The sequence below is a fragment of the Euprymna scolopes genome, chromosome 19, assembly GCF_053919585.1.
Source record: "Euprymna scolopes isolate OS-2025 chromosome 19, ASM5391958v1, whole genome shotgun sequence".
Lineage (NCBI taxonomy): Eukaryota > Metazoa > Mollusca > Cephalopoda > Sepiida > Sepiolidae > Euprymna > Euprymna scolopes.
In genome coordinates, this window is record NC_136500.1 from 119,538,202 (window position 1) to 119,670,701 (window position 132,500).

The window sequence follows — 132,500 nt, forward strand, 5'->3', positions numbered from 1 at the left end:
CAATCTCTTTCCTCACATCTCTTCCACAGGACATCCTGATCTCTACTTACTCATAATGATATTAAACAAGTATCTGCACGGTAAGGAAAATTTATTTTATTGCCACACTCACAAATAGATAAACTTTGCTTATATAAATAACATACATAATGATGTATACAACACATACTAGTTTTATTTAGTAAATAATTATTAATCGATGTTGTATTTTTTAGTAAATAATTGTTGTACGAAATCAGTTGAGTCAAGAACTTTAATATTCCAATGTATTTGTTACGTGCAATGCTTGCCTGTTATGGGGATATCATAATTGTGTCACCCTTTTATTACTCATGCTTCTGATGGCTCCTTATCAATCAACAGCTTTATTAAACAACATCTATAGTGGCTATGGAGTTGTAATGCCAGCGTCTTTAATAAAAAAGTAGGCTGTCTATGTAGGTATTTTGTCATAATAAATATCAATACAATGTTAAGAACCGTTATTCCTGGCTCTGGCATTTCAAACTTGTTTTATTACAAAATATATTAAATATCTACATGGTTTTTTTTTTCTTTTATATTTTCTCATCATTTTAGTCTAGTTGGGATGGAAAATCCTAGCAGATGCTAAGCATTCACTTGGTATACATTTGAGACTGGAGCCATTTTTAAGATTCTAATGATCCCTTTAGACGCAATTGTTCGAATATATCTGTAACTTAGTTTACTAAGTATATTTTTATGTAGTTTAAAAAAATTTTCCTCAATGTGAATTCTCATACATAAACTTGAATTCTTAAAACAAAAGTCTCATGTTTCTCAACAGTTCATTAACGAGAACAGAAATATTGAGTGGGAGAATATAGATTTTCCTCTTTATTGTATATCAGTTACAAGAAATCAAGTGGTTCCCTCTTGCAGCATATATCAAGTATATACAATAGATAGAGCTTTTATAAAGTAAAGATGTCGCTTTTATAACTTCATTTGCTTTGGTCTTAACATTTTTCTTTGTCTACTTGCACTTACAACAATCTTCTTATATTCTCAAATTTAGTTCTTTTATAAAAAATATTTATTCAGCATAATCAATCATGAGTCGTTTAAAGTTTAAGTAATACTGTTTTACTTGAACTTCTCAGATGAATAAATGCGAATTCTTAGAATAAGACCTGCACATATCTGGAAAGATTATGGCATTTTCTAATTGTGTGTCTTTTTCATATGTATCTCTAAACTTATTTTATGAGAATACGCATATTCACATATTTTGCAAGAATATGACTTTTTCCCCGAAGTAATTTCTCATTTAAGTCAGTAAATTTGCTTTTACATAACAAGAATATCCACAAACTTCACATGAATGTGGCTTTTCTCTTTTTGTTTTATTTTACTTCAGTCGAAATCATCATAAGTCAATGGACCCACAACATGGGCTAACACTTGAACTCTATATGAGATACATAGTTATTCGAATGTTCCAGTAAACTTCCTTATCTCTTAAACACTGAGTTAGTAAAGAAATTGGGAACATAATTTTCCTCTACCCAATTTACCATTTTCATACGTTATAGTATATCTTTCATTTTAGTCTCTTTGTCTTACTGGATTCCAGGACAAGAATTTATCTAGTCTGGTGGAGTATCCAGCTTCGTGCTATTACTTGAGGTAACATCACTTGGAGAAGGTGCACCATTCCTCGTAAAAGCTAATTTGCGTTAGCCATAGCGAGGAGATCTTATTTGGGCAGCGAATACTATGTGATTTTAGTAAAGAACTCAATGTGTTGATTCAACTTATGGAAATGCATAACTGCTCTGACGCTCCTTGTTGTTGGTTGCAGAACAGTCATCAATGACAAGATGACCAATTCGACGTCATCCGTCCACGGCAACAATATACCTTCCTCGATGTATCTGTCGAGTTAACATTCAAAATCCTTTCTTGCACCTATTTTGAGCAAATTATCATAGCATGTAACCCTGTTTATTAGCATCGGTGGTTTATTCTTACACGCTCACGTTACCATCAACCGATTCCCATCACATTCCGCTTGAAAATCCAGATCACTGATCGATATCCATCTTTTGTCTCCAGCCTTTTTGACCCGCTCTGTCACTGCGCACTATATCGTCCAAACCTTATGTCATTGCTGCTGACGTCGGCATATTACGTCCATTCTGACAATCGCTTCGACACCAGGCACCAGTTGGTGGGCGACAACCACATGAACCCTAATCCTAAATTGATCCTAAGAAGATCTTATTTGGGCAAGGAGTACTATGTGATTTTGAATATTTGGTCAGGGTTTACTTCTATGGAAAAAATATCCTCATGCCAGATTGTTCTGACGAACCCCTGTACTGAGAGACCTTAGATACTCGAGGACAGTGTCTAGTAGACATTCACGTTCTCTTTTTTGTTTTATGTTACTTCAGTCGAAGTTCTCAGAAATCAAGGGGCCCACAACCTGGAGCTAACACTTGAAGTCTATATGAGATACATAGATATTCGAATGTTCCATTAAAGTTCTTTGTCTCTCAAGCACTGAGTTAACAAAGAAGTTGAGAACATAATTTTCGTCTACCCAATTAACCATTTTCATATATTGTATTATATCTTTTATTTTGGTCTCTTATTCTTACTGAATTCCAAGACAGGAATTTATCTAGTCTGGTGGAGTATCCAGTTTCGTGCTGTGACTTGAAGTAACATCACTTGGAGAAGGTGCACCATTCCTCGTAAAAACTTATGAGGGTTAGCCATAGCGAAGAGATATTATTTGGGCAGCGAATACGATGTGATTTTTAATATTTGGTCAGGGTTTACTTCTATGGAAAAAGTATCCTCATGCCAGATTGTTCTGACAAACCCCTGTACAGAGAGACCTTAGACACTCGAGGACAGTGTCTAGTAGGCATTCAAGTTCTCCCCTCAGTGTAGGTTCTCGTATGTCTTACTAAATCTGATTTTAGATAACTAGAATATACACAAAGTTTACAAGAATGTGGCTTTTTTCCAGTGTGAATTCTCATATGTTTCACTAAGTTTGATTTTTCATAACAAGAATATCCACATACTTTACATGAATGTGATTTTTCTCTTTTTTTATTTATTTTACTTTTGTTAGTTTGGAGAGATCAAGGGGCTCCTTCCTGGGGCTAAAACTTTACTCTATTACCGTTTAAATTTATATCCGTGGGCTCTTTTAAGAATAGACACTGTTCCCTTTATGGCTGCTATCAGTATTTCCTTACAGCTTAGTTTTCCAGGGATTGTTTCTAAGTATTTCTGGAGGCTCTTTTTCATTAGGCCAGTTGCTCCTGTCACAACTGGTATAATGTTTATTTCTTTCAGAGACCATGTTATGTTTAGATCATTTTTTAGGTCCTGATATTTTGTTATCTTTTCCCGTTCTGCTCTATTAAGACCAAAGTCGTTTGGAACTGTGACGTCGATAATGAGTGCCGTCCTTTCGGGCTTGTTCATTATTACTATATATGGCTTGATGGCCTTGTCTTTTATGTATCTGCCTGCCTGTATGTCTTTGTTGTATAACACTGTCACTTTTCCATTTGATGTTATCGGTGGTGGTTCATGTTCCCAGATGTTCAACGACCTATCTAGTTGCATTTCTCCACAGATCTTCCAATGTAAGTATCTACATACTTTGTTGTGGCGAGCAGTGTAATGACCATCGGCTAGAAGGATCTTGCATCCAGACATTAGGTGGCTTTAGCTTTCAACAGCTGAGTGACAGAATCTGCATTTGTCGGTTTTTTGTAGACCAGCCATTTTTTAAATCCATTTGTGAGTAAGCCTTGGTCTTGTGCAGCTATAATTAATCGTTCTTCATCAAATGAAAATTTGCCACTTTTAAGCCATTGTAGTGAAGCCTCCTTGTCAATGTAGTTCTGGTTCAGTTCTTCCATGAACCTGCCTGCTCTCTTATGTTGTTGCCATCCTTCTAGTCTCGTCTTCAGTTCCCTTTTTTGTATACTTTTTTGTGTGTGGATATTCTCCAGTGTGAATTACCATATGTTGCACAAACAATGATTTTTCAGGAAAAGAATATCAACACACTTGACAAGAATGTGGCTTTTCCTCTGTGTGAGTTCTCCTATGGTTCACTAACGAAGTTTTATCAGAACAAAATTATTCACACACCTCACATGAATGTGGCTTTTCCCCAGTGTTGGTTCTTCTATGTTTCATTAACGATGGTTTTACAGAACAAGAATACACACACACTTCACAAGAATATGATTTTTCCCTTTTGTTTTATTTTACTTCAGTTGAATTTCTCAGAAATCAAGGGGCCCACGACATGGGGCTAACACTATATGAGTCTATATGAGATACATAGATATTCGAATGTTCCATTAAAGTTCTTTATCTCTCAAGCACTGAGTTAGTAAAGAAATTGACAACATAATTTTCCTCTCCCCAATTAACCATTTTTATACGTTGTAGTATATCTTTCATTTTAGTCTCTTTGTCTTACTGGATTCCAGGACAAGAATTTATCTAGTCTGGTGGAGTATCCTGCTTCGTGCTATTACTTGAGGTAATATCACTTGAAAAAGGTGCACCTTCCTCGGAAAAGCTGTGGAGTAGCCGTAGTGAGATCTTATTTGGGCTGCGAATACTATTTTGAATATTTGGACAGGGTTTACTTCTATGGAAAAGTATCCTCATGCCAGATTGTTCTGACAAACCCCTGTACAGAGGGACCTTAGACACTCGAGGACAGTGTCTAGTAGGCATTCAAGTTCTCTCCCGAAGGCATTCAAGTTCTCTCATGTGTATCACTAACGATGATTTTTAGAACAGAATTATCCACACACTTCAGAAGAATGGTTTTTCACTTCAGTGTTAGTGCTCATATGTTTTACTAACGATGATTTTCCAGAACAAGAATGTTTATTAGACCTTTGCCTTTCTATTTCTGTTCCAATCAATTTTTTTGTTTTAGCTGAAGATGCCAAAATTTACTTCCAATATAATATATTCCAAATATTTTTTTAAATGCTGGATTCTCAATCCATGCAATTGTTTTCCTCTAATGTGCATTAGTTTCCCAATGTGTGTTCACATATTTCTCAGTAAACTGTATTTTACACAAAATGTGTTTTTCCCAGGGTGAGTTCTCATATATGTCACTAAATGTGATACTTTATAATAAAATCACACAGTTAATAAAAATGTAGTTCTCATATGTGTCACTAAATTTTATACTTTATAATAAAATCACACTTAATAAAAATGTAGTTCTTATATGTGTCATTAAATGTGATACTTTATAATAAAATCACACAGTTAATAAAATGTAGTTCTCATATATGTCACTAAATTTGATACTTTATAATAAAATCACACACTTAATAAAAATGTACTTCTCATATGTGTCACTAAATGTTATACTTTATAATAAAATCACACCTAATAAAAATGTAGTTCTCATATATGTCACTAAATGTGATACTTTATAATAAAATTACACTTAATAAAAATGTAGTTCTCATGTGTCATTAAATATGATATTTTATAATATATCACACACTTAATAAAAATGTACTTCTCGTATGTGTCACTAAATGTTATACTTTATAATAAAATCACACTTAATAAAAATGTAGGTCTCATATATGTCACTAAATTTGATACTTTATAATAAAATCACACACTTCATAAAAATATAGTTCTCATATGTGTCACTAAATGTGATACTTCATAATAAAATCACACACTTCATAAAAATTAGTTCTCATATGTGTCACTACGTTTTTCCCCCAGTTTGATTTCTCATCTTAATTTGTGATTCGATCTCTTATTGTTTTGATTTATTTGAAAATTAAACAAAAAATTTCACACAAAAAAATATTACCTTAAAGATGTATGTTGTCACACAGATGTCACTCAAAGAAAGTAATAATTGTTTATATCATCATGTTTAAAGAAAATCATATTCCATTAAAATTCAATAATCACGAACATCTGGAAAAAATAAAATTCAATGTTTAGTATTTGCATTTACGCATTAGTATTCTGTTTATTTTTGTCAATGATGAAATTAATTTGTGTTCAAAGATGAAATTAATTTGTGTTCAAAGATGAAATTAATTTGTGTTCAAATATGAAATTAATTTGTGTTCAAAGATGAAATTAATTTGTGTTCAATGCATTGAACACAAATTACTTTCATCTAAAACATCATAAGTGTCACATAAAATATATCCATTTTCTAACTTTACACAGAACCAGTCGATACAGATATTGTGTAATTCTATACATTATGTTTTATTTATCAATACTTTTTTGTTATTTCTTATATATTTCTCAAACATATTATTACATCTATGATAAGGATGTAAATGTTTCATCTATCTTTAAATATTGGTACGAACAATTTTTTTTTATTTTACTAAGCATCATATACATTTGTTAATAATTTAAGAACATTGCAAAAAAAAGTGGAATTTCCTCAACCCTGCTAGAAAATTTATTTAAACTGAGATAATCTTAGATGTTTTTAAAGCTCATATTTGAATATGCATTGAGTGTTATTGTCAGATATAAGCTAGTGCAACTACCATGACGATATTCGTTTTAGACAAAGTTAAAAACGTCTCAAATCTAATAGGCCACTCTTCATAATTTTGAATCCCTATACACGTTTTCAAGTAATTTAATGGAATATATGAATATATAGCAATTGCACCCCATCGACGGACAATGTTCAAAGTCTAAAATCTAATAGATCCCTCCCATAGATCCAACCTGAACTCTGCGTTTCTTCATAATTTTGAATCCGTATATATGTTTTCAAGTAATTTAATAGAATATGCTCTGATGAATATATAGCCATTGCACCCCATCGACGTACATACTTCTCCTTAATCTGACAAGCAGCAACATCCCGTATCTTTCCAGTTGATATCTCTATATGCCAGAAAGCTTTTTATTCTTATAGTTGTCTCCTTCGGTCTACTAAACTATAGAATTCCTTTCCTGTTTTCTGCTTCCATTACTGTACATAAGTGCAGTAGTTTGCAAATAATTTGACAATATTACGAGAAACTTCTTCAAAAAGTGGAATTTTCTTAACCCTACTATAAAATTAATTTAAACTGAGATAATCTTAGATGTTTTTAAAGCTCATATAAGAATATGTATTGGGTGTTATTGTCAGATATAAGCTAGTGCAACTTCCATAACGATATTCGTTTTAGACAAAGTTAAAAACGTCTCAAATCTAATAGGTCACTCTTCATAATTTTGAATCCCTATACACGTTTTCAAGTAATTTAATGGAATATATGAATATATAGCAATTGTACCTCATCGACGGACATACTTCTCTTTAATCTGACAAGCAGCAAAATCCCGTATCTTCCCTGTTCATATCTCTATATGCCAGAAAGCTTTTTATTCTTATAGTTGCAACCTTTGGTTTGCTAAACTTAAGAATTCCCTCCCTGTTTTCTGTTTCCCCTACTGTACAGAAATGCAATAGTTTCAATGTAATGTGCACAAACATCTAGCTATTCGTTACTTAGTTATAATCCATAATAGTAGTCGCATACATCTATATGGTAATATGCTTTGTTTGTCATAAAAAGTGTAAAAAAAATGTATTGAATGTTATACCTTCAATTATCTGTTCATCTCTAATTCATATGGACATAAAAAATATTTTTATCACAAGCGTTGAACTTATCAGCATGTTTGATCGTTAAATATTATTAAACATAAATATTCTCATTGCTATAAAACGATAAAACATATTTAATCTAACTGTATTATTTTATAATAGCCATAAACAGTTAGTCTCGCCCTCTTTCCCATAAAACTAGCCACGCCTACCACTTCTTTTTCTTCTTCTCCCAGCCGCTGCGTATTGACAGCAAACAGAACAGACTTTCTGTCGTATGACGGAGTAATTATAATTTCGTTGCCTTTCTGGAAAAATGTCCGGTAAATAAATATGCCGAATTGTTTTCCTCTCAGGCTTAGATTATATATGGCAACGCTTCAGGCTTGTGGTATGATTAAGACTGAACAATTTCATTATTTATTTGGACTAGTCGGACTACTTTTAACGTCCAATGTGAAAACATTAGTCGGAATAATCCAAATAATCCTCATATAAAAATATTTCACATAAACAACTCAAATAAGAGTTTTATAAACGATGTACATTGATTGAATTGTATAAAGTTAAGAGGGAAGGCCCTTCTCACTCATAAGGGAAAGACAACAAGACACGGTAGTTAATCTCGATAAGCGACGTACGTGTGTACCTTTATTATGTCCGTCATGACAGTCTTTTTCTCTCTCCTTCCTGGAGAGCTCGGATCAAGGGTACATAACTCGGTATTATGTTTACATGTTATTTATTTATTTTTAATTTATTTATTCATTATTTATAGGTCTAGACATAGTTTAGATCTTTCGTGCTGTATTATATCTGTAGTGAAGCCAAGACTACTATTTCTCCATTACATGTCTCTTTCTCTCTACTCTTTCCTTTCCCCCTTCCTTCCTTCCTTCCTTCCTTCCTCAAAAATGTGACCAGAGGTTGTAACCAATCAGGACGGAGAACAGTTCTGGTGGTAAAGACAAACAGAGAGATACTAAAAGTGTTGGAAGCAAAAAGACGGAGACGCGAGTGGGTCCAGAGGTAGGGGGCATAAATGAAAATCACGAACTTTCTATAACCCGATACCACTTGTTTGTACGCTGAAATGAATATAAAACCGTTTCGTTTGGAAGTTCCTTTGTTTCTTTATTATTATTTCCAGGTCGGTTTCTACTCCCGTCTTCTTAATTTCGATGACTCCCCAAAAGGGGGTCCCGCCGAAATGGTGACCTACCCAACAAGAATTACATTATGGTAACCGCCATAATTTGGTGAACGCCCGACGTCCATATGAACACGGACAAACGATGACGACGTAACAGCAAAGTCCGAGGACAAACACAAAAAAATAAATAAAAAATAAATATATATATAAATCTGCCTATTGAAGTGCCGATAAAATATATTTGTACTGTTTTATGACATGACTTACCCTATCAAGTGGTCGACTAGGTGTATCAGAATTTTAGGCGGAATTTTTGACACCCCCAACAAAAAACTGCGAATAAAATATATAAAACTCGTAATTTCTGTTTTTAAAGTGGGTTGTCAATTATCTTTATGAAATATACTTCCAAAATAAACTATTACAGTCGTTTAAAACATAATAGTTTATTTTGGACCACTTGTTTGTTCTGAATAAAATACTTTTTATAAACACTGTTTTAACTAAAAACAACCTAAGATTGTTTCTCAAAGTTTGCCTATTTTTATAACAACATTATATCAACAAAAAATTAAATAGAAACAAATTGTGATTGTTTGACAAAGTTTGCCTTCAAGGCTGCGTTTTCCATTTGCACGATTCATGTTTTGGATCAACCGGATCACGTGACTCTTCTGGCGGCCATGTTGTAAGCCCTAACGGTATTTTTTGGAGATTACCGGCTGGTTGTGGATAATGAATGGTAAAAGCTGAGAGCTAATTAATCAGACGTTTATTAAAAATCAGTAAAAGCTAAGGGCAATAACTCTTCTAAACTGTCAAGTTATACAATGGCGTATGTAATCAGGAAACAATGTAATTTTTTTATGGTTTGTTTACGACTTGTGGCTTCTTGTTATCAAAACAAATTATAAACTTACGATTAACTTTTCGGTGAAGCAAAGATAAGTAGGTCCAGCAGACGAGTCTCGTTCTGACATTCGAAAAATTTAGGTTAACAACCGGTGAAAGCTACCGAAAAGTAACCCTTTTGAATGAAGATTGATATAAACAATTAATTTCTTAATTTTACATAGTAACAAAATATAAACATATATAAACAAAATATTTTAGAAAATAACTTCTTAATTTTAAATAAACATTGATTGTAAAGAATTTTTAAAAAAATGATTATTGAAAAATATTGCAAAGTGTTTAGGCAGCTGTTCTTTGGGATAATAGGGGCGCCTGAAACCTCCCTTTCAAAACGAAAAAAGCTTGAGTGTTTTTACTATTTTAAAGCGTTTTTTTTTTCTTTTTTTTTTTTTTTTAAAGTTTGAACCACAAGTAGTGTCTAGTTAACTTCTGGCGCATGGCGGAAATTCTGCAGGGTTTAAATTAGGCACCGCCAAAAATGGCCGAAAAATCAAGTTGTTGTTGTTTTTTAAAACGAAATTCCATTTATTAAAATCCATTATTTCTGAGTAACTTTTTTTTTCCAGAAAGATAGAACCCTGAATTTTATCATATAGGAAACAGAATAATGTAAAACTTTTTCTACTATTTTTAATTAAATTTTAAATGTTAAATTTTCCCAAAAAGTTAACAATTGACATTTTTTGTCTTGCACAAAAAACGTACATAAATATTTAAAAATAAAAGGTTTTTGAAATAATTTATTTATTCATTTGTTGTTTAACTAAGATTTAGAATGATTTTCTATGAGAATATGCAAAAATATTATAATATAAGTACCTGGATTTCAAATAATTCCACTTATTCATATAGGCAACCAGTTACTTCGCGTCGATCTAGAGTCTAGATCGACACTATTTACGTTTGAATTCGATAAAAAGCAAACTATGGAAGACCAAACAGGCCAAAAAAACTTATTTTTCAGTAACGAAAAATTCAATGCATTATTAACGCTGAGGCTGGCCAGTACCAGATGGGTGACCATCTGTATGAGTTTGGTTTTTAATGTGTATGTGTGTGGGGGCCAGGCTCCCCAAAATGGGGGAGGGGCAATTTAAAGCAGAATAAAAAAAAAACATTTCAGCGCGTTTGGTCCACTGTAGTCGAAAGGCGGCAAACGTTTTCAAACGGGATCGAAAAAATGATGCTATTTTTAACACAAAGGGCACAATATTTATCGAATGTTTTTTTGTATCGATTCTTCAAAGCATGCCCTGTTTAATAATGGTCATGCATTATTCGGCTCGCTAAAAAAAAATTGTTAATTTATTTATCAAAGATTTTAAAATGTCTTTTTTCGTATGAATATTAAAAAAAAAATTTTGTTTGTTTTGCTTAACTTAAATTAATTATTTTACTTAACATATTCACTGAATTTCACACTTCAAAACTCAAAAGCGGGATAATTAAACACAATCGAAGTTCTGATATTCAGACGTCAAAATAAGGTATGCAAACAATTTTTTTTAATCTATATTTCTGTCCCTTACAACAACACAATATGTTGTGTTCAGTTTCAGATGATTATTTTAAGCATATTTGTACCACCTCAAAACAAGGGGGGTTGTAAGTAAATATATATATATATATATATATAAATATCGTTTATGAAAAATAAGTACACTGTTATAAAGTTCATTCTTCTCTTAATAATCGCTGAAAATTTCGTATTGATCGGATAATTACCTGATTTTTGGTAGATTTTTAAAAAGACGGTCCGTCAAAAAGTACTTACCATGTATTGTAATGCTTTTATCGTGGTTGAAAAATTCTTCAGTCGATATTACTTCCTATTTACTTGCCTCTTCACGTGGGCAGAGTTAAACACAAGGTCGGGTTTTAATGTAGAGAGAAGCATTTATTACTAAAAAAACGAAATGGTGAAATATAAAGTAAAGCTAAAAGTATTTATTTTTAATTCAAAGAATTAAAGAAAAAAATTCAAAGAAATTTCGAACATTTATTACTATAAACATAACGAACAAGTGAAAATAAAAAATTGCAACCAAAGGCAAGTCAACGTAAAAAGGAAAACAGATTTTTTTAGCGGCAAAGTTCAAATGTTTGTTTGCATAAAAAGCAGTTCAACGATTTTTTTTTTTTATATATAGAAATATTTTTGCCAATAAACAATTCGGAGAGGTTAATTTGCTTTATCTATCATTCAAAGGGTCAATAATGGTAGAAGCACCGGTGTCACATTTAACGTGACCTAACTATTCAGATTTTTCAGAAGGAGGCTCGTCGGCTGGGCTTACTTATCTTTGCTCCGCCAACTTTTCTTTTAATTTAAGACTTGTAATTTTTATTTTTATTTTTTGTAATTTTTTAATTCTTAATTTTTTAGACATATATCACACCGATCAGCGATCAAAGTGTAGAATCTGTTCGTAGTTTGTGTTGTTTCGCTTTTTCATTATTTTGGCAAGTTAGAGGAATGCCAGCCTTTTCGTAATACAATATAGGTCAGCACTGCTATGAGACGCATCCTGCCAGGTATTACCTCCTCCTATATGAAAATAAAGGAGGTGGTTAATTGCCAATTGCAGTGACGCCGCTATTTTCTATTATAACATGAGCTTCTGTTATTTTCCTTCCTCTCAAGCTACTTTTTTCAAGTTAAACAATCTTGTGTCACATCTTGCTTTAGTGATTTCATAAAATTATTTTGCATATTTTATTGTGTGGGACATAACATGTATTATAATATTATATATAATATAGTATTATAACATGTATTACAATATTATATATTCATAAAAGGAAAATCAGTAAAACCTAAGGACAATAACTCTTCTAAACTTTCAAATGTCTTAATCATATTTTATTGTGAGTCAAGTAACATGTATTATAATATTATATATTCATAAAAGTAACATAAAACTACAGCAGTATCTTGGAACCTCAATCACTTTTGTTTTAGAGTGAATCTCATGAAATCACGTCGTAGCCACTTATTTTCTTGCCTGCCACATAAGGTTCACCTACGGTAGAGAGCCAACTTGTTTTTATCACTATCAGACCTCTATTAAAGTTTATTGGATTATCCATGCTAAGTTTTAATGACAAATTGTACTGGCTGCTTTGAACTAAAGCGTAGGATCAAAGTGTTCTGTCAACAACACCATCTACTGCACCACTGAAAGCAAGCTCCGTCAAAACCACTTTCATATATAACCGAATCCAACCAAAATGTTCCATCGACACTACCATAAGACTCCACTGCCACAGTGCGACATACCCTTCCACATAAAACGGGATCCCTCAACTCACCAGAAACATCCTACATTAAAGTTGTAGGGGACTAGGATATATAAATACCCCAATCCGTTACAAAAGAATAATGAAACGAATGGAAATTGAAGGAAACAAAGACTCAAGTAATGGATAAGATAAACGTCGTTTATTTGCTGTTGAAAGAAATGAACATTTTAGTTATAACATGTCTGCGCGTATGTAACCAATGTCCGTTGCAGGACTGGTGTTGTAGCAAGAATAGGAAATGTTTTCATCTCAAGTTTGGGTCATTATTGTTTGTTCGCGCGTGGGAATTGAAGTGAGTGTTGTAGTGGAAATGAGAATCCAGCGTGTAGGCAAGGAAGACGATATTAGAGTTGTCATCAGTTAGTAGTCAGCTACGCGAAGGTGTTCTTAGTGGCCAGTAGTAGATGGAGAGAGAAAGAGGGAGAATGTATACATACAGTCATTAGCTCGTGCCCCATACATAGTAGGAAGTGGGCGTGAGGTGCGCGTGCACACGCCGAAACGGCGGCGGCTTGTTCGCCCAACCTCTCTAGTTGAGAGTTGGTCCTAAAAAGAGGATTAGAAACAACTTGTCTCCATGTTTTATACTCGCTTCTGGAGTGTCTTTTGCGCATGTGTATTTCCTTAGAAAGCGGAAGTGACGTCGTCCATGTGTGTGTTCGTGTTCGCGTGTGTGAGTCATGTGTATACGTAAGCGTGTGTGTATATATACGTGAATGTGAGTGTATGTACGCGAACGTGAATATGTGTACATGTGTGGACGTGGGCGCGTATGTTTGTGTGCGCGTATGTATATGACAGCTTGAAATATGAATGTGTGTTTTGTGTGAGACTTGAAAAAGGCTCGTACAAAGTTATCATATAATTAAAATTACATCGTGTTACATATAATATAATGAATTTAAATCTATAGCGCACGTTGAGGTCCATAATTATTCATATGCAATAAAAAACATCACACGAAATCGATAAAACAAAAGCATTTTTATAACAAAAAGTATTGTAAATTTCTTCTAACGTTCGATATAAGCAGACGAAAATGTCAATCCGAAGAAAACAAAAACAATAGAAAGTTCTTGTTGCCCTAGCAAGTATGTCAGCAGATATATTTAGGCAAAACTGTTCGATACTTGAGTCTCCAACAGATAGGAAAGAGAAAATGAAAATGTTTTCTTCGTTGCTTTAGGGGTTGTTCTGCTGATTTACAAATTAGGCAGAAGTAGTTTTAAACGATTTAGATGCAATTTTGTTGGGAAGAATTCCTAATTAATATGCAGGGCATGCTGGCTAATTAATCAACTAGAGAGGAGCCCGTATAAGGATGAAGTGAGATGATTGACCAAAGGGGGGATTCGACAACCCTCAACCCCATGCTACTTCCAACTATTATAGCCGTTACGCGGGCAAGTTTTTGAGTCAGAAAGAAGTTTTTCTGGGAATCAGTCGAGAATAAAATCGCCATAATTTCCCACTGCCTACTGCCCATCGTCAGCCGTCAACTGAGGAGAAATTAGAACTTTGTAAAAGGATGAAAAGAATTAGAAAACCTTGTAACAAGAAATTGTAAATAGTTTTTTTTTTTGACTGAATAATTATAGAAAAAACGATGTTTTCTTTTTTTTCTGTGAAAAGTGGCGACCTGTTGAGTTGTTAAATATTCAGTGGACGACCGACCTACAGATTGAACGGCATATCAACCCTTGATTCAAGAAGGAATGAGAGAACACCCGACCTCTATTAAAGACTGATTCTGGGGTTCTGTTGCATGAGACGATCACCTTTAGTTCTGTGGCCAAGATTGACTCTTACGTGACAAAGGGGTGTCTTGTGAAAGGATCCTCTCACACAATCATAGAAAACTGATGAGCTGTTTTACATTTTCGGAAGGGGGTTGCATTTGTATAATCGTCTCTCTTTTCTTAGGTTCATGATAGATACCATGTTTCTAGATGGTATGACGGATTAGGGGCCCTCAGACGTCTTTACCACACATTTCTCTGAGTTGAATCTGCAGTTTTTTGTTGCTTTAAGCATTAGTATTTTCACTGCTTGTTTCACGATCACAACCATCTTCTTTGAATTATGTCATACCTAAGGCTATAACAAGAGAATATTCTTTTTATGATTTTGACTATCGAATATATATCAGTTAATATCTTATATGTATTCATATACAGTGATATGGTTCTGGGTTAATTAACTGTATCTGTGTCGGATATATACTCGAGAGTCAAATCAATGATATGAATATTCTCTTGTCATAGCCCTAGTCATCACATATAGAAAGGACAGATTTAACTCCTATGTGAAACCTGTTGAATATGTATCTACCACATGGTGTTATAAATGTATCTACAATATGGTGTTACAAATGTATGTCATATGCTTTATAAATGTTTCTACCATATCGTCTAATAAATGTATCTACCATATTGTGTTACAAATGTATCTGTCATATGCTTATAAATGTTTCTATCATATCGTCTAATAAATGTATCTACCATATTGTGTTACAAATGTATCTGCCATATGCTTTATAAATGTTTCTACCATATCGTCTAATAAATGTATCTGCCATATTGTGTTACAAATGTATCTGCCATATGCTTTATAAATGTTTCTACCATATCGTCTAATAAATGTATCTACCATATTGTTACAAATGTATCTGCCATATGCCTTATAAATGTTTCTACCATATCGTCTAATAAATGTATCTACCATATTGTGTTACAAATGTATCTGCCATATGCTTTATAAATGTTTCTACCATATCGTCTAATAAATGTATCTACCATATTGTGTTACAAATGTATCTGCCATATGCTTTATAAATGTTTCTACCATATCGTCTAATAAATGTATCTACCATATGGTGTTTCAAATGTATCTGTCATATGGTGTTATAAATGTATCAACCATATGCTATTATAAATGTATCAACCATATGGTGTTATAAATGTATATACGATATGATTTTATATAGGTATCAACCATATGGTGTTATAAAAGGATCAACCATATTCTGTTATAAATGTATCTACCATAGGGTGTTTTAAATCTATTTAGCGTATTGTGCTATAAATGTATCCAATCATATGGTGGTTTATATGTATCTACGATACGTGTTATAAATGTATCTACAATATGGTGTTATAAACGTATCAATCATATTGTGTTAAAAAAGGTAAATAAATGAACAGCATTTATTTTTTAAACAACAATGAGGTAATTACACAAAGGCAAATAAATGAACAGAAAAGGTTGTTTTCTTTGTGAACGGTGACTGAGGTGATGTTTTTTTATGTAAAGAAGAACACAGTTCTTTTTCTCGCTTACTTAGCAGAGAGATATACAAGGGTAAAAAGAGTCCATCAGTGTAACAAGTCCATCTCCATGTGGAGGAATTAATCTTTGGGCGTACGCATGTTTAATGCCCAAATGCGGACGGGTCGATGTTGATGTTTACGCCATGCCCAAAAGGTCGACTGACTCGTTTGGGTGCAAAAATGCTATTTTTATAGATCCAGACAGCATTAACTTCTGATGTTTTTGCTTTTCGAAATTCGTAAAAAAGATTATATTCTTAAATTTTCATTGGCTGGTTGTGTCACGTGACCTGCTTTCAACTACGTACACCAAAAATGTTATTTTTACTTTTGTTATTTTGAAAAAAAGTGTGTGGGCGTATTTGAATTTGTGCCATTGCTGAGAGATTATGTTTCTTTCAAAAATGTGCGGGGAAAAATTGCAATGAATTATTTGTTCATTATTTGTGCGCGAGTGTGTGTGACTACAAATTTTATATCTTCTGGAAGACAATGGGATGAGTATATTAGCAAAGTTAATTTATTCAAAATACATGAACATTATTCAAATCATGTAAAGACATGCACATTTCACAAATCACTTTTTAATGGTGTTTCAGAAGCGCAATTGCATAACTAAGGGCAAGATTTATAACAAGGAGACACAATTATCACAAGATCCAGCAATCACTTTTTCAAAGTGCTTCCCTAGTCTTTAGCTTGTTTCCAATAAAATGGGGTTTAATTAGACTAAAATATGTAATGGAATTTTAACAATAACTAAAAATATAAACAAGACCACAGATTTCATGATAGAATTTCTATCCAATGTGTTTATAAGCTGAAAAGGCAAACACACATTACATTTATGAGCAAAACATGGGACAAGAATGAAAGAAGGAAGAAATCGATTTTTCAATATTTTACCATTAATTTTTGTTAATTTTAACTGAAAATTTCTATTTTGCAGATCATTATTATTATAGTATAGAATAATAAGTGAAAAAAATAATCCTAGAAATAGTAGACAAGATTATAAAAAAAAACGAATTGCAGGATTAAGGCAGTCATAAATTACTTACAAGCAGATTTTTTATATTTTAAGAAAAGAAAGTGTGAAAACATCTCTTTCTACAGTAAAGTAAATTGGTCAAAGTTTCGAAGTCGAATGTTCAGTAAAAATGAAATCGGGATCTGGTCGCTCTAGACCATCAACTTTAATTTAACTGTTTTGAAGGATTGAAAGGAAAATTATGTTAACCATAGCAATAAATTCAAAACGGGCTGGAAATTCTCTTTCTAGATATCCAATAACTAGAGGAATTAAACAAATGGGATTTTCTTCTAAAAGGTGTGCAAGAAGCCATTTTTATTAAAAAAGAACATCAATAATAGAAAGAGACTTTTCTCGCGTTATGGCAAGAAAGATACAGCCTGGTTCAGGAATGTTTTTGGTCAGATGAATCAAGATTTTGTCTTCTTAGTGATGCTCCTGAATGATGCATTCAAAGAACTAGAGAAAAATTTACACGTTGCATAAAAACGACAGTTTTAAACACGGAAATGGAGGGATAATGGTATGGGGAACTTTTACTACAGCAGGAGTTGGGGGACTTATTAAATGTGAGAAGTAAATCAATGCAAAGGAATACATTCGAATATTAGAAACAGGACTGTTACCAAGTATCCAGAAGCTGGAAATAGCCCAGAACATTATTTTTCAACATGATAATGTCCCTGAAGACACTGCTAAAGTCACAAAAAATGGTTTTCTGGTAATTCAATTGATGTGATATTTTGGTAAGATCAAAGCTCCGATTTAAACTCAATCAAGAATATTTGGTTCATAATTTCTTGTGCATTGACTGGAAGAACTTTTTCGAACAATGAAAAACTGTGGGAATCTGTGCAAAGCTAATGGAATAGCATCTCCTCTTCACAGTATACCATTCTGGTTGAGCATGTCTAAAAGGATTGATCTTTTAAAGAAATAAAAACGGAATGCAATTCCATTCTAAGCATTTATTAAAGTAAATGTCATGTTCTGTGTTATTAGTCTCGTTAAGTTTCCTTGTTCTATTGTCCTTTGTTCAATATAGCTTTTAGTGCAATAAAATCTATAAAATTTGTTTGCCCCATTTTTTTTTCTTTCTGCTCACGACTGTATATATAATATAGGTTATCTACAATAGTTTTATATAATATAATAGTACATTTTATATTTATAATAGTACAATATAGGTTATCTACAATAGTTTTATATAATATAATAGTACAATTTATATTTATAATAGTACAATATAGGTTATCTACAATAGTTTTGCTACAGCTTTCTTGCAATTTCAAATCATTTTCATTAGGACGATTGCCTTTATCACAAGTGTGTTTCTTTCCTGATAGTTTACTTTGTTTTTTAAGTAATTCCAACATATTGAGAGTCCCTTCGCACCACTAGATTGGCCAGAATAAATTTATATCAAGGGCTCTTTTAGGCACAACTTCACTTAATGTTTATTACAGATTGGTATTACATTGTTGTTGTGATTCTGTTCAGGGGTCATAATAATAAGGTGAAATTGTCCTGGTGCTCACCATGAGCGATTAAACTGTGTGTGTGCTCTTTGCTCAACAGCAGAAATGTCTGGCTTACATAGGGCCAGCCGAATCCATACTATCATAGATATAGTGGTCTTAACTACCTCAGAACTATTGCATATCAGTAAATGCTATTATGTACGGACAACAGTTTTCAGGTATTCATGTCGCAGCAATTTATGTAATCTGGTGGTCAGTCAATCATGAAAAATCCATAAAAAATGGCGAATTTTGTCAGTTGATCGATGGCATTTATATTAAGCAATATTTCCAATGTACAAATTTTATTACAGCGGTTGGTATATTTTCCTTGAAACTTATCTCTCAGCATCCGAGGCTGATATACTTTTTGACCAGTATGTTCCAACATTCAACATTCAACCATTTTATACCAAATAATTTACAGATGGCATCCTCTCGTAAGTGTTCATGGTCATTAGGAACTGTGACATCAATGATTTTTGCTATAAATTTTTATTCCATATAACAATATCCGGTTTTATGGCATTATTTCAATGTATCCTCCTACTGATATTATCGTGTCATAAGAGATGTTAATATTCCCATTGGTGGTGATGGGTTTTGGTTCATATTCCCCGACATTTTCAGTTACAGCAAGTCCTAACTCTTTGCATGCTTTCCAGTGTAGGTATTTGCAAATCTTATTGTGGCGCTTGGTGTAATGGCTATCTGCGAGTAGAATTTTGCAACCTATTATCAGGTGGCTTATGCTTTCAACAGTCAGGACAGAACCTGCATTTGTCATTCTGGGAAATTCCAGCCATTTTTTAAAGACGTTTATACTGAGGCCTTGGTTTTGAGCATTCATTAGCAGTCTTTCTCTATGAAATCCTAGACCCCCATTTCTTAGCTATTATAATGCTCTTTCTTTGTCAATATATGGCTGTTCAAGTTCTTTTATGATCTTGCTATCTTTTTTTTTCTGACATTTACCTCTTTCTTACAATATTTTTCTCTTACTTTTCTTGCTTTATTGATATCTGGGATTATTGCGGCCTGCTTCAAGATGGTCTTCTCCAAAGGTTTCAGTTAGTTTAATGATAGAGGTTTGCTTGGACATGACTTCTCGGTGGTGTTGAATCACATATCTCATGTTTACACCTTTTGGGTTGTTTATTTATTGTCTCAGACTGAGGATAGTCGCTCTAAAGGCTTGGTTGGTCTTTGTTAGGTCCAAGCCACCTTCTCCTCTTGGTATATACATCCTGTTCATGCATCAGTTTCGGTATACAACTTTATGTAGGGTGAATATCTTTCTGGTCTTTATGTCAAGCTTGTAGACCTCTTGTTGGGGCCAGTCAATCTGCAGTGTTAAATCGTATGTCTAACTTTGATTCATGAGAAATAGAATGCCCACGCATTTCACAAGAATGTGACTGTTCCGTGGTGTGAATTGTCATATGTTTCACTAAATTTTATTTATCAGAACATGAATATCAATGTACTTCACAAGAACGGGACTTTTTTGTTTCATATTACTTCAGTCGAAATTCTCAGAAATCAAGGGGCCCACAACCTGAGGCTAACACTTGACTCTATATGAGATTCATAGATATTCGAATGTTCCATTTAAGTTCTTTATCTCTCAAACACTGAGTTAGTAAAGAAATTGAGAACATAATTTTCCTCTCCCCAATTAACCATTTTTATACGTTGCAGTATATCTTTTTTTTTTGGTCTTATTGGATTCCAGGACAAGAATTTATCTAGTCTGGTGGAGTATCTAGCTTCGTGCTATTACTTGAGGTAACACCACTTGGAGAAGGTGCACCATTTCTCGTAAAAGCGACTGGGGGTTAGCTATAGTGAGGAGATCTTATTTGGGCAGCGAATATTATGTGATTTTGAATATTTGGTCAGGGTTTAGTTTTATGGAAAAGGTATCCTCATGCCAGGTTGTTCTGACAAATCCCTGTACAGAGACACCTTAGACACTCGAGGAAAGTGTCTAGTAGAAATTAGTGTGCGTTCTCATATGTCTCACTAGGTCTGATTGTGTAGAACAAGAATATACACAAACTTCACAAGAATGTGGCTTTTCCCCAGTATGAGTTTTTATATGTCTTACTAGCGATGATTTTCTAGAAAAAAAATATCCACACTCTTTGCAAGAATAGGGCTTTTCCCCAGTGTGAATTCTTATATGTTTCAGTAACGCTGATTTGTTAGAACACGAATATCCACATTCTTTACACAAATATGGGTTTTCCCCTGTGTGAGTTCTCATATGTACAACTAATGTGGAATTTTGAGAACATGTATATCCACACACTTCACATGAATGTGGCTTTTCACCAGTGTGAGTTTTCATATGCACTTTTAACGATGAATTTTGAGAACAACAATATCCACACTCTTCACAAAAATATGGCTTTTCCCCAGTGTGAGTTCTCATATGTATAACTAAATTTGATTTTCTAGAACAAGAATGTCCACACACTTCACAAGAGTGTGGCTTTTCCCCAGTGTGAGTTCTCATATGATTGGTTAGGCATGATTTTGTAGAACAAGCATATCTACAAACATCACAAGAATATGGTTTTTCCCCAGTGTGAGTTCTCATATGTATAACTAACGTAGATTTTTGAGAACAAGAAAATCCACAGACCTCACAGGAATGTGTCTTTTCTCTTTTATCTCCAGTGTGAGTTCTCATATGTATAACTAACCCATGTTTTTCAGAACAAGAATATCCACACACCTCACAAGAATATGGCTTTTCCCCAGTGTGAGATCTTAAATGCCTGACTAATTTTGATTTATCTACGAAGGCATTTCCACACACTTCACAAGAATGTGGCTTTTCCCCAGTGTGAGTTCTCATATGTTTGTTTAGGTCTGATTTTTCAGAACAAGAATAGCTACAAACGCCACAAGAATACGGCTTTTCCCCAGTGTGAGTTCTCATATGTATAACTAACCTACGTTTTTCAGAACAAGAAAATCCACACACCTCACAAGAATGTGGCTTTTCCCCAGTGTGAGTTCTCATATGTATAACTAATTTGGATTTATATAAAAAGGAATGTCCACACACTTTACAAGCATGTGGCTTTTCCCCAGTGTGAGTTCTCATATGTTTGTTTAGGTCTGATTTTTTAGAACAAGAATAGCTACAAACGTCACAAGAATACGGCGTTTCCCCAGTGTGAGTTCTCATATGTATAACTAATTTTGATTTATATAAAAAGGAATGTCCACACACTTTACAAGCATGTGGCTTTATCACTGTGTGAGTTTTTATATGTCTTACTAACTTTGATTTTTTAGAAAAAGAATATCCACACACTTCACAAGAACATTGCTTTTCAGAACTATGGACCTGCATGTTTTACTAAAATTGATCCTGGAATAAGATTATCAACTGAGTTCTAAATAATATAACTTTATCCTCGTATTGTTTTCTAAATTCACTGATGTTTAAGCAAATTCAAGAACAGACATATAACATTCAAAGAATATATCATTTACTTTGTTTTACGTCTCTAAGATATATTTGTTTTTGCTATGTTTTCTAATCTATATATATATATATAAAAGCAAAAATGTGTGTATGTATATTTGTTTTTGTGTATATCCAAGAAAGGCTTTTTTCAGAGAAGCGCTCGGTCGGCTCACTTCTTAAAACTTTTTATATCACATATAAATCATAATATTTCCGAGTTAATAACGGATCTCGCCTGTCTATTTAATTTGGTTGACTTCGGGAAGATAAATATTCAACAGTTTTGGCTCGCCGCATGTGGATTAGGCTTTTTCCTATAATAAAAGCAACACTAATTCAGGCGATATTTTTCCAGTCGCCATCGCCAGAAATGTCCGAAAGCAATCAGATTTGATCAATGAAAAAATATTTTCCTTATCTCAGACAATTGCTATTCAAATTGGACAAGGGGAGCTGGTCCCCTCCAGTATCTTGGGTAAATAAAATCATAAAACCCTGCAGGTAAAGTTGACCCCATTAAAAATTAAAACGTGCACCTGCAAATTCTAAGTAATTAAATTCGAACGTGTTTCTGTTAGTATGCCACGGTGGCTCAATGGTTAACGTCACATTTTTTTTTTCACACTTTAATTTCCAATTTTGCCTCAAGGGTTCGGGTTCGATCCTCATACTCACCTACCGATTTTTTTTTTTTCCCTACCCGGAGTTTTGATTTACCTCCAAACACCCGGGCAATGCCGGGTAACCCCTGCTATACAATCTAGTTTTTTTTTCCAAAGACATATTTTCTGCAATTTGTGATTCGATCTGTTCATATGCTTTGATTTTTCGAACATTAAACACATATTTCACAAAGCAAATCTTCTAGAATTTGTTAAATAGTAGAATCCTGAGAAACACATTTCCGAACAATAACTTTGTTTCTTCACGTATAAGTCAATAACTTTTTTAAGAATATTGTATAAAGATGATGATGATCTATTTACATTCACTATAGGTGTTAAGGCAGGAACATCTGTAAATAAAAAGATATGAAATTCAGTATTTTTAGTATCATCAAATATTAGTGTTCTGTTTTTGTCATTGTCCATATTGGATTGACCTCATAAAAGCAAGATTCATTTGATCGAAATATAAGAGACATATGGAGAAAAACACTTGAAGAACGAGTCGATATAGGCGTGTATAACGATAAAGTGCAGAGAAAATTATACCTGAATTACATATAATTATCAAGAAACGTTTTTCTTTTGGGCATATTTTATTGAATAGATATTTCCTGTCTGCTCCTAGTTCAGATCATTATCATCTTCCAACTAATTTTCTTCACTACCAGTAAAAATTGGCTGATGTAGTTACCATATTTATTTTATGCCTATGAACTTTCGTATCCATCTTGATTAATTTTCATTATGGTTAGAGTTATAAGTTTGTTTGCTTATGTATTTGTTGTCTAATATTTTTTTAACTTGGAATCTAGAACAAAAATGTTGATTTATCAGGTGTTTGGCGATATTGCTGTTTTCCGAACCATGCATAGTAAATATCCTCGACAATAGCGTGGTAGTGAAATCTATGTATAAGCTTTGTTGATATTTCGATAGGTATTTTAATTAATATACTAGGTTATTTCTATCTAGCAATTAAATCGAGGAAGAGGATTTATTAATTTTAATGCAGTTTGATGTTTATAATTTATTATAGTGATTAATTTTATTTTCTTATTAGAATCAATATGTTGTACTCTTTTATATTTTTAATACGTAATTTTATTTTCTTATTAGAATCAATATGTTGTAATTTTTTTATATTTTTAACACTTAATTTTATACATTTTGCTTCTAGAAGATGTTACACTTTAAAAAAAGTTTTTTAAAGTTTTTATATTAATCCCAATAAAATGTTATTTGTATCTAATGAAATACTAGATGTTACACTTAAAGCAACGGTTATTTTTATCTCAACAAAATGTCTATTTTATCTAGTGAAATACTACATATATATATATATATATATATATATATATATATATATATATATATATGTAGTATTTCACTAGATAAAATAGACATATATATATATATATATTTAAGGTTCTGATAATAAAATACTTCACAGTTTCTATTTTATAAAATGAAATACTAGTTGGTACACTTAAAGAAAAGATTTTTAATTTTTATTTTTATCTCAACAAAATGTATATTTTATCTAAATAATAAAATACTAGATGTATATATATGAAGTTTTGATAATAAAATTCTAGACTGTTTCTAAGGTGATTGAAACGTTTATTTGCATTGTAATTAACGGCAAGTGCCGTCAAAGGTACTGGAAACGTTTGATGAGTTGTTGTCAAGTTTTTATTATCTCTTACAGTGCTGCAAGTAATTTTTATGAGGTGATGTGTAGCTACAGTTTTACAATTGTTGCATAGCCAGCTAAAAATTTCATGTTTTTTTTATTTAAAAAAAACTACTTGTATCACAACAAAGACTCATATACTCCTTACTTCACCATCATCTCAGTAGACATGAGCATGTAAGGGAATTGTATCATCATTCCCTATCAATACAATTACTTCCACATGAGCTATGACTGCATGATAAATCTTTCAATTCCTGTAATGTTACATTTGGAAAATTTACTGATGTTTGCAAGTGTTTCACTGGAGGAAACACCATATATTGTTCACAGACAATTCATATGAAAGATATTCAGTAATCGGTATGAATCGCATGTTTCTAACGTTGTTAACACACCAGATTTGTATACATTGGTTTTAATGCCAAGTCTTGAGTAACAGTCTAAACTAATTCAAACCTTCCAATCAGAAAGACAAAGAAGGTCAATGGAAACTTCGTGCACAATTTCATTGCTCTCAAAGTTACTAATGATTTCAACAGTAGTGATTGCATTATCCATGGAGACAATTCAGATGATTTTGGCGCTAATGATTTCAACAGTAGTGATTGTATTATCCATGGAGACAATTTAGATAATTTTGACGCTAATGATTTCAACAGTAGTGATTGTATTATCAATGGAGACAATTCAGATGATTTTGACGCTAATAATTTCAACAGTAGTGATTGTATTACCATGGAGACAATTCAGATGATTTTGACGCTAATGATTTCAACAGTAGTGATTGTATTATCCATGGAGACAATTCAGATGATTTTGACGCTTATGATTTCAACAGTAGTGATTGTATTATCCATGGAGACAATTCAGATGATTTTGACGCTAATGATTTCAACAGTAGTGATTGTATTATCCAGGGAGACAATTCAGATGATTTTGACGCTAATGATTTCAACAGTAGTGATTGTATTATCAATTGGGGACAATTCAGATGATTTTTACGCTAATGATTTCAACAGTAGTGATTGTATTATCCATGGAGACAATTCAGATAATTTTGACGCTAATGATTTCAACAGTAGTGATTGTATTATCCATGGAGACAATTCAGTTGGTTTTGACGCTAATGATTTCAACAGTAGTGATTGCATTATCCATGGAGACAATTCAGATGATTTTGACGCTAACGATTTCAACAGTAGTGATTGTATTATCCATGGAGACAATTCAGATGATTTTGACGCTAATGATTTCAACAGTAGTGATTGTATTATCCATGGAGACAATTCAAATGATTTTGACGCTAATGATTTCAACAGTAGTGATTGTATTATCCATGGAGACAATTCAGATGATTTTGACGTTAATGATTTCAACAGTAGTGATTGTATTATCCATGGAGACAATTCAGATTATTTTGACGCTAATGATTTCAACAGTAGTGATTGCATTATCCATAGAGAGAATTCAGATGATTTTGACGCTAATGATTTCAACAGTAGTGATTGCATTATCCATTGAGACAATTCAGATGGTTTTGACGCTAATGATTTCAACAGTAGTGATTGTATTATCCATGGAGACAATTCAGATGATTTTGGCGTTATGATTTCAACAGTAGTGATTGTATTATCAATGGAGACAATTCAGATGATTTTGACGCTAATGATTTCAACAGTAGTGATTGCATTTTCCATGGAGACAATTCAGATGATTTTGACGCTAATGATTTCAACAGTAGTGATTGTATTATCCATGGAGACAATTCAGATGATTTTGACGCTAATGATTTCAACAGTAGTGATTGTATTATCCATGGAGACAATTCAGATGATTTTGACGCTAATGATTTAAACAATAGTGATTGTATTATCCATGGAGACAATTCAGATGATTTTGACGCTAATGATTTCAACAGTAGTGATTGTATTATCCATGGACACAAATCAGATGATTTTGACGCTAATGATTTCAACAGTAGTGATTGTATTATCCATGGAGACAATTCAGACGATTTTGACGCTAATGATTTCAACAGTAGTGATTGTATTATCAATGGAGAAAATTCAGATGATTTTGACGCTAATGATTTCAACAGTAGTGATTGTATTATCCATGGAGACAATTCAGATTATTTTGACGCTAATGATTTCAACAGAAGTGATTGCATTATCCATGGAGACAATTCAGATGATTTTGACGCTAATGATTTCAACAGTAGTGATTGCATTATCCATGGAGACAATTCAGATGATTTTGACGCTAATGATTTCAACAGTAGTGATTGTATTATCCATGCAGAAAATTCAGATGATTTTGATGCTAATGATTTCAACAGTAGTGATTGTATTATCCATGGAGACAATTCAGATGATTTTGACGCACATGATTTAAACAGTAGTGATTGTATTATCCATGGAGACAATTCAGATGGTTTTGACGCTAATGATTTCAACAGTAGTGATTGCATTATCCATGGAGACAATTCAGATGATTTTGACGCTAACGATTTCAACAGTAGTGATTGTATTATCCATGGAGACAATTCAGATGATTTTGGCGTTATGATTTCAACAGTAGTGATTGCATTATCCATGTAGACAATTCAGTTGATTTTGACGCTAACGATTTCAACAGTTGTGATTGCATTATCCATGGAGACAATTCAGATGATTTTGACGCAAATGATTTCAACAGTAGTGATTGTATTATCCATGGAGACAATTCAAATGATTTTGACGCTAATGATTTCAACAGTAGTGATTGTATTATCCATGGAGACAATTCAGATGATTTTTACGCTAATGATTTCAACAGTAGTGATTGTATTATCCATGGAGACAATTCAGATGATTTTGACGCTAATGATTTCAACAGTAGTGATTGTATTATCCAAGGAGACAATTCAGATGATTGTGACGCTAATGATTTAAACAGTAGTGATTGTATTATCCATGGAGACAATTCAGATGATTTTGACGCTAATGATTTCAACAGTAGTGATTGTATTATCCATGGAGACAATTCAAATGATTTTGACGCTTATGATTTCAACAGTAGTGATTGTATTATCCATGGAGACAATTCAGATGATTTTGACGCTACTGATTTCAACAGTAGTGATTGTATTATCCATGGACACAAATCAGATGATTTTGATGCTAATGATTTCAACAGTAGTGATTGTATTATCCATGGAGACAATTCAGACGATTTTGACGCTAATGATTTCAACAGTAGTGATTGTATTATCCATGGAGACAATTCAGATGATTTTGACGCTAATGATTTCAACAGTAGTGATTGTATTATCCATGGAGACAATTCAGATGATTTTTACGCTAATGATTTCAACAGAAGTGATTGCATTATCCATGGAGACAATTCAGATGATTTTGACGCTAATGATTTCAACAGTAGTGATTGCATTATCCATGGAGACAATTCAGATGATTTTGACGCTAATGATTTCAACAGTAGTGATTGTACTATCCATGCAGAAAATTCAGATGATTTTGATGCTAATGATTTAAACAGTAGTGATTGTATTATCCATGGAGACAATTCAGATGATTTTGACGCTAATGATTTCAACAGTAGTGATTGTATTATCCATGGAGACAATTCAGTTGGTTTTGACGCTAATGATTTCAACAGTAGTGATTGCATTATCCATGGAGACAATTCAGATGATTTTGACGCTAACGATTTCAACAGTAGTGATTGTATTATCCATGGAGACAATTCAGATGATTTTGACGCTAATGATTTCAACAGTAGTGATTGTATTATCCATGGAGACAATTCAAATGATTTTGACGCTAATGATTTCAACAGTAGTGATTGTATTATCCATGGAGACAATTCAGATGATTTTGACGTTAATGATTTCAACAGTAGTGATTGTATTATCCATGGAGACAATTCAGATTATTTTGACGCTAATGATTTCAACAGTAGTGATTGCATTATCCATAGAGAGAATTCAGATGATTTTGACGCTAATGATTTCAACAGTAGTGATTGCATTATCCATTGAGACAATTCAGATGGTTTTGACGCTAATGATTTCAACAGTAGTGATTGTATTATCCATGGAGACAATTCAGATGATTTTGGCGTTATGATTTCAACAGTAGTGATTGTATTATCAATGGAGACAATTCAGATGATTTTGACGCTAATGATTTCAACAGTAGTGATTGCATTTTCCATGGAGACAATTCAGATGATTTTGACGCTAATGATTTCAACAGTAGTGATTGTATTATCCATGGAGACAATTCAGATGATTTTGACGCTAATGATTTCAACAGTAGTGATTGTATTATCCATGGAGACAATTCAGATGATTTTGACGCTAATGATTTAAACAATAGTGATTGTATTATCCATGGAGACAATTCAGATGATTTTGACGCTAATGATTTCAACAGTAGTGATTGTATTATCCATGGACACAAATCAGATGATTTTGACGCTAATGATTTCAACAGTAGTGATTGTATTATCCATGGAGACAATTCAGACGATTTTGACGCTAATGATTTCAACAGTAGTGATTGTATTATCAATGGAGAAAATTCAGATGATTTTGACGCTAATGATTTCAACAGTAGTGATTGTATTATCCATGGAGACAATTCAGATTATTTTGACGCTAATGATTTCAACAGAAGTGATTGCATTATCCATGGAGACAATTCAGATGATTTTGACGCTAATGATTTCAACAGTAGTGATTGCATTATCCATGGAGACAATTCAGATGATTTTGACGCTAATGATTTCAACAGTAGTGATTGTATTATCCATGCAGAAAATTCAGATGATTTTGATGCTAATGATTTCAACAGTAGTGATTGTATTATCCATGGAGACAATTCAGATGATTTTGACGCACATGATTTAAACAGTAGTGATTGTATTATCCATGGAGACAATTCAGATGGTTTTGACGCTAATGATTTCAACAGTAGTGATTGCATTATCCATGGAGACAATTCAGATGATTTTGACGCAAACGATTTCAACAGTAGTGATTGTATTATCCATGGAGACAATTCAGATGATTTTGGCGTTATGATTTCAACAGTAGTGATTGCATTATCCATGTAGACAATTCAGTTGATTTTGACGCTAACGATTTCAACAGTTGTGATTGCATTATCCATGGAGACAATTCAGATGATTTTGACGCAAATGATTTCAACAGTAGTGATTGTATTATCCATGGAGACAATTCAAATGATTTTGACGCTAATGATTTCAACAGTAGTGATTGTATTATCCATGGAGACAATTCAGATGATTTTTACGCTAATGATTTCAACAGTAGTGATTGTATTATCCATGGAGACAATTCAGATGATTTTGACGCTAATGATTTCAACAGTAGTGATTGTATTATCCAAGGAGACAATTCAGATGATTGTGACGCTAATGATTTAAACAGTAGTGATTGTATTATCCATGGAGACAATTCAGATGATTTTGACGCTAATGATTTCAACAGTAGTGATTGTATTATCCATGGAGACAATTCAAATGATTTTGACGCTTATGATTTCAACAGTAGTGATTGTATTATCCATGGAGACAATTCAGATGATTTTGACGCTACTGATTTCAACAGTAGTGATTGTATTATCCATGGACACAAATCAGATGATTTTGATGCTAATGATTTCAACAGTAGTGATTGTATTATCCATGGAGACAATTCAGACGATTTTGACGCTAATGATTTCAACAGTAGTGATTGTATTATCCATGGAGACAATTCAGATGATTTTGACGCTAATGATTTCAACAGTAGTGATTGTATTATCCATGGAGACAATTCAGATTATTTTGACGCTAATGATTTCAACAGAAGTGATTGCATTATCCATGGAGACAATTCAGATGATTTTGACGCTAATGATTTCAACAGTAGTGATTGCATTATCCATGGAGACAATTCAGATGATTTTGACGCTAATGATTTCAACAGTAGTGATTGTACTATCCATGCAGAAAATTCAGATGATTTTGATGCTAATGATTTAAACAGTAGTGATTGTATTATCCATGGAGACAATTCAGATGATTTTGACGCTAATGATTTCAACAGTAGTGATTGTATTATCCATGGAGACAATTCAGATGATTTTGACGCTAATGATTTCAACAGTAGTGATTGTATTATCCATGGAGACAATTCAGATGATTTTGACGCTAATGATTTCAACAGTAGTGATTGTATTATCCATGGAGACAATTCAGATGATTTTGGCGCTAATGATTTCAACAGTAGTGATTGTATTATCCATGGAGACAATTCAGATGATTTTGGCGCTAATGATTTAAACAGTAGTGATTGTATTATCCATGGAGACAATTCAGATGATTTTGACGCTACTGATTTCAACAGTAGTGATTGTATTATCCATGGAGACAATTCAGATGGTTTTGACGCTAATGATTTAAACAGTAGTGATTGTATTATCCAGGGAGACAATTCAGATGATTTTGACGCTAATGATTTCAACAGTAGTGATTGTATTATCCATGGAGACAATTCAGATGATTTTGACGCTAATGATTTCAACAGTAGTTATTGTATTATCAATGGAGACAATTCAGATCATTTTGGCGCTAATGATTTCAACAGTAGTGATTGTATTATCCATGGAGGCAACTCAGATGATTTTGACGCTAATGATTTCAACAGTAGTGATTGTATTATCCATGGAGACAATTCAGATGATTTTGACGCTAATGATTTCAACAGTAGTGATTGTATTACCATGGAGACAATTCAGATGATTTTGACGCTAATGATTTCAACAGTAGTGATTATATTATCCATGGAGACAATTCAGATGGTTTTGACGCTAATGATTTCAACAGTAGTGATTGTATTATCCAGGGAGACAATTCAGATGATTTTGACGCTAATGATTTCAACAGTATTGATTGTATTATCCATGGAGACAATTCAGATGATTTTGACGCTAATGATTTCAACAGTAGTAATTGTATTATCCATGGAGACAATTCAGATGATTTTGACGCTAATGATTTCAACAGTAGTGATTGTATTATCCATGGAGACAATTCAGATGATTTTGACGCTAATGATTTCAACAGTAGTGATTGTATTATCCATGGAGACAATTCAGATGATTTTGACGCAAATGATTTCAACAGTAGTGATTGTATTATCCATGGAGACAATTCAGATGATTTTGACGCTAATGATTTCAACAGTAGTGATTGTATTATCCATGGAGACAATTCAGATGATTTTGACGCTAATGATTTAAACAGTAGTGATTGTATTATCCATGGAGAGAATTCAGATGATTTTGACGCTAATGATTTCAACAGTAGTGATTGTATTATCCATGGAGACAATTCAGATGATTTTGTACGCTAATGATTTCAACAGTAGTGATTGTATTATCCATGGAGACGATTCAGATGATTTTGACGCTAATGATTTCAACAGTAGTTATTGTATTATCCATGGAGACAATTCAGATGATTTTGACGCTAATGATTTCAACAGTAGTTATTGTATTATCAATGGAGACAATTCAGATCATTTTGGCGCTAATGATTTCAACAGTAGTGATTGTATTATCCATGGAGGCAACTCAGATGATTTTGACGCTAATGATTTCAACAGTAGTGATTGTATTATCCATGGAGACAATTCAGATGATTTTGAGGCTAATGATTTCAACAGTAGTGATTGTATTACCATGGAGACAATTCAGATGATTTTGACGCTAATGATTTCAACAGTAGTGATTATATTATCCATGGAGACAATTCAGATGGTTTTGACGCTAATGATTTCAACAGTAGTGATTGTATTATCCAGGGAGACAATTCAGATGATTTTGACGCTAATGATTTCAACAGTAGTGATTGTATTATCCATGGAGACAATTCAGATGATTTTGACGCTAATGATTTCAACAGTAGTAATTGTATTATCCATGGAGATAATTCAGATGATTTTGACGCTAATGATTTCAACAGTAGTGATTGTATTATCCATGGAGACAATTCAGATGATTTTGACGCTAATGATTTCAACAGTAGTGATTGTATTATCCATGGAGACAATTCAGATGATTTTGACGCAAATGATTTCAACAGTAGTGATTGTATTATCCATGGAGACAATTCAGATGATTTTGACGCTAATGATTTCAACAGTAGTGATTGTATTATCCATGGAGACAATTCAGATGATTTTGACGCTAATGATTTAAACAGTAGTGATTGTATTATCCATGGAGAGAATTCAGATGATTTTGACGCTAATGATTTCAACAGTAGTGATTGTATTATCCATGGAGACAATTCAGATGGTTTTGTACGCTAATGATTTCAACAGTAGTGATTGTATTATCCATGGAGACGATTCAGATGATTTTGACGCTAATGATTTCAACAGTAGTTATTGTATTATCCATGGAGACAATTCAGATGATTTTTACGCTAAAGATTTCAACAGTAGTGATTGTATTATCCATGGAGACAATTCAGATTATTTTGACGCTTATGATTTCAACAGTAGTGATTGTATTATCCATGGAGACAATTCAGATGATTTTGACGCTAATGATTTCAACAGTAGTGATTGTATTATCCAAGGAGACAATTCAGATGGTTTTGACGCTAATGATTTCAACAGTAGTGATTGTATTATCCATGGAGACAATTCAGATGATTTTGACGCTAATGATTTCAACAGTAGTGATTGTATTACCATGGAGACAATTCAGATGATTTTGACGCTAATGATTTCAACAGTAGTGATTATATTATCCATGGAGACAATTCAGATGGTTTTGACGCTAATGATTTCAACAGTAGTGATTGTATTATCCAGGGAGACAATTCAGATGATTTTGACGCTAATGATTTCAACAGTAGTGATTGTATTATCCATGGAGACAATTCAGACGATTTTGACGCTAATGATTTGTCAGTAGTCATTGTATTATCCATGGAGACAATTCAGATGATTTTGACGCTAATGATTTCAACAGTAGTGATTGTATTATCCATGGAGACAATTCAGATGATTTTGAAGCTAATGATTTCAACAGTAGTGATTGTATTATCCATGGAGACAATTCAGATGATTTTGACGCTTATGATTTCAACAGTAGTGATTGTATTATCCATGGAGACAATTCAGATGATTTTGACGCAAATGATTTCAACAGTAGTGATTGTATTATCCATGGAGACAATTCAGATGATTTTGACGCTAATTATTTCAACAGTAGGTATTGTATTATCGATGGAGAGAATTCAGATGATTTTGACGCTAATGATTTCAACAGTAGTGATTGTATTATCCATGGAGACAATTCAGATGATTTTGACGCTAATGATTTCAACAGTAGTGATTGTATTATCCATGGAGACAATTCAGATGATTTTGACGCTAATGATTTCAACAGTAGTGATTGTATTATCCATGGAGACAATTCAGATGATTTTGACGCTAATGATTTCAACAGTAGTGATTGTATTATCCATGGAGACAATTCAGATGATTTTGACGCTTATGATTTCAACAGTAGTGATTGTATTATCCATGGAGACAATTCAGATGATTTTGACGCTAATGATTTCAACAGTAGTGATTGTATTATCCATGGAGACAATTCAGATGATTTTGACGCTAATGATTTCAACAGTAGTGATTGTATTATCCATGGAGACAATTCAGATGATTTTGACGCTAATGATTTCAACAGTAGTGATTGTATTATCCATGGAGACAATTCAGATGATTTTGACGCTAATGATTTCAACAGTAGTGATTGTATTATCCATGGAGACAATTCAGATGATTTTTACGCTAATGATTTCAACAGTAGTGATTGTATTATCCATGGAGACAATTCAGATGGTTTTGTACGCTAATGATTTCAACAGTAGTGATTGTATTATCCATGGAGACAATTCAGATGATTTTGACGCGAATGATTTCAACAGTAGTGATTGTATTATCCATGGAGACAATTCAGATGATTTTTACGCTAAAGATTTCAACAGTAGTGATTGTATTATCCATGGAGACAATTCAGATGATTTTGACGCTTATGATTTCAACAGTAGTGATTGTATTATCCATGGAGACAATTCAGATGATTTTGACGCTAATGATTTCAACAGTAGTGATTGTATTATCCATGGAGACAATTCAGATGATTTTGACGCTAATGATTTCAACAGTAGTGATTGTATTATCCATGAAGACAATTCAGATGATTTTGACGCTAATGATGTCAACAGTATTGATTGTATTATCAATGGAGACAATTCAGATTACTTTGACGCTAATGATTTCAACAGTATTATTGTATTATCCATGGAGACAATTCAGATGATTTTGGCGCTAATGATTTCAACAGTAGTGATTGTATTATCCATGGAGACAATTCAGATGATTTTGACGCTAATGATTTCAACAGTAGTGATTGTATTATCCATGGAGACAATTCAGATGATTTTGGCGCTAATGATTTCAACAGTAGTGATTGTATTATCCATGGAGACAATTCAGATGATTTTGACGCTAATGATTTCAACAGTAGTGATTGTATTATCCATGGAGACAATTCAGATGATTTTGACGCAAATGATTTCAACAGTAGTGATTGTATTATCCATGGAGACAATTCAGATGATTTTGGCGCTAATGATTTCAACAGTAGTGATTGTATTATCCATGGAGACAATTCAGATGATTTTGGCGCTAATGATTTAAACAGTAGTGATTGTATTATCCATGGAGACAATTCAGATGATTTTGACGCTAATGATTTCAACAGTAGTGATTGTATTATCCATGGAGACAATTCAGATGGTTTTGACGCTAATGATTTAAACAGTAGTGATTGTATTATCCAGGGAGACAATTCAGATGATTTTGACGCTAATGATTTCAACAGTAGTGATTGTATTATCCATGGAGACAATTCAGATGATTTTGACGCTAATGATTTCAACAGTAGTGATTGTATTATCAATGGAGACAATTCAGATGATTTTGGCGCTAATGATTTCAACAGTAGTGATTGTATTATCCATGGAGGCAACTCAGATGATTTTGACGCTAATGATTTCAACAGTAGTGATTGTATTATCCATGGAGACAATTCAGATGATTTTGACGCTAATGATTTACACAGTAGTGATTGTATTACCATGGAGACAATTCAGATGATTTTGACGCTAATGATTTCAACAGTAGTGATTATATTATCCATGGAGACAATTCAGATGGTTTTGACGCTAATGATTTCAACAGTAGTGATTGTATTATCCAGGGAGACAATTCAGATGATTTTGACGCTAATGATTTCAACAGTAGTGATTGTATTATCCATGGAGACAATTCAGATGATTTTGACGCTAATGACTTCAACAGTAGTGATTGTATTATCCATGGAGACAATTCAGATGATTTTGACGCTAATGATTTCAACAGTAGTGATTGTATTATCCATGGAGACAATTCAGATGATTTTGACGCAAATGATTTCAACAGTAGTGATTGTATTATCTATGGAGACAATTCAGATGATTTTGACGCTAATGATTTCAACAGTAGTTATTGTATTATCCATGGAGACAATTCAGATGATTTTGACGCTAATGATTTCAACAGTAGTGATTGTATTATCCATGGAGAGAATTCAGATGATTTTGACGCTAATGATTTCAACAGTAGTGATTGTATTATCCATGGAGACAATTCAGATGGTTTTGTACGCTAATGATTTCAACAGTAGTGATTGTATTATCCATGGAGACAATTCAGATGATTTTGACGCTAATGATTTCAACAGTAGTGATTGTATTATCCATGGAGACAATTCAGATGATTTTTACGCTAAAGATTTTAACAGTAGTGATTGTATTATCCATAGAGACAATTCAGATGATTTTGACGCTAATGATTTCAACAGTATTGATTGTATTATCCATGGAGACAATTCAAATAATTTTGACGCTAATGATTTCAACAGCAGTGATTGTATTATCCATGGAGACAATTCAGATGATTTTGACGCTAATGATTTCAACAGTAGTGATTGTATTATCCATGGAGACAATTCAGATGATTTTGACGCTAATGATGTCAACAGTATTGATTGTATTATCAATGGAGACAATTCAGATGATTTTGACGCTAATGATTTCAACAGTAGTGATTGTATTATCCATGGGGACAAATCAGAATTTTGACGCTCGTGATTTAAACAGTAGTGATTGTATTATCCATGGAGACAATTCAGATGATTTTGACGCTAATGATTTAAACAGTAGTGATTGTATTATCCATGGAGACAATTCAGATGATTTTGACGCTAATGAGTTCAACAGTAGTGATTGTATTATCCATGGAGACAATTCAGATGATTTTGGCGCTAATGATTTCAACAGTAGTGATTGTATTATCCATGGAGACAATTCAGATGATTTTGGCGCTAATGATTTCAACAGTAGTGATTGTATTATCCATGGAGAAAATTCAGATGATTTTGGCGCTAATGATTTAAACAGTAGTGATTGTATTATCCATGGAGACAATTCAGAGGATTTTGACGCTAAGGATTTCAACAGTAGTGATTGTATTATCCATGGAGACAATTCAGATGATTTTGACGCTAATGATTTCAACAGTTGTGATTGCATTATCCATGGAGACAATTCAGATGATTTTGACGCTAATGATTTCAACAGTAGTGATTGTATTATCCATGGAGACAATTCAAATGATTTTGACGCTAATGATTTCAAAAGTAGTGATTGTATTATCCATGGAGACAATTCAGATGATTTTTACGCTAATGATTTCAACAGTAGTGATTGTATTATCCATGGAGACAATTCGGATGATTTTGACGCTAATGATTTAAACAGTAGTGATTGTATTATCCAAGGAGACAATTCAGATGATTGTGACGCTAATGATTTAAACAGTAGTGATTGTATTATCCATGGAGACAATTCAGATGATTTTGACGCTAATGATTTCAACAGTAGTGATTGTATTATCCATGGAGACAATTCAAATGATTTTGACGCTAATGATTTCAACAGTAGTGATTGTATTATCCATGGAGACAATTCAGATGATTTTGACGCTACTGATTTCAACAGTAGTTATTGTATTATCCATGGACACAAATCAGATGATTTTGATGCTAATGATTTCAACAGTAGTGATTGTATTATCCATGGAGACAATTCAGACGATTTTGACGCTAATGATTTCAACAGTAGTGATTGTATTATCCATGGAGACAATTCAGATGATTTTGACGCTAACGATTTCAACAGTAGTGATTGTATTATCCATGGAGACAATTCAGATTATTTTGACGCTAATGATTTCAACAGAAGTGATTGCATTATCCATGGAGACAATTCAGATGATTTTGACGCTAATGATTTCAACAGTAGTGATTGCATTATCCATGGAGACAATTCAGATGATTTTGACGCTAATGATTTCAACAGTAGTGATTGCATTATCCATGGAGACAATTCAGATGATTTTGACGCTAATGATTTCAACAGTAGTGATTGTACTATCCATGCAGAAAATTCAGATGATTTTGATGCTAATGATTTAAACAGTAGTGATTGTATTATCCATGGAGACAATTCAGATGATTTTGACGCTAATGATTTCAACAGTAGTGATTGTATTATCCATGGAGACAATTCAGATGATTTTGACGCTAATGATTTCAACAGTAGTGATTGTATTATCCATGGAGACAATTCAGATGATTTTGACGCTAATGATTTCAACAGTAGTGATTGTATTATCCATGGAGACAATTCAGATGATTTTGGCGCTAATGATTTCAACAGTAGTGATTGTATTATCCATGGAGACAATTCAGATGATTTTGGCGCTAATGATTTAAACAGTAGTGATTGTATTATCCAGGGAGACAATTCAGATGATTTTGACGCTAATGATTTCAACAGTAGTGATTGTATTATCCATGGAGACAATTCAGATGGTTTTGACGCTAATGATTTAAACAGTAGTGATTGTATTATCCAGGGAGACAATTCAGATGATTTTGACGCTAATGATTTCAACAGTAGTGATTGTATTATCCATGGAGACAATTCAGATGATTTTGACGCTAATGATTTCAACAGTAGTTATTGTATTATCAATGGAGACAATTCAGATGATTTTGGCGCTAATGATTTCAACAGTAGTGATTGTATTATCCATGGAGGCAACTCAGATGATTTTGACGCTAATGATTTCAACAGTAGTGATTGTATTATCCATGGAGACAATTCAGATTATTTTGACGCTAATGATTTCAACAGTAGTGATTGTATTACCATGGAGACAATTCAGATGATTTTGACGCTAATGATTTCAACAGTAGTGATTGTATTATCTATGGAGACAATTCAGATTATTTTGACGCTAATGATTTCAACAGAAGTGATTGCATTATCCATGGAGACAATTCAGATGATTTTGACGCTAATGATTTCAACAGTAGTGATTGCATTATCCATGGAGACAATTCAGATGATTTTGACGCTAATGATTTAAACAGTAGTGATTGTACTATCCATGCAGAAAATTCAGATGATTTTGATGCTAATGATTTAAACAGTAGTGATTGTATTATCCATGGAGACAATTCAGATGATTTTGACGCTAATGATTTCAACAGTAGTGATTGTATTATCCATGGAGACAATTCAGATGATTTTGACGCGAATGATTTCAACAGTAGTGATTGTATTATCCATGGAGACAATTCAGATGATTTTGACGCTAATGATTTCAACAGTAGTGATTGTATTATCCATGGAGACAATTCAGATGATTTTGGCGCTAATGATTTCAACAGTAGTGATTGTATTATCCATGGAGACAATTCAGATGATTTTGGCGCTAATTATTTAAACAGTAGTGATTGTATTATCCATGGAGACAATTCAGATGATTTTGACGCTAATGATTTAAACAGTAGTGATTGTATTATCCAGGGAGACAATTCAGATGATTTTGACGCTAATGATTTAAACAGTAGTGATTGTATTATCCATGGAGACAATTCAGATGATTTTGACGCTAATGATTTCAACAGTAGTCATTGTATTATCCATGGAGACAATTCAGATGATTTTGACGCTAATGATTTCAACAGTAGTGATTGTATTATCCATGGAGACAATTCAGATGATTTTGACGCTAATGATTTCAACAGTAGTGATTGTATTATCCATGGAGACAATTCAGATGATTTTGACGCAAATGATTTCAACAGTAGTGATTGTATTATCCATGGAGACAATTCAGACGATTTTGACGCTAATGATTTCAACAGTAGTGATTGTATTATCCATGGAGACAATTCGGATGATTTTGACGCTAATGATTTAAACAGTAGTGATTGTATTATCCATGGAGAGAATTCAGATGATTTTGACGCTAATGATTTCAACAGTAGTGATTGTATTATCCATGGAGACAATTCAGATGGTTTTTTACGCTAATGATTTCAACAGTAGTGATTGTATTATCCATGGAGACAATTCAGATGGTTTTGTACGCTAATGATTTCAACAGTAGTGATTGTATTATCCATGGAGACAATTCAGATGATTTTGACGCTAATGATTTCAACAGTAGTGATTGTATTATCCATGGAGACAATTCAGATGATTTTTACGCTAAAGATTTCAACAGTAGTGATTGTATTATCCATGGAGACAATTCAGATGATTTTGACGCTTATGATTTCAACAGTAGTGATTATATTATCCATGGAGACAATTCAGATGATTTTGACGCTAATGATTTCAACAGTAGTGATTATATTATCCATGGAGACAATTCAGATGGTTTTGTACGCTAATGATTTAAACAGTAGTGATTGTATTATCCATGGAGACAATTCGGATGATTTTGACGCTAATGATTTAAACAGTAGTGATTGTATTATCCATGGAGAGAATTCAGATGATTTTGACGCTAATGATTTCAACAGTAGTGATTGTATTATCCATGGAGACAATTCAGATGGTTTTGTACGCTAATGATTTCAAAAGTAGTGATTGTATTATCCATGGAGACAATTCAGATGGTTTTGTACGCTAATTATTTCAACAGTAGTGATTGTATTATCCATGGAGACAATTCAGATGGTTTTGTACGCTAATTATTTCAACAGTAGTGATTGTATTATCCATGGAGACAATTCAGATGATTTTGACGCTAATGATTTCAAAAGTAGTGATTGTATTATCCATGGAGACAATTCAGATGGTTTTGTACGCTAATGATTTCAACAGTAGTGATTGTATTATCCATGGAGACAATTCAGATGGTTTTGTACGCTAATTATTTCAACAGTAGTGATTGTATTATCCATGGAGACAATTCAGATGATTTTGACGCTAATGATTTCAACAGTAGTGATTGTATTATCCATGGAGACAATTCAGATGATTTTTACGCTAAAGATTTCAACAGTAGTGATTGTATTATCCATGGAGACAATTCAGATGATTTTGACGCTTATGATTTCAACAGTAGGGATTATATTATCCATGGAGACAATTCAGATGATTTTGACGCTAATGATTTCAACAGTAGTGATTATATTATCCATGGAGACCATTCAGATTGTTTTGTACGCTAATGATTTCAACAGTAGTGATTGTATTATCCATGGAGACAATTCAGATGATTTTGACGCTAATGATTTCAACAGTAGTGATTGTATTATCCATGGAGACAATTCAGATGATTTTTACGCTAAAGATTTCAACAGTAGTGATTGTATTATCCATGGAGACAATTCAGATGATTTTGACGCTTATGATTTCAACAGTAGTGATTGTATTATCCATGGAGACAATTCAGATGATTTTGACGCTAATGATTTCAACAGTAGTGATTGTATTATCGATGGAGACAATTCAAATGATTTTGACGCTAATGATTTCAACAGTAGTGATTGTATTATCCATGGAGACAATTCAGATGATTTTGACGCTAATGATGTCAACAGTAGTGATTGTATTATCAATGGAGACAATTCAGATTACTTTGACACTAATGATTTCAACAGTAGTGATTGTATTATCCATGGAGACAATTCAGATAATTTTGACGCTAATGATTTAAACAGTAGTGATTGTATTATCCATGGAGACAATTCAGATGATTTTGACGCTAATGATTTGTACAGTAGTGATTGTATTATCCATGGAGACAATTCAGATTATTTTGGCGCTAATGATTTCAACAGTAGTGATTGTATTATCCATGGAGACAATTCAGATGATTTTGACGCTAATAATTTCAACAGTAGTGATTTTATTATCCATGGAGACAATTCAGATGATTTTGGCGCTAATGATTTCAACAGTAGTGATTGTATTATCCATGGAGACAATTCAGATGATTTTGACGCTAATGATTTCAACAGTAGTGATTGTATTATCCATGGAGACAGTTCAGATGATTTTGACGCAAATGATTTCAACAGTAGTGATTGTATTATCCATGGAGACAATTCAGATGATTTTGGCGCTAATGATTTAAACAGTAGTGATTGTATTATCCATGGAGACAATTCAGATGATTTTGGCACTAATGATTTAAACAGTAGTGATTGTATTATCCATGGAGACAATTCAGATGATTTTGACGCTAATGATTTCAACAGCAGTGATTGTATTATCCATGGAGACAATTCAGATGGTTTTGACGCTAATGATTTAAACAGTAGTGATTGTATTATCCAGGGAGACAATTCAGATGATTTTGACGCTAATGATTTCAACAGTAGTGATTGTATTATCCATGGAGACAATTAAGATGATTTTGACGCTAATGATTTCAACAGTAGTGATTGTATTATCCATGGAGACAATTCAGATGATTTTGGCGCTAATGATTTCAACAGTAGTGATTGTATTATCCATGGAGGCAACTCAGATGATTTTGACGCTAATGATTTCAACAGTAGTGATTGTATTATCCATGGAGACAATTCAGATGATTTTGACGCTAATGATTTCAACAGTAGTGATTGTATTACCATGGAGACAATTCAGATGATTTTGACGCTAATGATTTCAACAGTAGTGATTATATTATCCATGGAGACAATTCAGATGGTTTTGACGCTAATGATTTCAACAGTAGTGATTGTATTATCCAGGGAGACAATTCAGATGATTTTGACGCTAATGATTTCAACAGTAGTGATTGTATTATCCATGGAGACAATTCAGATGATTTTGACGCTAATGATTTCAACAGTAGTGATTGTATTATCCATGGAGACAATTCAGATGATTTTGACGCTATTATTTCAACAGTAGTGATTGTATTATCCATGGAGACAATTCAGATGATTTTGACGCAAATGATTTCAACAGTAGTGATTGTATTATCCATGGAGACAATTCAGATGATTTTGAGGCTAATGATTTCAACAGTAGTGATTGTATTATCCATGGAGACAATTCAGATGATTTTGACGCTAATGATTTCAACAGTAGTGATTGTATTATCCATGGAGAGAATTCAGATGATTTTGACGCTAATGATTTCAACAGTAGTGATTGTATTATCCATGGAGACAATTCAGATGGTTTTGTACGCTAATGATTTCAACAGTAGTGATTGTATTATCCATGGAGACAATTCAGATGATTTTGACGCTAATGATTTCAACAGTAGTGATTGTATTATCCATGGAGACAATTCAGATGATTTTTACGCTAATGATTTCAACAGTAGTGATTGTATTATCCATGGAGACAATTCAGATGATTTTGACGCTAATGATTTCAACAGTAGTGATTGTATTATCCATGGAGCCAATTCAGATGATTTTGACGCTAATGATTTCAACAGTATTGATTGTATTATCCATGGAGACAATTCAGATAATTTTGACGCTAATGATTTCAACAGTAGTGATTGTATTATCCATGGAGACAATTCAGATGATTTTGACGCTAATGATTTCAACAGTAGTGATTGTATTATCCATGGAGACAATTCAGATGATTTTGACGCTAATGATGTCAACAGTATTGATTGTATTATCAATGGAGACAATTCAGATGATTTTGACGCTAATGATTTCAACAGTAGTGATTGTATTATCCATGGAGACAATTCAGATAATTTTGACGCTCGTGATTTCAACAGTAGTGATTGTATTATCCATGGAGACAATTCAGATGATTTTGACGCTAATGATTTAAATAGTAGTGATTGTATTATCCATGGAGACAATTCAGATGATTTTGACGCTAATGATTTCAACAGTAGTGATTGTATTATCCATGGAGACAATTCAGATGATTTTGGCGCTAATGATTTCAACAGTAGTGATTGTATTATCCATGGAGACAATTCAGATGATTTTGGCGCTAATGATTTCAACAGTAGTGATTGTATTATCCATGGAGAAAATTCAGATGATTTTGGCGCTAATGATTTAAACAGTAGTGAATGTATTATCCATGGAGACAATTCAGAGGATTTTGACGCTAATGATTTCAACAGTAGTGATTGTATTATCCATGGAGACAATTCAGATGATTTTGGCGCTAATGATTTAAACAGTAGTGATTGTATTATCCATGGAGACAATTCAGATGATTTTGACGATAATGATTTCAACAGTAGTGATTGTATTATCCATGGAGACAATTCAGATGATTTTGGCGCAAATGATTTAAACAGTAGTGATTGTATTATCCATGGAGACAATTCAGATGATTTTGACGCTAATGATTTCAACAGTAGTGATTGCATTGTTCATGGAGACAATTCAGGTTATTTTGACGCTAATGATTTCAACAGTAGGTATTGTATTATCCATGGAGACAATTCAGATGATTTTGACGCTACTGATTTCAACAGTAGTGATTGTATTATCCATGGAGACAATTTAGATGATTTTGACGCTAATGATTTCAACAGTAGTGATTTTATTATCCATGGAGACAATTCAGATGATTTTGACGCTAATGATTTCAACAGTAGTGATTGTATTATCCATGGAGACAATTCAGATGATTTTGACGCTAATGATTTAAACAGTAGTGATTGTATTATCCATGGAAAGAATTCAGATGGTTTTGACGCTAATGATTTCAACAGTAGTGATTGTATTATCCATGGGGACAATTCAGATGATTGTGACGCTAATGATTTAAACAGTAGTGATTGTATTATCCATGGAGACAATTCAGATGGTTTTGTACGCTAATGATTTCAACAGTAGTGATTGTATTATCCATGGAGACAATTCAGATGATTTTGGCGTTTTGATTTCAACAGTAGTGATTGCATTATCCATGTAGACAATTCAGTTGATTTTGACGCTAATGATTTCAACAGTAGTGATTGTATTATCCATGGAGACAATTCAGATGATTTTGACGCTAATGATTTCAACAGTAGTGATTGTATTATCCATGGAGACAATTCAAATGATTTTGACGCTAATGATTTCAACAGTAGTGATTGTATTATCCATGGAGACAATTCAGATGATTTTTACGCTAATGATTTCAACAGTAGTGATTGTATTATCCATGGAGACAATTCAGATGATTTTGACGCTAATGATTTAAACAGTAGTGATTGTATTATCCAAGGAGACAATTCAGATGATTGTGACGCTAATGATTTAAACAGTAGTGATTGTATTATCCATGGAGACAATTCAGATTATTTTGACGCTAATGATTTCAACAGTAGTGATTGTATTATCCATGGAGACAATTCAAATGATTTTGACGCTAATGATTTCAACAGTAGTGATTGTATTATCCATGGAGACAATTCAGATGATTTTGACGCTACTGATTTCAACAGTAGTGATTGTATTATCCATGGACACAAATCAGATGATTTTGATGCTAATGATTTCAACAGTAGTGATTGTATTATCCATGGAGACAATTCAGACGATTTTGACGCTAATGATTTCAACAGTAGTGATTGTATTATCCATGGAGACAATTCAGATGATTTTGGCGCTAATGATTTCAACAGTAGTGATTGTATTATCCATGGAGACAATTCAGATGATTTTGACGCTAATGATTTCAACAGTAGTGATTGTATTATCCATGGAGACAATTCAGATGATTTTGGCGCTAATGATTTCAGCAGTAGTGATTGTATTATCCATGGAGACAATTCAGATGATTTTGGCGCTAATGATTTAAACAGTAGTGATTGTATTATCCATGGAGACAATTCAGATGATTTTGACGCTAATGATTTCAACAGTAGTGATTGTATTATCCATGGAGACAATTCAGATGGTTTTGACGCTAATGATTTAAACAGTAGTGATTGTATTATCCAGGGAGACAATTCAGATGATTTTGACGCTAATGATTTCAACAGTAGTGATTGTATTATCCATGGAGACAATTCAGATGATTTTGACGCTAATGATTTCAACAGTAGTTATTCTATTATCAATGGAGACAATTCAGATGATTTTGGCGCTAATGATTTCAACAGTAGTGATTGTATTATCCATGGAGGCAACTCAGATGATTTTGACGCTAATGATTTCAACAGTAGTGATTGTATTATCCATGGAGACAATTCAGATGATTTTGACGCTAATGATTTCAACAGTAGTGATTGTATTACCATGGAGACAATTCAGATGATTTTGACGCTAATGATTTCAACAGTAGTGATTATATTATCAATGGAGACAATTCAGATGGTTTTTACGCTAATGATTTAAACAGTAGTTATTGTATTATCCAGGGAGACAATTCAGATGATTTTGACGCTAATGATTTCAACAGTAGTGATTGTATTATCCATGGAGACAATTCAGATGATTTTGACGCTAATTATTTCAACAGTAGTCATTGTATTATCCATGGAGACAATTCAGATGATTTTGACGCTAATGATTTCAACAGTAGTGATTGTATTATCCATGGAGACAATTCAGATGATTTTGACGCTAATGATTTCAACAGTAGTGATTGTATTATCCATGGAGACAATTCAGATGATTTTGACGCTAATGATTTCAACAGTAGTGATTGTATTATCCATGGAGACAATTCAGATGATTTTGACGCTAATGATTTCAACAGTAGTGATTGTATTATCCATGGAGACAATTCAGATGATGTTGACGCTAATGATTTCAACAGTAGTGATTGTATTACCATGGAGACAATTCAGATGATTTTGACGCTAATGATTTCAACAGTAGTGATTATATTATCAATGGAGACAATTCAGATGGTTTTGACGCTAATGATTTAAACAGTAGTTATTGTATTATCCAGGGAGACAATTCAGATGATTTTTACGCTAAAGATTTCAACACTAGTGATTGTATTATCCATGGAAACAATTCAGATGATTTTGACGCTAATGATTTCAACAGTAGTGATTGTATTATCCATGGAGACAATTCAGATGATTTTGACGCTAATGATTTCAACAGTAGTGATTGTATTATCCATGGAGAGAATTCAGATGATTTTGACGCTAATGATTTCAACAGTAGTGATTGTATTATCCATGGAGACAATTCAGATGGTTTTGTACGCTAATGATTTCAACAGTAGTGATTGTATTATCCATGGAGACAATTCAGATGATTTTGACGCTAATGATTTCAACAGTAGTGATTGTATTATCCATGGAGACAATTCAGATGATTTTGACGCTAATGATTTAAACAGTAGTGATTGTATTATCCATGGAGACAATTCAGATGATTTTTACGCTAAAGATTTCAACAGTAGTGATTGTATTATCCATGGAGACAATTCAGATGATTTTGACGCTAATGATTTCAACAGTATTGATTGTATTATCCATGGAGACAATTCAGATAATTTTGACGCTAATGATTTCAACAGTAGTGATTGTATTATCCATGGAGACAATTCAGATGATTTTGACGCTAATGATTTCAACAGTAGTGATTGTATTATCCATGGAGACAATTCAGATGATTTTGACGCTAATGATGTCAACAGTATTGATTGTATTATCAATGGAGACAATTCAGATGATTTTGACGCTAATGATTTCAACAGTAGTGATTGTATTATCCATGGAGACAATTCAGATAATTTTGACGCTCGTGATTTAAACAGTAGTGATTGTATTATCCATGGAGACAATTCAGATGATTTTGACGCTAATGATTTACACAGTAGTGATTGTATTATCCATGGAGACAATTCAGATGATTTTGACGCTAATGATTTCAACAGTAGTGATTGTATTATCCATGGAGACAATTCAGATGATTTTGGCGCTAATGATTTCAACAGTAGTGATTGTATTATCCATGGAGACAATTCAGATGATTTTGGCGCTAATGATTTCAACAGTAGTGATTGTATTATCCATGGAGAAAATTCAGATGATTTTGGCGCTAATGATTTAAACAGTAGTGATTGTATTATCCATGGAGATAATTCAGAGGATTTTGACGCTACTGATTTCAACAGTAGTGATTGTATTATCCATGGAGACAATTCAGATGATTTTGGCGCTAATGATTTAAACAGTAGTGATTGTATTATCCATGGAGACAATTCAGATGATTTTGGCGCTAATGATTTCAACAGTAGTGATTGTATTATCCATGGAGACAATTCAGATGATTTTGGCGCAAATGATTTAAACAGTAGTGATTGTATTATCCATGGAGACAATTCAGATGATTTTGACGCTAATGATTTCAACAGTAGTGATTGCATTGTTCATGGAGACAATTCAGGTTATTTTGACGCTAATGATTTCAACAGTAGGTATTGTATTATCCATGGAGACAATTCAGATGATTTTGACGCTACTGATTTCAACAGTAGTGATTGTATTATCCATGGAGACAATTTAGATGATTTTGACGCTAATGATTTCAACAGTAGTGATTTTATTATCCATGGAGACAATTCAGATGATTTTGACGCTAATGATTTAAACAGTAGTGATTGTATTATCAATGGAGACAATTCAGATGATTTTGACGCTAATGATTTAAACAGTAGTGATTGTATTATCCATGGAGAGAATTCAGATGGTTTTGACGCTAATGATTTCAACAGTAGTGATTGTATTATCCATGGAGACAATTCAAATGATTTTGGCGTTTTGATTTCAACAGTAGTGATTGCATTATCCATGTAGAGAATTCAGTTGATTTTGACGCTAATGATTTCAACAGTAGTGATTGTATTACCATGGAGACAATTCAGATGATTTTGACGCTAATGATTTCAACAGTAGTGATTGTATTATCCATGGAGACAATTCAAATGATTTTGACGCTAATGATTTCAACAGTAGTGATTGTATTATCCATGGAGACAATTCAGATGATTTTTACGCTAATGATTTCAACAGTAGTGATTGTATTATCCATGGAGACAATTCAGATGATTTTGACGCTAATGATTTAAACAGTAGTGATTGTATTATCCATGGAGACAATTCAGATGATTGTGACGCTAATGATTTAAACAGTAGTGATTGTATTATCCATGGAGACAATTCAGATGATTTTGACGCTAATGATTTCAACAGTAGTGATTGTATTATCCATGGAGACAAGTCAAATGATTTTGACGCTAATGATTTCAACAGTAGTGATTGTATTATCCATGGAGACAATTCAGATGATTTTGACGCTAATGATTTCAACAGTAGTGATTGTATTATCCATGGAGAGAATTCAGATGATTTTGACGCTAATGATTTCAACAGTAGTGATTGTATTATCCATGGAGACAATTCAGATGGTTTTGTACGCTAATGATTTAAACAGTAGTGATTGTATTATCCATGGAGACAATTCAGATGATTTTGACGCTAATGATTTCAACAGTAGTGATTGTATTATCAATGGAGACAATTCAGATGATTTTGACGCTAAAGATTTCAACAGTAGTGATTGTATTATCCATGGAGACAATTCAGATGATTTTGACGCTAATGATTTCAACAGTATTGATTGTATTATCCATGGAGACAATTCAGATGATTTTGACGCTAATGATTTAAACAGTAGTGATTGTATTATCCATGGAGACAATTCAGATGATTTTGACGCTAATGATTTCAACAGTAGTGATTGTATTATCCATGGAGACAATTCAGATGATTTTGGCGCAAATGATTTAAACAGTAGTGATTGTATTATCCATGGAGACAATTCAGATGATTTTGACGCTAATGATTTCAACAGTAGTGATTGCATTGTTCCTGGAGACAATTCAGGTTATTTTGACGCTAATGATTTCAACAGTAGGTATTGTATTATCAATGGAGACAATTCAGATGATTTTGACGCTACTGATTTCAACAGTAGTGATTGTATTATCCATGGAGACAATTTAGATGATTTTGACGCTAATGATTTCAACAGTAGTGATTTTATTATCCATGGAGACAATTCAGATGATTTTGACGCTAATGATTTAAACAGTAGTGATTGTATTATCAATGGAGACAATTCAGATGATTTTGACGCTAATGATTTAAACAGTAGTGATTGTATTATCCATGGAGAGAATTCAGATGGTTTTGACGCTAATGATTTCAACAGTAGTGATTGTATTATCCATGGGGACAATTCAGATGGTTTTGTACGCTAATGATTTCAACAGTAGTGATTGTATTATCCATGGAGACAATTCAAATGATTTTGGCGTTTTGATTTCAACAGTAGTGATTGCATTATCCATGTAGACAATTCAGTTGATTTTGACGCTAATGATTTCAACAGTAGTGATTGTATTACCATGGAGACAATTCAGATGATTTTGACGCTAATGATTTCAACAGTAGTGATTGTATTATCCATGGAGACAAGTCAAATGATTTTGACGCTAATGATTTCAACAGTAGTGATTGTATTATCCATGGAGACAATTCAGATGATTTTTACGCTAATGATTTCAACAGTAGTGATTGTATTATCCATGGAGACAATTCAGATGATTTTGACGCTAATGATTTAAACAGTAGTGATTGTATTATCCATGGAGACAATTCAGATGATTGTGACGCTAATGATTTCAACAGTAGTGATTGTATTATCCATGGAGACAATTCAGATGATTTTGACGCTAATGATTTCAACAGTAGTGATTGTATTATCCATGGAGACAATTCAGATGATTTTGACGCTAATGATTTCAACAGTAGTGATTGTATTATCCATGGAGAGAATTCAGATGATTTTGACGCTAATGATTTCAACAGTAGTGATTGTATTATCCATGGAGACAATTCAGATGGTTTTGTACGCTAATGATTTCAACAGTAGTGATTGTATTATCCATGGAGACAATTCAGATGATTTTGACGCTAATGATTTCAACAGTAGTGATTGTATTATCCATGGAGACAATTCAGATGATTTTTACGCTAAAGATTTCAACAGTAGTGATTGTATTATCCATGGAGACAATTCAGATGATTTTGACGCTAATGATTTCAACAGTATTGATTGTATTATCCATGGAGACAATTCAGATGATTTTGACGCTAATGATTTCAACAGTAGTGATTGTATTATCCATGGAGACAATTCAGATGATTTTGACGCTAATGATTTCAACAGTAGTGATTGTATTATCCATGGAGACAATTCAGATGATTTTGACGCTAATGATTTCAACAGTAGTGATTTTATTATCCATGGAGACAATTCAGATGATTTTGACGCTAATGATTTCAACAGTAGTGATTGTATTATCCATGGAGAGAATTCAGATGATTTTGACGCTAATGATTTCAACAGTAGTGATTGTATTATCCATGGAGACAATTCAGATGGTTTTGTACGCTAATGATTTCAACAGTAGTGATTGTGTTATCCATGGAGACAATTCAGATGATTTTGACGCTAATGATTTCAACAGTAGTGATTGTATTATCCATGGAGACAATTCAGATGATTTTTACGCTAAAGATTTCAACAGTAGTGATTGTATTATCCATGGAGACAATTCAGATGATTTTGACGCTAATGATTTCAACAGTATTGATTGTATTATCCATGGAGACAATTCAGATGATTTTGACGCTAATGATTTCAACAGTAGTGATTGTATTATCCATGGAGACAATTCAGATGATTTTGACGCTAATGATTTCAACAGTAGTGATTGTATTATCCATGGAGACAATTCAGATGATTTTGACGCTAATGATGTCAACAGTATTGATTGTATTATCAATGGAGACAATTCAGATGATTTTGACGCTAATGATTTCAACAGTAGTTATTCTATTATCAATGGAGACAATTCAGATGATTTTGGCGCTAATGATTTCAACAGTAGTGATTGTATTATCCATGGAGGCAACTCAGATGATTTTGACGCTAATGATTTCAACAGTAGTGATTGTATTATCCATGGAGACAATTCAGATGATTTTGACGCTAATGATTTCAACAGTAGTGATTGTATTACCATGGAGACAATTCAGATGATTTTGACGCTAATGATTTCAACAGTAGTGATTATATTATCAATGGAGACAATTCAGATGGTTTTTACGCTAATGATTTAAACAGTAGTTATTGTATTATCCAGGGAGACAATTCAGATGATTTTGACGCTAATGATTTCAACAGTAGTGATTGTATTATCCATGGAGACAATTCAGATGATTTTGACGCTAATTATTTCAACAGTAGTCATTGTATTATCCATGGAGACAATTCAGATGATTTTGACGCTAATGATTTCAACAGTAGTGATTGTATTATCCATGGAGACAATTCAGATGATTTTGACGCTAATGATTTCAACAGTAGTGATTGTATTATCCATGGAGACAATTCAGATGATTTTGACGCTAATGATTTCAACAGTAGTGATTGTATTATCCATGGAGACAATTCAGATGATTTTGACGCTAATGATTTCAACAGTAGTGATTGTATTATCCATGGAGACAATTCAGATGATGTTGACGCTAATGATTTCAACAGTAGTGATTGTATTACCATGGAGACAATTCAGATGATTTTGACGCTAATGATTTCAACAGTAGTGATTATATTATCAATGGAGACAATTCAGATGGTTTTGACGCTAATGATTTAAACAGTAGTTATTGTATTATCCAGGGAGACAATTCAGATGATTTTGACGCTAATGATTTCAACAGTAGTGATTGTATTATCCATGGAGACAATTCAGATGATTTTTATGCTAAAGATTTCAACACTAGTGATTGTATTATCCATGGAAACAATTCAGATGATTTTGACGCTAATGATTTCAACAGTAGTGATTGTATTATCCATGGAGACAATTCAGATGATTTTGACGCTAATGATTTCAACAGTAGTGATTGTATTATCCATGGAGAGAATTCAGATGATTTTGACGCTAATGATTTCAACAGTAGTGATTGTATTATCCATGGAGACAATTCAGATGGTTTTGTACGCTAATGATTTCAACAGTAGTGATTGTATTATCCATGGAGACAATTCAGATGATTTTGACGCTAATGATTTCAACAGTAGTGATTGTATTATCCATGGAGACAATTCAGATGATTTTGACGCTAATGATTTCAACAGTAGTGATTGTATTATCCATGGAGACAATTCAGATGATTTTTACGCTAAAGATTTCAACAGTAGTGATTGTATTATCCATGGAGACAATTCAGATGATTTTGACGCTAATGATTTCAACAGTATTGATTGTATTATCCATGGAGACAATTCAGATAATTTTGACGCTAATGATTTCAACAGTAGTGATTGTATTATCCATGGAGACAATTCAGATGATTTTGACGCTAATGATTTCAACAGTAGTGATTGTATTATCCATGGAGACAATTCAGATGATTTTGACGCTAATGATGTCAACAGTATTGATTGTATTATCAATGGAGACAATTCAGATGATTTTGACGCTAATGATTTCAACAGTAGTGATTGTATTATCCATGGAGACAATTCAGATAATTTTGACGCTCGTGATTTAAACAGTAGTGATTGTATTATCCATGGAGACAATTCAGATGATTTTGACGCTAATGATTTACACAGTAGTGATTGTATTATCCATGGAGACAATTCAGATGATTTTGACGCTAATGATTTCAACAGTAGTGATTGTATTATCCATGGAGACAATTCAGATGATTTTGGCGCTAATGATTTCAACAGTAGTGATTGTATTATCCATGGAGACAATTCAGATGATTTTGGCGCTAATGATTTCAACAGTAGTGATTGTATTATCCATGGAGAAAATTCAGATGATTTTGGCGCTAATGATTTAAACAGTAGTGATTGTATTATCCATGGAGATAATTCAGAGGATTTTGACGCTACTGATTTCAACAGTAGTGATTGTATTATCCATGGAGACAATTCAGATGATTTTGGCGCTAATGATTTAAACAGTAGTGATTGTATTATCCATGGAGACAATTCAGATGATTTTGGCGCTAATGATTTCAACAGTAGTGATTGTATTATCCATGGAGACAATTCAGATGATTTTGGCGCAAATGATTTAAACAGTAGTGATTGTATTATCCATGGAGACAATTCAGATGATTTTGACGCTAATGATTTCAACAGTAGTGATTGCATTGTTCATGGAGACAATTCAGGTTATTTTGACGCTAATGATTTCAACAGTAGGTATTGTATTATCCATGGAGACAATTCAGATGATTTTGACGCTACTGATTTCAACAGTAGTGATTGTATTATCCATGGAGACAATTCAGATGATTTTGACGCTAATGATTTCAACAGTAGTGATTTTATTATCCATGGAGACAATTCAGATGATTTTGACGCTAATGATTTAAACAGTAGTGATTGTATTATCAATGGAGACAATTCAGATGATTTTGACGCTAATGATTTAAACAGTAGTGATTGTATTATCCATGGAGAGAATTCAGATGGTTTTGACGCTAATGATTTCAACAGTAGTGATTGTATTATCCATGGAGACAATTCAAATGATTTTTGCGTTTTGATTTCAACAGTAGTGATTGCATTATCCATGTAGAGAATTCAGTTGATTTTGACGCTAATGATTTCAACAGTAGTGATTGTATTACCATGGAGACAATTCAGATGATTTTGACGCTAATGATTTCAACAGTAGTGATTGTATTATCCATGGAGACAATTCAAATGATTTTGACGCTAATGATTTCAACAGTAGTGATTGTATTATCCATGGAGACAATTCAGATGATTTTTACGCTAATGATTTCAACAGTAGTGATTGTATTATCCATGGAGACAATTCAGATGATTTTGACGCTAATGATTTAATCAGTAGTGATTGTATTATCCATGGAGACAATTCAGATGATTGTGACGCTAATGATTTAAACAGTAGTGATTGTATTATCCATGGAGACAATTCAGATGATTTTGACGCTAATGATTTCAACAGTAGTGATTGTATTATCCATGGAGACAAGTCAAATGATTTTGACGCTAATGATTTCAACAGTAGTGATTGTATTATCCATGGAGACAATTCAGATGATTTTGACGCTAATGATTTCAACAGTAGTGATTGTATTATCCATGGAGAGAATTCAGATGATTTTGACGCTAATGATTTCAACAGTAGTGATTGTATTATCCATGGAGACAATTCAGATGGTTTTGTACGCTAATGATTTAAACAGTAGTGATTGTATTATCCATGGAGACAATTCAGATGATTTTGACGCTAATGATTTCAACAGTAGTGATTGTATTATCAATGGAGACAATTCAGATGATTTTGACGCTAAAGATTTCAACAGTAGTGATTGTATTATCCATGGAGACAATTCAGATGATTTTGACGCTAATGATTTCAACAGTATTGATTGTATTATCCATGGAGACAATTCAGATGATTTTGACGCTAATGATTTAAACAGTAGTGATTGTATTATCCATGGAGACAATTCAGATGATTTTGACGCTAATGATTTCAACAGTAGTGATTGTATTATCCATGGAGACAATTCAGATGATTTTGGCGCAAATGATTTAAACAGTAGTGATTGTATTATCCATGGAGACAATTCAGATGATTTTGACGCTAATGATTTCAACAGTAGTGATTGCATTGTTCATGGAGACAATTCAGGTTATTTTGACGCTAATGATTTCAACAGTAGGTATTGTATTATCAATGGAGACAATTCAGATGATTTTGACGCTACTGATTTCAACAGTAGTGATTGTATTATCCATGGAGACAATTTAGATGATTTTGACGCTAATGATTTCAACAGTAGTGATTTTATTATCCATGGAGACAATTCAGATGATTTTGACGCTAATGATTTAAACAGTAGTGATTGTATTATCAATGGAGACAATTCAGATGATTTTGACGCTAATGATTTAAACAGTAGTGATTGTATTATCCATGGAGAGAATTCAGATGGTTTTGACGCTAATGATTTCAACAGTAGTGATTGTATTATCCATGGGGACAATTCAGATGGTTTTGTACGCTAATGATTTCAACAGTAGTGATTGTATTATCCATGGAGACAATTCAAATGATTTTGGCGTTTTGATTTCAACAGTAGTGATTGCATTATCCATGTAGACAATTCAGTTGATTTTGACGCTAATGATTTCAACAGTAGTGATTGTATTACCATGGAGACAATTCAGATGATTTTGACGCTAATGATTTCAACAGTAGTGATTGTATTATCCATGGAGACAAGTCAAATGATTTTGACGCTAATGATTTCAACAGTAGTGATTGTATTATCCATGGAGACAATTCAGATGATTTTTACGCTAATGATTTCAACAGTAGTGATTGTATTATCCATGGAGACAATTCAGATGATTTTGACGCTAATGATTTAAACAGTAGTGATTGTATTATCCATGGAGACAATTCAGATGATTGTGACGCTAATGATTTAAACAGTAGTGATTGTATTATCCATGGAGACAATTCAGATGATTTTGACGCTAATGATTTCAACAGTAGTGATTGTATTATCCATGGAGACAATTCAGATGATTTTGACGCTAATGATTTCAACAGTAGTGATTGTATTATCCATGGAGAGAATTCAGATGATTTTGACGCTAATGATTTCAACAGTATTGATTGTATTATCCATGGAGACAATTCAGATGGTTTTGTACGCTAATGATTTCAACAGTAGTGATTGTATTATCCATGGAGACAATTCAGATGATTTTGACGCTAATGATTTCAACAGTAGTGATTGTATTATCCATGGAGACAATTCAGATGATTTTTACGCTAAAGATTTAAACAGTAGTGATTGTATTATCCATGGAGACAATTCAGATGATTTTGACGCTAATGATTTCAACAGTATTGATTGTATTATCCATGGAGACAATTCAGATGATTTTGACGCTAATGATTTCAACAGTAGTGATTGTATTATCCATGGAGACAATTCAGATGATTTTGACGCTAATGATTTCAACAGTAGTGATTGTATTATCCATGGAGACAATTCAGATTATTTTGACGCTAATGATTTCAACAGTAGTGATTTTATTATCCATGGAGACAATTCAGATGATTTTGACGCTAATGATTTCAACAGTAGTGATTGTATTATCCATGGAGAGAATTCAGATGATTTTGACGCTAATGATTTCAACAGTAGTGATTGTATTATCCATGGAGACAATTCAGATGGTTTTGTACGCTAATGATTTCAACAGTAGTGATTGTGTTATCCATGGAGACAATTCAGATGATTTTGACGCTAATGATTTCAACAGTAGTGATTGTATTATCCATGGAGACAATTCAGATGATTTTTACGCTAAAGATTTCAACAGTAGTGATTGTATTATCCATGGAGACAATTCAGATGATTTTGACGCTAATGATTTCAACAGTATTGATTGTATTATCCATGGAGACAATTCAGATGATTTTGACGCTAATGATTTCAACAGTAGTGATTGTATTATCCATGGAGACAATTCAGATGATTTTGACGCTAATGATTTCAACAGTAGTGATTGTATTATCCATGGAGACAATTCAGATGATTTTGACGCTAATGATGTCAACAGTATTGATTGTATTATCAATGGAGACAATTCAGATGATTTTGACGCTAATGATTTCAACAGTAGTGATTGTATTATCCATGGAGACAATTCAGATAATTTTGACGCTCGTGATTTAAACAGTAGTGATTGTATTATCCATGGAGACAATTCAGATGATTTTGACGCTAATGATTTAAACAGTAGTGATTGTATTATCCATGGAGACAATTCAGATGATTTTGACGCTAATGATTTCAACAGTAGTGATTGTATTATCCATGGAGACAATTCAGATGATTTTGGCGCTAATGATTTCAACAGTAGTGATTGTATTATCCATGGAGACAATTCAGATGATTTTGGCGCTAATGATTTCAACAGTAGTGATTGTATTATCCATGGAGAAAATTCAGATGATTTTTGCGCTAATGATTTCAACAGTAGTGATTGTATTATCCATGGAGACAATTCAGATGATTTTGACGCTAATGATTTCAACAGTAGTGATTGTATTATCCATGGAGACAATTCAGATGATTTTGGCGCAAATGATTTAAACAGTAGTGATTGTATTATCCATGGAGACAATTCAGATGATTTTGACGCTAATGATTTCAACAGTAGTGATTGCATTGTTCATGGAGACAATTCAGGTTATTTTGACGCTAATGATTTCAACAGTAGGTATTGTATTATCCATGGAGACAATTCAGATGATTTTGACGCTACTGATTTCAACAGTAGTGATTGTATTATCCATGGAGACAATTTAGATGATTTTGACGCTAATGATTTCAACAGTAGTGATTTTATTATCCATGGAGACAATTCAGATGATTTTGACGCTAATGATTTCAACAGTAGTGATTGTATTATCAATGGAGACAATTCAGATGATTTTGACGCTAATGATTTAAACAGTAGTGATTGTATTATCCATGGAGAGTATTCAGATTGTTTTGACGCTAATGATTTCAACAGTAGTGATTGTATTATCCATGGGGACAATTCAGATGGTTTTGTACGCTAATGATTTCAACAGTAGTGATTGTATTATCCATGGAGACAATTCAGATGATTTTGGCGTTCTGATTTAAACAGTAGTGATTGCATTATCCATGTAGACAATTCAGTTGATTTTGACGCTAATGATTTCAACAGTAGTGATTGCATTATCCATGGAGACAATTCAGATGATTTTGACGCTAATGATTTCAACAGTAGTGATTGTATTATCCATGGAGACAATTCAAATGATTTTGACACTAATGATTTCAACAGTAGTGATTGTATTATCCATGGAGACAATTCAGATGATTTTTACGCTAATGATTTCAACAGTAGTGATTGTATTATCCATGGAGACAATTCAGATGATTTTGACGCTAATGATTTAAACAGTAGTGATTGTATTATCCATGGAGACAATTCAGATGATTGTGACGCTAATGATTTAAACAGTAGTGATTGTATTATCCATGGAGACAATTCAGATGATTTTGACGCTAATGATTTCAACAGTAGTGATTGTATTATCCATGGAGACAAGTCAAATCATTTCGACGCTAATGATTTCAACAGTAGTGATTGTATTATCCATGGAGACAATTCAGTGGATTTTGACGCTAATGATTTCAACAGTAGTGATTGTATTATCCATGGAGAGAATTCAGATGATTTTGACGCAAATGATTTCAACAGTAGTGATTGTATTATCTATGGAGACAATTCAGATGATTTTGACGCTAATGATTTCAACAGTAGTGATTGTATTATCCATGGAGAGAATTCAGATGATTTTGACGCTAATGATTTCAACAGTAGTGATTGTATTATCCATGGAGACAATTCAGATGGTTTTGTACGCTAATGATTTCAACAGTAGTGATTGTATTATCCATGGAGACAATTCAGATGATTTTGACGCTAATGATTTCAACAGTAGTGATTGTATTATCCATGGAGACAATTCAGATGATTTTTACGCTAAAGATTTCAACAGTAGTGATTGTATTATCCATGGAGACAATTCAGATGATTTTGACGCTAATGATTTCAACAGTATTGATTGTATTATTTATGGAGACAATTCAGATGATTTTGACGCTAATGATTTCAACAGTAGTGATTGTATTATCCATGGAGACAATTCAGATGATTTTGACGCTAATGATTTCAACAGTAGTGATTGTATTATCCATGGAGACAATTCAGATGATTTTGACGCTAATGATGTAAACAGTATTGATTGTATTATCAATGGAGACAATTCAGATGATTTTGACGCTAATGATTTCAACAGTAGTGATTGTATTATCCATGGAGACAATTCAGATAATTTTGACGCTCGTGATTTAAACAGTAGTGATTGTATTATCCATGGAGACAATTCAGATGATTTTGACGCTAATGATTTCAACAGTAGTGATTGTATTATCCATGGAGACAATTCAGATGATTTTGACGCTAATGATTTCAACAGTAGTGATTGTATTATCCATGGAGACAATTCAGATTATTTTGGCGCTAATGATTTCAACAGTAGTGATTGTATTATCCATGGAGACAATTCAGATGATTTTGGCGCTAATGATTTCAACAGTAGTGATTGTATTATCCATGGAGAAAATTCAGATGATTTTGGCGCTAATGATTTAAACAGTAGTGATTGTATTATCCATGGAGACAATTCAGAGGATTTTGACGCTAATGATTTCAACAGTAGTGATTGTATTATCCATGGAGACAATTCAGATGATTTTGGCGCTAATGATTTAAACAGTAGTGATTGTATTATCCATGGAGACAATTCAGATGATTTTGACGCTAATGATTTCAACAGTAGTGATTGTATTATCCATGGAGACAATTCAGATGATTTTGGCGCAAATGATTTAAACAGTAGTGATTGTATTATCCATGGAGACAATTCAGATGATTTTGACGCTAATGATTTCAACAGTAGTGATTGCATTGTTCATGGAGACAATTCAGATGATTTTGACGCAAATGATTTCAACAGTAGGTATTGTATTATCCATGGAGACAATTCAGATGATTTTGACGCTACTGATTTCAACAGTAGTGATTGTATTATCCATGGAGACAATTTAGATGATTTTGACGCTAATGATTTCAACAGTAGTGATTTTATTATCCATGGAGACAATTCAGATGATTTTGACGCTAATGATTTAAACAGTAGTGATTGTATTATCAATGGAGACAATTCAGATGATTTTGACGCTAATGATTTAAACAGTAGTGATTGTATTATCCATGGAGACAATTCAGATGGTTTTGACGCTAATGATTTCAACAGTAGTGATTGTATTATCCATGGAGACAATTCAGATGGTTTTGTACGCTAATGATTTCAACAGTAGTGATTGTATTATCCATGGAGACAATTCAGATGATTTTGACGCTAATGATTTCAACAGTAGTGATTGTATTATCCATGGAGACAATTCAGATAATTTTGACGCTCGTGATTTAAACAGTAGTGATTGTATTATCCATGGAGACAATTCAGATGATTTTGACGCTAATGATTTCAACAGTAGTGATTGTATTATCCATGGAGACAATTCAGATGATTTTGACGCTAATGATTTCAACAGTAGTGATTGTATTATCCATGGAGACAATTCAGATTATTTTGGCGCTAATGATTTCAACAGTAGTGATTGTATTATCCATGGAGACAATTCAGATGATTTTGGCGCTAATGATTTCAACAGTAGTGATTGTATTATCCATGGAGAAAATTCAGATGATTTTGGCGCTAATGATTTAAACAGTAGTGATTGTATTATCCATGGAGACAATTCAGAGGATTTTGACGCTAATGATTTCAACAGTAGTGATTGTATTATCCATGGAGACTATTCAGATTATTTTGGCGCTAATGATTTAAACAGTAGTGATTGTATTATCCATGGAGACAATTCAGATGATTTTGACGCTAATGATTTCAACAGTAGTGATTGTATTATCCATGGAGACAATTCAGATGATTTTGGCGCAAATGATTTAAACAGTAGTGATTGTATTATCCATGGAGACAATTCAGATGATTTTGACGCTAATGATTTCAACAGTAGTGATTGCATTGTTCATGGAGACAATTCAGATGATTTTGACGCAAATGATTTCAACAGTAGGTATTGTATTATCCATGGAGACAATTCAGATGATTTTGACGCTACTGATTTCAACAGTAGTGATTGTATTATCCATGGAGACAATTTAGATGATTTTGACGCTAATGATTTCAACAGTAGTGATTTTATTATCCATGGAGACAATTCAGATGATTTTGACGCTAATGATTTAAACAGTAGTGATTGTATTATCAATGGAGACAATTCAGATGATTTTGACGCTAATGATTTAAACAGTAGTGATTGTATTATCCATGGAGACAATTCAGATGGTTTTGACGCTAATGATTTCAACAGTAGTGATTGTATTATCCATGGAGACAATTCAGATGGTTTTGTACGCTAATGATTTAAACAGTAGTGATTGTATTATCCATGGAGACAATTCAGATGATTTTGACGCTAATGATTTCAACAGTAGTGATTGTATTATCCATGGATACAATTCAGATGATTTTTACGCTAAAGATTTCAACAGTAGTGATTGTATTATCCATGGAGACAATTCAGATGATTTTGACGCTAATGATTTCAACAGTATTGATTGTATTATCCATGGAGACAATTCAGATGATTTTGACGCTAATGATTTCAACAGTAGTGATTGTATTATCCATGGAGACAATTCAGATGATTTTGACGCTAATGATTTCAACAGTAGTGATTGTATTATCCATGGAGACAATTCAGATGATTTTGACGCTAATGATTTCAACAGTATTGATTGTATTATCCATGGAGACAATTCAGATGATTTTTACGCTAAAGATTTCAACAGTAGTGATTGTATTATCCATGGAGACAATTCAGATGATTTTGACGCTAATGATTTCAACAGTATTGATTGTATTATCCATGGAGACAATTCAGATGATTTTGACGCTAATGATTTCAACAGTAGTGATTGTATTATCCATGGAGACAATTCAGATGATTTTGACGCTAATGATGTCAACAGTATTGATTGTATTATCAATGGAGACAATTCAGATGATTTTGACGCTAATGATTTCAACAGTAGTGATTGTATTATCCATGGAGACAATTCAGATAATTTTGACGCTCGTGATTTAAACAGTAGTGATTGTATTATCCATGGAGACAATTCAGATGATTTTGACGCTAATGATTTCAACAGTAGTGATTGTATTATCCATGGAGACAATTCAGATGATTTTGACGCTAATGATTTCAACAGTAGTGATTGTATTATCCATGGAGACAATTCAGATTATTTTGGCGCTAATGATTTCAACAGTAGTGATTGTATTATCCATGGAGACAATTCAGATGATTTTGGCGCTAATGATTTCAACAGTAGTGATTGTATTATCCATGGAGAAAATTCAGATGATTTTGGCGCTAATGATTTAAACAGTAGTGATTGTATTATCCATGGAGACAATTCAGAGGATTTTGACGCTAATGATTTCAACAGTAGTGATTGTATTATCCATGGAGACAATTCAGATGATTTTGGCGCTAATGATTTAAACAGTAGTGATTGTATTATCCATGGAGACAATTCAGATGATTTTGACGCTAATGATTTCAACAGTAGTGATTGTATTATCCATGGAGACAATTCAGATGATTTTGGCGCAAATGATTTAAACAGTAGTGATTGTATTATCCATGGAGACAATTCAGATGATTTTGACGCTAATGATTTCAACAGTAGTGATTGCATTGTTCATGGAGACAATTCAGATGATTTTGACGCAAATGATTTCAACAGTAGGTATTGTATTATCCATGGAGACAATTCAGATGATTTTGACGCTACTGATTTCAACAGTAGTGATTGTATTATCCATGGAGACAATTTAGATGATTTTGACGCTAATGATTTCAACAGTAGTGATTTTATTATCCATGGAGACAATTCAGATGATTTTGACGCTAATGATTTAAACAGTAGTGATTGTATTATCAATGGAGACAATTCAGATGATTTTGACGCTAATGATTTAAACAGTAGTGATTGTATTATCCATGGAGACAATTCAGATGGTTTTGACGCTAATGATTTCAACAGTAGTGATTGTATTATCCATGGAGACAATTCAGATGGTTTTGTACGCTAATGATTTCAACAGTAGTGATTGTATTATCCATGGAGACAATTCAGATGATTTTGACGCTAATGATTTCAACAGTAGTGATTGTATTATCCATGGATACAATTCAGATGATTTTTACGCTAAAGATTTCAACAGTAGTGATTGTATTATCCATGGAGACAATTCAGATGATTTTGACGCTAATGATTTCAACAGTATTGATTGTATTATCCATGGAGACAATTCAGATGATTTTGACGCTAATGATTTCAACAGTAGTGATTGTATTATCCATGGAGACAATTCAGATGATTTTGACGCTAATGATTTCAACAGTAGTGATTGTATTATCCATGGAGACAATTCAGATGATTTTGACGCTAATGATGTCAACAGTATTGATTGTATTATCAATGGAGACAATTCAGATGATTTTGACGCTAATGATTTCAACAGTAGTGATTGTATTATCCATGGAGACAATTCAGATAATTTTGACGCTCGTGATTTAAACAGTAGTGATTGTATTATCCATGGAGACAATTCAGATGATTTTGACGCTAATGATTTAAACAGTAGTGATTGTATTATCCATGGAGACAATTCAGATGATTTTGACGCTAATGATTTCAACAGTAGTGATTGTATTATCCATGGAGACAATTCAGATGATTTTGGCGCTAATGATTTCAACAGTAGTGATTGTATTATCCATGGAGACAATTCAGATGATTTTGGCGCTAATGATTTCAACAGTAGTGATTGTATTATCCATGGAGAAAATTCAGATGATTTTGGCGCTAATGATTTAAACAGTAGTGATTGTATTATCCATGGAGACAATTCAGAGGATTTTGACGCTAATGATTTCAACAGTAGTGATTGTATTATCCATGGAGACAATTCAGATGATTTTGGCGCTAATGATTTAAACAGTAGTGATTGTATTATCCATGGAGACAATTCAGATGATTTTGACGCTAATGATTTCAACAGTAGTGATTGTATTATCTATGGAGGCAAATCAGATGATTTTGACGCTAATGATTTCAACAGTAGTGATTGTATTATCCATGGAGGCCATTCAGATGATTTTGGCGCTAATGATTTAAACAGTAGTGATTGTATTATCCATGGAGACAATTCAGATGATTTTGACGCTAATGATTTCAACAGTAGTGATTGTATTATCCATGGAGACAATTCAGATGATTTTGGCGCAAATGATTTAAACAGTAGTGATTGTATTATCCATGGAGACAATTCAGATGATTTTGACGCTAATGATTTCAACAGTAGTGATTGCATTGTTCATGGAGACAATTCAGATGATTTTGACGCAAATGATTTCAACAGTAGGTATTGTATTATCCATGGAGACAATTCAGATGATTTTGACGCTACTGATTTCAACAGTAGTGATTGTATTATCCATGGAGACAATTTAGATGATTTTGACGCTAATGATTTCAACAGTAGTGATTTTATTATCCATGGAGACAATTCAGATGATTTTGACGCTAATGATTTAAACAGTAGTGATTGTATTATCAATGGAGACAATTCAGATGATTTTGACGCTAATGATTTAAACAGTAGTGATTGTATTATCCATGGAGACAATTCAGATGGTTTTGACGCTAATGATTTCAACAGTAGTGATTGTATTATCCATGGAGACAATTCAGATGGTTTTGTACGCTAATGATTTCAACAGTAGTGATTGTATTATCCATGGAGACAATTCAGATGATTTTGACGCTAATGATTTCAACAGTAGTGATTGTATTATCCATGGGGACAATTCAGATGATTTTTACGCTAAAGATTTCAACAGTAGTGATTGTATTATCCATGGAGACAATTCAGATGATTTTGACGCTAATGATTTCAACAGTATTGATTGTATTATCCATGGAGACAATTCAGATGATTTTGACGCTAATGATTTCAACAGTAGTGATTGTATTATCCATGGAGACAATTCAGATGATTTTGACGCTAATGATTTCAACAGTAGTGATTGTATTATCCATGGAGACAATTCAGATGAATTTGACGCTAATGATGTCAACAGTATTGATTGTATTATCAATGGAGACAATTCAGATGATTTTGACGCTAATGATTTCAACAGTAGTGATTGTATTATCCATGGAGACAATTCAGATAATTTTGACGCTCGTGATTTAAACAGTAGTGATTGTATTATCCATGGAGACAATTCAGATGATTTTGACGCTAATGATTTCAACAGTAGTGATTGTATTATCCATGGAGACAATTCAGATGATTTCGACGCAAATGATTTCAACAGTAGTGATTGTATTATCCATGGAGACAATTCAGATGATTTTGGCGCTAATGATTTCAACAGTAGTGATTGTATTATCCATGGAGACAATTCAGATGATTTTGGCGCTAATGATTTCAACAGTAGTGATTGTATTATCCATGGAGAAAATTCAGATGATTTTGGCGCTAATGATTTAAACAGTAGTGATTGTATTATACATGGAGACAATTCAGAGGATTTTGACGCTAATGATTTCAACAGTAGTGATTGTATTATCCATGGAGACAATTCAGATGATTTTGGCGCTAATGATTTAAACAGTAGTGATTGTATTATCCATGGAGACAATTCAGATGATTTTGACGCTAATGATTTCAACAGTAGTGATTGTATTATCCATGGAGACAATTCAGATGATTTTGGCGCAAATGATTTAAACAGTAGTGATTGTATTATCCATGGAGACAATTCAGATGATTTTGACGCTAATGATTTCAACAGTAGTGATTGCATTGTTCATGGAGACAATTCAGATGATTTTGACGCAAATGATTTCAACAGTAGGTATTGTATTATCCATGGAGACAATTCAGATGATTTTGACGCTACTGATTTCAACAGTAGTGATTGTATTATCCATGGAGACAATTCAGATGATTTTGACGCTAATGATTTCAACAGTAGTGATTGTATTATCCATGGAGACAATTCAGATGATTTTGACGCTAATGATTTCAACAGTAGTGATTGTATTATCCATGGAGACAATTCAGATGATTTTGACGCTAATGATTTCAACAGTAGTGATTGTATTATCCATGGAGACAATTCAGATTATTTTGACGCTAATGATTTCAACAGTAGTGATTGTATTATCCATGGAGACAAATCAGATGATTTTGACGCTAATGATTTCAACAGTAGTGATTGTATTATCCATGGAGACAATTCAGATGATTTTGACGCTAATGATTTCAACAGTAGTGATTGTATTATCCATGGGGACAATTCAGATGATTTTTACGCTAAAGATTTCAACAGTAGTGATTGTATTATCCATGGAGACAATTCAGATGATTTTGACGCTAATGATTTCAACAGTATTGATTGTATTATCCATGGAGACAATTCAGATGATTTTGACGCTAATGATTTCAACAGTAGTGATTGTATTATCCATGGAGACAATTCAGATGATTTTGACGCTAATGATTTCAACAGTAGTGATTGTATTATCCATGGAGACAATTCAGATGAATTTGACGCTAATGATGTCAACAGTATTGATTGTATTATCAATGGAGACAATTCAGATGATTTTGACGCTAATGATTTCAACAGTAGTGATTGTATTATCCATGGAGACAATTCAGATGATTTTGACGCTAATGATTTCAACAGTAGTGATTGTATTATCCATGGAGACAATTCAGATGGTTTTCTACGCTAATGATTTCAACAGTAGTGATTGTATTATCCATGGAGACAATTCAGATGATTTTTACGCTAATGATTTAAACAGTAGTGATTGTATTATCCATGGAGACAATTCAGATGATTTTTACGCTAAAGATTTCAACAGTAGTGATTGTATTATCCATGGAGACAATTCAGATGATTTTGACGCTAATGATGTGTACAGTATTGATTGTATTATCAATGGAGACAATTCAGATGATTTTGACGCTAATGATTTCAACAGTAGTGATTGTATTATCCATGGAGACAATTCAAATGATTTTGACGCTAATGATTTCAAAAGTAGTGATTGTATTGTCCATGGAGACAATTAAGATGATTTTGACGCTAATGATTTCAACAGTAGTGATTGTATTATCCATGGAGACAATTCAGATGATTTTGACGCTAATGATTTCAACAGTAGTGATTGTATTATCCATGGAGGAAAATCAGATGATTTTGACGCTAATGATTTCAACAGTAGTGATTGTATTATCCATGGAGGCAAATCAGATGATTTTGGCGCTAATGATTTCAAAAGTAGTGATTGTATTATCCATGGAGACAATTCAGATGATTTTGACGCTAATGATTTCAACAGTAGTGATTGTATTATCCATGGAGACAATTCAGATGATTTTGACGCTAATGATTTCTACAGTAGTGATTGTATTATCCATGGAGACAATTCAAATGATTTTGACGCTAATGATTTCAACAGTAGTGATTGTATTATCCATGGAGACAATTCAAATGATTTTGACGCTAATGATTTCAAAAGTAGTGATTGTATTGTCCATGGAGACAATTCAGATGATTTTGACGCTAATGATTTCAACAGTAGTGATTGTATTATCCATGGAGACAATTCAGATGATTTTGACGCTAATGATTTCAACAGTAGTGATTGCATTATCCATGGAGGCAAATCAGATGATTTTGACGCTAATGATTTCATCAGTAATTATTGTATTATCCATGGAGACAATTCAGATGATTTTGACGCTAATGATTTAAAGAGTAGTGATTGCATTATCCATGGAGACAATTCAGATGATTTTGGCGCTAATGATTTCAACAGTAGTGATTGTATTATCCATGGAGACAATTCAGATAATTTTGGCGCTAATGATTTCAACAGTAGTGATTGTATTATCCATGGAGACAATTCAGATGATTTTGACGCAAATGATTTCAACAGTAGTGATTGTATTATCCATGGAGACAATTAAGATGATTTTGACTCAAATGATTTCAACAGTATTGATTGTATTATCCATGGAGACAATTCAGATGATTTTGGCGCTAATGATTTCAACAGTAGTGATTGTATTATCCATGGAGACAATTCAGATGATTTTGGCGCTAATGATTTCAACAGTAGTGATTGTATTATCCATGGAGACAATTCAGATGATTTTGACGCTAATGATTTCAACAGTAGTGATTGTATTATCCATGGGGACAATTCAGATGATTTTTACGCTAAAGATTTCAACAGTAGTGATTGTATTATCCATGGAGACAATTCAGATGATTTTGACGCTAATGATTTCAACAGTATTGATTGTATTATCCATGGAGACAATTCAGATGATTTTGACGCTAATGATTTCAACAGTAGTGATTGTATTATCCATGGAGACAATTCAGATGATTTTGACGCTAATGATTTCAACAGTAGTGATTGTATTATCCATGGAGACAATTCAGATGAATTTGACGCTAATGATGTCAACAGTATTTATTGTATTATCAATGGAGACAATTCAGATGATTTTGACGCTAATGATTTCAACAGTAGTGATTGTATTATCCATGGAGACAATTCAGATAATTTTGACGCTCGTGATTTAAACAGTAGTGATTGTATTATCCATGGAGACAATTCAGATGATTTTGACGCTAATGATTTCAACAGTAGTGATTGTATTATCCATGGAGACAATTCAGATGATTTCGACGCTAATGATTTCAACAGTAGTGATTGTATTATCCATGGAGACAATTCAGATGATTTTGGCGCTAATGATTTCAACAGTAGTGATTGTATTATCCATGGAGACAATTCAGATGATTTTGGCGCTAATGATTTCAACAGTAGTGATTGTATTATCCATGGAGAAAATTCAGATGATTTTGGCGCTAATGATTTAAACAGTAGTGATTGTATTATACATGGAGACAATTCAGAGGATTTTGACGCTAATGATTTCAACAGTAGTGATTGTATTATCCATGGAGACAATTCAGATGATTTTGGCGCTAATGATTTAAACAGTAGTGATTGTATTATCCATGGAGACAATTCAGATGATTTTGACGCTAATGATTTCAACAGTAGTGATTGTATTATCCATGGAGACAATTCAGATGATTTTGGCGCAAATGATTTAAACAGTAGTGATTGTATTATCCATGGAGACAATTCAGATGATTTTGACGCTAATGATTTCAACAGTAGTGATTGCATTGTTCATGGAGACAATTCAGATGATTTTGACGCAAATGATTTCAACAGTAGGTATTGTATTATCCATGGAGACAATTCAGATGATTTTGACGCTACTGATTTCAACAGTAGTGATTGTATTATCCATGGAGACAATTCAGATGATTTTGACGCTAATGATTTCAACAGTAGTGATTGTATTATCCATGGAGACAATTCAGATGATTTTGACGCTAATGATTTCAACAGTAGTGATTGTATTATCCATGGAGACAATTCAGATGATTTTGACGCTAATGATTTCAACAGTAGTGATTGTATTATCCATGGAGACAATTCAGATTATTTTGACGCTAATGATTTCAACAGTAGTGATTGTATTATCCATGGAGACAAATCAGATGATTTTGACGCTAACGATTTCAACAGTAGTGATTGTATTATCCATGGAGACAATTCAGATGATTTTGACGCTAATGATTTCAACAGTAGTGATTGTATTATCCATGGAGAGAATTCAGATGATTTTGACGCTAATGATTTCAACAGTAGTGATTGTATTATCCATGGAGACAATTCAGATGGTTTTCTACGCTAATGATTTCAACAGTAGTGATTGTATTATCCATGGAGACAATTCAGATGATTTTTACGCTAATGATTTAAACAGTAGTGATTGTATTATCCATGGAGACAATTCAGATGATTTTTACGCTAAAGATTTCAACAGTAGTGATTGTATTATCCATGGAGACAATTCAGATGATTTTGACGCTAATGATGTGTACAGTATTGATTGTATTATCAATGGAGACAATTCAGATGATTTTGACGCTAATGATTTCAACAGTAGTGATTGTATTATCCATGGAGACAATTCAAATGATTTTGACGCTAATGATTTCAAAAGTAGTGATTGTATTGTCCATGGAGACAATTAAGATGATTTTGACGCTAATGATTTCAACAGTAGTGATTGTATTATCCATGGAGACAATTCAGATGATTTTGACGCTAATGATTTCAACAGTAGTGATTGTATTATCCATGGAGGAAAATCAGATGATTTTGACGCTAATGATTTCAACAGTAGTGATTGTATTATCCATGGAGGCAAATCAGATGATTTTGGCGCTAATGATTTCAAAAGTAGTGATTGTATTATCCATGGAGACAATTCAGATGATTTTGACGCTAATGATTTCAACAGTAGTGATTGTATTATCCATGGAGACAATTCAGATGATTTTGACGCTAATGATTTCTACAGTAGTGATTGTATTATCCATGGAGACAATTCAAATGATTTTGACGCTAATGATTTCAACAGTAGTGATTGTATTATCCATGGAGACAATTCAAATGATTTTGACGCTAATGATTTCAAAAGTAGTGATTGTATTGTCCATGGAGACAATTCAGATGATTTTGACGCTAATGATTTCAACAGTAGTGATTGTATTATCCATGGAGACAATTCAGATGATTTTGACGCTAATGATTTCAACAGTAGTGATTGCATTATCCATGGAGGCAAATCAGATGATTTTGACGCTAATGATTTCATCAGTAATTATTGTATTATCCATGGAGACAATTCAGATGATTTTGACGCTAATGATTTAAAGAGTAGTGATTGCATTATCCATGGAGACAATTCAGATGATTTTGGCGCTAATGATTTCAACAGTAGTGATTGTATTATCCATGGAGACAATTCAGATAATTTTGGCGCTAATGATTTCAACAGTAGTGATTGTATTATCCATGGAGACAATTCAGATGATTTTGACGCAAATGATTTCAACAGTAGTGATTGTATTATCCATGGAGACAATTAAGATGATTTTGACTCAAATGATTTCAACAGTATTGATTGTATTATCCATGGAGACAATTCAGATGATTTTGGCGCTAATGATTTCAACAGTAGTGATTGTATTATCCATGGAGACAATTCAGATGATTTTGGCGCTAATGATTTCAACAGTAGTGATTGTATTATCCATGGAGACAATTCAGATGATTTTGACGCTAATGATTTCAACAGTAGTGATTGTATTATCCATGGAGACAATTCAGATGATTTTGACGCTAATGATTTAAACAGTAGTGATTGTATTATCCATGGAGACAATTCAGATTATTTTGACGCAAATGATTTAAACAGTAGTGACTGTATTGTCCATGGAGACAATTAAGATGATTATGACGCTAATGATTTCAACAGTAGTGATTGTATTATCCATGGAGGAAAATCAGATGATTTTGGCGCTAATGATTTCAACAGTAGTGATTGTATTATCCATGGAGGCAAATCAGATGATTTTGACGCTAATGATTTCAACAGTAGTGATTGTATTATCCATGGAGACAATTCAGATGATTTTGACGCTAATGATTTCAACAGTAGTGATTGTATTCTAAATGGAGACAATTCAGGTTATTTTGACGCTAATGATTTCAACAGTAGTGATTGTAATTTCCATGGAGACAATTCAGATGATTTTGACGCTAATGATTTCAACAGTAGTGATTGCATTATCATGGAGGCAAATCAGATGATTTTGACGCTAATGATTTAAACAGTAGTGATTGTATTATCCATGGAGACAATTCAGATGATTTTTACGCTAATGATTTAAACAGTAGTGATTGTATTATCCATGGAGACAATTCAGATGATTTTGACGCTAATGATTTCAACAGTAGTGATTGTATTATCCATGGAGACAATTAAGATGATTTTGACGCTAATGATTTCAACAGAATTGATTGCATTATCCATGGAGGCAAATCAGATGATTTTGACGTCATGATTTAAACAGTAGTGATTGTATTATCCATGGAGACAATTCAGATGATTTTGACGCTAATGATTTAAACAGTAGTGATTGCATTATCCATGGAGGCAAATCAGATGATTTTGACGCTAATGATTTCAACAGTAGTGATTGTATTATCCATGGAGACAATTCAGATGATTTTGACGCTAATGATTACAACAGTAGTGATTGTATTATCCATGAAGGCAATTCAGTGGATTTTGACGCTAATGATTTAAACAGTAGTGATTGTATTATCCATGGAGACAATTCAGATTATTGTGACGCAAATGGTTTCAACAGTAGTGATTGTATTATCTATGGAGGCAAATCAGATGATTTTGACGCTAATGATTTCAACAGTAGTGATTGTATTATCCATGGAGGCCATTCAGATGATTTTGACGCTAATGGTTTCAACAGTAGTGATTGTATTATCCATGGAGACAATTCAGATGATTTGACGCAAATGATTTCAACAGTAGTGATTGTATTATCCATGGAGGCAAATCAGATGATTTTGACGCTAATGATTTCAACAGTAGTGATTGTATTATCCATGGAGACAATTCAGATTATTTTGACGCTAATGATTTAAACAGTAGTGATTGCATTATCCATGGAGGAACATCAGATTATTTTGACGCTAATGATTTAAACAGTAGTGATTGTATTATCCATGGAGACAATTCAGATGACTTTGGCGCTAATGATTTCAACAGTAGTGATTGTATTATCCATGGAGACAATTCAGATGATTTTGGCGCTAATGATTTAAACAGTAGTGATTGTATTATCCATGGAGACAATTCAGATGATTTTGGCGCTAATGATATCAACAGTAATGATTGTATTATCCATGGAGACAATTCAGATTATTTTGGCGCTAATGATTTCAACAGTTGTGATTGTATTATCCATGGAGGCAAATCAGATGATTTTGGCGCTAATGATTTCAACAGTAGTGATTGTATTATCCATGGAGACAATTCAGATGATTTTGGCGCTAATGATTTCAACAGTAGTGATTGTATTATCCATGGAGACAATTCAGATTATTTTGGCGCTAATGATTTCAACAGTAGTGATTGCATTATCCATGGAGGCAAATCAGATGATTTTGGCGCTAATGATTTCAACAGTAGTGATTGTATTATCCATGGAGGCCAATCAGATGATTTTGGCGCTAATGATTTCAACAGTAGTGATTGTATTATCCATGGAGACAATTCAGATGATTTTGACGCAAATGATTTCAACAGTAGTGAATGTATTATCAATGGAGACAATTCAGATTATTTTGACGCTAATGATTTCAACAGTAGTGATTGTATTATCCATGGAGACAATTCAGATGATTTTGACGCTAATGATTTCAACAGTAGTGATTGCATTATCATGGAGGCAAATCAGATGATTTTGGCGCTAATGATTTCAACAGTAGTGATTGTATTATCCATGGAGACAATTCAGATGATTTTGACGCTAATGATTTCAACAGTAGTGATTGTATTATCCATGGAGACAATTCAGATGATTTTGACGCTAATGATTTCAACAGTAGTGATTGTATTATCGATGGAGACAATTCAGATGATTTTGGCGCTAATGATTTCAACAGTAGTGATTGTATTATTCATGGAGGCAAATCCGATGATTTTGGCGCTAATGATTTAAACAGTAGTGATTGTATTATCCATGGAGACAATTCAGATGATTTTGACGCTAATGATTTCAACAGTAGTGATTGCATTATCCATGGAGGCAAATCAGATGATTTTGACGCTAATGATTTCAACAGTATTATTGTATTATCCATGGAGACAATTCAGATGATTTTGACGCTAATGATTTAAACAGTAGTGATTGTATTATCCATGGAGAGAATTCAGATGGTTTTGACGCTAATGATTTCAACAGTAGTGATTGTATTATCCATGGAGACAATTCAAATGATTTTGGCGTTTTGATTTCAACAGTAGTGATTGCATTATCCATGTAGAGAATTCAGTTGATTTTGACGCTAATGATTTCAACAGTAGTGATTGTATTACCATGGAGACAATTCAGATGATTTTGACGCTAATGATTTCAACAGTAGTGATTGTATTATCCATGGAGACAATTCAAATGATTTTGACGCTAATGATTTCAACAGTAGTGATTGTATTATCCATGGAGACAATTCAGATGATTTTTACGCTAATGATTTCAACAGTAGTGATTGTATTATCCATGGAGACAATTCAGATGATTTTGACGCTAATGATTTAATCAGTAGTGATTGTATTATCCATGGAGACAATTCAGATGATTGTGACGCTAATGATTTAAACAGTAGTGATTGTATTATCCATGGAGACAATTCAGATGATTTTGACGCTAATGATTTCAACAGTAGTGATTGTATTATCCATGGAGACAAGTCAAATGATTTTGACGCTAATGATTTCAACAGTAGTGATTGTATTATCCATGGAGACAATTCAGATGATTTTGACGCTAATGATTTCAACAGTAGTGATTGTATTATCCATGGAGAGAATTCAGATGATTTTGACGCTAATGATTTCAACAGTAGTGATTGTATTATCCATGGAGACAATTCAGATGGTTTTGTACGCTAATGATTTAAACAGTAGTGATTGTATTATCCATGGAGACAATTCAGATGATTTTGACGCTAATGATTTCAACAGTAGTGATTGTATTATCAATGGAGACAATTCAGATGATTTTGACGCTAAAGATTTCAACAGTAGTGATTGTATTATCCATGGAGACAATTCAGATGATTTTGACGCTAATGATTTCAACAGTATTGATTGTATTATCCATGGAGACAATTCAGATGATTTTGACGCTAATGATTTAAACAGTAGTGATTGTATTATCCATGGAGACAATTCAGATGATTTTGACGCTAATGATTTCAACAGTAGTGATTGTATTATCCATGGAGACAATTCAGATGATTTTGGCGCAAATGATTTAAACAGTAGTGATTGTATTATCCATGGAGACAATTCAGATGATTTTGACGCTAATGATTTCAACAGTAGTGATTGCATTGTTCATGGAGACAATTCAGGTTATTTTGACGCTAATGATTTCAACAGTAGGTATTGTATTATCAATGGAGACAATTCAGATGATTTTGACGCTACTGATTTCAACAGTAGTGATTGTATTATCCATGGAGACAATTTAGATGATTTTGACGCTAATGATTTCAACAGTAGTGATTTTATTATCCATGGAGACAATTCAGATGATTTTGACGCTAATGATTTAAACAGTAGTGATTGTATTATCAATGGAGACAATTCAGATGATTTTGACGCTAATGATTTAAACAGTAGTGATTGTATTATCCATGGAGAGAATTCAGATGGTTTTGACGCTAATGATTTCAACAGTAGTGATTGTATTATCCATGGGGACAATTCAGATGGTTTTGTACGCTAATGATTTCAACAGTAGTGATTGTATTATCCATGGAGACAATTCAAATGATTTTGGCGTTTTGATTTCAACAGTAGTGATTGCATTATCCATGTAGACAATTCAGTTGATTTTGACGCTAATGATTTCAACAGTAGTGATTGTATTACCATGGAGACAATTCAGATGATTTTGACGCTAATGATTTCAACAGTAGTGATTGTATTATCCATGGAGACAAGTCAAATGATTTTGACGCTAATGATTTCAACAGTAGTGATTGTATTATCCATGGAGACAATTCAGATGATTTTTACGCTAATGATTTCAACAGTAGTGATTGTATTATCCATGGAGACAATTCAGATGATTTTGACGCTAATGATTTAAACAGTAGTGATTGTATTATCCATGGAGACAATTCAGATGATTGTGACGCTAATGATTTAAACAGTAGTGATTGTATTATCCATGGAGACAATTCAGATGATTTTGACGCTAATGATTTCAACAGTAGTGATTGTATTATCCATGGAGACAATTCAGATGATTTTGACGCTAATGATTTCAACAGTAGTGATTGTATTATCCATGGAGAGAATTCAGATGATTTTGACGCTAATGATTTCAACAGTAGTGATTGTATTATCCATGGAGACAATTCAGATGGTTTTGTACGCTAATGATTTCAACAGTAGTGATTGTATTATCCATGGAGACAATTCAGATGATTTTGACGCTAATGATTTCAACAGTAGTGATTGTATTATCCATGGAGACAATTCAGATGATTTTTACGCTAAAGATTTAAACAGTAGTGATTGTATTATCCATGGAGACAATTCAGATGATTTTGACGCTAATGATTTCAACAGTATTGATTGTATTATCCATGGAGACAATTCAGATGATTTTGACGCTAATGATTTCAACAGTAGTGATTGTATTATCCATGGAGACAATTCAGATGATTTTGACGCTAATGATTTCAACAGTAGTGATTGTATTATCCATGGAGACAATTCAGATTATTTTGACGCTAATGATTTCAACAGTAGTGATTTTATTATCCATGGAGACAATTCAGATGATTTTGACGCTAATGATTTCAACAGTAGTGATTGTATTATCCATGGAGAGAATTCAGATGATTTTGACGCTAATGATTTCAACAGTAGTGATTGTATTATCCATGGAGACAATTCAGATGGTTTTGTACGCTAATGATTTCAACAGTAGTGATTGTGTTATCCATGGAGACAATTCAGATGATTTTGACGCTAATGATTTCAACAGTAGTGATTGTATTATCCATGGAGACAATTCAGATGATTTTTACGCTAAAGATTTCAACAGTAGTGATTGTATTATCCATGGAGACAATTCAGATGATTTTGACGCTAATGATTTCAACAGTATTGATTGTATTATCCATGGAGACAATTCAGATGATTTTGACGCTAATGATTTCAACAGTAGTGATTGTATTATCCATGGAGACAATTCAGATGATTTTGACGCTAATGATTTCAACAGTAGTGATTGTATTATCCATGGAGACAATTCAGATGATTTTGACGCTAATGATGTCAACAGTATTGATTGTATTATCAATGGAGACAATTCAGATGATTTTGACGCTAATGATTTCAACAGTAGTGATTGTATTATCCATGGAGACAATTCAGATAATTTTGACGCTCGTGATTTAAACAGTAGTGATTGTATTATCCATGGAGACAATTCAGATGATTTTGACGCTAATGATTTAAACAGTAGTGATTGTATTATCCATGGAGACAATTCAGATGATTTTGACGCTAATGATTTCAACAGTAGTGATTGTATTATCCATGGAGACAATTCAGATGATTTTGGCGCTAATGATTTCAACAGTAGTGATTGTATTATCCATGGAGACAATTCAGATGATTTTGGCGCTAATGATTTCAACAGTAGTGATTGTATTATCCATGGAGAAAATTCAGATGATTTTTGCGCTAATGATTTCAACAGTAGTGATTGTATTATCCATGGAGACAATTCAGATGATTTTGACGCTAATGATTTCAACAGTAGTGATTGTATTATCCATGGAGACAATTCAGATGATTTTGGCGCAAATGATTTAAACAGTAGTGATTGTATTATCCATGGAGACAATTCAGATGATTTTGACGCTAATGATTTCAACAGTAGTGATTGCATTGTTCATGGAGACAATTCAGGTTATTTTGACGCTAATGATTTCAACAGTAGGTATTGTATTATCCATGGAGACAATTCAGATGATTTTGACGCTACTGATTTCAACAGTAGTGATTGTATTATCCATGGAGACAATTTAGATGATTTTGACGCTAATGATTTCAACAGTAGTGATTTTATTATCCATGGAGACAATTCAGATGATTTTGACGCTAATGATTTCAACAGTAGTGATTGTATTATCAATGGAGACAATTCAGATGATTTTGACGCTAATGATTTAAACAGTAGTGATTGTATTATCCATGGAGAGTATTCAGATTGTTTTGACGCTAATGATTTCAACAGTAGTGATTGTATTATCCATGGGGACAATTCAGATGGTTTTGTACGCTAATGATTTCAACAGTAGTGATTGTATTATCCATGGAGACAATTCAGATGATTTTGGCGTTCTGATTTAAACAGTAGTGATTGCATTATCCATGTAGACAATTCAGTTGATTTTGACGCTAATGATTTCAACAGTAGTGATTGCATTATCCATGGAGACAATTCAGATGATTTTGACGCTAATGATTTCAACAGTAGTGATTGTATTATCCATGGAGACAATTCAAATGATTTTGACACTAATGATTTCAACAGTAGTGATTGTATTATCCATGGAGACAATTCAGATGATTTTTACGCTAATGATTTCAACAGTAGTGATTGTATTATCCATGGAGACAATTCAGATGATTTTGACGCTAATGATTTAAACAGTAGTGATTGTATTATCCATGGAGACAATTCAGATGATTGTGACGCTAATGATTTAAACAGTAGTGATTGTATTATCCATGGAGACAATTCAGATGATTTTGACGCTAATGATTTCAACAGTAGTGATTGTATTATCCATGGAGACAAGTCAAATCATTTCGACGCTAATGATTTCAACAGTAGTGATTGTATTATCCATGGAGACAATTCAGTGGATTTTGACGCTAATGATTTCAACAGTAGTGATTGTATTATCCATGGAGAGAATTCAGATGATTTTGACGCAAATGATTTCAACAGTAGTGATTGTATTATCTATGGAGACAATTCAGATGATTTTGACGCTAATGATTTCAACAGTAGTGATTGTATTATCCATGGAGAGAATTCAGATGATTTTGACGCTAATGATTTCAACAGTAGTGATTGTATTATCCATGGAGACAATTCAGATGGTTTTGTACGCTAATGATTTCAACAGTAGTGATTGTATTATCCATGGAGACAATTCAGATGATTTTGACGCTAATGATTTCAACAGTAGTGATTGTATTATCCATGGAGACAATTCAGATGATTTTTACGCTAAAGATTTCAACAGTAGTGATTGTATTATCCATGGAGACAATTCAGATGATTTTGACGCTAATGATTTCAACAGTATTGATTGTATTATTTATGGAGACAATTCAGATGATTTTGACGCTAATGATTTCAACAGTAGTGATTGTATTATCCATGGAGACAATTCAGATGATTTTGACGCTAATGATTTCAACAGTAGTGATTGTATTATCCATGGAGACAATTCAGATGATTTTGACGCTAATGATGTAAACAGTATTGATTGTATTATCAATGGAGACAATTCAGATGATTTTGACGCTAATGATTTCAACAGTAGTGATTGTATTATCCATGGAGACAATTCAGATAATTTTGACGCTCGTGATTTAAACAGTAGTGATTGTATTATCCATGGAGACAATTCAGATGATTTTGACGCTAATGATTTCAACAGTAGTGATTGTATTATCCATGGAGACAATTCAGATGATTTTGACGCTAATGATTTCAACAGTAGTGATTGTATTATCCATGGAGACAATTCAGATTATTTTGGCGCTAATGATTTCAACAGTAGTGATTGTATTATCCATGGAGACAATTCAGATGATTTTGGCGCTAATGATTTCAACAGTAGTGATTGTATTATCCATGGAGAAAATTCAGATGATTTTGGCGCTAATGATTTAAACAGTAGTGATTGTATTATCCATGGAGACAATTCAGAGGATTTTGACGCTAATGATTTCAACAGTAGTGATTGTATTATCCATGGAGACAATTCAGATGATTTTGGCGCTAATGATTTAAACAGTAGTGATTGTATTATCCATGGAGACAATTCAGATGATTTTGACGCTAATGATTTCAACAGTAGTGATTGTATTATCCATGGAGACAATTCAGATGATTTTGGCGCAAATGATTTAAACAGTAGTGATTGTATTATCCATGGAGACAATTCAGATGATTTTGACGCTAATGATTTCAACAGTAGTGATTGCATTGTTCATGGAGACAATTCAGATGATTTTGACGCAAATGATTTCAACAGTAGGTATTGTATTATCCATGGAGACAATTCAGATGATTTTGACGCTACTGATTTCAACAGTAGTGATTGTATTATCCATGGAGACAATTTAGATGATTTTGACGCTAATGATTTCAACAGTAGTGATTTTATTATCCATGGAGACAATTCAGATGATTTTGACGCTAATGATTTAAACAGTAGTGATTGTATTATCAATGGAGACAATTCAGATGATTTTGACGCTAATGATTTAAACAGTAGTGATTGTATTATCCATGGAGACAATTCAGATGGTTTTGACGCTAATGATTTCAACAGTAGTGATTGTATTATCCATGGAGACAATTCAGATGGTTTTGTACGCTAATGATTTCAACAGTAGTGATTGTATTATCCATGGAGACAATTCAGATGATTTTGACGCTAATGATTTCAACAGTAGTGATTGTATTATCCATGGAGACAATTCAGATAATTTTGACGCTCGTGATTTAAACAGTAGTGATTGTATTATCCATGGAGACAATTCAGATGATTTTGACGCTAATGATTTCAACAGTAGTGATTGTATTATCCATGGAGACAATTCAGATGATTTTGACGCTAATGATTTCAACAGTAGTGATTGTATTATCCATGGAGACAATTCAGATTATTTTGGCGCTAATGATTTCAACAGTAGTGATTGTATTATCCATGGAGACAATTCAGATGATTTTGGCGCTAATGATTTCAACAGTAGTGATTGTATTATCCATGGAGAAAATTCAGATGATTTTGGCGCTAATGATTTAAACAGTAGTGATTGTATTATCCATGGAGACAATTCAGAGGATTTTGACGCTAATGATTTCAACAGTAGTGATTGTATTATCCATGGAGACTATTCAGATTATTTTGGCGCTAATGATTTAAACAGTAGTGATTGTATTATCCATGGAGACAATTCAGATGATTTTGACGCTAATGATTTCAACAGTAGTGATTGTATTATCCATGGAGACAATTCAGATGATTTTGGCGCAAATGATTTAAACAGTAGTGATTGTATTATCCATGGAGACAATTCAGATGATTTTGACGCTAATGATTTCAACAGTAGTGATTGCATTGTTCATGGAGACAATTCAGATGATTTTGACGCAAATGATTTCAACAGTAGGTATTGTATTATCCATGGAGACAATTCAGATGATTTTGACGCTACTGATTTCAACAGTAGTGATTGTATTATCCATGGAGACAATTTAGATGATTTTGACGCTAATGATTTCAACAGTAGTGATTTTATTATCCATGGAGACAATTCAGATGATTTTGACGCTAATGATTTAAACAGTAGTGATTGTATTATCAATGGAGACAATTCAGATGATTTTGACGCTAATGATTTAAACAGTAGTGATTGTATTATCCATGGAGACAATTCAGATGGTTTTGACGCTAATGATTTCAACAGTAGTGATTGTATTATCCATGGAGACAATTCAGATGGTTTTGTACGCTAATGATTTAAACAGTAGTGATTGTATTATCCATGGAGACAATTCAGATGATTTTGACGCTAATGATTTCAACAGTAGTGATTGTATTATCCATGGATACAATTCAGATGATTTTTACGCTAAAGATTTCAACAGTAGTGATTGTATTATCCATGGAGACAATTCAGATGATTTTGACGCTAATGATTTCAACAGTATTGATTGTATTATCCATGGAGACAATTCAGATGATTTTGACGCTAATGATTTCAACAGTAGTGATTGTATTATCCATGGAGACAATTCAGATGATTTTGACGCTAATGATTTCAACAGTAGTGATTGTATTATCCATGGAGACAATTCAGATGATTTTGACGCTAATGATTTCAACAGTATTGATTGTATTATCCATGGAGACAATTCAGATGATTTTTACGCTAAAGATTTCAACAGTAGTGATTGTATTATCCATGGAGACAATTCAGATGATTTTGACGCTAATGATTTCAACAGTATTGATTGTATTATCCATGGAGACAATTCAGATGATTTTGACGCTAATGATTTCAACAGTAGTGATTGTATTATCCATGGAGACAATTCAGATGATTTTGACGCTAATGATGTCAACAGTATTGATTGTATTATCAATGGAGACAATTCAGATGATTTTGACGCTAATGATTTCAACAGTAGTGATTGTATTATCCATGGAGACAATTCAGATAATTTTGACGCTCGTGATTTAAACAGTAGTGATTGTATTATCCATGGAGACAATTCAGATGATTTTGACGCTAATGATTTCAACAGTAGTGATTGTATTATCCATGGAGACAATTCAGATGATTTTGACGCTAATGATTTCAACAGTAGTGATTGTATTATCCATGGAGACAATTCAGATTATTTTGGCGCTAATGATTTCAACAGTAGTGATTGTATTATCCATGGAGACAATTCAGATGATTTTGGCGCTAATGATTTCAACAGTAGTGATTGTATTATCCATGGAGAAAATTCAGATGATTTTGGCGCTAATGATTTAAACAGTAGTGATTGTATTATCCATGGAGACAATTCAGAGGATTTTGACGCTAATGATTTCAACAGTAGTGATTGTATTATCCATGGAGACAATTCAGATGATTTTGGCGCTAATGATTTAAACAGTAGTGATTGTATTATCCATGGAGACAATTCAGATGATTTTGACGCTAATGATTTCAACAGTAGTGATTGTATTATCCATGGAGACAATTCAGATGATTTTGGCGCAAATGATTTAAACAGTAGTGATTGTATTATCCATGGAGACAATTCAGATGATTTTGACGCTAATGATTTCAACAGTAGTGATTGCATTGTTCATGGAGACAATTCAGATGATTTTGACGCAAATGATTTCAACAGTAGGTATTGTATTATCCATGGAGACAATTCAGATGATTTTGACGCTACTGATTTCAACAGTAGTGATTGTATTATCCATGGAGACAATTTAGATGATTTTGACGCTAATGATTTCAACAGTAGTGATTTTATTATCCATGGAGACAATTCAGATGATTTTGACGCTAATGATTTAAACAGTAGTGATTGTATTATCAATGGAGACAATTCAGATGATTTTGACGCTAATGATTTAAACAGTAGTGATTGTATTATCCATGGAGACAATTCAGATGGTTTTGACGCTAATGATTTCAACAGTAGTGATTGTATTATCCATGGAGACAATTCAGATGGTTTTGTACGCTAATGATTTCAACAGTAGTGATTGTATTATCCATGGAGACAATTCAGATGATTTTGACGCTAATGATTTCAACAGTAGTGATTGTATTATCCATGGATACAATTCAGATGATTTTTACGCTAAAGATTTCAACAGTAGTGATTGTATTATCCATGGAGACAATTCAGATGATTTTGACGCTAATGATTTCAACAGTATTGATTGTATTATCCATGGAGACAATTCAGATGATTTTGACGCTAATGATTTCAACAGTAGTGATTGTATTATCCATGGAGACAATTCAGATGATTTTGACGCTAATGATTTCAACAGTAGTGATTGTATTATCCATGGAGACAATTCAGATGATTTTGACGCTAATGATGTCAACAGTATTGATTGTATTATCAATGGAGACAATTCAGATGATTTTGACGCTAATGATTTCAACAGTAGTGATTGTATTATCCATGGAGACAATTCAGATAATTTTGACGCTCGTGATTTAAACAGTAGTGATTGTATTATCCATGGAGACAATTCAGATGATTTTGACGCTAATGATTTAAACAGTAGTGATTGTATTATCCATGGAGACAATTCAGATGATTTTGACGCTAATGATTTCAACAGTAGTGATTGTATTATCCATGGAGACAATTCAGATGATTTTGGCGCTAATGATTTCAACAGTAGTGATTGTATTATCCATGGAGACAATTCAGATGATTTTGGCGCTAATGATTTCAACAGTAGTGATTGTATTATCCATGGAGAAAATTCAGATGATTTTGGCGCTAATGATTTAAACAGTAGTGATTGTATTATCCATGGAGACAATTCAGAGGATTTTGACGCTAATGATTTCAACAGTAGTGATTGTATTATCCATGGAGACAATTCAGATGATTTTGGCGCTAATGATTTAAACAGTAGTGATTGTATTATCCATGGAGACAATTCAGATGATTTTGACGCTAATGATTTCAACAGTAGTGATTGTATTATCTATGGAGGCAAATCAGATGATTTTGACGCTAATGATTTCAACAGTAGTGATTGTATTATCCATGGAGGCCATTCAGATGATTTTGGCGCTAATGATTTAAACAGTAGTGATTGTATTATCCATGGAGACAATTCAGATGATTTTGACGCTAATGATTTCAACAGTAGTGATTGTATTATCCATGGAGACAATTCAGATGATTTTGGCGCAAATGATTTAAACAGTAGTGATTGTATTATCCATGGAGACAATTCAGATGATTTTGACGCTAATGATTTCAACAGTAGTGATTGCATTGTTCATGGAGACAATTCAGATGATTTTGACGCAAATGATTTCAACAGTAGGTATTGTATTATCCATGGAGACAATTCAGATGATTTTGACGCTACTGATTTCAACAGTAGTGATTGTATTATCCATGGAGACAATTTAGATGATTTTGACGCTAATGATTTCAACAGTAGTGATTTTATTATCCATGGAGACAATTCAGATGATTTTGACGCTAATGATTTAAACAGTAGTGATTGTATTATCAATGGAGACAATTCAGATGATTTTGACGCTAATGATTTAAACAGTAGTGATTGTATTATCCATGGAGACAATTCAGATGGTTTTGACGCTAATGATTTCAACAGTAGTGATTGTATTATCCATGGAGACAATTCAGATGGTTTTGTACGCTAATGATTTCAACAGTAGTGATTGTATTATCCATGGAGACAATTCAGATGATTTTGACGCTAATGATTTCAACAGTAGTGATTGTATTATCCATGGGGACAATTCAGATGATTTTTACGCTAAAGATTTCAACAGTAGTGATTGTATTATCCATGGAGACAATTCAGATGATTTTGACGCTAATGATTTCAACAGTATTGATTGTATTATCCATGGAGACAATTCAGATGATTTTGACGCTAATGATTTCAACAGTAGTGATTGTATTATCCATGGAGACAATTCAGATGATTTTGACGCTAATGATTTCAACAGTAGTGATTGTATTATCCATGGAGACAATTCAGATGAATTTGACGCTAATGATGTCAACAGTATTGATTGTATTATCAATGGAGACAATTCAGATGATTTTGACGCTAATGATTTCAACAGTAGTGATTGTATTATCCATGGAGACAATTCAGATAATTTTGACGCTCGTGATTTAAACAGTAGTGATTGTATTATCCATGGAGACAATTCAGATGATTTTGACGCTAATGATTTCAACAGTAGTGATTGTATTATCCATGGAGACAATTCAGATGATTTCGACGCAAATGATTTCAACAGTAGTGATTGTATTATCCATGGAGACAATTCAGATGATTTTGGCGCTAATGATTTCAACAGTAGTGATTGTATTATCCATGGAGACAATTCAGATGATTTTGGCGCTAATGATTTCAACAGTAGTGATTGTATTATCCATGGAGAAAATTCAGATGATTTTGGCGCTAATGATTTAAACAGTAGTGATTGTATTATACATGGAGACAATTCAGAGGATTTTGACGCTAATGATTTCAACAGTAGTGATTGTATTATCCATGGAGACAATTCAGATGATTTTGGCGCTAATGATTTAAACAGTAGTGATTGTATTATCCATGGAGACAATTCAGATGATTTTGACGCTAATGATTTCAACAGTAGTGATTGTATTATCCATGGAGACAATTCAGATGATTTTGGCGCAAATGATTTAAACAGTAGTGATTGTATTATCCATGGAGACAATTCAGATGATTTTGACGCTAATGATTTCAACAGTAGTGATTGCATTGTTCATGGAGACAATTCAGATGATTTTGACGCAAATGATTTCAACAGTAGGTATTGTATTATCCATGGAGACAATTCAGATGATTTTGACGCTACTGATTTCAACAGTAGTGATTGTATTATCCATGGAGACAATTCAGATGATTTTGACGCTAATGATTTCAACAGTAGTGATTGTATTATCCATGGAGACAATTCAGATGATTTTGACGCTAATGATTTCAACAGTAGTGATTGTATTATCCATGGAGACAATTCAGATGATTTTGACGCTAATGATTTCAACAGTAGTGATTGTATTATCCATGGAGACAATTCAGATTATTTTGACGCTAATGATTTCAACAGTAGTGATTGTATTATCCATGGAGACAAATCAGATGATTTTGACGCTAATGATTTCAACAGTAGTGATTGTATTATCCATGGAGACAATTCAGATGATTTTGACGCTAATGATTTCAACAGTAGTGATTGTATTATCCATGGGGACAATTCAGATGATTTTTACGCTAAAGATTTCAACAGTAGTGATTGTATTATCCATGGAGACAATTCAGATGATTTTGACGCTAATGATTTCAACAGTATTGATTGTATTATCCATGGAGACAATTCAGATGATTTTGACGCTAATGATTTCAACAGTAGTGATTGTATTATCCATGGAGACAATTCAGATGATTTTGACGCTAATGATTTCAACAGTAGTGATTGTATTATCCATGGAGACAATTCAGATGAATTTGACGCTAATGATGTCAACAGTATTGATTGTATTATCAATGGAGACAATTCAGATGATTTTGACGCTAATGATTTCAACAGTAGTGATTGTATTATCCATGGAGACAATTCAGATGATTTTGACGCTAATGATTTCAACAGTAGTGATTGTATTATCCATGGAGACAATTCAGATGGTTTTCTACGCTAATGATTTCAACAGTAGTGATTGTATTATCCATGGAGACAATTCAGATGATTTTTACGCTAATGATTTAAACAGTAGTGATTGTATTATCCATGGAGACAATTCAGATGATTTTTACGCTAAAGATTTCAACAGTAGTGATTGTATTATCCATGGAGACAATTCAGATGATTTTGACGCTAATGATGTGTACAGTATTGATTGTATTATCAATGGAGACAATTCAGATGATTTTGACGCTAATGATTTCAACAGTAGTGATTGTATTATCCATGGAGACAATTCAAATGATTTTGACGCTAATGATTTCAAAAGTAGTGATTGTATTGTCCATGGAGACAATTAAGATGATTTTGACGCTAATGATTTCAACAGTAGTGATTGTATTATCCATGGAGACAATTCAGATGATTTTGACGCTAATGATTTCAACAGTAGTGATTGTATTATCCATGGAGGAAAATCAGATGATTTTGACGCTAATGATTTCAACAGTAGTGATTGTATTATCCATGGAGGCAAATCAGATGATTTTGGCGCTAATGATTTCAAAAGTAGTGATTGTATTATCCATGGAGACAATTCAGATGATTTTGACGCTAATGATTTCAACAGTAGTGATTGTATTATCCATGGAGACAATTCAGATGATTTTGACGCTAATGATTTCTACAGTAGTGATTGTATTATCCATGGAGACAATTCAAATGATTTTGACGCTAATGATTTCAACAGTAGTGATTGTATTATCCATGGAGACAATTCAAATGATTTTGACGCTAATGATTTCAAAAGTAGTGATTGTATTGTCCATGGAGACAATTCAGATGATTTTGACGCTAATGATTTCAACAGTAGTGATTGTATTATCCATGGAGACAATTCAGATGATTTTGACGCTAATGATTTCAACAGTAGTGATTGCATTATCCATGGAGGCAAATCAGATGATTTTGACGCTAATGATTTCATCAGTAATTATTGTATTATCCATGGAGACAATTCAGATGATTTTGACGCTAATGATTTAAAGAGTAGTGATTGCATTATCCATGGAGACAATTCAGATGATTTTGGCGCTAATGATTTCAACAGTAGTGATTGTATTATCCATGGAGACAATTCAGATAATTTTGGCGCTAATGATTTCAACAGTAGTGATTGTATTATCCATGGAGACAATTCAGATGATTTTGACGCAAATGATTTCAACAGTAGTGATTGTATTATCCATGGAGACAATTAAGATGATTTTGACTCAAATGATTTCAACAGTATTGATTGTATTATCCATGGAGACAATTCAGATGATTTTGGCGCTAATGATTTCAACAGTAGTGATTGTATTATCCATGGAGACAATTCAGATGATTTTGGCGCTAATGATTTCAACAGTAGTGATTGTATTATCCATGGAGACAATTCAGATGATTTTGACGCTAATGATTTCAACAGTAGTGATTGTATTATCCATGGGGACAATTCAGATGATTTTTACGCTAAAGATTTCAACAGTAGTGATTGTATTATCCATGGAGACAATTCAGATGATTTTGACGCTAATGATTTCAACAGTATTGATTGTATTATCCATGGAGACAATTCAGATGATTTTGACGCTAATGATTTCAACAGTAGTGATTGTATTATCCATGGAGACAATTCAGATGATTTTGACGCTAATGATTTCAACAGTAGTGATTGTATTATCCATGGAGACAATTCAGATGAATTTGACGCTAATGATGTCAACAGTATTTATTGTATTATCAATGGAGACAATTCAGATGATTTTGACGCTAATGATTTCAACAGTAGTGATTGTATTATCCATGGAGACAATTCAGATAATTTTGACGCTCGTGATTTAAACAGTAGTGATTGTATTATCCATGGAGACAATTCAGATGATTTTGACGCTAATGATTTCAACAGTAGTGATTGTATTATCCATGGAGACAATTCAGATGATTTCGACGCTAATGATTTCAACAGTAGTGATTGTATTATCCATGGAGACAATTCAGATGATTTTGGCGCTAATGATTTCAACAGTAGTGATTGTATTATCCATGGAGACAATTCAGATGATTTTGGCGCTAATGATTTCAACAGTAGTGATTGTATTATCCATGGAGAAAATTCAGATGATTTTGGCGCTAATGATTTAAACAGTAGTGATTGTATTATACATGGAGACAATTCAGAGGATTTTGACGCTAATGATTTCAACAGTAGTGATTGTATTATCCATGGAGACAATTCAGATGATTTTGGCGCTAATGATTTAAACAGTAGTGATTGTATTATCCATGGAGACAATTCAGATGATTTTGACGCTAATGATTTCAACAGTAGTGATTGTATTATCCATGGAGACAATTCAGATGATTTTGGCGCAAATGATTTAAACAGTAGTGATTGTATTATCCATGGAGACAATTCAGATGATTTTGACGCTAATGATTTCAACAGTAGTGATTGCATTGTTCATGGAGACAATTCAGATGATTTTGACGCAAATGATTTCAACAGTAGGTATTGTATTATCCATGGAGACAATTCAGATGATTTTGACGCTACTGATTTCAACAGTAGTGATTGTATTATCCATGGAGACAATTCAGATGATTTTGACGCTAATGATTTTAACAGTAGTGATTGTATTATCCATGGAGACAATTCAGATGATTTTGACGCTAATGATTTCAACAGTAGTGATTGTATTATCCATGGAGACAATTCAGATGATTTTGACGCTAATGATTTCAACAGTAGTGATTGTATTATCCATGGAGACAATTCAGATTATTTTGACGCTAATGATTTCAACAGTAGTGATTGTATTATCCATGGAGACAAATCAGATGATTTTGACGCTAACGATTTCAACAGTAGTGATTGTATTATCCATGGAGACAATTCAGATGATTTTGACGCTAATGATTTCAACAGTAGTGATTGTATTATCCATGGAGAGAATTCAGATGATTTTGACGCTAATGATTTCAACAGTAGTGATTGTATTATCCATGGAGACAATTCAGATGGTTTTCTACGCTAATGATTTCAACAGTAGTGATTGTATTATCCATGGAGACAATTCAGATGATTTTTACGCTAATGATTTAAACAGTAGTGATTGTATTATCCATGGAGACAATTCAGATGATTTTTACGCTAAAGATTTCAACAGTAGTGATTGTATTATCCATGGAGACAATTCAGATGATTTTGACGCTAATGATGTGTACAGTATTGATTGTATTATCAATGGAGACAATTCAGATGATTTTGACGCTAATGATTTCAACAGTAGTGATTGTATTATCCATGGAGACAATTCAAATGATTTTGACGCTAATGATTTCAAAAGTAGTGATTGTATTGTCCATGGAGACAATTAAGATGATTTTGACGCTAATGATTTCAACAGTAGTGATTGTATTATCCATGGAGACAATTCAGATGATTTTGACGCTAATGATTTCAACAGTAGTGATTGTATTATCCATGGAGGAAAATCAGATGATTTTGACGCTAATGATTTCAACAGTAGTGATTGTATTATCCATGGAGGCAAATCAGATGATTTTGGCGCTAATGATTTCAAAAGTAGTGATTGTATTATCCATGGAGACAATTCAGATGATTTTGACGCTAATGATTTCAACAGTAGTGATTGTATTATCCATGGAGACAATTCAGATGATTTTGACGCTAATGATTTCTACAGTAGTGATTGTATTATCCATGGAGACAATTCAAATGATTTTGACGCTAATGATTTCAACAGTAGTGATTGTATTATCCATGGAGACAATTCAAATGATTTTGACGCTAATGATTTCAAAAGTAGTGATTGTATTGTCCATGGAGACAATTCAGATGATTTTGACGCTAATGATTTCAACAGTAGTGATTGTATTATCCATGGAGACAATTCAGATGATTTTGACGCTAATGATTTCAACAGTAGTGATTGCATTATCCATGGAGGCAAATCAGATGATTTTGACGCTAATGATTTCATCAGTAATTATTGTATTATCCATGGAGACAATTCAGATGATTTTGACGCTAATGATTTAAAGAGTAGTGATTGCATTATCCATGGAGACAATTCAGATGATTTTGGCGCTAATGATTTCAACAGTAGTGATTGTATTATCCATGGAGACAATTCAGATAATTTTGGCGCTAATGATTTCAACAGTAGTGATTGTATTATCCATGGAGACAATTCAGATGATTTTGACGCAAATGATTTCAACAGTAGTGATTGTATTATCCATGGAGACAATTAAGATGATTTTGACTCAAATGATTTCAACAGTATTGATTGTATTATCCATGGAGACAATTCAGATGATTTTGGCGCTAATGATTTCAACAGTAGTGATTGTATTATCCATGGAGACAATTCAGATGATTTTGGCGCTAATGATTTCAACAGTAGTGATTGTATTATCCATGGAGACAATTCAGATGATTTTGACGCTAATGATTTCAACAGTAGTGATTGTATTATCCATGGAGACAATTCAGATGATTTTGACGCTAATGATTTAAACAGTAGTGATTGTATTATCCATGGAGACAATTCAGATTATTTTGACGCAAATGATTTAAACAGTAGTGACTGTATTGTCCATGGAGACAATTAAGATGATTATGACGCTAATGATTTCAACAGTAGTGATTGTATTATCCATGGAGGCAAATCAGATGATTTTGGCGCTAATGATTTCAACAGTAGTGATTGTATTATCCATGGAGGCAAATCAGATGATTTTGACGCTAATGATTTCAACAGTAGTGATTGTATTATCCATGGAGACAATTCAGATGATTTTGACGCTAATGATTTCAACAGTAGTGATTGTATTCTAAATGGAGACAATTCAGGTTATTTTGACGCTAATGATTTCAACAGTAGTGATTGTAATTTCCATGGAGACAATTCAGATGATTTTGACGCTAATGATTTCAACAGTAGTGATTGCATTATCATGGAGGCAAATCAGATGATTTTGACGCTAATGATTTAAACAGTAGTGATTGTATTATCCATGGAGACAATTCAGATGATTTTTACGCTAATGATTTAAACAGTAGTGATTGTATTATCCATGGAGACAATTCAGATGATTTTGACGCTAATGATTTCAACAGTAGTGATTGTATTATCCATGGAGACAATTAAGATGATTTTGACGCTAATGATTTCAACAGAATTGATTGCATTATCCATGGAGGCAAATCAGATGATTTTGACGTCATGATTTAAACAGTAGTGATTGTATTATCCATGGAGACAATTCAGATGATTTTGACGCTAATGATTTAAACAGTAGTGATTGCATTATCCATGGAGGCAAATCAGATGATTTTGACGCTAATGATTTCAACAGTAGTGATTGTATTATCCATGGAGACAATTCAGATGATTTTGACGCTAATGATTACAACAGTAGTGATTGTATTATCCATGAAGGCAATTCAGTGGATTTTGACGCTAATGATTTAAACAGTAGTGATTGTATTATCCATGGAGACAATTCAGATTATTGTGACGCAAATGGTTTCAACAGTAGTGATTGTATTATCTATGGAGGCAAATCAGATGATTTTGACGCTAATGATTTCAACAGTAGTGATTGTATTATCCATGGAGGCCATTCAGATGATTTTGACGCTAATGGTTTCAACAGTAGTGATTGTATTATCCATGGAGACAATTCAGATGATTTGACGCAAATGATTTCAACAGTAGTGATTGTATTATCCATGGAGGCAAATCAGATGATTTTGACGCTAATGATTTCAACAGTAGTGATTGTATTATCCATGGAGACAATTCAGATTATTTTGACGCTAATGATTTAAACAGTAGTGATTGCATTATCCATGGAGGAACATCAGATTATTTTGACGCTAATGATTTAAACAGTAGTGATTGTATTATCCATGGAGACAATTCAGATGACTTTGGCGCTAATGATTTCAACAGTAGTGATTGTATTATCCATGGAGACAATTCAGATGATTTTGGCGCTAATGATTTAAACAGTAGTGATTGTATTATCCATGGAGACAATTCAGATGATTTTGGCGCTAATGATATCAACAGTAATGATTGTATTATCCATGGAGACAATTCAGATTATTTTGGCGCTAATGATTTCAACAGTTGTGATTGTATTATCCATGGAGGCAAATCAGATGATTTTGGCGCTAATGATTTCAACAGTAGTGATTGTATTATCCATGGAGACAATTCAGATGATTTTGGCGCTAATGATTTCAACAGTAGTGATTGTATTATCCATGGAGACAATTCAGATTATTTTGGCGCTAATGATTTCAACAGTAGTGATTGCATTATCCATGGAGGCAAATCAGATGATTTTGGCGCTAATGATTTCAACAGTAGTGATTGTATTATCCATGGAGGCCAATCAGATGATTTTGGCGCTAATGATTTCAACAGTAGTGATTGTATTATCCATGGAGACAATTCAGATGATTTTGACGCAAATGATTTCAACAGTAGTGAATGTATTATCAATGGAGACAATTCAGATTATTTTGACGCTAATGATTTCAACAGTAGTGATTGTATTATCCATGGAGACAATTCAGATGATTTTGACGCTAATGATTTCAACAGTAGTGATTGCATTATCATGGAGGCAAATCAGATGATTTTGGCGCTAATGATTTCAACAGTAGTGATTGTATTATCCATGGAGACAATTCAGATGATTTTGACGCTAATGATTTCAACAGTAGTGATTGTATTATCCATGGAGACAATTCAGATGATTTTGACGCTAATGATTTCAACAGTAGTGATTGTATTATCGATGGAGACAATTCAGATGATTTTGGCGCTAATGATTTCAACAGTAGTGATTGTATTATTCATGGAGGCAAATCCGATGATTTTGGCGCTAATGATTTAAACAGTAGTGATTGTATTATCCATGGAGACAATTCAGATGATTTTGACGCTAATGATTTCAACAGTAGTGATTGCATTATCCATGGAGGCAAATCAGATGATTTTGACGCTAATGATTTCAACAGTATTATTGTATTATCCATGGAGACAATTCAGATGATTTTGACGCTAATGATTTTAACAGTAGTGATTGTATTATCCATGGAGACAATGCAGATTATTTTGAGTTTAATGATTTCAACAGTAGTGATTGTATTATCCATGGAGACAATTCAGATGATTTTGGCGCTAATGATTTCAACAGTAGTGATTGTATTATCCGTGGAGGCAAATCAGATGATTTTGACGCTAATGATGTCAACAGTAGTGATTGTATTATCCATGGAGACAATTCAGATTATTTTGGCGCTAATGATTTCAACAGTAGTGATTGTATTATCCTTGGAGGCCAATAAGATGATTTTGGCGCAAATGATTTCAACAGTAGTGATTGTATTATCCATGGAGACAATTCAGATGATTTTGACGCTAATGATTTCAACAGTAGTGATTGCATTATCCATGGAGGCAAATCAGATGATTTTGACGCTAATGATTGCAACAGTAGTGATTGTATTATCCATGGAGACAATTCAGATGATTTTGACGCTAATGATTTAAACAGTAGTGATTGTATTATCCATGGAGACAATTCATATGATTTTGACGCTAATGATTTAAACAGTAGTGATTGTATTATCCATGGAGGCAAATCAGATGATTTTGACGCAAATGATGTCAACAGTAGTGATTGTATTATCCATGGAGACAATTCAGATGATTTTGACGCTAATGATTTCAACAGTAGTGATTGCATTATCCATGGAGACAATTCAGATGATTTTGACGCTAATGATTTCAACAGTAGTGATTGTATTATCCATAGAGACAATTCAGATGATTTTGACGCTAATGATTTCAACAGTAGTGATTGTATTATCCATGGAGGAAAATCAGATGATTTTGACGCTAATGATTTCAACAGTAGTGATTGTATTATCCATGGAGCCAAATCAGATGATTTTGGCGCTAATGATTTCAAAAGTAGTGATTGTATTGTCCATGGAGACAATTCAGATGATTTTGACGCTAATGATTTCTACAGTAGTGATTGTATTATCCATGGAGACAATTCAAATGATTTTGACGCTAATGATTTCAACAGTAGTGATTGTATTATCCATGGAGACAATTCAAATGATTTTGACGCTAATGATTTCAAAAGTAGTGATTGTATTGTCCATGGAGACAATTCAGATGATTTTGACGCTAATGATTTCAACAGTAGTGATTGTATTATCCATGGAGACAATTCAGATGATTTTGACGCTAATGATTTCAACAGTAGTGATTGCATTATCCATGGAGGCAAATCAGATGATTTTGACGCTAATGATTTCATCAGTAATTATTGTATTATCCATGGAGACAATTAAGATGATTTTGACGCTAATGATTTAAACAGTAGTGATTGTATTATCCATGGAGACAATTCAGATGATTTTGACGCTAATGATTTAAACAGTAGTGATTGTATTATCCATGGAGGCAAATCAGATGATTTTGACGCTAATGATTTCAACAGTAGTGATTGTATTATCCATGGAGACAATTCAGATGATTTTGACGCTAATGATTTAAACAGTAGTGGTTGTATTATCCATGGAGACAATTCAGATTATTTTGACGCTAATGATTTAAACAGTAGTGATTGTATTATCAATGGAGACAATTCAGATGATTTTGACGCTAATGATTTAAACAGTAGTGATTGTATTATCCATGGAGACATTTCAGATGATTTTGGCGCTAATGATTTCAACAGTAGTGATTGTATTATCCATGGAGGCAAATCAGATGATTTTGGCGCTAATGATTTCAACAGTACTGATTGTATTATCCATGGAGACAATTCAGATGATTTTGACGCTAATGATTTATACAGTAGTGATTGCATTATCCATGGAGGCAAATCAGATGATTTTGACGCTAATGATTTCAACAGTAGTGATTGTATTATCAATGGAGACAATTCAGATGGTTTTGACCGTAATGGTTGCAACAGTAGTGATTGTATTATCCATGGAGACAATTCAGATGATTTTGACGCTAATGATTTCAACAGTAGTAATTGTATTATCCATGGAGACAATTCAGAGTATTTTGGCAGTAATGATTTCAACAGTAGTAATTGTATTATCCATGGAAGCAAATCAGATGATTTTGGCGCTAATAATTTCAACAGTATTGACTGTATTATCCATGGAGACAATTCAGATGATTTTGGCGCTAATGATTTCAACAGTAGTGATTGTATTATCCATGGAGACAATTCAGATGATTTTGGCGCTAATGATTTCAACTGTAGTGATTGTATTATCCATGGAGACAATTCAGATGATTTTGACGCTAATGATTTCAACAGTAGTGATTGTATTATCCATGGAGACAATTCAGATTATTTTGACGCAAATGATTTCAACAGTAGTGACTGTATTGTCCATGGAGACAATTAAGATGATTATGACGCTAATGATTTCAACAGTAGTGATTGTATTATCCATGGAGGCAAATCAGATGATTTTGGCGCTAATGATTTCAACAGTAGTGATTGTATTATCCATGGAGGAAAATCAGATGATTTTGACGCTAATGATTTCAACAGTAGTGATTGTATTATCCATGGAGACAATTCAGATGATTTTGACGCTAATGATTTCAACAGTAGTGATTGTATTCTAAATGGAGACAATTCAGGTTATTTTGACGCTAATGATTTCAACAGTAGTGATTGTATTATCCATGGAGACAATTCAGATGATTTTGACGCTAATGATTTCAACAGTAGTGATTGCATTATCATGGAGGCAAATCAGATGATTTTGACGCTAATGATTTAAACAGTAGTGATTGTATTATCCATGGAGACAATTCAGATGATTTTTACGCTAATGATTTAAACAGTAGTGATTGTATTATCCATGGAGACAATTCAGATGATTTTGACGCTAATGATTTCAACAGTAGTGATTGTATTATCCATGGAGACAATTAAGATGATTTTGACGCTAATGATTTCAACAGAATTGATTGCATTATCCATGGAGGCAAATCAGATGATTTTGACGCTAATGATTTAAACAGTAGTGATTGTATTATCCATGGAGACAATTCAGATGATTTTGACGCTAATGATTTCAACAGTAGTGATTGCATTATCCATGGAGGCAAATCAGATGATTTTGACGCTAATGATTTCAACAGTAGTGATTGTATTATCCATGGAGACAATTCAGATGATTTTGACGCTAATGATTACAACAGTAGTGATTGTATTATCCATGAAGGCAATTCAGTGGATTTTGACGCTAATGATTTAAACAGTAGTGATTGTATTATCCATGGAGACAATTCAGATTATTTTGACGCAAATGGTTTCAACAGTAGTGATTGTATTATCTATGGAGGCAAATCAGATGATTTTGACGCTAATGATTTCAACAGTAGTGATTGTATTATCCATGGAGGCCATTCAGATGATTTTGACGCTAATGATTTAAACAGTAGTGATTGTATTATCCATGGAGACAATTCAGATGATTTGACGCAAATGATTTCAACAGTAGTGATTGTATTATCCATGGAGGCAAATCAGATGATTTTGACGCTAATGATTTCAACAGTAGTGATTGTATTATCCATGGAGACAATTCAGATTATTTTGACGCTAATGATTTCAACAGTAGTGACTGCATTATCCATGGAGGAACATCAGATTATTTTGACGCTAATGATTTAAACAGTAGTGATTGTATTATCCATGGAGACAATTCAGATGACTTTGGCGCTAATGATTTCAACAGTAGTGATTGTATTATCCATGGAGACAATTCAGATGATTTTGGCGCTAATGATTTAACCAGTAGTGATTGTATTATCCATGGAGACAATTCAGATGATTTTGGCGCTAATGATATCAACAGTAATGATTGTATTATCCATGGAGACAATTCAGATTATTTTGGCGCTAATGATTTCAACAGTAGTGATTGTATTATCCATGGAGGCAAATCAGATGATTTTGGCGCTAATGATTTCAACAGTAGTGATTGTATTATCCATGGAGGCCAATCAGATGATTTTGGCGCTAATGATTTCAACAGTAGTGATTGTATTATCAATGGAGACAATTCAGATGATTTTGACGCAAATGATTTCAACAGTAGTGATTGTATTATCAATGGAGACAATTCAGATGATTTTGACGCTAATGATTTCAACAGTAGTGATTGTATTATCAATGGAGACAATTCAGATGATTTTGACGCTAATGATTTCAACAGTAGTGATTGTATTATCAATGGAGACAATTCAGATGATTTTGACGCTAATGATTTCAACAGTAGTGATTGCATTATCATGGAGGCAAATCAGATGATTTTGGCGCTAATGATTTCAACAGTAGTGATTGTATTATCCATGGAGACAATTCAGATGATTTTGACGCTAATGATTTCAACAGTAGTGATTGTATTATCCATGGAGACAATTCAGATGATTTTGACGCTAATGATTTCAACAGTAGTGATTGTATTATCCATGGAGACAATTCAGATGATTTTGGCGCTAATGATTTCAACAGTAGTGATTGTATTATTCATGGAGGCAAATCCGATGATTTTGGCGCTAATGATTTAAACAGTAGTGATTGTATTATCCATGGAGACAATTCAGATGATTTTGACGCTAATGATTTCAACAGTAGTGATTGCATTATCCATGGAGGCAAATCAGATGATTTTGACGCTAATGATTTCAACAGTAGTGATTGTATTATCCATGGAGACAATTCAGATGATTTTGACGCTAATGATTTTAACAGTAGTGATTGTATTATCCATGGAGACAATGCAGATTATTTTGAGTTTAATGATTTCAACAGTAGTGATTGTATTATCCATGGAGACAATTCAGATGATTTTGGCGCTAATGATTTCAACAGTAGTGATTGTATTATCCGTGGAGGCAAATCAGATGATTTTGACGCTAATGATGTCAACAGTAGTGATTGTATTATCCATGGAGACAATTCAGATGATTTTGGCGCTAATGATTTCAACAGTAGTGATTGTATTATCCATGGAGGCCAATCAGATGATTTTGGCGCTAATGATTTCAACAGTAGTGATTGTATTATCCATGGAGACAATTCAGATGATTTTGACGCTAATGATTTCAACAGTAGTGATTGCATTATCCATGGAGGCAAATCAGATGATTTTGACGCTAATGATTGCAACAGTAGTGATTGTATTATCCATAGAGACAATTCAGATGATTTTGACGCTAATGATTTAAACAGTAGTGATTGTATTATCCATGGAGGCAAATCAGATGATTTTGACGCAAATGATGTCAACAGTAGTGATTGTATTATCCATGGAGACAATTCAGATTATTTTGACGCTAATGATTTCAACAGTAGTGATTGCATTATCCATGGAGACAATTCAGATGATTTTGACGCTAATGATTTCAACAGTAGTGATTGTATTATCCATGGAGACAATTCAGATGATTTTGACGCTAATGATTTCAACAGTAGTGATTGTATTATCCATGGAGGAAAATCAGATGATTTTGACGCTAATGATTTCAACAGTAGTGATTGTATTTTCCATGGAGGCAAATCAGATGATTTTGGCGCTAATGATTTCAAAAGTAGTGATTGTATTGTCCATGGAGACAATTCAGATGATTTTGACGCTAATGATTTCTACAGTAGTGATTGTATTATCCATGGAGACAATTCAAATGATTTTGACGCTAATGATTTCAACAGTAGTGATTGTATTATCCATGGAGACAATTCAAATGATTTTGACGCTAATGATTTCAAAATAGTGATTGTATTGTCCATGGAGACAATTCAGATGATTTTGACGCTAATGATTTCAACAGTAGTGATTGTATTATCCATGGAGACAATTCAGATGATTTTGACGCTAATGATTTCAACAGTAGTGATTGCATTATCAATGGAGGCAAATCAGATGATTTTGACGCTAATGATTTCATCAGTAATTATTGTATTATCCATGGAGACAAATCAGATGATTTTGACGCTAATGATTTCAACAGTAGTGATTGTATTATCAATGGAGACAATTCAGATGATTTTGACCGTAATGGTTGCAACAGTAGTGATTGTATTATCCATGGAGACAATTCAGATGATTTTGACGCTAATGATTTCAACAGTAGTAATTGTATTATCCATGGAGACAATTCAGAGTATTTTGGCAGTAATGATTTCAACAGTAGTAATTGTATTATCCATGGAAGCAAATCAGATGATTTTGGCGCTAATAATTTCAACAGTACTGATTGTATTATCCATGGAGACAATTCAGATGATTTTTACGCTAATGATTTATACAGTAGTGATTGCATTATCCATGGAGGCAAATCAGATGATTTTGACGCTAATGATTTCAACAGTAGTGATTGTATTATCCAGGGAGACAATTCAGATGATTTTGACGCTAATGGTTGCAACAGTAGTGATTGTATTATCCATGGAGACAATTCAGATGATGTTGACGCTAATGATTTAAACAGTAGTGATTGTATTATCCATGGAGACAATTCAGATGATTTTGACGCTAATGATTTCAACAGTAGTGATTGTATTACCCATGGAGACAATTCAGATTATTTTGACGCTAATGATTTAAACAGTAGTGATTGCATTATTAATGGAGGCAAATCAGATGATTTTGACGCTAATGATTAAAACAGTAGTGATTGTATTATCCATGGAGACAATTCAGATGATTTTGACGCTAATAATGCTAACAGTAGTGATTGTATTATCCATGGAGACAATTCAGATGATTTTGACGCTAATGATTTCAACAGTAGTGATTGTATTATCCATGGAGACAATTCAGATGATTTTCACGCTAATGGTTTTAACAGTAGTGATTGTATTATCCATGGAGACAATTCAGATGATTTTGGCGCTAATGATTTCAACAGTAGTGATTGTATTATCCATGGAGACAATTCAGATGATTTTGGCGCTAATGATTTCAACAGTAGTGATTGTATTATCCATGGAGACAATTCAGATGATTTTGACGCTAATGATTTCAACAGTAGTGATTGTATTATCCATGGAGACAATTCAGATTATTTTGGCGCTAATGATTTCAACAGTAGTGATTGTATTATCCATGGAGACAATTCAGATGATTTTGGCGCTAATGATTTCAACAGTAGTGATTGTATTATCCATGGAGACAATTCAGATGATTTTGGCGCTGATTTCAACAGTAGTGATTGTATTATCCATGGAGACAATTCAGATGATTTTGGCGCTAATGATTTAAACAGTAGTGATTGTATTATCCATGGAGACAATTCAGATGATTTTGGCGCTAATGGTTTCAACAGTAGTGATTGTATTATCCATGGAGACAATTCAGATGATTTTGACGCTAATGATTTCAACAGTAGTGATTGCATTATCCATGGAAGCAAATCAGATAATTTTGGAGCAAATGATTATACCAGTAGTGATTGCATTATCCGTGGAGGCAATTCAGATGATTTTGGCGCTAATGATTTAAACAGTAGTGATTGCATTGTTCATGGAGACAATTCAGGTTATTTTGACGCTAATGAGTTCAACAGTAGTGATTGTATTATCCATGGAGACAAATCAGATAATTTTGGGGTTAATGATTTCGACAGTAGTGATTGCATTATCCATGGATGCAATTCAAATGAGTTGGGTATTCATGATTTTACAACGTGACAATGATTTCAAATCCATGATGGGATAAATGTCTTGTGAAAAGTACGACAGAAGTCAATCACGTTCAAGTCTTTTGATGAAGGATCAAAGTTGATTTTGCTTTTCTTATTGAAAAGAAGTGTCAGTAATGAAGATTTTCTTTGTATGATTGCGGTGACATTTGTTTACTTTTTGCCAGCAGTAAACTTATTTTCTTTTTATGAATAACTAACAAATCGTTTCACATTTTTGTGCATGAACAGCCATCACCAAACAACCGGCAATGAACAAGATCAAGATGCTGCAGTAATGCTCTTTACCCGCCTACGTTACAGTCACCCTATCGCCAGTGAGCATATTTGGGATTGTATCGTACTGAATGGGTAAATCTTTTGTTTGTCAGAAAAAACACACAATTATTTATCAACCTTGGATTTTGCACGTCTTCGCAATATAATTTGAGATTTATTAACATATATAGCAATTATTAATTCCTCTGCACTGTACATATATATATATATATATATATATATATATATATATATATATATATATACAATCAGTAAACTTTTATGATGGCCGACACTCATTACAACACATGCCTCTATTAAGTACTCACAGCTAAACTATATCTGTATATCTGAAATGTTTTTCTTTATTTGCAACCTGGGGACCCGATGGATGGGAGATGTTAGTAAATTTAGGATTGTGTGGTACTGCATGAGTAAATCTTTAGTTTGTCAGAAAAAAACACAATTATTTCTTTAATGGTGAAGTATCATCCACACTAGAATTCTGAACAAACGTTCCTCTCTCTCTCTCTCTCTCTCTATATATATATATTGTCGTCCAACTTTTATGATGGCTGACATTACAACAAAACACATCTCTCTTGTTCCTTTCGTTGCAATATTACACACATGCTCTCAAGGCAGGACTGCTTATTACGTATTCACAATCTTCATAATTCAGAAAGGTTGTTCCATATTTGCAATCTGGAACCCGATTGATGAGAGTGGTTGCTCTACTATATATATAAAATAAATTTCACAGTCAACAAACCGGAAGTCCAAGACTCGAGTTTCGCCCTCATTTGAGCTCATTAGTTAGACACAGGCAAGCACTCTACCAACTGAGCAAGTTGGTAGAGTGCTTGCCTCGCATGCAAGAGGCTCGGGTTTCGAATCCTGAGTTCGGATGTGTCTAATTGATGAGCCCAAATGAGGGTGAAACTCAAGTCTTGGACTTCCGGCTCCTTGACTGTCATGGCTCTTGTGGGCTGCGACGTTGTTTGGCTGTGGAATTTATTATATATAATCTCTCATATTATGAATATATATACAGTAGCGTCCAAAAGTTAAGGGCTAGTAAAACCTTAGCAAGTTTAACCATATATTTGAAACAAATACACATGAACAACAAAAAATTACTTCACAATTATATAGATAACATGTATATCTTCAATGGGTCATAATTTCGTTAGCCTACACTAAGTATTTTTTGAATAACTACCATTTTAAATAAAATTGTTCAAAATTTGTGTGTCCAAAAGTTAAGGGCTAACACGATTGCGGCTTTTGTCCTTGCTGTGAATGGCTGAAATTACCAACTAACTAGTATTTGGTAAACAAACCCTTGCTATTTATGACTTATTGACACCTCTTGGCACAGGAATCCACCAACTTCTTGCAAAACGCTGGCGTTATCGCACTCCATTCAGCATGTAAGCACTGCCAGAGTTCTTCTTGATTTTTGGGCACTGAAATTGAGCACGTTCACCAACTATTTTCCAGATATTCTCAATAGGATTAAGATCTGGACTCTGAGGGGGCCAACGCATCGTTTCAACTTCTTCCTCGTCTAAAAATGTTTTTACTTTCTTAGCAGTGTGACAAGGAGCGTTATCCTGCATGAAAATTGCAGGTTGATAGAGCGACGACCGAAGACTAGGAACTGCATGCTGCCGTAGAATCTGCTTATAAACTTCTGCATTTATTCCACCTTGCAGACGAATCAGTAGTCCACAGCCTGCAGCTGACATAACGCCCCAAACCATTACACTTCCTCCTCCAAATTTCACAGTTTTTTTCACGCACTTAACCTATAATCTCTCACCAGTTCTTCGCCGGATATACGTGTTGCCATCAGATCCGATAACGTTAAACTTCGATTCATCACTAAAGTGCACACGGGACCAGTTTTCGGTTGTCCACACAACGTGTTCTTGGGCAAAAGCGAGGCGGAGTTTCTGATTCTTTTTGAAGATAAGAGGCTTCCTTGCTGGCACTCGAGATTGCAATCCAGAAGCGTGCAACCGGCATGTAACAGTTTGCCGAGACGCTTGAACAATAGACCTTTGCTTTAGTTCTCGAGATATTTTAGCAGCAGTGTTAAATCTGTCTTTAAGTGACATTTTGACAATAAGACGATCCTGTTGAGCAGTTGTTATTCGAGGTCTACCAGATTTTGGGGCAGCTGCCACTGATCCTGACTGCTTGAAATGTGCCACAATACGCTTTACTACACTAGGAGACCTTCCTACGGTGTCAACAATCTCAGAAGTTTTCTTGCCATTACTATGAAGATGAATAATTAGCTGTTTTTCTTCGACAGAAACGGGATGACGTTGTTTTGCTGCCATGTTGTACTAGTGCGATACAAACACTCATTTCTTTTACTCAATTACAATAATTTTAATGTTCTTTAGTAAAAATTTGAAGTAGGATTATTCATAGTACCTGTCTGACACCTATACAGTACCTTACTGTTATAATAATTAAAGATTATACCGCCTAGCCCTTAACTTTTGGACCACGAGAATTTGGACAAACTTTTGTGTTATTGGTCATAACTTTAAAAATATCCAACGGATGCTTATTAAATTTAGGCGAGACATGAGTGATGAGTATATCTATAAGTATATATGCATATTAAGTATTTTAAATGAACGGTTTTTCTTAAAACGTACTTAAACTTGTCTTGAAACTACTAGCCCTTAACTTTTGGACGCTACTGTATATATATATATATATATATATATATATATATATATATATATATATATATATATATATATATATATATCAAAAGTATTATATGACAATGATATATATATATTCAAACTAATCTTGAATTAGCCCATGTGAAAATGTACCACATTATATGACAATATGATTACTGTATTCTTATCTAATCTTGAATTAGCTTGTGTGAAAATGTGAGCAAACATTATTTGACAATACGATAAACATATTCATGTATTATATAAACTATTATTTTAAACAGGGGCTACTTAAGCTGAGCATTTCTTAATTAATAGAACATGCAAACATTTATCTTAAACTTGCTCCCATGTAAAATAAGCATATGAATCTATATATATAAAAATGTAATTTTTGGTTCGTTCAAAGTCTACAGAACCATATTTCTACATTACCAATTTAATTGAAATTTTCAGAAAATCTATTTTGAAAGTCAAAGAATGTTTGCATGTTATTAAAATAATTTAACATTGCGAATTATAAAAATATTAACTTATAAATGAAAATATTTTTCGTAACTGCGAGATTGTCCCCATTTCATTTCCTGTAGAAAGGAGCCTTTCAGTTATTGAGATAAGTATTATTTGTATTAATTTTTATGATACTCATGCAGAGAGTGATCCGTGCTGAAATAATAACGTTATTATTTTGAAAGCCATTCTTAACATGGGGAGGGGAGGGTGTTTTGTACCTATTCTGTACTTTAACCTTACAATTGAATAAAAAAAACATACCGTAAAACTTTAATTAACCGTGGAAATACGATTTAAAAAATAGCGCGGATCACTCTCTGCATTAGCACCAACATTTCTCCAGCATGTTAGTGAAATTTATAATAGGTACAAAACACCCTCCCCTCCCCATGTTAAGAATGGCTTTTAAAATAATAACATTATTATTTCAGCATGGATCACTCTCTGCATGAGTACCGAAATGTTTAATAATTTGGTATTTTTTTAGAGTAGGTCCAGCTCCACAATTTTCCTTTAAATGACGACATGTATAGGTTTTCGAGTATGCTGAATACGGAAATCGAATTGAAATTTTGCGGAAATCAGTAGTTATCAAGATATAAAAAGTTATATTGCATATATTCTTTGGCGGCCATCTTTTTACACGCGTAAAAAAGATGGCCGCCAAAGATTACAATGCATAATACAACTTTTTATATCTTGATAACTACTTATTTCTGCAAAATTTCAATGCGATTATCGTATTCAGCATAGTCGAAAACCATTACAAGTCGTCATTTAAAAGAACATTGAGGTGGACCTAATCTAAAGATTTACCAATAATTGTCCATCCCGTACGCCTCCCGATACATTGCTGCGTCAACATGCGACCATTTTATATCTCCCGAAGACACTTTCGTATTTAGCCAGAAAAAAAAATGGGTGACCGATTTACCAGAACGTGGTAACTAAAAAGTGAGTACCCCTTTCAAATGTTGAAATAATTTTTTTTTTTTTCAATTTTTTTTCATAATCTGGTTAGTGTTCAATCAATTTTTCGAAAAGTGGGTGATCACTTTTCCATGTAAATTTAACTTAAAGTGAGCACCCACTTTCTGGCCACCCGGGAAAGGGCATTTATTTTCGTGTTTATTGGCTTAAAGGTTTTTTGACAAGGCAGTTTTGTACGTGAGTGCATATTTAACAGTTTTCGTTTATGCTCACGCGTAGCATAAACAAAGGCTACGTCTGTGAAATGGAAAATGGTCCCAGAGTTCAGGGGTTATTACCATGCAAAAGAAATCAAACAAAAACTTTTTAGCCAAGAAACACACAGAAAAATTAAAAAAAAACATAGCATCCATTTTTTTTCTATCGAATTCATTTGCTGTTTTTATTGAAAACTATTTTCCCCCGGACTTATCATATAATTTTCCATAAAAGGCCGTGCGTCTCATGTTCGTATATAACAAAAATTTTTTGTAGACTTCGGTGTGCTAAAAACGAATCTGCAAACCGTTTCTGTCGCAAAAAAAAACAGTTTTTATGATATGAAGAAATTACTTTTTCGAAAAGTGGGCGATCACTTTTCCATGTAAATTTAACTTAAAATGAGTACCCACTTTCTAGCCACCTGAGAGAGGGGGGGATTTTTTCCCATGTTTGTTGGCTAAACAGCTTTCGTTTATGCTCACACATAGCGTAAACAAAGGCTACGGCTGTGAAATGGAAAATAGTCCCAGAGTTCAGGGGTTATTACCATGCAAAAGAAATCAAACAAAAAACTTTTTAGCCAAGAAACATACAGAAAAATGCCCCTCTCTCAGGTGGCCAGAAAGTGGGTGCTCATTCTAAGTTAAATTTACATTGAAAAGTGATCACCCACTTTTCGAAAAAGTAATTTCATGAATATTATGAAAACTTTCTTTTTGCTACGGAAACGGTTTGCAGATTCGTTTTTAGAACACCAAAATCTACAATAAAATATTTTGTTATATACGAACGTGAAACGGGCCTTAAAGTAAAATAATACCGGATTTTTTGGAGCAGATTTGCCGTTTAGTTGTACAAATATCCTCAAACCAGGTAATCACTAAAAGGGACTTTTAAAAGTCGTCACTTGTATCGAGCAAAAGTTTAAAACCACCGATTATATGCTAGCCTACGTCATGATAACATATATTGAGTGAGTTCCTAACAGTATTTTGTATAGTAGTTTATCGTCTTTATGTTGGGTATATAAACATGGGTCTACAACGCATTGTCTAAATTGTTGTTTAATAATATAATCATGGAATACTGTGTTCCAACACTGAGCACTCTGCTTTAGACCATATAATGACTTGTTAAGTTGCCACACGCTATTTTTATTTTTCATTATAAATCCCTCTGGAGGGGTAATATAACTTTCACAGTCTATTGGGGCATTCAAATAAGCATTTTTTACGTCCATTTGATGGATGTTTAGGTCATATTGTGATGCGACTTGCATTAAAATTCTGATTGTCGTTAGGTTTGCGGTCGGCAAAAACGTAGAAAAGTATTCTTTACCGTAAATCTGAGAGCACCCCTTAGCAACAAATCTTGCTTTGTACTGTTCTATGCCTGACGCTGTACTCTTTTTTGTAAAGACCCATCTGGTAGAAATAACATGTTTGTCTCTTGGGAGAGGCACTACCGTATAGGTATCATTTTTGGTTAAGGCATCTATTTCTTTTTTCATGGCAATTTTCCATTCTTCACAATGTTCTGAATTAATTGCTTCGTTGAAGCTTTTTGGCGCATTTTCCATTGAATAGCAATAGTCGATTTGATAATCTTTTATATTGTCGACCACAAAAAAATCGGGTCGTCTTCTATTTCTTTTGGGATATCTCTCGACTTTATCATCATCATCATCATCATCATCATGGACACTCTCGTCTCCGTCATTTTTATTGTTTTCGTTTGTTCTAATTATTTGAGGTAATATAATTTCATCCTCTTCATATGACGGGGTTTCGTCTGTAAAATTAAACGTGTCCGTGAATTTTACACACCGGATTCTTTTTATTTTATTTTTTTCGGGAAAAAATATTAAATTGGCTGGACTGTTTTTATCGTATCCAAGAAATATACCTCTGTCGGCTTTAATATTCAATTTACTCTTTTTCTCTATATATGCGAAGCAAGTTGAACCAAATATATGCATTCTGCTTAAATTTGTTTTTTTACCGCAGAAAGATTCATATGGAGTCTTAGATAGTGTTTTGTTAAAGCACCTGTTGCGTATATAGGCTGCCGCCATAAGTGCATACGTCCAGAGGTTTTTAGGGAGTTTTGATTCAATGAGTAGGCATCTTGCCATTTCAAAAAGTGTCCGCCACGCACGTTCAGCAGTCCCGTTTTGGTGTGGCGATCTAGGAGCTGATGTCTCATGCCTGATATGCTGGTTAATTAGTAAAAGTTCAAAGTCTTTATTGGTGAATTCCGTACCGTTGTCAGAACAAATACACTTGATTTCACCATAGGGGGCCATGTCGGCTAGATATTTCTTAGTTGCTAGCAGGGTATCAGATTTGTTCTTTAAAAAGTAAACCATTATTAAACCTGAATGATCATCTACGAAATTCAACACGTATCTATAATGTTCTCTTGCCATCGGTTCTACGGGACCATTCAAGTCACGATGCACCATTGATAGGATTATTTTGTTTTGATATTTTTTCATTTTCCCTTGCATACAGACGTCGCAGTTGAAGGTTTTTGATGTTTGTATTCGCATTCCATCAACTACAGTCGGCAACTTTTTGATATTAGGAATATTGCAGTGTCCAAGAATTTTATGCCATGTCTGTAGATCATGGCAGGCGGTTTTTGATGGGACTACGCTATTTAAATAATATAGTCTTCCATTCTCTTTAATGTCGAATACAGTTCCATTCGGGTATACCAGTTTTGATTTATTGGGGCTAAAGTTTATATTTGCACCTTGTTTTGTGGCAGCTTGTACAGAAAATATATTTTGTTTAAATTTTGGGATTAGAAGAGCGTTTTCTAGAATACAGAAACACTGTTCACCTTTATTGTTCTTTAGCGAGATTTTCGCATTGCCTCTTTTCAAAACGATATCATTGACTCGACTCCCGTCAGCTAGTTCCACAAAATGATTTTGTGGCTTAAAGTTGGGGTCAAAATTGATAAAATCAGATTCCTTTGTAATCACATGTGCCGTGGCCCCACAATCGACAAGAAAATTATTATTGTTTGTTGAAGCATCAAATGTAGACGAAAATAAAAATGTATGTTCGCTAACAGAGCTCTCTACATTTTTAATGTAGTCACCATTTTGAGTCCTGTATCTACATTGGAAACTCTTGTGATTAGGCCGTCCACAATTATAACAAATAACTTTTGTACTTTTCTTAGGAAAAAACCTGCTTCTGGCAAAGTTGCGTTTTTTATTCCTGGCATGGGTATAATTCGATTTTGGTGTTTTTATGTGTGTATTTTTAAATTTCATGATATTTGTGGATTCGTTTTTTTCTGTGATAATTTTTTCAGTTTCTTCGTAACTTCTGAGTGCCACCTTGAATTGGCTAAAAGTCATGGGTTTTTCTTTCTGGGTTATCACGGTGGTAAATGGCTTGAAATCACTCGGTAATCCCTTAAGGACCATGGAAATTAACAGACTGTCACTTATAACTTAACCAGACATTTTTAAAGAATTTGCAGTTGTCTCGGCTCTTATAATATAATCAGTAATAGTTTCGGCTTCCATTCGATTTAGAGAGGTCAGTTCAGTGTATAAAGAAATAATTTTAGGTTTTCCTTTCAATAAATAATGCTCTCTCAATATATTTAATGCTTTGCAGCCGTCGTCCAGGGCTTCTCTCATTACCAGTGATAGACTTCGGTCATCTAAACACTGTATTAATTCCGCAAAGACAGTTGCCTTCTTTTCAATGAAGTCGGGGTCATTTCTGTTTTCAGGTTGTGTTTCTAGTACTTTGTGTAGCTTTTGGAGTCATAGATATCCCAGAAATTTAACTTGCCACAATTCGAATTTTGATTCGGATCCATCGAAATAAAGACGCACGCTGGGCGCATAACCTCTAGAAGTGTAAGCCATTTTGAATTTCAGATGGTTCGCTGTTACACACAAGTCCTGGTAGGTGACTTGTTTGTAGTAGACAGTTCCACAGAACAAAATATTCTTACCGTGTCGAAACCCAGGAAAGAATATGTGAAATTGCTCCAGAAAAGGTTTAATATTTATGAAGCAATTCTGGTTTCTGATTGGTTGGTAGCAGAACGTAAATTAATTTGATTCGTCAGTTCTTAGCAACATCGTTTATAAATAGAATCGTCCGACTGTGTGGCCAAAATATTTTAAAAGGGCCAAAATATTGCAACAGTTTAAACTCATTTTCTCAAAATTTCCCCAAACTTAACGTGTTCGATACAGTCTGCTGCCATTTGTATTTTTCAGATATACTGATAAACATCGAATGTTTTTGAACCGATTATACATTACATAAACACACTAAAATCTTATCCAGTTAGGTAGAACATTTACTTTTCTTGCCTTTGATAACATTTATTTGTTATATATTTATTTTTTGACAACTTTTTTGTATCTGTGTTTAGTAATATGAACCCTTTTCATTTAATGTAACGTTTAGTCGGCTTGAAAAGCAGTGTTTATCGGTGTATTTGAAAGCTACAAATGGTGGCGGGCACTGTTGATTACTTTAAGTTAGAGAAAGTGAGTTAAAACTAAAAAACTATACAAAATACTGTCAAAAACCCACCGATTATGCCAGCCTATGTCATGGTAACATATATTTGTGGGGTTTCAGACACTGTTTTGTATAGTTTTTAGTTTTCAACTTACTTTCCCAAACTTAACGTATTCAACAGAGTCTGCGGCCATTTTCGTTTTTCGGGCCGATTAAACATTTTAGATTACATAAAAACACTAAACAATTATCCAGTTAGGTAGAAACGTAACTTACTTTACCTTTGCTTTCATTTATTTGTTTTTGGACAACTTTTTCGAATCTGTGTATAGTAAACCCCCCCCCATCAACCAAATATTAATTACTAACTCACATTTTTGTATACAGAAAACAAAAAAAAACATTTAGCGTTTCAACATTTCTGCTACGTTCGGCTTCATCCACTGATTGTTGGTCGAATCCAAACCATGAATGATTGACAGAAACTCCAGAGGATCCAGATCAAATTTTGCGAGAGTACCATTTTTTTTCACTTTCGCCTTCTTTTTCACTTTTTGGAGTGGATTGCTGTACTAAGAATATAAGAAACATGCATTTTTCTCTTTTTATTAAATGTTTACATAACACCAAATTGAGCCACTGCAACGCGTGAGAGGGTACAGCTAGTTATATTATATGGAAAATTCTTTTTAACGTATTATTTGTGTTAAAATCCCTTTTTTATTTCCTTTTTATGAATACTAGAGTTTTTGCAGAGAGGATTGTAACGATGCATGTTTTTCACCATTGACTACTGAAAAATTGTTAGACAAAAATGGTAATTCTTGATCGTTATGCAGTTATATTGAAACAATATTTGCCTACAGTTCTAAAGTAATTTAGATTTTTTGTAATGAAAAAGATGGATGGTACATCCGACAAAAATTAATGACATTGTTATAAAAATAAACCAAAGGAAAATAAATACTGTCCACTAAAAATGTTGCGTTTAAACACACACAAAAATATAACCGTTATAAAAAATGCCCAAAAAAAATTTTCTTGTAAATCTTCACAATCTAACTCAGCATAGTTTACACCTTTCAAAACTTAAAAGTCTACATGGTTTTTGGATATTACATTAAACAGTCTTAAAATATTTGTAAAGAAGGATTAAAATAATAATAAAAAAACGGCTGTCCATCAGTAAAATATTAATAACATTGGTATAAAAAATAATTGGTATAAAAATAAACCAAATGAAAATAAATATTGTCTAATAAAATGTTGCCCTCGAACACACAGAAAAATATAACCGTTATAAAAATGTAAAAAAAAAATATTTTGATAAATTTTCAAAATCTAATCCAACATAGTTTACACCTTTAAAAACATTAGAGTCCAAGTTTTGTTGGATATTACGTCTTAACAGCCTTAAAAAAATATCTGCAAAAATAGGATTAAAATAATATATTTTAGATTAGTGGATCATTTTCCTATATAAATTTAATGTAAATGGTACGCACTTCAGGACCAGTTGGCTGTCAACAGGACACGTCATGATTTGCAATTTCGAATATTTGTGGCAGGGGTGAGATTTGCAGCTTTTTTCTGTTTTGGGGGACTAGAGTCTACGTGTTAACTATTCTGTACTTTTACCCAACAAATCTATATATATAAAAGCGAAAATGTGTGTATGTATGTATGTTTGTTTGTGTGTTTGTGTGTCCGCTAAAAACTTTCGACAGACACAACGAAAATTCACAAACTCGGTATCATATCGGAGCTCCATCTTTCGCTCGAAAAATTGGCCAACAACGTTCATTTTTTCACCCCGAAATCGACAATTTTTGACAGGGGGAGGTCAGCAAAAACGGTCCTCTCGTGATGACGACCAGTTCTACGCATGCGTCAGATGACGTCATGACCTGATTTACTTTAAATACTTGAAAAACTGACTAAATTTTATGGACGTTGCATTAGCTCAGTTGGTTAGCGCGTTGGTTCATTATCTAAACGTTTTGGGTTCGAATCGTGGTGTGAGTTGTCTTCTTTTTTTTCGATTTTTTTAATTTAAATATTGAACCAGTGTTATTTAAGCCGTTTTTCACATAACGTTCGTTTTTCTGTTTTTTTTTTTTACTTCGCTTATCCACCCCCGACCACACACCCAAAAACACCCTGGTATCTACCGATTTTTTAAATTTTAATATCAAAACAGGCTTATTTAAGACATTTTTCACGTGTTCGTTTTTATGTTTTTGTTTTTCGATTTTTACATTTAACATTGATCGTTTGCCTTTCGTTAGTTTTTTTGTGTTTTTTTTTTCGATGTTTTGACTACCTCCCGCTTAAGTTTTAACTTTGTTTTCTTTTTTTACTTCGCTTATAACAAACAAACCTGGTCATTGACCTCATTTGCTGAATAACTGTATGTGCACCTGTCAATTTGTTTCTTACTTAAATAAATTCAAACATCTTTCAGTAACTCATTCTGGCTGGCCGATTTTATTTTCAAACTTCGCCTCAGGGCTTCGGGTTCGATCCTACCAACTTTTACCTCCCCCCCCCCCCTCACCGGTTTCTTTTTTATTTAAGAGCACACACACCTCCAAACACCCGGGCAACGCCGGGTACCCCTGCTAGTTAATAAATAAAAGATACTGTCAAAATATCATTGTAAAATTTCTTGATTTCAATTTTAGATTCATGGAGAGAGAATTATTTTACTTGTGTATTGTATTTTGTGTTCTGTTTCAAATATAAACAACCTTATTATTTAGAAAGCCATTCTAACCAATTTGTACTTTCATGGAACACTTTCATAAACAAAACGTGCATCTTCAAGTATAAAAAAAACAAAGCAAAATAAAAAACAAATAATAATAAATGAATATTAGCTACATGGATAAGTTTTGTGTGTTTTTATTTGTTTTAAAGCATTTATTTACTTTGAAATATAATTGCTCTCGGGTCTTACGTTAAAACAATCTAAAAAAAAACCTCCCATTAATATTATTTAGAAAGCCATTCTTACCAATAGGGGGGGGGGGTTCTTGCTTACTAATTTGTACTTCCACCAAAAACTTTCATAAACAAAAGTCACATCAAGTATTAACAAAAAAATCAAAATACAAATATTAATGAATGAATGTTAATCACGTAAAAAGTTTTCTGTTTTTAAGGCATTTTAAAGCCTTTATTTAAAAAAAAAATTCTACGGGGTTCTACACTAGAACAATAAAAAAATGCCTGACATAAGACGGTAATTTGGGAGTCCCGATAATAATTCATAGATCAAACATTAAACGAAATACTCGAAGAAAATGCATTCTGTTACAATTTTACTCATATCATGTTTAATGTTTGTGCAAAATTTCAAAAAATTCCAAGACACAGGGACGGACAAACGGACAAGAGTGAATTTACAGGTCCACCCTCCTTTTGTCGGGGGATCAACAAATCCAAATCCAAAAAATTATGAATGAATGTAAATTATAAAAGTTTTATGTTTTTAACGTATTTTAAGGCGTTTATTTATTTAAAAAAAAATAATTATACTCGGGTTCTATGCTAAAACCATAAAAATGCCTGACATAAGACACTCATCTGAGAGTCCCAATAATCATTCACAAATCAAACATTAAACAAATTTCTCTAAGAAAGTCACCCAATAAATATCACGGCGACACATATGCACGTTTGTTTTGATAAACAATATCAAAACGGTATCTTTGTTTATTAAATTGTTAGGTGAAAGTACAGAATAGTTAACAACACGTGGATTCTAATTTTACCACCTAAATTCAAAACAAAAATTGATATGAGGTCTTCCCTCTCCCCTTCCCTAGGTGTATCAGAATTTTTGTAGGAATTTTTGACACCCTTAACACGAAACTGCAAATAAAATATAAAAAAAACTCGTAATTTCTCTGTTAAAAGTCGGTTGTTTATTTTCTTTATGGATTATACTTCCAAAATAAACTATTAAAGTTGTTTTAAAAGTAATAGAAATATTTCTTTTTATTTTTTAAAAAACAGTAATGAATTTTACGAACTCAATATTTTTCAATTTTCAAACTTTAAAGATCTATCAAAATTTTTCTATTGATTCTATTTTTACGATATCTTCAGGGTCAATGTGAAGTTTTATGCTCTTTCCAATAAACCGAATATAATATTTTAGACAAACGTTTTTTTTTAATTCACGCCCCCCCCACCATTTTCAAGTGTCTATTAAAAAGTAAATAATTAATTTACTCACCAAAGTTTTATATATCACAAATTGAAGAGAAAAGGTCAATAAATTATATATTCAAATTTAAAACAACAAAAAAGTAGTGTTTTTTAGAAATTTACCTGTAAAGTTCGAAGTTAAAAACCTTTTTTTTTTAAACCACTTTGTTTGTTTTTTCTTTTGTTTTTTTTTTTAATGAAACCTTGGTTCTTGCTCCTTTAATTGAAAAAAGAAATATGGCTTGAATTACATTTTTCCAGTTGGAAAGACAGAGGGTCGAATAATTCACGACTCCCATTTTGGAATGTCTATTAAAAAGTAAATAATTAATTTACTCACCAAAGTATTATATATCAGACATTGAAGAGAAAAGGTCAATAAATAATATATTCAAATTTAAAACAAAAAAGTAGTGTTTTTTTAGAAATTTACCTGTAAAAATTTCTGACACGCCCTACCCCTTCTCTCATCACAAAAATGTGAAACTGTTGTCTCTTTGACTGCAATCTGGCCATGATTGATGAACTGAATGCTTAATTTATATAACAAATATTAATATTAAATATTTGTGTTTTTTATTCTATTTTTGATATTTATTTTTTTTAATTCTATTTTTCAAAATATTTTTATGGCTTTACACTGGCTTTGATTGTAAATATTTACTAATTTTTTTTTTTTAATATAAAGTTTCTGTTAATTGATGATGGCCAATAAATTGGTGCTCATTTTTATGTAAACTTTATTAAAGAAAGTATCCCCCATTCTATAACCTAAAATATTGCTTTAAACATCACAATTCACACGGAAAACGGTAAAAAATAAAAGTAAAAATATTTAAAAAAAAAAAAAAAAAACAATTAGATACGGAAAAAGCAGTTTTTTGTGCTCTGTTGTCTAACAATTTAACCAACTTCAAATTAAATTATTTTGTTTATAGTAAATATTATCATTTTGTCAGAAATCACGTAAGTTTTACTTAAATAAACACATTTTTGACAAAAAATCTAATTTCAAAAAAAGAAAACTTACCTCCCATTCAGGGAATTCAATATGAGAAAATAGTCGTTTTTTTTTTCTTTTGAGTTCAAAACAGAAAATCTATTTTGTTTGTTAGGATTTCTTTAGTAAATTGATACAACTTTGTTTTGTTTTTGATTCATTAAATAAAATATATGACGTATAAAAAATCAAAATTAAAGGATGAAAAACACGATTTAAACGTGAAATTATTGAAAGAGAAAATCAACTGCTAAAGAACAATGGATTAAGGCCGTCGTAACACGGTGTAATCATTATTTTTTTCCTTGTGTACAAATGTCCGTTTATTATTGAAGTGTGCTGCTGAATTGTTTTCCTATTTGTCAATTCTTGAGGCTTTTAGGCATTTCTATTATCAATTTCGGGTTTGTATTACTGTACACATAGATTCGAAAAAGTTGTCAAAAAACAAATATATGACAAATAAATGTTATCAAAGGCAAGATAAGTTACTTTTCTACCAAACCGGATATATTTTTTGTGTTTTTATTCAGTGTAACATGTTTATTTAGCTCGAAAAACATGCAATGTTTACCGATGTATTGGAAAATTCAAAATGGCGGCCGACTCTCTCTCGGAGAGGGTAAGTTTGGGAAAAGGTATTATAAATAATAAACTAGACAAAATACTGTTAGAAATTCGCTCAATATATGTTACCGTGACATAAGTTGACATATATTCGGTTGTTTTTTAATAGTATTTTTTCTAGTTTATTATTTATAACATCTTTTCCCAAACTTACCGTGTTAAAGAGACAGTCGGCCGCCATTTTGAATTTTCTAATACATCGGTAAACACTGCATGTTTTTCGAGCTGAATAAACATGTTACATTGAATAAAAACACAAAAAATATATCCAGTTAGGTAGAAAAGTAACTTATCTTGCCTTTGATAACATTTATATGTCATATATTTGTTTTTTGACAACTTTTTCGAATCTATGTGTACAGTAATACAAACCCTAAATTTCTATTTACTGTTAAATTAATAAAAAAAAGTAAAATATACGAAGCTTGAAAAGTCAGATTCATTTTTTTAAAGATTGAATAAGAATATTTTTTCTAATTAAATATTTCAATCTTACTTAAATTAGTCATAACACCCAGAATGAGAACAGTAGTTCGATTAATGCAAATAATCCTCATAAAAAAAATTGCAAAACTGAATAAACAACTAAAAAAAAAAAAGATGAAGGAATTGCAGAAATGGTAAAATCAGTCAAATGGAAAAAAAAATATTTAGACAAAAAAAAAAGAAATTAAATTACGACCACATGATTACATAGATGTGTCAAAAACTTTGCGAAAAATATTGAATAATTCGACCCCCTGTCTTTCCAAGCTTATAACTCCTCGAAAAATGTAATTCAAACCCTATTTTTTTTTTTCAATTAAAGGAGCAAGGACCAAGGTTTCATTAAAAAAAAAAAAAAACGTGATTTAAAAGAAAAAAGGTTTTAAACTTCGGACTTTATAGGTAAATTTCTCAAAAACACTACTTTTTTGTTTTAAATTTGAATATATTATGTATTTATCTTTTCTCTTCAATTTGTTATATATAAAACTTTGGTGAGTAAATTAATTATTTACTTTTTAATAGACATTTTAAAATGGGAGGCATGAAGGAATTCGACCCTCTGTCTTTCCAAGCTTATAACTACTCGAAAAATGTAATTCAACCCCTATTTCTATTTTCAATTAAAGGAGCAAGAACCAAGGTTTCATTTAAAAAAAGCAACGTGGTTTAAAAAAAAAAGGTTTTAAACTTCGGGCTTTACAGGTAAATTTCTAAAAAACACTACTTTTTTTTTTTTTTTTAATTTTAATATATTATTTATTGACCTTTTCTCTTCAATTTGTGACATATAAAACTTGGTGAGTAAATTAATTATTTACTTTTTAATAGATACTTGAAAATGAGGGGGCGTGAATTTAAAAAAAAAAACGTTTGTCTAAAATATTATATTCGGTTTATTGGAAAGAGCATAAAATTTCACATTGACCCTGAAAATATCGTAAAATAGAATCAATAGAAAAATTTTGATAGATTTTTTAAGTTTAAAAGTTGAAAAATATTGAACTCGTAAAATTCAATTAATTTCATTACTGTTTTTTAAAAAATAAATAAAAAATAATAATATTTCTATTACTTTTTAAACAACTTTAATAGTTTATTTTGGAAGTATAATCCATTAAGAGTTTTTTTTTAATATTTTATTCGTGTTAGCGGTCTCAAAAATTCCTACAAAATTTCTGATGAGACTTGCACTCTTGCAGCTTATTGCAATTCGACTCGGTTAAACTTATGCCGACTTTCACTCATGATTCCAACATAATTAGCCTGCCTGTTTTGCATAACATCAGAATTAAACGAACAATGATGAAAGTGTAGTACTTGTTTATAGTTTCTTTGCTTATTTCAGCCATGTTTTGCGTTATCATTATTGTATCAATTAAAGAGAGGATTTTCTTGTCATATGTTGTGCCAACCCATGTATTAACGCCTCCTTTGATAGTGAAGTAAGTATTGTTGTAAAATGCCCAGGCTCCTGAGTGTGAATATCTTTCTACATAATTAGATCAGTTTTTTTGTGTGTGTTCTAACTTATTTTTAAGTGTTTTTTTTTTTCTATTAAAAAATAAAGCTATCGGAAACCTGCAGAATTAGAACTGTCTTGGAGTTGCATAACTTTTCGACTCCAAAATAGAGTCGGTCAAAATTCTGGAACACCATAATGGGTTCATTGTATTCTATGGTTATTAATTAATACATACTGAAATTTTCATAAAAAATTGGTTACTTTCCTGAAATTTTAAGATCAGGGAGGGGTCTGCAACTGCAAAAAAAAATTAAAAAAATAAATAAAAATAAAAAATACTCGATAGGCTGGAACATTGTTAAATGATAATGAAATTATGTCATTAATGTGCTTCCGTACTTCTTTGAATTTTTCCGCCATGACGTTTTTTCTTGACACGAACTAATTGTGTTGCTACCAATGCCATATCTTTGGATAATTATTACCCTTTTTAGCAAAAGTTAAGTACATTTATTGTATTAATTCATTATTTTTGTCGGAATTTATCTTGCTTCCTGATAAATTCGACGCTAAAGTAACTAACCTGAAAAAAAAAAAAAACAGCATGAAACAAAAGGGGGGAGAGAATAAAGAATAAAATATAAAGGTCTTGATTTGAAACGAAGAAGAAATTTTATTTACAATAATAAGTTGCAAATTTTTCCCTTTGCGGGCATTAAACTTATGAAAAGCCAAAGTAACATATTATGAAAAAAAAAAAACAACACTGGTTCTTATAAAGATGTGTGTATCAATTAACGAATTCAATAATAATATTCAAAACAGTATCTCTTAATCACACTCGCATATGAAACAAATTTTAGGAGCGTACTCACAAATTGAAAGCCAGTCAGGTACGTGCCTCTTTCTTTTTTTTTTGTTTTTGTTTAAAGTCCTTTTAGAATTTTCTCTCCCTCCATGTTTGCGTGCAAACCGTAGACACACAGAGATGGATTTCAGGAGCAAGACCGCGTCGCTTGTCCGGATAGGAGATTCCAAAATTCCTTGTTATGTAAAAAGGTATTTTCTTTAAAATAATTTCACTCCTTCTAAAATACGTGCAAAACCGTAGTCACGTAAATAGTTTCCAGAAGTACGTCTCGTCACGTTTCCGGGTATTAATTTCTTGCCGGGTTTTCTTCTTTGAAGGAGAGCTCGTCCAAATTCCATTTTCAGCGCCTGGCAATGAACAACACATTCAATATCCACGTCAGCAGAATTTCAAAAGAGAAAGAATCTCGCGATGGGCTCGTGACGTCATCACAGAGCTAGCATTTTCCTTTTCTCCAAATTAAAGGGAGCTTCGTACAAACCCAAAATATATGAAACTAAAAATCATAAAGGATACAAAATACAAAAAATCATATATAAGAACCAGATAAAAAATAATAAATGTAAACAGGGGGGAATGCACCATTATTGGTACAAAAAAAAAAAGATTACAACATTTTAAGACTTTAACTTAATACTTCACTTCGAAATAATTCCAGAAAACTTATATTTCTCTTGCCAGAAAAATGTAAACACGATATTTGTCGTGATGAATTTTTATGTGAAATATACGGATTTTCAGATTTAAGATAAAATTATTCCATGTATTTTTTATTTCACATACTATTTTTTCTTTGATAAATTAACTTTAAGCTGTAATTTATAAGCATAATCAAAAAGTAATCGAAAATTAAATATATTATGATTAACCGGTGTTCAAAACCAGGTGCCATACATAAGCAAAGCAGCCATTAGAATTGGCCGTACCTAGAAATCGATAGAACTCGAAAAAAAAACAAAAAACAAAAAAAACTAATTTCGTGAACTACATATATTATCATTGAGTCAAGCATTGTTTATTTAATATTTTCACAGAAAAAAATGATAATTGCCAAGAATGTTTCTACTTTTTTTACGGTGGCAGTAATCTTTATATGTAAGATTCTAATATTTTCATGTTACGCATGAACGTATTGTTGTATTATTTACATGTGCTGATGATTAGTGATTAACTAGAACGCTGAGAGACTGGAATGAAACGCATTTATTTTCTAGTCTTACAAACCAGAACTGCTTGCGGTGAGCCCGAAACCGGAAGTAGGGTTATGCGAGAGGAGTGGGAGGAAGACTGGATGGGGGTATTACTATTGGTTCTAGAACATCTCCCTTTCTATTGAAGGAGAAATATATTGGGTTGTGATGGACTGGGGACGGTTTTTGGGGAGGGCGTAATAGATCGTTTGTTATGTGTCACAGGTCGATTCTCTGTATAGGTTTGCTCGGCCTGCTTGATTTGCATGGTTTGGCAGGCGTCGATGGAACTGATGGATGTGTCCTTGGGATGGTTGATAGGTGACCATCGGTTTGCCTTGGGGTTTGTGCTGGAATAGCGTTGTGAAGATAAGGAACTCTGTGTGTTCCGCAACAAGTTTTCAGTTGGTGCTGACACTTCATATTGGCTGCCTTGCCCTTTGTTGGCCTTAATGACTGTCTGTTTCTACGATGTATTACACCACTTGCAAGTTTCACCTGGTATGACCTTGGCTCATCAGCAATCTGTACAATCTTTCCGGGTTCCCAGAGTCTGGTTCTTTTGTCTTGAACATACACCTGTTGACCGGTCTGTAACTCTGTGTGTTGGTGGCTATTCTTTCGGTCGTACCATTTTTTTTTGTTTCTTCTTTGTTTTTCTCAAGCTCTACCTTTGTTTGTTCATCTCCTAGTTGTTGTTTCGATATCAGTGGGGTCCTCATGGGTCTCCCATTCAGTAACTCTGCTGGGGATTTGATTTGAGCTGATAGCGGTGTGGCCCTGTAAGCCATCATTGCTAAGTGGCTGTCTGTGTTTGTCTCTCGAGCTTTCAACAATAGCTTTTTACAGATACCCACCATCCTCTCTGCGAATCCATTTGACCGGGGGTGGTGTGGTGACGAGGTAGTGTGCTTGAAGTTGTAGGATTTGGCAAAATCTGCAAACTCTGTACTGGAATACTGTGGCCCATTGTCACTGTATACCACCTCTGGGACACCACGTTCTTCAAACAGGAGTTTCATTTGTCGAATTATTGCGGCTGATGTGGTGGAGTGGAGATGCCGTATGAATGGGCTGCGGCTGTAATGGTCTCCCATTAGTAAGAATTCCTTATCTTCCATAGCAAAGATGTCTGTACTGATATACTGCCATGGGTAAGAAGGGGTTTCATGCTGGTGTAGTGTTTCTGATGGGATACTGGGTTGGTACTTCTGACATGTAGAACAGTCTCTAATTAGTTCTTCTATGTCCTTGTTGATACCGACCCAGAAAACTGCTGTTCGAGCCAGTAAACGTGTTTTCTCTATCCCTTGGTGGGACGAATGTAGTTATTGTAGGATGTCTGATTGAAGTGAGAGAGGCATAATTATTTTATTGCCTTTAAGGAGTATCCCATCCTGGAATCCAATTTCGTCCCTATAGTTCCAGAAAGCTTGTATATGAGGGTGGCAGTTGGATCTATTTGCTGGCCATCCCGACGTAACGGTGTTGGTGAGCTCTTGTAGTACTGGGTCCTTGAATGTTTCTGCCTTGATATCTTGCAGGCGAGTTGGAGATGCATTGAGGTGTGCATTAAGTAGATGTATGTTGATGTCTACATCTCTGATTGGTTCCCCTGGTCTTGGTGATACCCTGGACATGCAGTCGGCTATTGGGATAGACTTTCCTGGATTGTATTTAACTGTGAAGTCATAGCCCTGGATTTTGAGTAACATTCTTGCTAGCCTTGGTGGTGTATTAGCCAGATTCTTTAAGGCTATTGATTCTAGTGGTTTGTGGTCTGTTTGTATTGTCACTGCTTGGCCCCATACATAGTGATGAAATTTCTCCAATCCAAAGACCACTGCTAGCATTTCACGTTCTATGTTGGAGTATGTTATTTCTGGCCCTGACAGGGTTTTGCTTGCTAGAGCGACTGGCATTCCATTTTGAATGAGGGCTGCGCCCAGTCCAGCTGATGATGCGTCTACTTGTACACTGATTGGCGCTTTTGGGTCAAAATATTTGAGCACAATTGCTTTTCCTATTTCCTCTTTTATGTTGTTGAATGCCATCTGTTCCTGTTCTGTCCAGATGAACTGCGTTTTTGTCGACAGAAGGCCTCGGAGCGGCTTGGTCAGCATTGCCAGATGTGGTGAAAATTTGTTCAAGTAATTTGCTAGCCCAAGAAAGCTTGTTAGTTGTTTTTCATCTTTTGGTGGTTTCATCTGAACGATCGCTTCTATCTTCTTTGGGTCTGGTTTCACTCCATCCCTTGATATGACATGTCCAAAAAAAGAAATTTCTTGTGCGCGGACCACTAATTTGTCTGGGTTGAACTTGCAGTTCTTAGACCGAGCTCTTTCTAGTAGTTCCTTGAGCGCTTTGTCATGATCGCTGCCATCCTCATCAAATCCGACAATAACAGTGTCATCTGATATTGAGAGAACATTCTTGATGTCTCCAAAGGCATCAAACATAGCTCGCTGAAATTCGTCTTGTGCACTCTTAACTCCCATTGGGAAGTGCTTGAACATATAGCGTCCTTCACGGGTGATGAAAGTAGTTAGTTCTCTTGATTTCTTATCCAGTTTCATGTTCCAGTAGCCAGATTTCACGTCGACTATTGAGAACCATTTTGCTCCATGGAGTCTGGAGATGATTTCCTCAAATGTCGGTTTGACAAAATGTGGTCGCAACACCGCCTTGTTTAGATCTTTAGGATCCAGGCATAGCCTGACAGATCCATTGGGTTTTGTGACACACACAAAGGAGTTGACCCAGGATGTCGGTTTTGTTACGGGGGTTATATCCTGGGCTACAAGGGAGTCTAGCTCTGCTTTGAATTTCTCTTTTAAAGCTATTGGCACCCGCCGGGGTGAGTGTATTACTGGTGGTATTGACGGGTCAATCTTAATGCTGTACTCCCCTGGCAGGCACCCGATGCCCTTGAACACGTCAGAAAACTCTCTCAGTATGCGCTTTCTTTCTTTCTTTCACGTCTCCTTCTGGTTTTGCATGCGTTGCTGCAGTTGAATTGGTGTGGTCATGCTCCACTGTATTGGTCCCTATTGTAAAATTAAGGGTAACTAGTCCCAGTTTTCTAGAAGTCTGGAGGCCACGTAGTGCGGGTCCCCTGCTTTTTACCACGTGGAAGTTGGCACTCATAATTTGTCGCCATATCTGACTCCTAGGTGACATATACCCACTTGGTCGATTGGGACACCACCGAAGGCAAATAGTTTGATTGGAGTAATTGTCTGTATTTTTGAGATGAGTTGTTTTCATTGATTGAGATTGTCGGACTGACTTCCTCATCTTGGTTGTTATTGTCACAACGTTTCGGCCGTTTTGCCCTCCGGCCTTCGTCAGGTGAATGGTTTGTTAGGAGTCTCGAACCCAACCCTTTATTATTATTACGGGGGTACCGTGTTCGGACTCCAGCTAGGCTTTGGGACATAGTTGCTGATTCTCTGTTTTTCAATGTTACTTTTTTCACTGCCTTCGTTCAGGATTGAACTTAGCACCTTTGGGTAACTGTAAACTTTGATACAACGTCTAGGACCACTCGGCCATACATATGGCCGAGTGGTCCTAGACGTTGTATCAAAGTTTACAGTTACCCAAAGGTGCTGAGTTCAATCCTGAACGAAGGCAGTGAAAAAAGTAACATTGAAAAACAGAGAATCAGCAACTATGTCCCAAAGCCTAGCTGGGTTTGATTGGAGTGTTTAGAAGTTGCACATGTTTGAGTTGTTTGTAACACTCCCATGGGATAAGGTTGCTCATGGCTCCTGTGTCCACCTTCGCATTTATTTTTATTTGTGATTTTTTGTTCCCTATTCTCAAGTCTGCATATGCCTCTCTAGCATCTGCTGGGACATGGGATTTTGTTATTTTTGGCCCTGATATGGTATGGAAATATACCTCTGTTGGTGAGTGGTCATCTTCCTCGCTCTGCATTGTAATATTATGGGAGTTTCTGTTTCTTGGGTTTCTTGTTGCTCTTGGGGGTCTGTCTTGTTTCCAAGTTGAATCTTTTGTGTCTCTGGTGTGGCAAGCGACTGCAAAATGTCCCGTCTTCCTGCACTTCCCACAAGTTTTCACTTTTGCTGGGCATTCGCCTCTGTAATGGCCTTTCCCACAAAAATAGCATTTGTTATAATATTCTTTCCCAGCCTTTATTGCATGGGCATCTTGTGGTTTTTCCTCGGAAAATTGTGGGACACTATGCGTGTTTTGTATTGCCTCTACCTGTTTCAATGTTGCTTCTTCTGTCTCTGCAACATGTAGTGCTTCTGCGATGTTGAGATTATATCCTTTCTTAAGTAAGGATATTTGTGTGGACTTATTGTTCAGTCCAAAAATGAAAATATCTACCAGAAGAGTTTTTTCAACGGGGGGACTCGTACTTGCATTGTTTCAATATCTGCCTTAATCGTTTAAGAAATGCGTGGGCTGGTTCATCAGGTTGTTGTCGACACTGTAGAAGCTGATACCTCGAGATGCGGAAGTTTGATCTTGGCTCTATATATGCACGAAATTTCTTTATATAATTTTCTACATTACGTGTTTCACTTTCCTCAAACTGAAATGTGTCACTCAGATCCTGTCCTTCAATCCCTGACCACAATAACAGATAATTAACTTTTACATCCTCACTTACATCCTTGAGGGGTCCGTTAAAGTGCAACATGACCTGTCGAACGAATCTATCAAAATCTTTTGCTAAATTATTACTCTGCCAATCCATAGAAGGGGGCGGTATTTGACAAGCCATTGTTGATAAGGAATTAGCACCTGAAGAAATAAGAATTTTTTTTTGATCTATAAAAGTGTCTGATTGGCGTATGATATTTGTTTGCTTTTGTAAAAAATAATAACAATAACGAATCGCCTACCTTGTGTCATGTCTTGTCTTCACTTTTTTTTTTAACTGTATTCTTCCTTTTTTTTTTTTTAGTGTCTGATTGGCGTATGGTATTTGTTTGCTTTTATAAAAATAACAATAGCGAATCGCCTACCTTGTGTCGTGTCTTGTCTTTATTTGTGTTTTTTTTTATTACTTTAATTCCTCAGTCTGTGACTTCGTTTATTTCCTTGTTGTTGAGTTATTCAGTTGACGCGTGTATTTATGGGAGAGGAGTGGGAGGAAGACTGGATGGGGGTATTACTATTGGTTCTACAACACGTATAATCATCAATGTAAGATAATTTCCATATAATTTTGGCAAATAAAATGAAAAAAAATTATATTGAAAAACAAGAACATACAAAATTAATTTCGCCCCCCCCCTCCAACTACCCTGTTGCATGAACAGCAACAGGTGTTACACCGTTTGGAGTAACGCTCCTGGAGGTGACCGGTGTAAGAAGAGTATTAAATAAAGATGGTTGCCGAGTAAGCACAACGACTGGTGTTATGTTATATTTTATCCGTGGGCATTCTCACACATGAAACATGGTGATAGCGGTGGGATGTACAATAGAGAGAAGAAAAAACAAAACGGTGGAAACGTAGCAGAAAAAGAAAAAAAAACAGATAAGTAACATTTAATTTTTCGGTGTGAAAATTACGACGCCACGAGGTGGTGAGGGGGAAAATGTCGGAAGGAGACATGAGTGCAATAAACAGACCGGTAGCTTGCATAAGACCACCACCACCCCTTTGTATGGAGCAGAATTTGACAGAGAAGTGGAAGCTATTTAAGTTGAAATGGCATAATTATGCCATTATTACGTATTTGACAACCCAGTCGATACAATATCAAACTGCACTTTTGCTTCATACGTTAGGGGATGATGCTTTGAAAGTGTACTACGGGTTTCACTTTTCAATGCGCGAAGATGAAAGAATGCCTACGGAAATTATTCAGGCGTTTAATAAATATGCTATAGGGGAAACAAATAAAACTTACGAGCGTTATGTTTTTCACACGAGAAAGCAAGGAGAAACGGAGACTGTGGAATCTTTTATTACGGCATTCGGACGTTAGTAAAAACGTGCAATTTTTGTGACAATTGCGTTTCCTCAGTACTCAGAGATCAAGTAGTGCTGGGAATATGTAACCCTCAGACGCAAGCTGAGTTACTTAAAATAAGACAGCTGGATTTACAAAGATGTATAGAGATTTGTAAGCTGTCTGAAAATGCTACGTTACAAGCCAGTATCCTAAGGCCTGAGAGAGTGAACCAAGTGGAGTTCAGACACAAGAAAAAGCCAGGGGAAAAAACTGTGAGAGAATGCAGAGCGTGTACACTGCAACATGGACCGAACAAGGAAGTATGTCCTGCATGTGGCAAGACATGCTACAACTGTAATGGAAAAAATCATTTTTCTGTGAAATGCAGACTAGCAAGGAAAAAGAAGGTGCAGACTGTCAAAATGCAACAATATGAGGATAAAGATGACAGTAGTAGTTCTTCAGACTATTGGCAGGTAGACAGTGTAACAATAAAAGAAAAAGTTAACGCTGTGAATCATGAGGTGATAAAAGCGGAAATGATGGTGAAAGGAAAGCCAATTATTTTTCAGCTTGACAGTGGAGCATCAGTAAACATACTGAATGAGAAGCATGTAATGGGGAAAACACTGGAGCCTTCAAATAAGACACTGGTCATGTGGAATGGAACAGAAGTGAAGCCATTGGTAAAGTGTCGAATCAAAATGATAAACCCCAAAACTGGACAAAAATATGCAGTTAAGTTTGTCATTGTAAAAGAGCATTTCCATCCTTTACTGGGAGCAAATGCAAATCAGAAGATGGCACTGATCACAATCAACCAGGACCAGTTCAAAATGATAGCCAAAATTTCCCAAGTGGATGAATCCAGCAGCCAGAACTCTAACAGCATTATAAACGAGTTCAAAGATGTATTTAAGGAGGAATTGGGTCAGTTACCTGGAGCGGTACATTTGGAGGTGGATACAGCAGTAACACCAAATGTAGCTGCAGCACGAAGAGTGCCAGTTGCACTGAAAGACAAATTAAAAGTTGAATTGGAAAAACTGGTTAAAAAGAAAGTTATTGAACCAGTAAGTGAGCCAACTCCATGGGTAAGTGCATTGGCATTGGTGATGAAGAAAAGTGGAAATCTAAGGATTTGCATAGACCCAAGACCGCTAAATAAGGCTTTGGAAAGGGAACATTTCCAATTACCTACATTGGATGATTTGCTGCCAGAACTGGCTGACAGCAAAGTATTTTCCACCCTGGATTTACGAGATGGATTTTGGCATTTGAAATTGGATGAAGTCAGCAGCCGTTTGACTACATTTACTATGCCATTTGGTCGGTTTCGGTGGAAGGTTTTACCATTTGGGATTACTTTAGCTCCAGAAATATTTCAAAAGACCCTCTTTAACAATATATGGGATTTAGAGGGTGTAATCAACAAAGCAGACGATCTTCTGGTGATTGGGAAAGTTAAAACAATGGAGGAAGCAACAGCTGATCATGACAAAAAACTGAGAAAACTGTTGCAGAGATGCCGTGATCGTGGGATTCGATTGAATGCTGGAAAATTGAACCTACGACAAACATCTATATCTTTCCTAGGTCACACGATAACCAGTGATGGGTTACTTCCTGACCCTGGGATGTAAAAGCTATAAAAGAGATGCCATGCCCAACAGATGTTAAAGGCGTGCAAAGATTGGCTGGATTTGTGAATTACTTGGCAAAGTTTCTGCCACATATTTCCGACGTGATGGCCCCAATTCGGAATTTAGTGAAGGCAGATGTGCCATGGGCGTGGCCCCAAATTCATGAAAGAGCTTTTGAAAAAATTAAAAGGTTAGTGAGTGAGGCACCAGTATTGAGATACTATGAACCCAACAAACCTTTGGTCATTCATGGTGATGCAAGTGAGAAGGGTATGGGGGCTGCACTACTGCAGGAAGATCAACCTCTAGCCTATATCAGCCGTGCGCTGACTGACACAGAATCCCGATATGCGCAAATTGAAAAAGAACTGCTGGCAGTAGTCTATGCTACTGAAGGGTTTCATCAATATACGTTTGGTCAACAGATAACAGTACTGACCGATCATAGGCCATTAGAAGCTATCATGAAAAAAGAGTTGGGAAAATGCCCCAAACGACTGCAAAACATGCTGATGCGATTACAGGCTTACGATGCTACCGTTCTGTACCATCCAGGTAGGAAGATGTTCCTTGCGGACACGTTATCAAGAGCCTATATCCACGGAGTGAACAGCGAAGATATGGACAATGAAGATGATGTCAAGGAAGCTGAATACATTCCTGTAACAGAGAGGAGGCTGCTTGAACTGCGCTCAGCCACAAAAGAAAACCGAAGCATGGAACAGTTGCAGCAAGTAATTGTGGAGGGATGGCCAGACGAAAAAAATACATCTTGACCCAGGGGTGAGACCGTTTTTTCGTATACGAAATGAAATGACTGTACAAGATGGGTTAATTTTCAGGGGCCATCGTGTAGTGGTTCCAATTACCCAGCGGGCTATACTGAAGGAGAAGCTGCATTCTACACACCTAGGAATAGAAGGATGTTGCAGAAGGGCAAGAGAATGTTTGTATTGGCCAAACATGAACAGTGAGATCAGAGACTATGTTTCAAAATGCCCCACATGCAGAAAATACGAAGTAGCCAATCCAGCCGAACCATTAATGGCTCATGAAGTTCCTGACAGACCCTGGGCGAAAGTGGGAGTGGACTTGTTTAAGTTTACAGATAGAGACTATCTTTGTACTGTGGATTACATGAGCAACTTTTGGAAAATTGATCATCTTCAAAATACAGAAGCTAAGACAGTAGTAACCAAACTGAAACATCATTTTGCACGACATGGAATACCAGATCAGGTGGTAACTGATAATGGGCCTCAGTTTAGCAGCCAGGAACTTTCCACTTTTGCTAAAAAGTGGTGTTTTATACATACACCTGCCAGTCCATACAATAGAAAGGCGAATGGGAAAGTGGAATCTTCAGTAAAAATGGCAAACAACCTTTTCCGGAAAGCGATGGAGGATAAGGCTGATCCATACCTAGCAATGTTGGATAATAGGAATGCACCATCTAAGGGTCTCTTATCACCAGCTCAGAAGCTGATGTCAAGGAGAACAAAAACGCTTCTCCCAACTAGAGAGGAGTTACTCAGACCAGAATTGGCCAAAAACCTCAAAAAGTGTGTCAAACGAGACAGCAGGAGACAAGAACAGTTTTTTAACCACAAATTGAAACCACTTCAACCGTTACACCCTGGAGATGTAGTATGGATGAAACCCCACATAAAGGGTCAGAGATAATGGAAGAAGGCAATTGTATGAGAGAGACTGGATGAGCGGTCATACAATGTAAAAGTGAATGAGGAGCTATATCGACGGAATAGGGTCGACTTGAAAAAAACTGCAGAAGCACCCCACTTACATTGTTGATTCACCAGCCATGCGGAGTGCAGAGCGAAATAGTCAGGAATGACGGTAACGGCATAGAAGAGAGAGATGGCATAGGCCAACCTGGGTATGAAGGTGAATTGGGAGAGGGAGTTAACCCGACACCACCCCCAATGATATCACGCCCCGAACAAACAAAAGCAAGCCTACAGACAACACGGTCGGGAAGAGTAGTGAGAGATCCTGTGAGATTCAGGGACTACGCGAAATAAAGTAGGGAAGGGCAGAATAATCGCTGTTAGGCAGGAGGGTAGTCTGCCCAATGAATGCCTAGGTCACTTTCTTTATATATATTTTATTTTAATTCCGGTCAGACGTTTTTGTTGTTGTTTGTTTTCTCCTTTCTTTGAGAAAAGGGAAGATGTTGCATGAACAGCAACAGGTGTTACACCGTTTGGAGTAACGCCCCTTGGAGGTGACCGGTGTAAGAAGAGTATTAAATAAAGATGGTTGCCGAGTAAACACAACGACTGGTGTTATGTTATATTTTTTCCGTGGGCATCCTCACACATGAAATTGACGTTGTGTCAGTCGACTTTAAATTTTATGTAAACATTCCAATAAATTAAAACATAAGTTTGTATTTTTTGTTTTTCAATAATTTTATCATTTTTTCTTTCTACTTTGAACTCTGTATTAATATCAATAAATAATAATGTTAACTCTTTTTTATTCGATGAATAAATTGTCAGTATAATTAATGGATTTAATTAACATTTATGCTGTTTGTCTTTCAAGGTTAAATTCTATTAACAATTGTTTAAACTTATTTCATGAATAAATTGTCATTGTAACTTAGTGAATTTAATTGACCTTTCAGCACTTAAAATACATGTGTAGTTTTATTAAAAATATTTTGGTCCTGCATATGACCTAAAACTATATCCGATGGTGAGGCCCCACCTTGCGGGCCTTGGGGAGTGTGGAGTCACTCTTTAATTGACATTGCTCCCAGGTCCACTCTGACCCGGAGTGGTAGTACCTGTTAGGGTTCCAACTATGGGTTAAATAGAATCTGACTTTTTAAAAAATATATATACTCCATTAAAAATCGTTCCTCAA

At 33.7% G+C, this 132,500-nt stretch overlaps 1 long non-coding RNA gene across 1 annotated transcript; it reads right to left on the reverse strand.

Moving 5' to 3' along the window:
- Window positions 1–19,891: 19,891 nt before the first annotated feature.
- LOC145239917 (uncharacterized) lies at window positions 19,892–117,649 on the reverse strand. Its single transcript, XR_013862406.1, has 2 exons — window positions 117,415–117,649; window positions 19,892–23,391 (listed from the first exon to the last, which is right to left on the reverse strand). It is a non-coding gene; the product is annotated as an uncharacterized LOC145239917 (long non-coding RNA).
- Between the last annotated feature and the right edge of the window lie 14,851 nt (window positions 117,650–132,500).